General features: G+C 48.9%; 3 protein-coding genes across 5 annotated transcripts; 2 read left to right on the top strand and 1 right to left on the bottom strand.

Annotated features, from left to right (window-relative positions):
- Positions 1 to 17,411: 17,411 nt before the first annotated feature.
- FBXW4 (F-box and WD repeat domain containing 4) lies at positions 17,412 to 82,393 on the top strand. Its single transcript, XM_086466565.1, has 9 exons — positions 17,412 to 17,688; positions 28,396 to 28,491; positions 31,863 to 32,048; positions 33,226 to 33,358; positions 35,876 to 35,970; positions 66,662 to 66,727; positions 80,936 to 81,076; positions 81,244 to 81,385; positions 81,633 to 82,393. Exons 1-9 carry the CDS (start codon positions 17,423 to 17,425, stop codon positions 81,747 to 81,749), a joined length of 1,242 nt encoding a protein of 413 aa, XP_086322691.1. The 5' UTR covers positions 17,412 to 17,422; the 3' UTR covers positions 81,750 to 82,393.
- Positions 82,394 to 84,707: 2,314 nt separating this feature from the next.
- POLL (DNA polymerase lambda) lies at positions 84,708 to 105,630 on the top strand. Of its 2 annotated transcripts, XM_086466368.1 has the most exons (9): positions 84,708 to 84,813; positions 94,248 to 94,391; positions 94,663 to 94,960; positions 95,624 to 95,792; positions 98,918 to 99,241; positions 99,855 to 100,028; positions 100,994 to 101,122; positions 103,143 to 103,311; positions 103,693 to 105,630. In XM_086466368.1, exons 1-9 carry the CDS (start codon positions 84,708 to 84,710, stop codon positions 104,055 to 104,057), a joined length of 1,878 nt encoding a protein of 625 aa, XP_086322494.1. In that variant the 3' UTR covers positions 104,058 to 105,630. The 2 variants fall into 2 exon arrangements, with proteins under 2 accessions (XP_086322494.1, XP_086322495.1); XM_086466369.1 differs by lacking the exon at positions 84,708 to 84,813 and having other exon boundaries at positions 94,258 to 94,391; positions 95,606 to 95,792.
- On the bottom strand, positions 85,102 to 92,617 carry DPCD (deleted in primary ciliary dyskinesia homolog (mouse)). Of its 2 annotated transcripts, XM_086466937.1 has the most exons (7): positions 92,554 to 92,617; positions 92,214 to 92,294; positions 91,484 to 91,608; positions 90,495 to 90,628; positions 88,765 to 88,771; positions 86,463 to 86,522; positions 85,102 to 85,303 (listed from the first exon to the last, which is right to left on the bottom strand). In XM_086466937.1, exons 1-7 carry the CDS (start codon positions 92,615 to 92,617, stop codon positions 85,199 to 85,201), a joined length of 576 nt encoding a protein of 191 aa, XP_086323063.1. In that variant the 3' UTR covers positions 85,102 to 85,198. The 2 variants fall into 2 exon arrangements, with proteins under 2 accessions (XP_086323063.1, XP_086323062.1); XM_086466936.1 differs by lacking the exon at positions 88,765 to 88,771 and having other exon boundaries at positions 86,463 to 86,565.
- Positions 105,631 to 118,073: the final 12,443 nt, after the last annotated feature.

The raw sequence follows: 118,073 nt of genomic DNA, 5'->3' as shown, positions 1-118,073 counted from the left end.
AGTCTCCTGCAATATTTAGATGAGAGGATCCTGCTCAGTGCCTTCTGAGTGAAAGCCACAGTCCTTGTTCAAGGAAAAGGAAGGAAGGATACCCTGCAGGGACTCCATATTTCAGTATTATTTGGTATTTTTGATTTAAAATTGCCTAACTTCAACTCACAGCACTTGATCTTGTATTTTTTTCTTCCAGATTACAGTGCTGTCCAATCTGACAAACCTTCTGCAGGTACTGTGGGGTTTCCATGTCTCTCTGAGCTCTTGTAGGGCTTTTTAAAGCGGATTCCCATCTGTCAACATGTCTTGTGAAGTGCAGCCAAGTGTTTTGGCCACAGCATATGGCAATGGCAACCATCGTTGGCTTGCTTGTTTCCAGGACCTTGGGAGGAGAAACGATGCAGTGACCACCCACTGGAGTGATGTCTCTTTGCTCAGGGCTGGTGTTTTCCAAGACGTTCTTGCAGGGACTTGCAGAGCTACTGAAGCCGACTGTGGAGCTATAACCCTCATTTGGTCACGACCACTGTAACTACAGTCTGTTTTGAAGAAGAGAGGCACAGATGGTCCCCACAGGAGGTGCAACTGAGGCATGGTTACACTCTCCTGTCCCTTGTTTCCTGCTGCAAAGGCTACAGCACATCTCTAAAGCAAAGGTAGCATTTATTTTATAATGAATCCTGAAATCCTGAATCTCATGCTTGCCCAGGAGGGCTCCATCTCTGGTTATTCAAATATCCCGTTGGTGAAGTCTGAGCTATTTTTGCTCTCGTTGGTGGTGGGTAAAGCCATAGTCACTCCTCTGACTTCACTAGAATCACTCTGGATAAGTTCAGATGTGAGTAGAGGTTGGTTTGACCTAATTATTTTCAATGCCCACATCTGCAATTCTCCTACACTAAGCCAGCACATCAACAGCAGTGAGTGATGAGGTTTTCATATACCAAAGGTTTTGCTAGAATCTGTGTTTCAAGAGCTGGTCACTTCGTCCAGACGCTGTCCCACAGCACTTGCTGAGATGTGGCCAAAAGATGGAGGGGGCACAGGGCAGGGAGAGTAAAGATGCTATGGAAGCTGCAAATTCCCAGGGCTATGGCTGTGGCTTGTGGCAGTATGACCAGCACCTGCTGCACTGACCCAAACCCCACCACTATCACAAACAGGTTAACTATAAGGAAAGTTCTTTCCTACTACTTGCTGCTGGCTGCTAAAGGGACATCCCCAGCCCCTAAAGGACTGGGGGGGGACTGAGATGGGAGAATGGTCGTTGCTGACACACGCTGAGCCCTCGCAGCCTCCATCACGGGGCCTGGAAAAGTGTCCGCACTTCACTCCCTCTCAGAGCGATCACTGTGAGGAGCTGAGGGTTTCACCACCTCCCCCCTCAGAGCCGTGGGTTCGCTGTGCACTTGACACCAGCACAGGGGGATGACTTGTGCTTGACGACTGTCTCCACCACAGCAGCTGCCTGTCCTCCACCAATGCTCCCCTCCAACTGCCTCTCAAGAAGGAGACATACCGTTTCCAGTGTAAGTGTTCAACCAGGGTAGTGTGGTGGGATGTGGAGGTGGCCTCCCCACGGGCCATGCTGCCAGCTGGTGTGGTAGGATGTGGCAGTCCCCAGGCTACTATGGTCCCAGGCGTTCCAGTCACCAGCCAGGGCTCCCCAAATCACGTCTAGGGCTTCCTGGGGGACCCAGCTTACCTTAAGCATCAATGAGGATGAGAAACTTCCCTACAGAGAAGAGAAAATCACAGCTGAGATTTTTGCCACAATGGAGAGGCTCCCTGAGCTGGGAATTTGGACAAACCCTCAGAACTGTGATGTGGGGTCACCTTACATGTAGTGAGAATGGGGCATTTCTTTTGTATTTGCTACGTACTGTGTGAGAGGCTCTCCTGGTGATGTGAGCAAAGTGACAAACAGTAGAGGGGACAAAGTCGGCAGCAGCGTGGGTAAGTCCCAGCTGGAAAGGCAGAAGAAGTCAGAGGAGCCCTGTCTGCCAGGCAGCCGGGCTTGCCAGTGGAGAGGGGAGAAGGGGCTGTGGGTCCCACTCCTGTGCTCCCTAAAGTACATTCTCTGGGAAAGAATGCCCGTGGGGCAGGAGGGAAGCTAGAGCCAAACAGCCAGTGAAGCACATGGGCTTTTAGTCCTCCTGTCACCTCGAGGGCATCCAGAAGTGACAAATGTGCAGCCTCTGCTATTGGGACTAAGTGAACCGCTAATGGGCTGCTTCAGGGGACCTTCACTTAGAGAAATGCCAGCAAGGCAAACCCCCAGTGACACGTGCAGCTATTTCATGGCTAGTTTGCTGGGTAGCACCCACTGCTCGCTGCTCCTCCACTGTCTGCTCCTCCCCAGAGCTGGGTGCACCCCATGGCACAGTGAGCTGGGCTGATCTGGCCATACCCTTTCCTGATGCATGGTCCAGAGGAGTTCCGCCAACTTCTCAGGGCACATGTTGGACTCCAAGATCAGACTTGGCTCTGCTGTCTAGGTAGCATCATGGGCATTGTACACCAAAACCATTGGTACTTACGGATTTGGCCTTCCTGGTTGCTGTGTGTGCAGGAAAGCTCTGCGTGTGCTGAATTATTCCCAAGTGCGCTCCCTTGCTGTTTTTTATGCACGGGATACACACTCCCATGGCTTTTATCTGAAGGGGTTGGGGAGCTGTTATTTGAAGCTGGTAAATGGCCATGATACAAAAAGCAGCCCAAAGAGCAGTTGGCCAGACAGAAGGTAGGGTGGGTGCTGGTGGGGTATGAAGAGCTCGGGACGGGGAGAGGAGAGTCATCAACATAGTATGGAGCCCTCATCCCCAGAAACCTTCCTGTGTTGCTGCTTAAACCTATAGCTGGTCCTTCTGGAGGTAGGAACTCTGAAGCTGTTTGCTGCTATATTGTTTCAGGGACACACATTGTGGGGAAGCAAATCTTTCCTCATCAAAGCAGTAAATCTATACCTCTTCCAACAATCTACACAAAGAAGGCTCAGCCCTAGATAGGACTGGAGGCAGCAGAGTGAACATCAGGATCCTGCAGGACAGTACTGTGGACTTCGCTGCAAGCTGGGTGCCCAAATCACTGGTGAGAGCTGTCATTGTTGTCATGGAAGGCAAGAGGTCTCCGTCAGTTATTTGGCCTGTGTCGAGCTGCTAGGGAAATGTCTTACCTTCCTTGAAACTAGAGCATCCAGACCAGCCTGCTTACCCTCAGCAGTGATCTCTGGGCAGGAAGCACAGATGTGAGTGATGAAGGCAGCAGTTTTGCTGAGGAAATGCATTTAATTTGATCTACACTGCAGTTTTTGTTGGAAAAAACATTGATGTAGTAACATTCTGCACAGTAACTAGGGGTGGATTAAAGGTCATAAAGATAATGTAGCATGCTGAACTCATAGGCAGCAGATGGGAAGAGTCTCAGACCCACTGTGAAAGTCTCCCTGAAGTGTCTTCTCTGCAGCTTTGTCTATTCTACTCAAGGACTGAGCTTTTTTCTCTTTCCTAGCAGGTTTCACTCTTGCCTGGTCCTTTTTCCTGAGATACAATCCTTTTCTTGATTTATCCTAGTAGCCCCAGTTAATGCAGTTCTTTGCCATGCTAACTGATTTTGCTCAGGGGTGTTGCACCTCTGCACACTGGGAATGCTTGGCTAGCAGGTCTGCACCTGAATCTTTCCTCCATGCTTTTAATCATGGGGTGGCAGCTTAGCACAGTGCAGATGGAGCAGGGAAGTGCCTTCTACTTGTGATGCAGAGGTGGCTGTGCAGACACAGCCCCTCAAGAAGCAGTTTTCCAGGCACACAACTGGCTCTTGCCGCAGAGCACACTCCTGGGTGAGAGAAGGGGAGGGTTTCCCCAGTCTGCTGCAACTTTTGCAGTCATCTGAGATTGATGCAAAAAGTCTCCTGTGGTGGAGAGCAGGCCTGTGGCAGAAGCATTTTAAAGGACTGTTCTCAGAGGGGTTAAATCCAGCATTGTGATGTGGGAATACACGTGTCTCAGTGGACAGAGGAGAGGATCACACATCTCAGCTCATGCCATAGAACAACCGGTCGACCAGCTGAGCTCCTCCTGTCCCCTGTGTAAAACAGAGGTGGTGCCAAGTCTCTTTGCAGGTCACTGGAAGTTTAATGCAAGTTTCCCAGAGGTTTTGGAGCATGCAGTGAAGGATGCTGCAGTGCAAAGCATTGCTGTTTATTCCACCGTTATCACCCAGTGGAGAAAAATGCAGGGTTGATCATGACATGTACTGAAATGTCATGGGAAAGAAAGCCAAAAGGCCAGCAGTGCAGTAACCATTGCAGACAGACCCCCCCCCAGTATTTTGTGCTCTGTCCCAGCAGAGGGAGCCCGAGTTTATTAACAAATCCCGATCCCGGAGATAGCTGCTATCAAGGTGGTACCAAAGCCTGGGCAGGATGCTTGCCGGTGGAGGAAGGCTGCAGAAGATGGATGGGGTCTAGTGGTGATGCTGACACCAGGGAAGAAAGCTAACGGTTCTCCAGGAGGCCCTGCAAATAACTCTACTCCTAGGACACTGCAACCATGTCAAGAGAGGGATGGCCTGCAAGAGCCAATGGATGTGCTCATCGCATGGGGGAAAAAGTTTTGCACTGAAAGATGCAGCAGAGCCATGCTAAGATGGATGAACTGAGATAATTTGCTTCAGAGAGTTCCCCAAGGCACAGTCAGTGACCTGTGCACCTGCATTTGTACTGAGCTGGCCGGTTGTACTCCTATCATCTAGACAGTTCTCCCACTAGTGTTAAAACCATCAATCGCTGCAGTGCCAAATCCAGAGCTGTTTGCCATCCTACGCCTTGATCACATTCAGGCTGCCTGGCAATGCTCTATAACCACTGCATGCGCAGAACCGTGCGCCTGATCCACAACTTCTTAAACCTAACAGGAGCTTTTGTACGGATTTCCCTGGGATTTGGAGGATCTGTGTGAGTGCACAGAGGGCTTCATTCAAGGAAGCATGAGCAGTTTTAGTGAATAGCCTTCTCGGAGCTCGTGGGAATGCCCTAAGTTTTCTCTGCTGATAATGTGAGATAAAATGTCTCCTAGGGAGACAGATGAGGCTCGGCTGCATTTTCTTTCTTACAGGCAGCAGCCATACTGATGCCATGGATGCACATGTGGGTACAAGATTATTTGGGAGAGTGAAAGTTGTGGGATTGGGATGCAGGATGGTCACAGATCATTTTAGGCCAAACCCAAAGACCATTTAAACGAATGCAAAGCCCCTTGTTAGCCTGAGCGAACACAGAGATACTTGTTTTCGAAGTCCAGTAACAAACTGGGACAAGCTTCAGGGCACAGGGATGGGAAGGCAAACGACTCGGGCTGCACTCTGCAGAAAGCAGCAGATGGATATTTTCCGAGGCAACTTTTGAAAGGAAGGTTAAATTTCTCTGAGATAAGGAAAGCTCCAGTGAGCTGGAATGCATCACGACCCCCCTTCCCCAGCTCATCCTATGATAACAGCTGTTGTGTTGGAAACCTAATGCTGATGAAAGAGTTAAAGGCTGGTTGATGGGCAATATCGGTGACACACCTCTGAATTGAGCATACTCCTGGAGTGAGACTGCGGACTGGTGTTACTCAATGAATAGAGGCCACTCCAAGGGAGTTTTTCCTTGAATAGAATGGGGTCAGGGAGCCGCTTTGGGGAACAATGGTTGCCACCGGCTAGCTGAATTTCTTACAATCACACACCATACCCCCTGATCAAATAGCTCCTTTGTCAGTCTGATATAAAAACATGTCATACAATGATGATCTGGAAGAATGACAAGAGCTGGCCTTTCAAAGAGATCAGAAGGGCTTGTTTTGCACAAAAAGAGCCCCCATCAGAGTCAAGACAGAAAAAAAATGGAGAATAAAAGGAGGTGAATGGAAACAAACAGCAATAACAACAACAACAGAAAAGAGGGCAAGTTGGAAACTTGAGTCTGGCTTGTTTCACAGCATCCCATGGCCGCAGCAGCGCAGCACGGTCGAGTTGAATCTCTTTCGGTATGGATGTGGATGTCAGATTGTGCTGCCATTGGGTTCCCATTGTCATTCTGCACTGGGACAGAAGAAATTGCTGGATGGGAAAAGGTCACTTGGCCCAACGAATCATCTCCCCCCCCCCGCCCCCCGACAATGTCTCAACACCATCTCTCTGCTTTCTCACTGTAGTTCTCTTCTCTGCCTTTCTAATACAATGTTTGTCTGCTGCCTTTATGCTCCTGTACAAAGTTCAGATTGCTCAGAATGTTGTTCTTGTCCATCTGCTCATATGAGCGGGAAAACATCTCTATTCTCCCCCATTCCCTTGTTAACTTTCATATTTTTTGTTTCTTGGAGTGTGTACCCTGTTTTTAACCCTCTTGCCAGGATTTTCAGGGACATAATTGAGAGCCTGGATGGAGAGGAAGAGTTTTTCCCCAAAGAATGTTTTAAGATGTGCAGGGAAGTGGATCCCTCTCGCCTACTTCCAGGGGAACTGCATTCCTACAGTGTCGATCGCAGGAGTCCCAAGAGATGGCATTTACACACATGGCAATTATTTGCAAGCTAGAAAAGTTCAGCACTCTTAGAAGTGGGCAACTAGAGCTGCCAGGCAGTTTCAGCAGCTACAGGTGTTTGAAAAAGCTTATCTTCAGATTTTAATCTTGTATTATATAAAATAAGGAGTCAGAACAGTCAGAAGAAATCATAGCAGGTAAGAGACTGAGCTCTTGAGAAACTGGTACTGAAAATACACCCACAACAATGACAATACACTGAAGCTTTGCCCTATGTTTATGTTCTTTTTTTACTTTTTTTCTCTTTTTACCACAGTGTTGTTTTTCTCAAGAAAAAAAAAGAAAGAAAGAAAGAAACAAACAAACAATGCCAAAGCTTCCAGGAGACCGTTATGTTTGTATGATTAGCACACTAATCAGGAGGTACCTCACAGCAGAGATAACTAACTCTAGCCGCTTTCATTTATGCTCTAAGACAAATACCTATTATCATCTAGGATTTCCTCATTGAATAATATTTTATCTGCCCTTTCCTGCGATTTTGTATAGAATCAGTTATACCACATGTTACTCGGCATATATTCATTTATAGGAAAAAAACTTTGTAAACTGTATTTACACAATACACTGTTTATTAAATACAGAGAAAATTTATAAACACACACACACAATGCTGACATGCATAAATCAAACGAAATTGTTGCTGACCTGAGTGGCTGAGCTCTTCAATTCCTTTACCTACAAGTCTGTATTGCACAAAATTAGGGTCCTAATTAATCACCGCTTCTCCTGAAATATAGCTCTGAAAAGCTGTGCAGCTGGTGGAAAATAATTAGTCCACATTCTGAGTGCGGCCAAAATAAAGATACTGGTTACAAATCTCGTGTAATTCAAGTTGTGAGGCAACTACCAGATAGTACCAGCGTATTTGAGGTGGTAGAGGAAAATCAGCCCACCCTTTGTTGTGCTGATGGTGAAACAATTTGGAACTGTAATATTAAAGCTCCTATCACAGCAAAGTAGTGCAAAAGGCAAGTGAGTCGCAGCCCGTGTAACATTAAGAGTCAGAAGCTAGACACTGACAACAGTGTTTAGGCACCTAAATAAAATTGTGTTTCTGGTGGTGTTGAGCACCCAACAGCTCTGCTTGACTTTCACAGAGACTCAGCAGGCAGTGATAGCCAGCCAGCCAGCCGACTTTGAGTCTGTCGATCTGGAAGGCGGGTTTTAGTGCAATGGCCTGTATTTATACTTATTATACAATATTTCTATTTCCGGTCTCCAGCTGGAAACTGCAGGTAGCACAGAAGGTGACAATTCAGTTCTCAAATGGGATGTACCCTCCCTGGGACCAGGAGATGGATGACATGACCTGAACAGAATGCCTTGTAAGCAGTGAGGGTGTTTCTGCAGCGCTCATTTTGAGCTGGCTATTGTTAAAGCCTATGAAGACCTCGCCATTTTGTGGTCAGCTGGGGCGACATCAGAAGAAGCTCTTGGCATGCCCTTATCTGCTCGCTGGACTTTGCAAGCCCAGTTTGACTGGGAGAGTGTTATGGTTTTTTAGCGCAAGCTATAAAAGTCCCACTGGGGCTCAGGTGTGCTGGCTGGCCGTGATAACCTGCAACTTCACAACACTCTTTTTTTTTTCTTACTTAAACTTTTTCAATGGTGTCTGGCTTTCATTGGACATTTCTGTTTTGTGGTTAGTCTTGGTTGCTGGGTTTTCTTTATTATTGGAAGTTCTGGATAGGCCAGGTGGATAATTTTTGAGTTGCCTTTGGGTGACAATCTGTTTCGGTATAAAGCAGCGCAATTCTGTTAAATGCAGTGAAACTGTTGTTTACAGCAACCTCACATGCAGCCCTGTGACCCTGGGCAACTCAGGGAAAGGAAAAAATATGTTAAGAGAATACTAACTGCATAATCAACTATTCCGAAGATTGGAAGGCATAAAAGTCAGGCTGCATGCACATCTTAATTCTGTCCCTTTGTCAACAGGTGGTACGATCAAAATTTCAGTGACACTTCTGCCTTCTTCGGGCTGCTGGCTCTGCTGAGCTGAATCTCGCATGTTCAAATTTCCAGTGAACCTTCTTGCATTCTCCACTAGTTCTTACCCTGCAGTTATAACCTCGGTATTGGGAGCAAGCCTGGAAAATTTCAGAATGAAAACTGAAACCTTCCAAAAGGTAGGAGCAAATAAAAAACAGAGGATATTAATATAGCAACAGCTGGACTTCAGCTTTAATAATGTATATTTTTTAGAGCACTAAGCAATTCAGATCAGATACGGCTATTTCTCCACGCTTCTGTTAAATCAGGTCTCTTGCCAATAACACAGCAAGAGGCTGGTACACTATATTAAAATATTAATTACCAAGCCCCTTTCTTTTGATGGGTCTACTAAAGATACTTCACATGGATATGTGAGAATTGATCAAAGATTCTGCAGGTTGTTGCCACTGCTCACTGGGCATTTCAAACCAAAGAAGAACCTGACTCCCATGAAAAAGATACTGTGTTTTTACAAGCAATAAAAAACCACTGGTCACTTGATTGCTATGGGGATGGATATAACTAAACTGGGCTTTCTTAAGGCAGAGAGCACGATCTAAGAGAAACAAAAAAAGACATGGGAGAGGGAGGGAAACAGCGAGCGAGCGAGAGCTGAATTGATTTCAGTCTGTTCAGGTCTAGCTGGAAAACACAATGCAGTGAAACGGTCCCTTAGTCGGCAAGCTTCTTTTCCTAGGTTTTTCCCATGGTTTGAAGTGGAGAGGGAGGGATGGTATTAGAAAAAAGTGTGTGTGAGAGAGAGAGAAGTCTGTAGGAAAGGCAGAGAGATGAGAGACATCATTTGGAAGGGTGCAAAATAGTCCATTCCTTCTGGGGAGTGGAAAACTTTGATGTCCGTGTCTCTGGTTTTAAAGTGGCAGTGTCAGGTTCAGGCTGAAAGGCCCTGGTATTCAAATCTTTGTCTGTGCTTGCGCTCAGGACTTTGCCTGTGCACACACCTGCACATCCAAACACCTGCTAGGGCACCCATGCAGCAAATGGGCCTTGTGCTTCAGAGTGGGCAACAGAAAATAAGCAAGTCGCTGGCTTCACCGATTCCTTGTAGGGTTTCAGGCTGAAACAGAAGCACACGTATATTTGCACGCACAGGAAGAGAGATAAGCAACAGGAAAAAGTGCTGTGGGCTTTACCCCTTTTAAAAAGCTGTTCTCTTACTAACTGCATTACTAACACAGATATAAGGCTCAGACCGTGCTACAAGGCTCACATGTCTAAACAGATGAAGCAGCGCAGTTACAGGTAAGGAGAATAATCTGTGAGAAGCATTGTGATTCATCAGTCATCACATACCATCACATATCAGCAAATTCGGTTTCAAGAGTCACAACTAATGTCTCTAAGTCAGAAGCCCTTTCTCCTCTGCAGGGTCACGTCTTGCACAGCCTGGGTGTTTTGTCCTTTGTGGTGCATTTAATATAACGCTACCAATAATTCAAACACACTAACAATGATAAGTCCACTGCAGGCCTGGAGGAAAAGAGAAAGAACAGGACCAAATTTATCTCTCATGGCACTCAAGTGAATTCTGGTAAAGGCTGATCCAGAGTGCAAATGGCTGTTTCTCCTTTCTTCCCTTCCAAGAGCAGAAAGCTTTGCAGTCATGGTGGAGCTGAGAGGGCTCGTGCTCTGCTGGGTAGCAAGCTAATCTTGCTGGAAAAAAATTGCACTAGGCACTAACAGGCTGCAAAAGCAGAAAAGGTATTTGAGAACTATGCAGAGCTTCAGATCAAGCCAACGACAGATGTAAATGTTACTGTGATGGTCTTGGACTGTGAGGTCTTGGTTTCTAGCAAGAATAGAAGCATATGTGCACGGGGTGGCTTGTGGGTCCTGATGGGAGACAGACAATGGATCAATTTATGTTCAATTGACAGACCTCCTTTACTGGAGGGGGAGATTTTGACTTGAATCCCTGGAATGCTGGCATTTTCCTTCCCAATACTCATTTTCAGTTTAAATAGATAGAGTGAAAGGCCTATTTTCATGGCAGGTGGGCTAGAAAAGGGAGGTTTTAATGACTCTCTATTCTTGGATTTATAATCTGACACGCTGTACGCACATGTGTTTGTCACAAAACTGTGTGAGGTGCCCACCACCCATCCACGCATTGTCCAGCAGATGTTAAAGCCATCAAGTGTGTTTGCTTCCAGTTCCAAAGGAAAACATTCTCTATTTTGGGACGTGGGATTTTTTTTTTTTAAAGTGATCTAAACAAACAAACAAAAATAGTCTTGGGAGAGGTAGGGCTTACATGATCATAAGAAACCTGTGTAAATTAGGATCTGAGGCCTGTTCCCTGACCCATAAACTGGGTTAGGAATCAGTTGTTCCTCCAGTTTGTTGTTCTCGTCACAAAACCTGAGGTTAGGCTGAGGGCTATTTAAAAATCACGTGCGTTAGCAATACAGGATATCTAAACATACAATTACTGCAGTGACAGAGCATTAGTCGTCCCTTCTAACAATACGTGAGAGCCTGCAGTCACAGCAGAGGTCATGCCATGTGAGGAGGTACTGTAGCAGGGCAGAAAGCATGGTGTTTTCCCCACGGGGTTTACAGCGGATGGCCTCAAACCTACAGATGAATCTGCTAGGTGGGACCTTGCATTCATGTGCTGCTCCATTGCAGGACTAGGATCTACAGTGTATGGACAGGGGGATACCTGACTCTATTTTTTTTAATATACGTGCGTGCCTCATTAATAAGAGAATAGAGGGCAAAATCTGCCTTATGGCTTGGCATAAGCTGAACTGAAAAAAGTCTGTTTCTAGCACCAACTGGATTCCTGTGCTGCACTATAAATCTCTTAACTTCAGATTGATGAATTCTGTGTTTCAGTGATGAGATAAAACGGAATTAACCAGCGAGAAATAAAAAATGGCAGCATCCTGATTGAGAAATCCTACTGTGCAAGAAAGGACTACTAGTGAAATGTTGCCTCCGGCCGTAGGGTAAGAGAGAAGGAAGCCTAGAACTCTAGTCATTCTGCAAATTTGTAACTGTTGCAGGTAATTAGGCTCTGTCTTGCTTGCCCGGTCAAGGCAGACCCAAAACTGCTTGTAGGATTAGGTTTGCCCACTTCCCTTGAGCAAATTACCTTGTAAGTGATATGACAGTGGAGTACCCTCCAAAACCGCGGGACCCCTGTGTACCCATGGGCACACGATGTCTCCGGACACTGTCAGAATTGCTCATGGCAAGCTAGGAACTGCACGAAGTAGCCATGTGGGTGGAAGGGAAATGCAGGACAAAACAGTACCATTGTCACTGCCACACCGAGGATGCTCTTACATTGCTTTATAAACACTGCAAAAAGTTTCAGAACGACCTGTGCAATTAATGAAAACTGAGCTGAAAACCTCTAGAAACAACTTTGTAAGTCTTGATCTTACTCTCAAAGAAGCCAGTGGGTATTTGAATGTTTAGTTCCTCGGGCTCTAAGTATGAAAGGAAAAAGCCCCTAAAATATCTTCATAGGTAGCCCCTATAAAAGAACAAGATTCAAAAGCATTCCTTCAGGAGATCAAGGACGGTCCAGCCTTTGAAGCCTGGAGGATTGGGAAATTTAAAGATCTTTGTGGCAATCATATTGTGCCATTAGAAATCTACCATTTGGAATTGTAAAGCATTTAAAAGGAACGATTCCAAATTCCACAGCTGTCTGGTGAGTGACAACTTGATGTGGCCTGGGGCGGGAGGAAGAAGGTCATTGTTGGGAAAACAGTTAAAATGAACATTTTCTGAACAGATGCTTTAGATAATACTTTGATAAATGAGGTTAAAAACAAATAAAATATTCTGGGTGGCTTCCAGAAAATAACAGATTAGTAAAACAAACAAAACAAAACTCAAAATGCAAAGACAAGAAATAGGTATACGGCTGGTAATTAGAAAATAATAGAGGATTGTTCAAAATAAAATGAACAATAAACAGTCTGAACCAGCAAGATGAGACGATTCTGCTGGCTATGGGAGGCGATACATTTTTTTATCGCACTGCAGTTTTGCCAAGCAAGAGAGCTTCTGGAAGGCTCGGCTGTTCATTTTGATACACTAAAATATTTGAGAATCCATTTTTATTGCCTTTTTTTCCAAACCATTCAAGCAGCTCAGCTGCTGATCAAAATACAAAAGCATTGCATGTGCCCAGCAAGTGGATAATGAAAGCGATCCCCTCAGTTTAGTATCTTTGTCAGCAGAGTGTAGTGAGAAAAGTAAACAAACAGCATCACTGATGACAAACTGATTTATGGAAACGTTTGTTTTCATAATTTCCAGCATAATTATGAGTAAAGGTCCTGATCCTGTGGCTGCTGAGAACCTTGTAGGGATGGCTGCTGGCTGGGTGCCCTCAGTACTCATTAAAAGCTCCTTGTAGATGTGGTTTGGAAGCACACAGAATAGGGTCTGTTGGGAATATTTTTAACGGAATTTTTTTCCCTTGCCCTTTAACAGAACCCATACCACATAGCTTCTAATCATGATTTCTTCTGGCAGATCTTTTATAAGTAAAACCAGATCAATATGTATAACTTGGGATAAAAAAGAGAAAATTTACCCTCAAATTCAGCATAACCTTCTAATTTTATCCTCTTTAATCCTTTGGTAATTTTTGTGCTTCTCCTGCAGAAAAGCAATTTTGCTAATCACCTTTGTGCCAATCCCTGCATTCCTGACAATAGCGTGAACAGCTTCCATCAAAGTCTTTGATGTGGGAAAGACACACACACACATATAATCTGAAAACAATTCAGCTCCTTGGTTCTCAATGGTGAGCACTCTGCTCTAATAGAGTGCAAGTTCCGTGGAGGTTTCTAATCCTTTCTGCCAAACAGAAGAGACACAGTCAGGTAGCACACCTTATTCAGAAGTTAAAATAACATGTTGCTTGCTCTCAGAGAAAATCAAAACAACTCAAGATCAAAACCAGATTCCGCCAACCCTAACAGGATAGACTTTCTACTCAGATAACTCTTGATCTAAGTGTGTAACAAGTAACCTGCTTTAATCCCTCAAAGCGATGGTGTTACAGATAAGTACTGTAGTAGCAGGGGAGGTGTCTTAAGTTTCAGAAATACACAAAAGCATTGGTTGGAAGGAAAAACAAAACAAAGAGCTGTCCACATGATTGTGTCTTTAGCTGGAAAGGTGTATTTGAGGGCACTGCAAATAATAAAACCCCTTGAAGACAGAAAAAAAACCCCAAATTTGACAGGCAGGTATTGAAATGGTGCTTCTTCCAAGCTGGATTTCATTGACTTACACTGTTAAAGCACAAGTTTTACAGGTATAAGTGCCCCAGTTTTTAGATTAGAAACCCTGCAAGCCATGATGCTGGAATGGTCTGCTACTTCAGCACAGAACCATACCCCATTTTCTAGAGGTTCAGAGCACTCATGGGCCATGAAAGGACTGGGATCTTTGAAAGGACTGGGATCTTTGTAAGATCTGGGAAGGGTACATGATTGACTTTGTGATTATACTGCACTGAGCACCTGCACCGAGTCCGTTATTAGAGTATGAACAATGTGATGGAAATAATCATGCTTACACATATGGTTTTAGTAATGGTTCAGAGTCTTCCTTGGTTCTTGCTCCTGCAGACACCTACACAGGCACTTACTTCGGCATTGCTGGGAAGTGCCACTGGGTTCTTAGCCTGTGATGCACAGCTTTGACAGCCCCACAGCAGTTACAGTAGCTGAAACCATGCCTGAGAACAAGTGTATGCAGTTGCAGGTCTATTTCTCTCAAAAAAAAACCCAAAGAAAATAATGGATGATATCTATGTTTTGGGAAAAGAATAATTATTGTTACTATGTCATAAGGCAATTATCTATACTAGAAAAAAATGTGACATTTAAGAGCAACACACTGTAATTTTTTCTTCATAATTACTCTGTGTCCCCTGTCTGGAGCATATGTGACCCTCTCCACAATTACTGCATGCAAACACAGGTTTCATCTCAGCCAAATACTTCATAGCTGTTTAAACCTTGGATCACAAATTAGAGAGCACCAAGGGCTCCCCGCTTCCACAGGTGGACTTCTCTGTACCTTGGTCCTGGTATCACCGAGGGTGACACTGCACCTGTTACTTTGCACCCAGGCTCCTTCTGGACTGCACCAAGTAGTTTCCTTGGTGAAATGGCACAGCCACAGGCTGAGACTACTGTGCACTGGAATATGGGGGTCACACCCTGCAGGGAGATGTGCACCATGCAGGTGTCACCTCTGTAGAGTAACAGAGCCTAAGACCAGAAGCGACCCCTTTGACTGTCTTAGTCTGATATCCTGAGTTAGGAGTCGCCAGGTCAATTCCTGGTCTAAGTTTTAGTAGTTGTGATCTAGCCAGGCTCTCTCTAAGGTGAAAAAACCCAACTGGTATTGTTTTTTAAAAATTCCAGTAATGGTGAATCTACCATAAATCTCGATAAGCTGTTTCAACAGTTAATTTTCTTCACTACAAAAGCACTCTTTATTTATGAATTTGCTCCCTATTACCTTCTGTCAAGAGATCTTATCTCTTTGTCTTCTAAATAGAAGATCCTGGTGTTACCAGATTTTCTTCCTGTTTCAGTGCTCATAGGGTATGATCACCTTGCACCTTAACCTTCTCTTCAGAAAGCTAAATAGACAGAGCACTTTGGGTCTTACTATAAAACATGTTTGACAGTCCTGTAATCATTCTTACTACTCTTCTTTGAAACCCCTCTAGTTTTTCAACATCCTTCTTGAAATGTTGGCTGGACAAATTATTTCCAAAGCAGTCACAACAGAGTCAAAACCAGAGGTGAAAGAGCCTCCCGGCTCTTGTTTGTTTCCCAGGACAGCACTAGCCCTTTGGTCACAGCACTGCAGAAGGAGCTCACGTTCAGCTGATTATTCATCTTAATGAAGTCTTTACGGAATTGCAGCTTTGCAGGATAGAGTTACATCCTTTCAGTGTGACCTACATTCTTTGTTCCTAGATGTGAGACTTTACATTTGGCTTGACTGAAATACATACGATTTGATTATGCCTAAACTTAACATAGGGTTATGTAGCCATAAGCATCCTTCACCTCTTGCCCCACATGCTTTGTGCCTTCTACAAAGCTTTGAATAATGATTGCAGAATTTTTTTCAGGTTGCTAGTAAAAATATCAAATAATGTAAGGTCCATAAGCTGTCTCTGTGGGATCCTACTGGATCTTCTCTCTAGAAGGACCAACTTGATAATAAGTCTGTCTTTACAATAACAATTTAAGACAGAGAAGTCATTCAGCTTTTAACAAATTTAATGTTTCAGACATTACTGAAGTCTTTACAAAAGAGCTAAGTTTAATGTCATCAAAAAAGATATTAATTCCATATAAAACCACATTCACACCAAGTTTCCATATTCTCCTGTTAAATTTGTTATATTACCTCCCTTTTAATTGGCTACTTATGTCCCGTACTAGACGTGCTGTTATTTCACCTGAACTCAAACTTAGGTTGAGAAATTTTTAATTACTTGGTCCATCTGATTCACTCATTATAAATGCTGATAAAACATTTGCTGCCTTCTGGAACTTCCTTGACTTCCAGAGTGTATTGAAACTCGGTGTAAATGGACCGGACAGTTCCTCAGCCAGCAGGTTCGAACCTCTCAAATACAAGGCTTCCAGAGTTGGTGATTTAGTTGTATGAATATTTGAGTGCCTGAGATTACACAGACAAGATGACCTTCTAGAACAGGATGCAAGTATTGTCCAAAGGCCTGTAGGCTATGGTAATCTCATTATATGCTGAAATTTATTTTCCTATTCCACTGTGCAAGAGGAGATGTAGACTGTGGTGGGTGATATCTGTTCAAATGATGATGAACTTCTTATAATTTATCTATTTTTTAATTTTGAGGGAGAATTTTACCCAAGTATTTCAGGCTTCTGTAGCGTGGAAAGTACTGTAAGAAAGAACAACACAACTCTAGACTCATAGTTTCCTTCTCCACTGTCTGTGGAGGGCTACTTTGGCATTTTGGACCACAATCCTTCTGTGTTGTCAGTACGCCCGGCTCCTGTGGATGGCAACAATGGCTCAGTTATTATGAACTGTTCTTTCGTGGTGGCGTGCTTGTATACATGTACACACACGCGTGAAGTGCAAGTACTTTTCAACTCCTGCTCTGTGGAGTCCTGGAAGGGGGAATTGACTGCATCGAAGGGTCCCCATGACAACCCAGCCTTAAATCCACTGTAGCAGAGACTGCTCTTATGTGGGGAAGACCCTTTCTTTTACGTGGCCCAGGAAGCTGGGAGTGTTGAAAACTGCTGTGCAGCACCAGATGACCCCTGCTGTCACTTTGTGGGTGACAGGCGCTCCTGACCCTGCTCAAGGATAATTAATGAGCATTAATCACCTTGCTGTTCACCTTCCTTCGTAGGGGTGCAGTGCCTAGCTCGGGTTGCTCCAGGTGGTGGAGCAGATGCTCTGGTTACCTGGGATCACCGTCCCCACCATTAATTATTCACGTTATTAATGAATATGTGGATCAGGTGATGTTACTAATGCCAGCTCGGAAGAATATGGACCCGTGCGCCGGCCCGCGGGGGAGGCAGTTGCGCAGGGGGGAGTCCCAGAGGCTCTCGTTAATGAATTAATTCGCTAACGAGGGTGGGCTCGGCGGCCCCGTGCCCCCTCCCGCCCCGGTAGCCACCTCCTCCCCCGGAGGGGGGGGAGTGACAAGCAGCGGCTCCTGCCCCATGTGACTGGGGAGCGGCTGCCCCCGTCCATGGCTTGGCCTCCCCCGGGCAGCAGCAGCTCCGGCTCCCGGGGAGGAGGGGCAGGAGCTGCTGCTCCATGGGGAGGAAAGGCAGCCCCCGATCCCCCCAGGCGGAGGGGGGATCCCGGGCCGCCTCCCCCCTCTCCTCCTCCCCCTCCTCCCCGCTCTGGGCCTTACCCGAGGAGCTGCTGCTCCTCATCTGCTCCTACCTGGACGCGCAGGCCTTGGGCCGCCTGGCCCAGGTCTGCCGCCGCCTGCGCTTCCTCAGTAGCCGCGATCTCCTCTGGAGGCGCATAGCCCGTTGCTGCCTCAACTCCGGCTTCACCCAGCTCGGCACCGACCTGTAAGCGCGGCCTTCCCGGCGGAAGGGCGGGGGGGAAGCGGCCGCGGCGGCCGGGAAAGGCCGGGGATGTTGCGGCCTAGCTGGTTGCTAAGGGGCGTTCTGCGCTCCTGGCGTAGTCGCTAAGGGGGGCTCCCCGCTGCCGTGAAGGGGCGGAGGGAAGGCGGCGGGGGGGGGCTATTCTCGAAGCGCGGCTGCGTCGTCTTTAGGCTGCGCCAAGAGGGGGTGGCGAGGGCAGGGGAAGGGCCGCAACGCCGGGCCCGCAGTGGGGCCGCCCCTGGGAGGGGAGGGAACGCGTGCGGCGGCCCTGGGGCGGTGGGGCCTGACCCCGGCCCTGCCCAGGGGGGTCGGGGTTTGTGGGGAGGCACTTCTTCCCGCGAGGAACCGGGCGAGCATGGCGGGGGCTTCCCGCACCTCCGCAGCGGCAGGCCCGGCAGGAGTGGCCCTCGGGTGTTGGAGCCCGAGGCCTTCTCAGATCAGCTCGGTCCCCCAGACTCCCCCTGACAAAACACGTAGGGTCGGGGGGCTTCAGGCTAGGGGAGGTGGAGTGTGGGGAAATGGATGGAGCCGTCGTGTGCAGCTGGGGTGACTCCTGTGTGCCCATGCTCCCTCCCTGCTTCTGAGCAGCAGGCCCTGCCACGGTCTGGAAGGTGCCTCTGAGAAGAAGCTGCAAGGGAGCAAGACTGCGGCTGGTGTCTTGGGGACGGGCTGGAGAGTGGGCTTGCATACGTTATTAGGCGCAAGAGCCTTCGTGGCGTGGAGCCTCAGGAATATGTTTCTTAAGAGTCTGCTGGTGGAGCAGCTCACTGGTATTGCTGATGATGCCTGTCACAGAGAAAGTGACTCTTGGACTCTTTGTGGTTTCTGGGTTTTAAAGTTTTGTGGATAGGTATTGTTTTTCTCTTTTTTGTGTGTCCATCCCTGTCGTCGTCATTCCCCCCCTACTTGTTCAACAGCACATCATAGGTTAGGAATACGTGCAAGCCCCTTACTGTGTGTGGCACCAGCATCTTTTTGTTTTGGAGTTTGGGTCTTGGTAGTGGTTGGTAAGGACCCAAAGATTGCCTTTTCTCTCTCAAATTTGTTGGCATATGAAATGCTACTCAGGCAGCAAGACAATGTGGGCTTTCATTGCTACTTTAAGGATCCCAAGAGGAAGTTTATGTTTTTAGGACCTATGAAACTGTTCCTATGATTTCCCTTTAGCTGCCAGCCCAGGATCTTGTTTGTCATCTGGTGACTCAATATTGTTTCCGTAAACACTGTGTTGACATGAATCAAAAGAAGGGATGTCAGTTTTTGAGGCCTATTACGCTGTTTCATACTGCTATCTCATCAATAGCAGACTTTAGAGAAACAATTATGGCTCCTGCCAGCAGGTGCAGAACTTTGGTGATGTTGAAAATCCTTGTGTTGGGTTTTCAGGCCACCACTTCAACCCATTCAGTCTTCACAACTTGAAAGTTAAGCACAGTTCCCTTGGAAGTCAGCAGGAATAAGCACTGCAGAATGGCTGTGTGTTGGACTCTGTCTACTGTGATATATGATTTTGTCTCCTGAGGAAATGAAGTTCTGTATTTTTCATTAAGAATAAGGTGATACTATGCTCCTTCAGTTGCAGGGGGGATCCGGTGTACAGCAGAGCAGGTGCAGTGTATGTAAGGACCACCACTTCCCCCTGCAGAGGAATGCAGGTCTATAAACAGCTACAGAAGAGGTTTGCTGGGTCAGAGGGTTTAAGCGATGGGAAGGCTGCTTGAGTGTCATAAGCTCCCAGGGATTTCAGTGCTGTTAGGTTTGCTGTGAACAGGTTTTTTTTAGTAATTCTAGGATGTGCTTTTGTGCTGAGTCCTATTTTCAAGTTTTCTTTAAACAACTCTGGTACTGAGTGCTGCTTTTAGCATTGGCCAGCACTGCCCTGGTCCTAGGGAGTTCAATCATGGGTAACACACCAAGTGACATTACAAGCTGGTTATGCAGGAACCTTGAGATATATCTGGAGGATGAATCCTTTAATTAGTTTCAACTTCATGGAAGGCTCAGGCAATCTTCAGTTCTTTGAAACAGCTTGCCAGATCTTATGGAGAATGCCTGAAAGCCAAACACTTGTTTTCCCTGTGTGGAGATCCAGCATCTGGGGGCAGTTGCAGTAGTTTTGCTCCAGTAAGGTAGACAGTTCTGGCAACAGATAAAAGACGAGGGCGTATCGCAGTACCGGGGAAGCGGCTGGGTATCTGTATATATCCAGAAGAACCAGCATGAGTGCATGTATTAAGTTGTGCTACAGCTGTAAAGTTTGTACTTAGCTGAAGAAGAGTTTAGTAGTCTTTGTGGCAGCTTTAGGGTTTTAAATAGCCAAGTCTCTTCCGTGCCACTTGCTCCTCATGCATGTCTCAAAGATCAAAAGCAATCTCCGAGATTGCTGCTTTTGCAATTGGGGGAGTAAGATTTGCAGAGAGAGGTTATATTTTATTTGACTAATCGATACAAGTTAGGGAGGGGGCTGAGGTAATCTTCTGGGTACACAGTCTTTCTTCAAGATAGTAATTCTGAGTAGGAATCTGGTTGCTTGTTGAAGGTTAAATTTGAGTTGAGTAGGTATTTAAGCTAAAATATCACTGAGTCAATAGGATGGTGATGAAGATGATGGATAGCTGGACCTTCTTGATAGCTGTGCTTTTTTAGTGATATGGGGTAAATCTTGAGTTTGTCAAGCTTGGCTTTGACTTGCTCAAGAGCTGAAGCTTCTGTTGCACATTCTGGATAGCGTTGCATGAGGTGATCACTGGGTTTTGCCTTTGAGAGGTTTTTGTGCAATACTGTCTGCAATTGAGAAAGCAAAGGCTGGAACCGTTTATGGTAAATGTACTTAATGAAATAACGCGCATGGTTCTAACATTAGATCTTAAACTGATGGTCCCTGGGAGGCTGGCATAAGTTAAGAACTAGTCTAGGGAGTATTTACTGTTTAAAACAAAAAACCATCTCAGAATAGTTTGATCATTTCTGCTGTTAAATGGCTTTTGATAAGCCATCTGTTAATGCTTTGTAAACAGAGATAAATTTGAGACTAGAGTGTAAGATGGCTGTGAAACTTATCCCCCTGCCCCCACTTCACCATTTTTTAAAAGGGCGATTAACTTGAAAATTACACCATTTCTTGAAAATGTTGTTTCTGTTGGGTATATCTTCAGATAATTGTAATGAGAAGATCAGAGGGAACAGGCTTTAGCTTGTATGTGAAACAACTGTTTGCACAGTCAGCTTGCTTCTAAAACTTCTTTATGCCAAAATAGGGAAGAGAGAAAATTTGTAAGAAACTGGTTGCAAAACCCTAGCTGTCATCAGCACAGAAAAGAGGAATTGTGGTATACCTGAAATAATTTGATTTAATTTTTTAAATTATCTATTTCTCATCCTGACTATGTACATTTAAAAATTGCCGGCTATGGTTGTCTCAGGACACATACTTAGGCTTAAAAAATGTTAAATCGATTTGCTAATATTGTCAAAGGAAGATGTGGACTTAATCCCAGACACTAGCTGTTATGCTGAAAGGCATATTCACAACATTGGCAATCTCTCAGATTTGCTCTTTCTGGTAATTTGGCTAATTGGGAGCCGCAGATGTAAGTGAAGTTAAGTATTTAAGGCATTGATTCGGTTGTGCACTGGCAGAAGAAGAAAGAAGTTTGCTTTGAGTGATGTTTCTGTGCACTTCGTTCCTTGGGGGGTGGAATCACTAGGTTCGCATCTGCGTAAATTGCTGTATGTTAGCGATGGCAGGGCCTGACTTGGAAAGGTTCTTAAAGCACATTCTTAGTGTTAAAGATGTGCTGTTTCTTCTTTGAATCAGCAGTAAGTAAATGTTTAATAGACTATTGTGTCAGTAGTTTGGAAGTATAGAGTGGTTTTAGATGGATGTGGTTCTTGGCACCTGTCCTACAAGTCTCTCTCTGTCAGGCTGCCACTTTTTCCGTATAGTCATGTTAATTTTATGTATAGACTTGTACTGCAACAAGACCTTGTCGTGGGGATAGTAAAAAGATAGTCCCTACGCTGAAGGTCTTTGCTTCACTCAGTCACAGGAGCAGCTGAAGCAAGAGTCGAGCCCTGTCTTTGTGATGTAAGGTGAATGGAGAGTTTTTGTTCCAAAAATGCGTGTCAGCATATCACAGAAAAGTTAAGGCTTAAGAACACTTTCTGCAGCTAAACTGTAGCTGAGCAGTAGCACAAAGCCTTTGGGGGTTTTGATGAGTACAGCGATATTACAATTGTGGCTGGTAGTCTGTGTCTGTTTTGCCAGCTGTTGGACAGGCTCAGCAAGAGCAGTCTCTCTCCTGACGAGCTTGCTGCCTAAATAGCCAGGGTAAACAAGGGCTGGGAGGGGAAGCGGAGGCAGAGAGATGTCAAACAAGCTGCCCTCCGTGCAGCAGGTCAGTGTCAGAGCCAGGAATAGCAGAGAGTGCTTTAAGCCTTTATCCAGTGCCTGCCTGCTGGACCACCTTGGACTGGAGAAACCGGAGAGGCAAAGAGCTCATTGCAAGGTGGTTCTTTATTTAAAGCATGGAAGAAAGGAATAAAGTTGCAGCTGGGCTAAACTTATTTCCTCTTTGTTAGAAAGGAATTTTAGAGGGCAAGTTAAAAGTTGCAACCTAAATCGCTTGACAATGTGATCTTTGCAAAATATAGAAATGTTCTGCTGCATGTTTTCTCTCTCCCTGTCTCCTGTTCTGCCTTGCCCACTAGGATCATGGTATATTCTGCAGTTCATAGAAACAGATTCATTAATGAGTGAATTTGTCATCTTTGAGTATTTAAGAGCTTGTGTAAGCATTTCTACGAGTTAATAAAAGCTGTGTTTTCTCCAGATCTTGGAAAAATATATACACCTGCAGGAGCAGGAAATGGCCAATCTATGCAAGTCAAATCCAAATGCAAACTGCAGCAATCATAGGAGACCTCTGCCTTCAGTACTGGAGGAGGGGAGAGCGTGAATGCCTGTAAAGCTGCTTCAGTTTCCTTCATCTTTTAAAACATTTCTGACTTATAGTAATGAAATTCTGGTAAAAGAAGAAGTGGCCAATGAACTGGTGCAGATGATGCAGAGGGGAATACTCTGGGGAGGATATTGCAATAACGGCAAAAGCCTGGAAGAGGGCACACAGCTATCGCTTTGTGCTGGAGAAGTCAGTGGTTTTTAGAAACTCCTGTTGGATTTGTTCTTGTTCTGTCTTAAACAGTTCTGGGCAGCGCAGATCTGCCAGGACAGCTCCACAATAACAAACTGCTTCTTGTTCTGGGACTGTGAAATTGTTTGTAAGAGTTCTTTCAGGCCTGCCTACCCTTCCCTTGAAATCTTCATGAGTTCAAAGTGGAAGAAGAATTTTATCTTGTTTAGGGCTTAAAAAAGTGTGCTGTGCTTGTTGCTATTATCCCTGTAACCTGTAAAAGTGAACTAGCTATGGGTTATTTCACTCTAGAGAAATACTACCCTGACAGTCTACTCTTTCAAATCAGAATGTACATGACAACTATTGAGCAGCTGAAGGTTTTCAGAGATCTTCCCAGGGCTGTGCATTTTTTGAAGCAGCCCAGATTTCATCTACAAAAAGCCTATGTAAGTTTCCCTCCCAGGCCAAACCCTGCCTGGAGTTTCTAGCCATGATCCCGTTGCAATTGCTTGTAAGGGAGAGGGCATCTGATGGCAGAGTGGTCTGGCCTTTTTGAAAGCCTTGTGAAAGCGTGTCTGCTGCACGTACAGAAATTTACCTGCAGCTCTGGTCCTTATTAGAGTCTCTGGCTTCTTCGTGCAGGTGAATTGCTCATGAGAGGTGTGAGGTGGAGCAGTAAACCTGCACAGCCTGGTAATGTCTAACTGAGATACCATAGACACACCAGAGGAGGTGAGGAACAGCAAGAGAACAGTGTGCAGAGCTCTTCCATCTCAGAGTTACATGAACCGATGTCAAATAGGAAGGGGGAGAGCATAGAAGACAGACTGAATCTGGCAGTATGCTAAATAAGGGTCATATGCTAAAGGAATTCAGGTGGAATTTTTGTTCTGGAAGAGACATTTTGAAAGGTGGCCGATTTGTTGAGGGCAGCAACAGGAGCTCCTGACACAAATAGCTTTTCCCTCTCTGCTGTCTGTTGGTGGCCTGTGACTTGCAACTGCACTGAGACCCTGCCACTCGACAGGTGTGTCCCGATTACACAAATAAGTGCAGTTGGCCCCTGTGTTAGCCATCCCTGCCACAGGGCCAAGGTTGAAAGTGGGGCTTGGCCACTGTGACCTCTTTGTTCCCCTCCATGACCCTTCAAGTCAGGCCTGAGGGAGGCTGGTGACAGCTTTTATACAGACAGCAGATTTTGTCTACAGAAGAGATTCAGTCTCAGCAGGTCTCTGTAGACTTGCATTTCCAGATGAGGTCTTCAGCGGTTTAAATGTAGCAAAGTGTGAAGGACTTGTGGGTTAGGATGCCCCACGCAGCTGGGAAAATATACAGTATGACATGTTGGTGTTATCTTCTGTAACATGGTATGTGTTGTTGCAGGCACCATTGTTTTGGCACATGCTGAAATTGTAGACAGCCAGTAGAAATCTCCCTGGGATGCAGTAAAGCACAGAAGCTCTTGCTATCGCAAAAATACCATTTCTGGTGGCAAAGGACTTGTCTGGGGAGGGGATCACTGAAGGCAAAAATTGTTGAAGATTTAGGAGATATGCTTAGTCTCTGGCTGAGTGATTCTTTCATTGCCTTTGGGGCCCAGGCCAGCAACTGCCATGGTGGCTGAGGTCACCTGGGTCAGTGGTGCTGTGGGGCGATAGTCCCAGTCTTTCACTTCAGCAGCTGGGAAGTAGGCTCCACAAGGAATATTACATTTCTTTTGGTAACTCTGCCAAGAAAGAGAGGAAATCCATAATTTGAGCAAAATACTTGAACTTTTTTTGTAGGGTGGGGTGAAGTAGGAAGGGGGAAATGAAAAATCCTTTATAATGGGTGCTTGGGATGGCTTTTATCCTGGGACTCTCTCTTGGGCTTTAAGAAATGTTCAGCTTCTCTTTCTTAATGTAACAAAGCCTTTGTAAATGGAGCTTCCATCAGGAGTGCATGCAACTGAAAACATGCGTAAGCTCGGGTCGTGTATTGCACCGTATGGTTTGGGATCCCGATAGAGTGCTTTTTGGATTAATTAGCTAGTAACAAAGATAGCCTTGTGTGTTCTGGGTCGTGTAACTTTATCAGCTGTTGATAATTGTGATGCCCTAGCAGAGGTGGTAAAATGATGGACTCTGGGCTTTAAAAACATTTTGCTTTAATTTCATTGCGTTTTCATATTCAGTGTTCGCTGGTTCCTTCATCCTGTGTTTCCTGTTGGAAACATCCTGTTCCTAGGGTGTTGGGCTGTACTTCAGTTGCTTTCTGATGCAGGGCTGTGTAGGCCCTGGTAAAAACAGCAGTCCTTCCTCAGTGAGTCAGCCTTCAGCAGTCTTGAAGTTCGCTGTTGGGTGGCTTCCCTGAGAACACGGGTGTTAAGATCTCGATTTCACAGAGCACTTAAGCACGTACTGAATTTTAAGCGTGTGGCTTAGTATTTTGCTGGATTGCGTACTAAGAAAGGTCAAGGTATTTAGTGGCTGGTGGATAGTGGTCCCGCCACAGCATTTTACATAGTGTTTGTCTTCATAAGGTGGTTTAGTCTCCTGAATCTTTGGATGTTCAATCCAGTTGCTGAAGTGAGAGGTACTTGGTTAAGGCAGCCACTCAGTGTAGATGTGTGATGTCTGTTGATTGTCTCAGGTCATCATGGAACAATTCTTAAAGATTTGCATGTATAGAAAGTGTGTGGTTCATGATTGAAGCTAAATAGACTTTGTAGGGGAGAGAAGGATCTTTTTTCTGAAATGATTACGTTTATATGGTGATGGCCTTTTTAACTTTCTAAGATTTGAGAATTGCTCTCCTGCATTGCAATGATGCTCATCACCTTTTTTTTATGTATTCTGGCAGTTGCTCTGGGGGGTGCTGTTGAGGAAGCAAATCAAATTATCAGATTGTATCTCAGCACTTGATTCCATCACTGGGCTTGATTTAACTTCTCTTCTGGTACAGGGGATCAAATGTCTCAGACCAACACTGCAGTTCAGTGTCTGCTGCCTTGGTATTGGCAAAGAGGAGGAATGTATCAGTCCAATTTCTACATCCCCTTTTTCATGGCCTCCATATGTTCTGTCACCTTTCTTGCCGCTGTTTTTAATAAATAAAATATCTCAGAAATTACGAGTGGATGCTTCTAAGACATGTTTGAATGAGCTGGATCCAGAATTCCTCTGTGGAAGAGGCAGGCTGGATGAATAGTGTATCTATTAACAGTAAAACAAACAAAACCCCCCTAAACCCCACCAGACCTCCTCCATATAGTCCTCCTCACCCAACCCTCACCTTTTCCAGGTAGGAACTGTTGATTTGTGTGAAAGAGCGAGGTGTCTGTTACAGGACAGCGAGTAGTGAACTGCAGTAGTGAACTGGTACTGTGGGCCAAGGCAATGTGTGACTCTTCTGAGATTCCTATTGCAGCAGCAGGAGGATCAAGGCCTGTCCCTCCACTAGAAAAGTGACCAGCAGTGTAAGATGGAGGCTGCTTTTTTGACCTTCAATTCACCTTTTTTGGAGCCTTGGAAATTACATCTAGTCATAGTAGGTTTTGTGTGTTGAGCTCAGGATGTCTGGTTGGGCCAGTACGTGTTGGGAGGGGGTTGTGGCGTGAGTGCGTTTTCCATCACTGTGCAAGCTGGTGACTTAAAATCTATACATGGGGAGAGCTTAACTGAGGGTTGAGTGTGGGGAGGAGAAGTATTTTGGAGTAATGAATGGAATTGGATGTAGGCGGAGAGCCTGAACTCTGTCTGGGAGAGTAATAAGCAATGAGGAGGCTGCTGGACCTGACCTGACTTTTCAGTGCTGTGCATTCCTCATCTCAGACGCTATCGGGTCCCACGAGCTCCTGCAAGTGCTCCCTTTAAAAAAGGAATTACTCTTCTTGCAGCCTAGGCTTACTCTATAGTTTTATTATTTATTTAGTTTTAAAGGGTTAGGAGAAATAAAGAGCTCGTAGCTTCCTAAATTAGGTTTTATTTGGTGTGGCTTCACTGATTGTAAACTTATAGTTGCAAAGCTTTCTAGGGGACGAAAAGCTTTTCTGTGTGTGGTTTCTGTTTTTGTTTAAAATGGGTCACATGCCCAGGAATGCAGTCAAATTATAATGGTGACTAAGTGCCGGAAAGCATAGAAAAAGGGAGGGAAGGGTGAGCAGAATAAAACGAGCCTGAGGCTATGGAAGGAAGGCTGGGAAAATGAGAATCTGGCCAGGCCCAGGGCCAGGTTAGAGATTCCTACACCCATTAACAACCACAGGAGATGTTTATTTACAGGGAGCTAATCTTTGTTTTAAAAATGACAAGAGTACCCCAAAATCCCACTTTTGGGAAATGGGTTGAGGGCACAGTAAGGATGGGAGGAGAGAACTGGTTCTGTTTGGGCACCAGTCCCCATCTCTCAAGGATCTTCATCCTGTGCATCTGGCAACATTGTCTGTTCAGAAATGCATGAAAGGGATAAACTCTTGTAATCTAGGAAGTGGTTCTCGACCCCTAGTTACAAAGGATGACTTCTTGTTTGTACTTTTCTGATCTTTTCTACCTGAGCAGCTCCACTAAGGATATTGAATAATTACGTTTATGATATGAGAAAGGTGGGAGCTAAAGCTGCCTTCCCCCCCGCTCTTTAATCAACCTTGGATCTTGAAAGCAAAACAGATGTTGAACAGCTTCTTGAACTGGGTATGTTCGTGTAGACTCTAAAGGGACTTTAGTCCCAGGTCTCTGTGGTACCTACCTTTTGTCATCTCTTGAGCTGTGTTGATCTTGGGTTGTCTCAGCTTGTGCCGATTAACTTTGGTTTGTATCCCACCAGCTGCTTATGAGCTGTAGTCTCTCTTTTAATACCTTTGTAAGTATTTTCCAGCAATGTGGCGGAATTCTGTATTCTCTGGTGGGTTGCTGCAAAAGATAGTCTGTCCTGGGATGTGTGTGCATTGGGTGGTTATAGAATGAATGAATTTTATTTTTTGCTTTGAACATATGTTGATTTCTAATTATTGTATCTGCTTATGTGATTGTCAGGCAGGTGAGAATCTGGAGCTGCTTCTTTACTAGTCTTCTGGCTGGACACACTCTTCTGGCTTCTACTTTCAGCATTCTCCTGACTAGTGTTTCCTCAATCTGTTCTTGTATGGTGTTGTCCTTATCTTAACTGGCTTTCTTTAGTCTCTATTAGAAGAGTGATGTCCTGTTTTTCTAGTTGTTCTGGTAGTTTCTTTCCATGTCATCTTGTTTTAATTACACTTTGTCTGAACCTGTGTTGCGTTCCATATACTAGATCAGGTCTTGATCAGACTTAAAGCTTGTACACTAGTGATCATCAGGGGTGGCTTTCTTTGCTGATAAACACCCACTCTGCTCAGTGTTCCTTCCTTGTTAACTCTCACAAGTGCGCTTGCTCAGGTGTGGCTCAGGCACTGTCAGTTTGCCAGTTCATCATTTGTGGAACCAGACTGAGAACATACCTGTGACCAGCTTGAGCGTATTTATTGTCTGTATAGCATCAGTCCCGCTTGCTAATCTCATCTCTTTTCCTGTGTCTGCAGAGCGGCTGGCATTCCAGTGAAGGAAAGGGTGAAGGTATCTCAGAACTGGAGGCACGGACGCTGCCGGAGGGAGACGGTCTTGAAATGGAAATGCAAGCAAGTGGCTCCGTTTTTCTTCTACTGTGCTCTGTGTCAGCTGCTGCAGGGCCTTGGGTTTGATTTGTGCCCTGAAATGAGATGTTTCCTGAAATGTTTCTGGCTCCTTGTGATCCATGGGGTCTTAACAAGTGATGTCGCTGGCCTGTTTTTGGTGCTGCTGGCTAGCTGGATGTGGTGTAATGGGAGCTGCTGTCTTGCCCTAGGGATTCACTTTGAGAGTTGAGAGTTCCTTTCTTAGTAGGAGCTTGAATTTGTCATTGTTTGGATCGATGCAGTTAAAGATTTAGTAGTCTTTACTACAGACCTCCAACTGATATGTTCATATCTATTGCTGTACGCCATGAGCAATTTTCTGTCCTGCTTTCACAATGAACATGCCTTGATCCCAGACATGGACTTATGTGTCCCCTCAAAATGTTTGGTTTGTCTCCCATGCTTTATCCTGGCCCCTAATTTGGATGTACAAATCTAACATGCTAATTGCCATTCTTCTACCTTATGCTTCTTCATTCTTCTCTCATATGCTTCTCTCCTTCACTTAAAAAAAAAGTATATTTGACTTTAATGAGAGGAGATTAAGTTCTTGCTTGCAAAGGTATACTCGGCTTTCAAAGGAAAGCATGAGATAAGTCTCTTGTCTGAGAAGCACATCTATAAATTTTCAGTCTTCACATCATCAGACAGAAGAAAAAATGAGCGAGATTATGGTTTGTTAGCTGCTGAAGAACAGGGACCTGCTACTGAGCTTTCGTGCCTTTTTGTGCTGTGTAGATTGAAGTGGTGGATAATGTGCCAGTGCTTGTCTAAAGTCCTGGGAACAGCTGTTAACGAGCAGAGTGGGGTTTGGTGCAGGTTGTATACCTGCCTTTGAAGTGCTTGCAACCATCTGTGAAGACAGGCTCTGTGGATGTTATAGACCATTACTAAACCAGCTTCCCAAGTGAAAAGGCAAGGACTGATTTAATGCAGCCACCATTCAAATGGCATCCTCTAATTTTCATTTATCCTGCTTCAAATTTGTTACTTCTCCTTATGAAAAAGCCATAGAAAAAGGTAAAAAGTTAAACTGCAGCAGGAGGAGAGCCACAGAAACTGGCTGTAGTCTAGGTAAGCTGGATATTCACTTGCTTTTAGAGGACGGCGTAGGAGTGGAGGAAGGAAGGGGAAATCAAAGCCTGCCTAAAACCAAAGCTGCTGCTCCAAAGATGCCTCTTATTTTTCCATGCATATATGATCAGGTCCCAGATGAACATTATAACCTGTGCTCAACTGCTTTGTCCGTGTGACTAAAAGCCTGTTATTGAAGATGAATGCAGGCAAGCAGGAACCTTCTATCTAATAAGCAATCTTGTCCTCTTGTTTCTAGTTCCTCATTGTGATGTTTGAGGTGTGGCTGTGTGTAATGGCTCTGCTGACACAGAAAATCACGACCTCTGAGGATAAATGATCTGAAAAAAAGAGGGAGACAGGTTTTTACAAGAGGCCTCCCTGCTTTCAAAACAATTTGTTCCTGAATAGTTTGAAAACTGAAAGGCTGTTCTATGGAGAGTCTCTGTTTTTGCTCAGTGTTTGCATGATATTGGTGCACTCAGCGATGACTGCAGAGTGGAGACCATTTCGCACATCCATCCCTGTAGGACACAAGCCCCGTGTCTCTTTGTATCTGCCCTTGCTGTATCCGGAAGGCCTATTTGCTGATTCTCTGGTGGCTACACAAAAGCAACTCCTTGAGCAAAGAGCTCACCGCCTAAGTACGCATTGTAGCCTGTTCTGTTTTCTGTATTTTGGTTATGTTTCAAGGATAAATAAAGTTCTTGTGATGACAGACTTGATTCAGTCATTGCTTGAGTATCTCCTTCTCTTCTTGGTCTCCCAGGAAGTGAAGCATATTTACCACTTGTAGCTTCAATCTTCAAAATACTTTGGAACAGCTCCTTTGGCAGTCCAGTGCTCTTGACCTGGAACCTGCGTGTAGGAACCTGCCATTGTCCTATAGATAGCAAGGGGCAGAAAGGGTGTATGGGCTCTTCCGAAAGACAGGCGACAGAAATCAAGAGGTTTCTCTGCAGTTGCTTTTGTCTCAGCAGTGGAAGAGAGGTGTGAATGTAGAAAAATACCTCCTCTACATGATGAGCACAAAGTTCTTGGATAGCCTCAGGCTTACTGTGCTGCTTTACATGTCAGCATACAGAGAATGCAGGAGGTGGAAGGCTTGCTGCCTGTAGGAAGACCTGTGTTACTTGATGTGACCGGCTCCCCTGCTCAGATGCATGTGAAACAGTAGCAGCTTTCCGGTCTCTGCTGGGCATCAGCAAATAACGTGCAGGATCAAGACTGAAGGCTCTGTTAGAAATGCTTGGCATAGCTTGCAAATGCCTGATGGTCTAGTTTCTTAAAAAGTATGGGTCTCGTGAAGGGGGGTTAGGGAGCCTTAAGTATTTTGTGTCTAAACTCGCTAGACTCCTGGCCATCTTCTCTTTCAGAGGTTCTGTGCTTCCTTTTCCTCAGCTTTTGGTTAGAAAAATGCCAGCAATGTGACCTGCTTTGTATGTTGCTGGAGAATCAGAATCACAGAATGGTCTGGCTTGGAAGGGACCTTAAAGACTATCTAGGCCCAACCCTCCTGCCATGGGCAGGGACACCTTCCATTAGACCAGGTTGCCCAAAGCCCCATCCAGCCTGGCCTTGAACACTGCCAGGGAGGGGGCAGCCACAGCTTCTCTGGGCAACCTGTGCCAGTGTCTCACCACCCTCACAGTGAAGAATTTCTTCCTAATATCTCGTCTAAATCTCCCCTCTTTCAGTTTGAAACCATTACCCCTCGTCCTATCACTTCACTCACTGATAAAAAGAGTCCCTCCCCACCTTTCCTGTAGGCCCCCTTTAAGTACTGGAAGGCCACTATAAGGTCTCCCTGGAGCCTTCTCTTCTCCAGGCTGAACAACCCCAACTCTCTCAGCCAGTCCCCGTGGGGAAGGTGCTCCAGCCTCCTGATCATCTTCGTGGCCTCCTCTGGACCTGCTCAAGCAGGTCCATATCTTTCACTTTTTAGCTGTGCTACTGTATTTTTTTATATATATGAGTGTGTGTGTGTGTGTGTGTGTGTGTGTATATATATATTATATCTATATTATTTAATATATATATTCTTTCACTTCTTAGCTGTGCTACTATATTAAGCCCTGCTTTTGCATGGGACCAGCAGCTCCAACTTCACGGTTTTCTTGAGTGGGCATTTGTTTTTGTTGATAGGTTTACATATGCCTTTTTTTTGTTTGTTTTTCTTTTTGTGTGTGAGGTTTTTTTGTTCTGTTTTGTTTTCTTCTCCCCACTCCTGCACCCCCCCCCAACTTGCTGTCTGTTTGCAGTTTGATGCCTTGGATGGAGCTGGATGGCGAGTATCTCTACCTGTCTCAAGCGGAGAGCATCCAGGCCTACCGTCTCTGTCCAGACCGTGCAGGTTTGCAGCGTCACCCTCAGGCTATCTTCTCTGGCCACCAGGAGGACGTATGTCGCTTTGTTCTTGTCAACTCCCACATCGTCAGTGGAGGGGGGTAAGTTGGGTGAATGAAGCAGCCCAAGGAGTGTGGCAGTGAAGTTTGAAAGGTTTTGTGGAACTCTAGCCCAGAGCAGAGGGGTCAGTCTTGCTACATAGTGTCCTCATGCTTGGCTATGTTCAGGTGCTGCTGCTTCCTCTCTTATGATTTGGTTTTGTCCTGAAAAGCTTCTACTACAGCAGTGAAGAAGCTGAGTCTCATGCTGTTGACCTTATAAAGTGTCCTTTTCTCTTTTGAACTTGTGTAGATGTCCACAGGATTGTTGAGTCAATATTGACTGATCAGGCAATCCTGACTGATGTGCAGTTTTTGTTTCTTTCCCTGTTAGAGTCAGGGTAGCTAGACTGTTCTAATATTCAGAACTGCTGGTTAACTGAGACCGCAGTGGTGCGTAAAGCTTTCTAGAGACACGTATATGTTTACTAGACCTACTGATGCAATTGTGGAGAAGGGGAAAACTGCCAAGCATTCCAGCACACACACACTTCTCCAATTAATTTTGCATTTGACTGGCCTTTTTCAGTTACAGCAAATGACAGAACTGTTGTTTATAAAGTTTTAGCTGTTAATATACATAGCACTTAAGCACAGAATTGGGAGACACAAGCATGGCTGTCTGCGCTCGGTATAATGAGACTCTCCCCTGTAAACTGTAGCCCAAAATTCAGGTGAAAATGAAGTATGCATTTAAAATTCCAGTAACTGTATTGGTTGAAAAAAGTCTAAATGTCTTTGTAGTTAATTCAAAGCACAATACCCTGCACGGCTGCTCTGAAATGAATGAAAAGCTGAGGCTTGGACATGGGTGAGAATGACCTCTCACTTGTTCCCTTACTCCAGCCATTCAGCATCCAGCCAGGATTCTGGCAAGCTCAAAGCAGTAGGAGGAGGAATGGCTGCTCTGCTAGTTTCTGCAGCTTAATGCAAAGTGGAGGGTGGAAAGATAGCCAGGAAAATTTTCATGTGCAGCAGATCAGGCTTTGACTGGCCAGATGTGGGATTGCAAGAGAACAGGTGATGTGTGAAGAGTGGAGGGTTAATAACGCTGCATGAATTTCAGCTCCCGTGAGAGATCAGTCCTGATCTTTTTGTGTCACTCCTAAGCACTAATGGAAGGTGCGTGACCAAGGGAGATACCTGATACAGACTCCCTGCCTGGGGATTTGTTTTTCAGAGATGGAAATATTGTCCTTCACAAGATCCATGGCTCCTACAGCATCCAGTTCTCTGCGCATGAACAGGAGGTGAACTGCGTGGACTTCCAAGGTGGTCTCATTGTCAGCGGCTCCCGGGACAGAACAGCAAAGGTGAGCAGTGATGGTCCTGCAGCTGCAGGTGCTACCGCAGAGGTGACCTTAGGGGTCTTGTGCCATCGATGTTTAAGTGTCAGCAGTACTGTTGTGATCCCTGTCTTGGGTGTCTGCAGGAGGAGTGCTGGGTATCTTGGCATAGACTCATGTCTCTGAAAAGATGCTTGCTGTGCTAAGCTTTTAAGAAAGAGATTTGGCAGTACTTTGACTGACAGAGCTGCTGGTTTAAACTAGGAAGTGCAGAAGGCAGCAGCTGATGTTTTGCTTCCTTCATTGTACATCTAACACCATAGTGGAGATCCGTACAACTTAGTCTGAAATTTGCGGTCTGTATCTTGAGCCCATCCTTGCTTTGTGATGCTGTGCTGCTTCATGTGCTGTCTATTGTATATTTGATCTCTTTAAGGGATAGCATGATGTCTTTTCCAAGTCTGTGGGGTTGTGCTTTGTTTATTTGTGTTTTGTGGGTTTTGGTGGGTTGGGTTCTTTTTGCGTTTTTTTTTCTTACGGTTCTTGGTTTGCAAACCAGGAGTGGAGTTAGGCTATGAATACTGTTAGCTCCCATTTTTCTCTTCCAGTTGGCATCACTGAAACCTTTCACATAATTTTTGAGCGTTTCTTTTTGAGGCAGGACCTTGTTGATTTTTGTCCTTCTGGATCTAGTTGGCAGTGCTCTATTCCTACATGGACCTGGAGAGTTGTTCTCCTAAGCTGTAACCAGCTCTGGTTTAGTAGTTTAGGAAGCTCCATGTAGGCATCTCACCGTTGTCCTGCTAGCATGATACAATCCCTGTAGCATCATCACAACCACTTGTGTCGTTGTTGGAATTGGTTGCTGTATGTTGAAAGCTTTGGCAGTTGCTGAGAGTAGGCTAACGGATGCTCTTGGTCCCCGATATATATCGTAGAGCATTAATGGAGGTAAGAGGAAAAACTGCTGTTCCTGTTTTGCAAGAGGGGAAGCTGGGGCAAAGAAAGACTTAAATGTCTCTTTCAGGGTTTCATAGGAAGTGTGTGGTAATGGGTAATGAGCAGTATGAGCCTGTCTATTCTCGTTGGTCCCTCTGTACACGTGTACTCCTGGGTAAAAAAGTAAAGCGGTGTTCAGATGCAAAGGGCACTGCTGGGGGTGCTGCTTGGCTCCTGGGAGCAAGGCCTTGATGCTGCTTTGTCTCACACTTAAGCAGGGCTGCTCCTCTCTGGTCTGTGGAGCCTTTTTGCTGGGAGAGTGCCTTCTTGCTGCTTCCCTGTCAGCTGGAGGATGGACCTCCCTGACCTTGAGAACAAATTCCTGAAGGCCAGAGTGGAATTTGAGGCTGTTTTTCTTGGAGCTAGTGTGAGATCTTGCCCACCCAGTGCTCCCCACAGCATAGGCTCTAGGGATGTTCGTCTTTTTTTTTTTTTTCTTTTTTTTTTTTTTTAATCATCTCTTTTGTAGGCTGCCTTGTTTGCGTGAATGAGACTTTTGGAGGGTGGAAGGGAATCCCTACCAGCCTTTTAAAGGGGCTCTAAGTGTCTAAGCTATTGAGGGCTCCACTGAGTGTTGATTAGGACTAAGCCCTGAAGAGCTGCTAATGTACATTCCTGTGTGATAGGCACCAGATAGCGTGCTCTGAGCAATATTTTTAACCTGTAGGAGATAGGAATGCCTTAAAAGAGTTAAGCTTTTCTACTGCTTTTGCTGACACTAGGTGCTAAATTCCCCGCTGACAAGAATAGCCTGCAATCCTGGGCATTATCAACAAACAAACAAATAGGGCACTCCCAGCTTTGAAGTCTCGAAGTGAAACATTGGGGGTCCGTTACAGAGAACTGGGGGGCTTGAGTCCTGTGGGACAAGAATGAAGGCGAGGTGGAGAAAATGAGGACCACAAGCAGAGGCCCCAGCAAGAATCTAGGGGGCTTTATTAGGACCCAGAAATAAAGGGGGTGGTGTGGTGAACTGGTGAAAGGGGATGTGTGTGTATGCTCTGATGGAGATTCTCTCACATTGTCAGTGAGCAAGGGAGGCCTATTTGAAAGTAGCCTGAAGTACACTAAAGAAACTTGATTGAAACAGGATGGGTTTATAAAAAGCTATCTTACAGGATAGTGAATGATTAATTTTATAGGTAATATGAATGGACATTTTTCAGGTGTGGTACAAAGTCTTCCCACACTGTTCAAGAGAACAGCAGAGACTTGAACAAAACCCACTTCTTATTTAACCACAGAAGATGAGAAGTCTTAGTGTTGAGTGCTGCCTTAGAGAGCATGTGGTGATGGGGGTGCTGTCTGTTACCAGTGAGATGGAAGGTCATACTCGTAAGCTGAATCTTTGTATAACTTCAAGTGCTTGTTTCTGGCGATGATCAAATGCTCCGCTTCTCAAAAATAAGTAATCAGAACTCAGGGAAGGGATCTCGGGGAAGATGAGCACAGCAGTTTTGGCAGCTTTTCTAGCACATTAGCAGCGTGTGTCCTACCTTCTGCACCTGCTGGGTGATGTGGCATAACATGCATCTCTCTCTTTAGGTTTGGTCCCTGTCCGCGGGCAGAGTTGGGCAGTGTCTACATACAGTGCAGACAGAGGATCGAGTGTGGTCCATTGCTATCAGCCCATTATTAAGGTAACTGAGACCTCTTTATTCCAAATTTCCACCAGAGAGAAGTAAAGGAGTTGGACAGGCTGTGTGTCCACAAATCTCTCCAAGGCACCAGTGTGACACTTCACAGACTTGATTTGGGTGGAGGCTGATCAGGTGCTTGTGCCTGCAGCAGGAGCTCAGGGAACAGCGTGTGGTCTTTGTTCCCCATAACAGCGGAGTGATCTGCTCATGAAGAGGCTGTGAAAATGGCCCTGCATTCCTGTTACTGTCTCAGGTGGGACCTGTTTGTTCTTGCTTGCAGAGTGAGCTCTCTGACTTACTAATTAGAAGCAATGAGCCAGATCCTCTTGAGGTTTTCTGTACTGAAAAGATGCCAACTTGTATTCTCATTCTCTGGCAGAAGAGATGCCAAACTGTGTGTAGTTGTTAGAACTTTATTTTCTTTGAGCGTGCTGAGCTGGGAAAGATGGAAGTGGAGTTCAGGGATGAGGTTTTCCAGCCTCTGTTGCCTGTAACCCTGTGCTTCTACTGTGGGCATAGTGCTACAACTACAACTTCAGCATGGGAGGCAAGGGCAGTACCTACACCAGTGTCTTCCAGGATGTTTTTCAAAGTGCTCCTATTCTTGAGGAAGTGAAAATCTGAGAAACTTAAACTCTCAGATGTTAAAATCTTATGCTGCCCAGCAATGATATGTCTTTTTGGTTTACTGTTAAGCTGGTCTTCTGCATGCAAGAGAGACTGATCCTCAGCGTTCCTCAGGGAAGGGGGGAAGAAGAGCTGTTGTTCTGCCTGTGTGATGTCTGCAACTAGTGAATTTTAGGCTTGTGCAAAACCAAAATATTTCCCACAACTGCTGTCCTCGTTAGATTTCCAAGCTTGTTTTGCAGGCAGCAGAAACTTAGTGGTATGGAGCTAATGGCATTATCAGGGAAATGATCCTCGAGGCCTGCTATGATTTTGCTGTTCCTCTGTCCCATTGCTCCGAGTGTTTGAGACAGACAGTGTTTTTGAAGAAATGCTGTGTGCGTTAATGCTGCTGCAAGATGTTGGATAGAAGCCTTTTGCCCTCTTCGGTGCTGCGAGGGCCCCTTTTATAGCAGATAGGCTCTGGCTTTAGCACCATGGCTGGTTAGAGCCCAGTGGCATGCTGCTTCCTCCTCCTAAGTGATGACCTGCTGAGGTGGCCTCTTGTCAGGACAGTATTCCTCTCCCTGGTGTGCACGCTTGTGCACACTTTCTGTCACAATATTTACACACAGTCTCCCCACCCCCCGTTTCCTCCCTGCAGGGTGATAAATGGGAGGTGGTGGAACAGCTACCCCATGAACAAGTGGGCTTAAATTGTGCACTCTCATTTTTTGTTTATGAGACTGTGGACTGTACCAGCCTCCCCCGCTAGCCTACCCTACTGCCCCTCCTTACACCTCCATATTTTGGGGAGGGGGGGTGGAGAATTAGAGCCAATTAGCCACGTCATTAATTCTTCAATTTGACGGCTGATATAGCAGGGCCTGAAACACACTGCTGACCTCGTATAATGGGAACCCTGCTCCTTAACATATTGATGATGGGAGAAGTTAATTAAAATTCCACAGAGTGAAGGTGTCGGCTAACCTATAAACCTGTCGCTTCTCAGAACAAATCGCAGCCATCCTAGAAGAGAGAGAGGATCAGAGCAGGAGGGCATGTGGTGGGGGAGGGCTGGGGCAAGGGGCAGGGGAGATGAATTTTTCACTAATAGGTTTTATTGCTTGCTGTCTAATGAGGGTGAGTATCAAAAAGATAATATCTGGTTTCTGGCAAGGTCTGCTTTGGGGAGCTCTGTGGTTTCTGTTTTATTTGCAAGAGCCCATATTTCACCCATATACATTCCCTATGCACTTGTGTGTGAAGCTTTTCCTCCCTTGCAGTCCCCATCCTTCTTGCCAGAGCTTGGATGCATTTGTTCCTCAGTGAGGCTGAACATGGCCTATAACCTCCACTTCCTCCTAAACATTTAATGTGCCCTCCCCATTCTCCCTTCTCACTTGTGTTGGTGTAAACTGAGAGCTCCTCCACAAGAACGGATAGGTCTGCTGGTGTAGAGCTGCTGTAGAATGAGGCTCCAACCACGTAAGTATTTTGGCTCACCATTGCTGAGAACCCACCAGCTCGCTCTACTATGGACACATAGAGCTCAAGAACAGCTCAAAGCAGTTGTGCATGGTGGGATAGGAGCAGGAGGGCTCCTTTAGCTCTAACCATTCGAAAGTGCTTTAGAGAGGCTGTAGTTTCCTGAGCTGGAGGTTTGCCAGGACTGAGAGTCTCTAGAGCAGTCAGGGTTGTATTCTTACTGTACCTCAGCTGTTAATGGGCAGGATTGAAACCTTTCTTCTTGCTTTTCAGTGACACCTCCCTTTGTGTGAAAGTTCCTTAGAAAGTATCCCATGTGCTCCTGACCCACAGCTGGGTTTTCTGCTGTAGTCCTGCTCTGCTGGACTACTCTGCTGTGATGGACAGTGCCTGTACACCCAAACTAAACTTCAGAGACTTGTGCTCTTAAAGTGCAGCTGCTCTGGCTTCAGGCATCTTTCTTGCATATTCTGCTTTGATTTGTCCACAGTTTCCCTGTGTCACTACAGAGATCCTCCTGCAGGTGTGCTGAGCTAGGGAGGAGGCTTCCTTGCTCTTTGTGTGATGGTGCTGGGCTGGATGCTTGGAGGGTCTGCAAACAGAATGATGCCCATAAGGGAGATTAAGTAGGGTAAAAGGCAGTAAAAGGGTAGCAAAAGTACCGGATCTTCTCTTCTTACAGTGCAGGGGAGAACTGCGCTTAGTCCTCTGTATAACCTTTTCAGCCATGGAAGTGCCTTTGCATCCATGTGTACTATTGGAGCTTCATTGCTTTGGGGATCCCTAACAGTGCCCTGTGGGGTAGTGGGGAAGGGGAGGGCATTATGTTCCTTCTGGGTTTTCAGCAGGTCTTCTGCATAGCTGTACTGGTCGGTGTGCTTGGGACAGCATGCCCCTCATTGCCTGTGGCATCAGGGACTAGAGAAGAGTCTGAGAGTAGCGTTAAAATAGGGTGCCTCAGCTTGCTCCAGCAACTGTTTTAATTTGTCTCCAAAGCTGTCCTCCTCCATGGATTTGTAAAATGCAGTACTTACAGAGAGGCCATGTACCCTAAATGATGTTTCTTGGCTGCCTGTAATCCCCTTCCCCCCGAGTTCATTTGCCTTTTGAACTCTGCGTCATGCAGATGTTAAACTTTCATTTACTGGTGCTTACTGCAGTGACTTATGTGTGCTCAGGGACCGGGGCAAGCCTGAGTGCGGTGGACCAGTTCAAATGTGTGATGTGAGGCAAAGCCAGGGGTTTCTAGTGGAATAGTGGCACCACCTTCATGCTTTGTGATTCCCTGAGGTGGCAGTAGCCAGGGAAGAGAAGTGACCACTGTACACTGTTTAATTTGAGGGATAGGTTTATGGAGAGATTGGGGTCCAATTGCCTGGCATTTATGGCTGCAGAAACATAAGGCTCATGATATATGTTGTACTACTGAAATGTTCCTTTATTTAGGGGAAAATTTGTTGCAAATTTTTTTCCCTAATGATAGAGAAGCTTGTAAAGTGGAGGGGAAAGAAAAAAGTGGACCTTGATGTTAAATTCATTATTAATCTTGGATTCAGAAATTCTTTGGTGTTGGATTAAAAAGAAGTAATCAAATCTAAGCTGGCTTCTCCTTCATCTGGCCACTAGCATTTGCTATCTAGATTTTAAACTATTTATCACAAGAGTTGGTCTTCCTATGCTGTACTCAAAGTGTGTCAGATTTTAAACCAAGAAAAGAGGTGATGGAGGCACAAAACCAGTTTTCAATGTGCAGCTGTAGATAGAGAGCTAAGAAACCTTTGGTGCAATCTAGGGCAACGTCAGGCAACTGTAATACGCCCTGTTGCAGAAGCGATGTGCTTTGGGTGTGTAAGCCCAAAAGCCAGTCTCTCCTTTTCCCACTGTGTCATTGGCCTGCTGCAGTACGTGACCTTTCCTTGCGAATGGTGCCTTGGTGAAGTGCAGGTTTACTCCAGAGAGTAGGGAAGTTTGTACCAAAGGCTAGCTGTCTGCACTGAATGTTTAATTTAAAAGAAAATGAGTAGTTCTGTGAGCAGTTGAGTTTAAAGAGCCAGACTTGTGCTCTCTCTTCTATTTATGCAGTATTTTAGTTGAGACCCGACTCCTCTATTTTAACATGCTAATTTGAATGTGTTAACCTAATTGCCTCTCCCATGGAATATTACGGGGAAGTAATATCAGGGGAGACCTCTGCCCCTGTGGACAACCTCAGACAAATTGTAAAACATACACAAAACTTGCTGGGGAAAAGAAGGAAGAGAAGGGTTACTGACAGGCACCTTGACTGAGTGGGCCTCCCTTCTATTGGGAACAATCAAAATGATTAATTTTGAGGCCTTCTTTTTAATGGTTATTTGGAAACTTTGTGAAAGCGAAACAATCTGATCTTGCAGATTGCATTAGAGCAAAGCAACCCACTTGAGTCAGAGCAACTTTGCAGTGGTTTTAACTGTACAATTGAAGCCCTAATGTGCAGCAGTTCAAATGTTTGATAATGTTCCCCCAACCCTCATTTGTTGCTCCACTTTTATCAGCAGATATCCCCTACTGCATATCAAGATGAGCTGTTGGCTGTAGTGGTGCTCTGTTTTCACCTAGCTTTGCGCAGTTGACCTCTCTGAGTCTGCGAGGACTTGGGACAAGTAACTGGGTTTTATTCTGGTTTGTGCGTTGCCAGCAAAATAGCAGGCAGCAATAGCTGTCCTGTCCTTGGGGGTCTCTGTAGAGCTTGGTTGGTTTGAATAATTGAGAGGACACTGTGACCTGCAGCTGTTTCTTAACCAGGAGCAGGAAGAACCTGCTCAACTGTGAGATCCCAGGGTGTACTTGCAGAGTTAGTGGTGGCGTTAACTACCATCTCTTACTGACCTCGGAGAGCGATCTGGGTGCAGGTTTCTAGATATATACAATAGTCATAACTGACTTGGTGCTCTTTCACCCCAAAGCTGAAGAGCAGGAAATGAGTATCAGGTTTTCCCTTCTTGAGCTAAAATGACACCTGTGTCTTATCCATGTGCCCTGACTGTTCCCTTGATGTTGGGAGGAAGACGACTTTGTTTTACCTTCTTTAATTGTGTGATAGTGACTCTGTTTGGTCTTCTTCACATGGCTGAACACATGAACACATGGCTGAACACATGAACACACATGTCCCTTTTCCCTTTCCTCTAGAAACAAGCACATACACAAACACTTCTATAGGCTGAGAAACTGCAACTTACCTTTCTTCACTTTGGTTTCTTTCCTTTGCCCACTAAAGCTCACAGGACTGATGACTCGCTCCCTTTTTGTCACTTTTGGCCAATAATCTAATGTATATATTTCCTGTGATTGTGTGAATTGGCTCACTAGTGGTTGTAGGTAGGTGAACAGGTTTTGGGAGGCAGTAGCTAACTGAGTGAGAACCCAGACATCTGTTTCTAATCCTGTGGAGCTGTGTTGCATATTGAAATTTTATTTTTATTTTTTTCCCCCTGCAGTTTTTTCTCATCTTTCCCCTTGCTTGGGGGGAAAGTCTGTCTTGAAAAGCTTGGGGGAAGCATCTTTCTTGTGCTGCTTGGTTTGCACAGGAGAATCCATATCTGTTTAATCGATGTGACAGAAGAAATTTAGTTGAGGGGGCTGGCAGCCTTATGGTTTGAGGTTTCTGTTTCCAGTTTGTGATGGTTTTCTCTTTGCTTTTTAAATTCGCAGGGGGAGAAGGTAACTTCACCAGACCTTGGCCGCTGTTTACCTTTGCTCGGCTGTGCAGTGTGCCTTTGTTTTTCCACCTTTGATCAGTGTCCTGCCAACAGATAATTTAGCAATTGCATCCCAGGGTGGAAGTGTGGAGTTAATGTTAAAATTAGGGTTTTTTTCCTTTCCTAACTTCTCTGGCTGATGGAGCAGAGAAGGGGAGAGGGGAGGTGAAGGGGGGCCATAAATTCTAGACCTGATGATTCTGCTCCTTGTAGAGAAATGAAAGCCTCTGATGTCTCTTCAGCACTTTCATTAACATTTAAATTAAGGGTTTGTTTTTCAGGCGGCTTCAGTCGCAACCCTTTCATAGCCTGACACATGGAGGCTGTCCTCTCTTTTTTTTTTCTCTCTCTTTTTTTCTAGCTTGCAAATCAGTGTACAATAGTAATCACTACCGTTTTTTTTTTTTCCTCAGCTCAGGAGGGCAACGACCTGACAAGCTGTACCAGAGGTTCAAAGAGAATCAGAAACAGAGTGCAAAGGTAGATGGGCAGGAGGATGCCAAGTTTCACTCCTACAATTAGAGTGGTGTCTGTTCCCTCCCCTGCCTTTCAAAGGGCTGCTTTTGGGGGCGGGGAGGGATGGAGAGGGCTGGACCTTTCTTGCACGGTGAGGGCCCCAGGTGCAGATGCCTCTAACCAGGCTCAGCTTCCCCTGTTACTCCTCCCAGATGAGGCAGGAGGTGTCATTCAGAGGATGCGAGCTCATGCCCTGAGGTGGAAAGTGGAGCTGTAGTATCCTAAGATAGCAGCCTAGCCCCTCTAAAGGAGTGTTGATTCACTCTGAGGATGGCAGGAGGCTGGCCCTCAGCCTACCATTGGCATTTGAAAGGAGGGCGATAGTGGAGGATATTGCCCTGAAGTAGGAAACTCACCTCTGTTCTGTGCTACTGTGCTGAAATCATGTCTGCTCTGAGCACTGCACCTTATTGTAAAGGTAGAGGAGATAGCTGGATTGAAGCGTCCGTTTGGATCTCGGCTTGCAACAGCCTAAACCAGGCCATGCCTGCTGTAGCCTAGTAATTTCTGGTATAGGACCTAGTTCGTTTAACATCAAGAAGAAAAATCTGTCTTCTACCTGCTTCAACAATTGTATAAGAGCCAAGGAATAACAGGACAGTTTTAGGAATGGCAGTGACTTGCAGTGGAGAAGCAGTATAGTAGCATTTATGTAAACACATGAGTCTGTCCCAAAGCTCTTTTGGAATCTTTCATTTCTCATTTCCCACCCAGCTGGTCACCCCTGGCAGGCTGTTACCTACTGCGGGCTTTCTGATGGGAGTTGGGGAGACTCTGAGTAGCTGAGAGTGGATAAAGGCAGAGGAAAATGAGCCAACACATGAGCAAAGTGTTGAGCATAATGAAACATGCAGCTCGGTTGCTGTGATTGTCATACTGTTCATGTCTTTAGTCTACTGCCACCCCAAATTTGCCTTTCACTAAGAGCTTGATCCAGATGGGCTTTGAAGGATGCCAACAGGATGAGAGCTGCAAGCTGGCAGTGGGAGTGGGAAGGGTATTCCCTGTATGCTGATAGATATGGTGCATAAAGAGGGGTGCCAGAAGTTTCTGTTTCTTCAAGACTGGTCTTATGTGTCCTAGTGGTGGCCATGATTTATGCTATGTGGCTCTTCTGGAGGATCTAATTCAAAATCATGCACTTGCAGAAGCCTCCTATATATGCTGAAAAATGTTTCTATTCTGGGGTTTGGATTTTTTTGCCCTTTTGTGTGAACTGCTACGGACTGTACTCTGTCATTTATTGTGTCACTGTTGTCAGGTTGAAGTATCATGTCTAACTGTTCTGTTACTGAGTGTATGGTGATGACTCTCAGACAGTGAGTAATACAGAAGGACTTTTCAGAGGCAGGTGATCTTGTCCGTATTCCAAGTGCTGTGGAGCTGTGGGGTGGGATGTGCTTCTCTGATACCATCTGGCCCATGCTCTTAACTGTTTCATACCACCCATCTGATTGCTCTGTCACTGCAGGTGGGTCCTAACTCCTCTCTGTGAGAGATTTCTGCATAGTCCTAAGAACTACCACCATCAACATCGTCTTGGTATCTTCATCCTGTATAACGCAAGGGGGATTCAGAATGTCTGCTCTGCACTGCTGGCATCCATCCACTCTTCCAGGTGCTTCAGCTCTTGGAGGTTCATAGGTTCATGTCCACTGAGGAATTGTTCTTCTGGGCCCAGTCTGGCATGGTGCTGAGCATGTTGCATGAAGCCCACAGCCTGTGCAAACCGAAGCTGTCAGGAATGGGAAAGTGGATGCTTAGTACTTGTCACACAGGGTCCTCGATAGTGACTCTGAGCCACCTCCAGTGTTGCTCAGTCTGTAACTTGTCAATGACGAAAACTTTTAGTTTAAGATCTCCTGAGGCTGGATGCCAGCGTGGAGCCCAGCTCGGCTGCCCCAGCCGGTACTTAGGGCAACTGTGCTGCAGAACTAGCTGGGGTGACTCCTACTAAATTCTCTTTGGGAGCTCCACTGTATTTATGGGTGGGGAGGGCAGGGGGATGCCTGCCCTCCCACCTTCCCCCATGTTGTCTCAAAAGGCCCTGGTGCATCTTTGATTAGGTGTAGGTCAAAAGAATTTCCACATCGTGACCTTAATAACTGGGGTTGATTGGCAGGCAGTCTGTGGAGAGGGAGCAGCCTGTCCCTTTCATCTCCCTTGGTGCCGTGCTGGGACAATGGGCTAGCATATTTTCCTTGTTGTTCCTCATTTGAAAAGGGTCTGGTATCTCTACTAGGTACCTGTGACATGGGGGTCTTGATTGGGGTCTCATAAAGGGCCCTGTCAGTGTGTCCAAAGGCCAGGAATACAAAGGCGATCAGTGGGTGGGGGTCTCAGCTGACCACTGAAGAAGGGAGGGGAGGGTCCTGGAAGCAGTGGAGGGAGAAGCAACCCCTGATGGGAGACCTTAAAGGGGGAGGGGGGGAGGAGGCGGCCCATTTTTGTCCCGAACTCATCAAGCACATCTGCAGAATTGTCCCAGCCGCTGCCTCCCAGTTTCAAAAGAAAATGATCGTTTGATAAACCGTCCTGATTCACCACTTTCTCACAAGGGAGGGAGACCCACCTTTGACCTCTCTGATTTCACATTGGGCCCAGCTCCCCCCCATCAAATTGCTGGAGAAACTTTGAAATGCATCCCTTGCGCTCCATCTCCTTCTCCCTCTTTCCCTTTACTCTCTCTTTCTCCCCCCCTTTTTTTTTTTCTCCCCCCTCCTCCTCTTCCCATCACCCCCACCTTCCCAGCTCTCCTGCTTTGTAAAAAAGCAGGCGTACTGCTTTGGAGTTTAGGCAAGTAATTAGTAAAATCTTTTCTGCAGCACAATAAAACCGCAGCGCTTGGCCCACATATTCCCACCATTTACATACTCGCGGGCATTCGAGAAAACAGGTGGCATTCCCAGTGCATCGCTGCCTATGAAAATCATTTGGAAGGCAGGGAGGGGAGGGTGCTGGGACCCGCTCGCCTCTGCGAGCTATAGGAATGTGCATGAATATATTAAAATGTTTTCACACAATGCTTGTATTTTCCAACGGGAAGAGGCATCTTCTGGATGAAAGGCGGCTGGCCCAGACACAGGCCTCTTCCAAACGCTCTTTCCCACTCGGGGTTTGTTCGCATGGACCAGAGAGAGAGGGGGCCTGGGGGGGAGGAAAGGGCAAGGGTGCTATCTTGTGAAGAGTAAATCTTTGTGTGCTTCTTACCCGCTCCCCGTTTGTGGTCCCAGAAAGTCGAGTTGTGAGAGAGTTGTGTCTATGGAGGGGGGGATCGTCAGGACTTGCTGCAAAAAGCTTTTGGAGGCATTGCAAATGTAGAGAGGAAATAGCTTGTAATGGAGCATATAGCTCCCTGACTGACAGGATTGAGGGCTGCAGCAGGAAACGACTGAAAGGGAGCTGGCTATCTGGGGCGGTATTAGCAAAGAGCCTATTAATAACAGAAAACACTCTTGCAGTACCTTTCCAGCTTCATCTTACTGTCCAAGAACAGGCTGCTCGATACTCAGCCTGAGCAACGTATCCAGCTGTTCCTCTCTTTTTTCCGAGAGGGCCGTTGTTCCAGGCTGTGCCACAGGTGGAACCCAGCAGTTCCCACTCCACTTCAGTTGGGGACCGCTTAGCTGTGCGGCCTCCAAAGAGGTTCGTTGAGCACTTTCAACTTGTAGGGTGTTGATGATAGATGTGTGGTGAAACTTGTCTGGAGAGTGTAGATCGGGGATTTCTTTTCTAAACAACAAGAATTGAAGGAGAGAATTGAAGTGAAGGGAGGGAGAGGCTGACCATATGTAGTGAATGGCTTGGCTTAGGAGCAGGGTGTGCATGTAGGGAAGACCCTGGGTTCAGCTCCAGGGATACTGTTTTGTTTGAGAATACTGGGGTAGGCTGCAAAGGGGCCTTGGTGAGGGAAACAGAGGTAGGTTGGTGGCTTTTTTTTTTTTTTTAAAGAAAATATTCTTTTGGTGAAAATACCCTTTGAAATTTCTGTGGGAAGTGGTATGGCACCAGCATGGTGATCTGGATGCCTGTCTTGTATGTGCTACAGATACAGCCTTTGCAGAAAGCTCTTTTGGCAGGCATCCTGTTCAGATGGGTTCCGCCCTGAGGATTTACAAGCCTGTCTGCAGCCAGCCAGAACCACAGCAGCACAAACTTATGGATGCCATGAAGAGCTATTTCAAAGCCCACATTACACAATTCAAACCTCTGCTCTCTGGAAGGAACTTACTAAAACATGGGCTTCCAGAACAAGGTATAACCCATTTACAGAAGAGTGGAAAGAGCTTTACTGAGACTTTCTCCTCAGCTAAGCCAACTTCCCTTATCCTTTCTGACCAGATTCTCTCTGGGACAGGTGGGAGAAAATGTATTCCTCAGCCCTGCAAGGAGCTAAACAATTCAGCATCTCAGAACCTTTTGCAATAGGGTATTATTGTATGGTAGCTGTTCCTAAAGTGGATCTGCAGAAGGAGCAAAGCTGTGTAATGCTGTTTCTCCCAGCTGGCCTGCACTGGTCATACTGGTGTTGGTCACGGTGCAAAGGTCTCCAACCTTTTGTTGGAAACAACCACAACCCAACTGGCAAGAGGGCTTACTTTTTATTTTTAATTATTGTCTTCCCAATTCCTGCTCCTCCTCTTCATCTTCCTGCATTTCTTAAAGAGGCAGTGGAGGGAAAAAAGCTTTGGTTTTTGTTTGGGAAGGGGGTTAGGAAGGGCGACGTGGCCCCTGCAACCTCTCATAGGGGTGTCTTGTCAGGGCGCGGCATGAAGGGCACAAACAGATCATAACCTTTAAATGAAAATGCGATGGAGGGGAGAGATGAAAGCAGTGAAACAAATTAGATACATCTAGAGGGGGTGCTCAACTGGAGAAAATTAGCATTTCTTCCTAATTGGAGTGCAGGGCATTCCATTACAGGGTTTCATTACAAGGAGGGAAGCATTGGGCCTCTTTGGGGGATTCCCCCTTGCCCTCAGTTCTTCTAAAAGTAAGAAATATATTTGGGAGAGAGCTGAGAAAGAACTGAATTTATCAGAGTGAAGGTTTCAGACTTCTGCAGGAAGAGGAATGATAGTAAAGCACCAGTTCTCTGTTTATTAAGAGAAGAATGTGATGATTGTGTACACATGAAGTCAGGTGCTAGTCCTAGTTTTCCTGAAGGAAACTAAAAAGTTTACAGGTGATGGTAACTTTCTGATGCTAGTACTTGCTGAATCAAATTTGTAGACTGTATCCAAAATGCACTAGTTTATTAGAAGCATAGGGATATATGTTTTAGGACTAAGATCGGTGGAGTCAAATCAAGCCTGCTTTACACTGCATATCAGTCCGTGCTGTGCAAAGCGCTTGTTCAAAGCATGTCTGTCTGATTCTCTCTCTAACTAGAGCTGTTGTATCCAACAGGAATTTGGATATATCCCTGGGAAAGGCAATGGCCAACTTCCAGCGTGGAATGTCTTGTGGCTCCACTGGGGCTTGCGTGTAGCTTCGTGGTCCAAATAGCTTGTGCCAACTTGAGAAACAGGCATGCATAGAGGTTCTTTATAAGTGCACCTTTACGTATAAATGGGTGCTAAGAATAACTTAGAGGGAATTCAAGGGACAAGGTTTTGCATTGCATCTCTGGATTAGGAGTAAGGGGAGACAGTTTATTTTTTCCAAGCAGTGATTGGATTATTTATCAGTCAATGCTCTTAGGAAAGCGGGTGGGGGTGGGGAAAGGAAGGGGCGGGGGGGAAAAAGCAGACTTGCTTCAGGTATGTGGTGTGCAATGGATGTTGCTCTGACAGTCTACAGTTACAAAATTTGCTGTTCCACCTCAGGAGAGGGAATTTATGAGCGTAGGAATGTAGATTGTAGGAAACTGCTGAAGGAAGGGTCCTGTCTGCCTAGAAGGTGGTTCCTAACAGAGTGGGAGGACGTTTACAGCAGCAGTGCCTTCATGCATCTGCATGCCCAGGATAAGGTTGTGGATAATGTGAATTTACAGAATTCATAAATGTAAATCTCTGACTTAACCCTTGCTGCTGAATTTTGGTATTTTGACACAGAGCATTGCACTGCTCACAGGAATATCTTCAGACCTAGAGAAAATACTGGCAAAAATGAAAGTGTGCCTCAGAGATGGGCTTCTCCCATGTTGGTTCTGGCACACATCAGGATGAGGGATGTCTCCCATCCCAATGTTCTCCAGCCACTTCAGTTCTCACAAAGATGCTTGGCAAACTGTTTAAAATGATCAAATGCAGCAGTCTGACCCTAGATTAGTAAAGCAAACTACTTTTGAAATACTGGGGGAGGTAGAGAAGAGGTGGAAGCAGGACCAGAGAGCTGGAGTTTGGAGAGGAGCCAATGACTAGGAGGAGATAGTCAGACTTGAAGGGAAACTGGTCTGCTGAAGAATGGGAATTTCTCCTCAATGTGTGCAGTTGTGCATCTGACTCGTGTGCTGATATGCTTTAATATATACAGCATGCCAGAGTGCCTCTTGCCTGTAGCTAAGCTTCCCTGGGTAGCTGGCATCCTGCATCTCTGTTGCGAGTGGAATCAGACACTGGAAACGTGTGGACAGAATCGTGTGGCTATGACTCTTTCCTTGGCTCTGTTGCTTCTGGTTTCTTTTCAGAGCAGTGTGAGACTGCTCCAGACTGGAAGGCAGATTGGAAAGCCTGTTCTCTCTGTGTAGTATTGCCTATAGTGTGTTCTGTCATTCATTATTTGGGATTTGTCAGGTCTTCTGTCTTCCCTCCCACCTGCATGAAGCACAACTGCTGCAGCCACTTTCTTGCTCTAAAGAGGTGCTACGGGTTCATGATGATCCGTTCACCATCTCTGCACATGGCTGTGTGTGGGAGGTACCCTTACTGCTTTGTAGGCATCCTGACACTTCACAGCTACAGGGCTCATTTGGGGCCAGGTATTAAAGCCAGCTTTTAATGTACATTGCCCTGACTAATTAGTAAATCCTTGTTCTCTCTCCCTCTGAGATTGAGGTACGCGTTTCTCTAAGTCTAACCGTCCATCAAAGAGGACTTGAAATGAGGCCCTGCTATGGTTGGTAGGCATGGGCAGCTAATGGAGAGAGAGAGCCCATTTCCTTTGAGAAGAGAGACCTGTACCAACGTGATTGATAGTCCCAGAGATTTATTAGTGTGGGGGCTGGATAGAGGCTTGCAACAGCTTGGTTTTTGGGGGGGAAAAAGAAGCCTGGTGGTCATCTGCGTGTGTACCTCTTCCCCCGCTTCCCCACTACCAAAAAAAAGAAAAAAAAAAAAAAAAGGAGACTAAAGAAAGAAGTGAACTGATTAGAGGGAGCAATTACAGACTAAGCTGGGCCAAGCAGCAACTGCTACTATCGCTCTGCTTGGTCTCTGCCTCCTGGTGCCGCTGTCTTGCACTTTGCACCTGCGCTTGTTCGGTGACCTGCTTCACCTGTCCAGGCTGTTTTAATGAAGATTGGGGATGGAGCAGCACTGTCTGATGGAATTGGTTTTCTCTTGCTTCTTATTTTCTGTCTTGCACAGAGATTGATTAGCGCATGTGGCCTAGAGCGTGTTTTCTTTTTCCTTATACTGCCCCTGGATTGTCTCCTCTGTGACAGTGGAGAAGCCAAGGAGCCTGCTCCAGAAATCAGAAAAGCAATAGTGTTTCTCTAGCATCTGTCTTCTGATGGTCTCAGAGCAATCTGGGAACATGGATTGTGTGCAGACCGCTTCAGATTAAGTTTGTAGTCTGGCAGAGCAAGGACTTCATGCTCCTGGTACGTAGTGGAAAATATCAGGTACTTTAGTAGTATTGAGTGTTCCCAGTGTGCAGGGGCTCTGTCGTCTGCTTCTCAAGCTGCGGTTTGCGAGACCCTGATGGTCCTCAGACGCGTGTTGGCACTCTAGCTCTCACAGTGAAGCCAGTGATATGGGTCCCTGCTGGTCTAGCAGTGACTGAGACTGGTTGAAGCCTCAAAGGTTGGAACAACCAAGTAACTCTAACCTGCCACAGAAGGGGCAATGAATCAACAGGGTCTGAAGAGGAGATACAGCAGAGGAACACTCCTCTGTACCAAAGACATGGCTGCATTTCTAGTTTGTATCTTGTTTTTGTGGCCTTTTTTTCAAATTTGGTCACAAGTCAAGCACTTTGCAGAAATTACTGATGTGCTGATATTTGGTTGCCTCCATTAGGCAGTTTTGGCAAAACCAGCCTAAAAAGAAATATGGAGAGTAGGGTGGTGGTGGGTAAGCTCGACTGTGGACGTGTTATTCACCAAGTCCTACAACAGTAGAACTAGAGATGATTGAAATTGCTAGGAGATTGCTTTAAAATGGACAAAAGATAGTATTTCTTCAGACAGTGTGTAGTGAACTTCCTGCTCCAGAAGGTTGCCAGCAGTTTTGAAAGGGACTTGGCAAATTCATGGATACCAGCTCTATAATGAAGGACTAGGTGGGGATACACTCTCTAAAATCCTTAATATGGCAATTGTGGGTGCTGGAGCAGTACAAAGAGAATGACCATAGAAAGTTGCCAAGCTTACATGTTCTTCCTAAACAGCATCTGTTAGTACCACTGTTGGAAACAAGACGGGGAGCTAGATAGGCCATGGCTTGACCAAGGTGGGCATTTCTCATGTTCTTCTTGCCGTGGTGGGTCAGTCCAGCATCCATCTACCCCAGTGTTTGGTGTCCAGCAGTGGCCGGTAGTAAATGTCTAGGGAGAAGAGTAAGAAACAATACAAGCACAAAAAGATCTTTTCCTGCCTGTTCCTGCCCAACTCCCGGTGTTGGGGAGGTTAGGGTTTCCCTGGCTAGAGTTTGCATCCAGACCGGTGTTTCTTTCATGTTTGCAGAGGCTAGCTCTGTGAGCAGCTCATCTCTTCTTTCTGAACCTGTTAATGTTCTGGTCTTTGTAAGCTCCTTTCCAATTCAGTGTTGTGTCCTGAGGAAGAAACACTTTGCTCTACTTTTAAACCTTTTGCCTGACTGTCTTATGTGGGTATACAGTGAATGATTTCTCCCTCTGGATACTCTCTGCTTTGCTTACGATCTTGGTATTTTTCCCAAGCCGCTCCAACTCTACAGTTGATGGCCTTGTGTGAAGCAGTAGCGATCCACGACTCTTGCGAGTACTTGCTTGCCAGTTGTTACTTAGAGTGGACTTCACATGTAGGCACCCCTGAGACGTGGTAAGCTCATCATTTCCTCCCAGTGCAGCCTCTGACTGGAGTCCACAGAGATGCAGCCTAACCTGAACTGATGGCCGTGTAATTTGGATCTTGTGTATTCACATGGTAAAGATCAGTGACAGCTTCAACTGGGACGCTCCTAACCTGCTGCAGAATCAAATACTGACACTTCAGTAGTGTGGAGGGCATGTGAGCGAGCTTGGTTCTGGCATTTCTTCATGTGGGTGTTTGGCTTGCCAAGTAAACTTGGTTCTTTTAGTAACTGTGTTATTGGATGGGACTTCCTAAACTCTCAGAGCGCATGGGAATGGGGCAGGCCATGGAAAGGAAAGGAGGAAACTGTGGTTTCACACTCCTGCCCACAAAGCTGCTGATTCATCTAAAGCTTCCAGACTTCTGTTCCTGGAAGTGTCGGAGGACTGTCTGCCAGCAGGTTGTCCTTCTTCACCTAGACAGCAGCTTACTGAGGGGCAGGAGGCAGTGCGGTACTTCATATCCCTTTATCAAATATTTCTTGACATCAAAGGGCTATGTGTTTTGGGGAATCCTCTGTTCCATCGCAGACTTGGGAGGTGTGTGCCTGAAGGGGCCTTTTCCCAGTCCTTTCCAGTGCAATTCTTTCCTTTATACTCCATTTTCTGTGTCATTTTTTTCCAATATACTGACATTAAGCATCATAATAAATTATTCCTCGCCTTCTTGCCTTGTCCTTTCCCTGTCCCTAGAGCATCTATTTTGCCTGATCACTTTCCTATTTTCATTGTGCTCATCTCTGTTATCACTGGAATTCAATAGTTCTTGGCCTGCCTTGCAGCCCAGCCGGATTGCAGATACTGAAGATGATAACTTGTGCTGTGAACCTGTGTTTTATTGTATATTGATGTCAGGATGGTTCAAGCTTTGGCTCCTGCAAAACTTTTTCATCAGGTTTTTGGGTAGTTCAGGATCTGTGTGGGAGGTGGTCACTAAACATGCTTATGCCTTAGATGTGTGTTGTCTGTTTGCTTGTTTAATGAAATCTGTGTGCCTTTCTCCATACAGGGCTGGAGCTTTCTGGCCTGACTGGTGGGTTTTATTTCTCACTCTGGTGCTTGCTTGCAACCAAGCATGCCCTGAACCTGCAGATGGAGAGCAGGGGCTTCATTCAGGATCTTGGTTGCTTAGGGGCAAACAGTTGACATGCTCCAAATGCTTAGCATGAAAACCCTGAAGCAAATCATACTGCATAGAGCAGAGAGCTGGGGAGCGGGAAGCTGCCCAGAGCTTTAAGGGCAAGTGAATTGAGGTTGTTGCAAGCGTGTCCGTGTTGGGGCTGGAATGATCAGAGCAGAAAAGCTCTAGGAGTCATTTCATGGCTGAGTTAAACACAGATGAGGCTTTGCTCGCCTCCTCCACAGAGCACCTGTGTCTCCATGCCTCAGTGTCCTGGACCTGTCTGTGTGCAGCATGTGCTACATATACACACTTTGTCTCTTTCATCTTTCCTGGTCTTTAGCTTCTCAAAACTCTGAGCATTATTTCCTTCTCCCCTGCTGAACAACTCCTTTAGACTTCATTTGGAAATTTTGAATATCATGGAGCAGAGGAGGAAGTACAGCTCCTGCCGCTGCATGGTGTGGAGAAAGAACTGATACCCTTTGTGGGAAGATGACAGAAGTATATGTTGGTTGAGAAGTCATCTTCTTCCTCACCACCCTGATCACTTTTTTCAAAATTACCCTATATTGGGAAGTTTGAATTTTTGTCTTGCTCCTTTTGCCATACACACACACACACACACACACACGTATACTAAATTCAAGATGACCTCTACTTTTAACTGAAATTATTTTTGAGTTTAGTTTTTCTGGCAAAGCTGAAAGGATTCTCCCCTCTCCCTGACCTCACTGGCATGCACGGATTGTTGGCTTATTGAAAAGTAATTTTCTGTCGTATGTTCTAATGGAAAAGTTTAGATAAGCTGTCATAATATATATGCATTTTTAAAAGAATACTTGCTAACTAAAAACTCTGCCAGTCACGTCTGAGAATACATTGGGATTGGCATTGGCAGTCCTGAAGCTTAAAAAAAATAGAAAATGAGATATTTTGAGAATAGGAGAGGTTTTCTTCTTTTGCATCATGATTCTTCAAGCATTTTCTACACATGGGCATGTATTTAGGCTTTTGTCCAAAGCAATGACAGCTGGAGTATTTGCTTAAATCAATTCTACATGTCCCCTTGTTATAGGGGGTAGTAAGAAGAAAAAACCCTGGCTATGGTAAGGTTTTTAATAAATTATGAGCATAGGCAACATTACATTTATCTTTTCCCACTGGTGCTAGGAATGTTCACTATATTTCTCTGCATAGCCTTGAAACTGGCCTGGTCAACTTGAGTCTGCTGTATTTATTCTTGGTGTCTGCTTTTCAGATGCTGGCATTGATTTCATGGCAAGCATATTTTGTTCGAAAGTGTCAAAGGTTGCCTTTAAGGAAAAGTCTTGAGCATTGATGTGCCAAAGGCACACAGTATCTAGCTGAATTAATCTCTGTGGCAAGTACTTAAAGCAGCTTGGGTGAGGCTGCCAAAAATTTGATTGAAATTGAAAAATGTGGGTGTCTTTAGTAAAACGTGAAAGATATATATGATCTGAAGAGAAACCAGAGTATCGTGGGGTGGAATCAGGCAACTTACTTCTCCGGTTTGCAACCTGCTGCAGCGTTGGGTCAAGTGTTGTGTATTTTAAGCTGCTCAGAAATTACGAGTCTGTGCCCTGGGGGTTGTGCTGCCTGTCTCCTTGCTACATATTGAGTCTCTGGGGAGCTCCTTTCCTTGTTGTCAGGATTGTTGTGACTGCGTCATCTCCTAGGGCTTGCTCAGCGCTCCTGTGTAACTGGCGCTCTGATGAAAGTAGCAGGCATCTTTTCACTTACTTGTTTACCATTTAGTCTTCATTGTAGAATAAGGACTGAGCTTTCAGATTGTGACAATTCTTGCTTTCCGGTAGGATGCTGCAATCGTAAGGGACACGAGATGAGTTTTTTCAAAATATAGTTTAACATTACAAAAAAAAAAAGACCCCATTGTACTGGAGCTGTAATCATCAAGTCAGCAGAGCACGTTTAACTTGTCTACAGCCCTGGAGCTGACCAGCCAGGACAAGGATGTCTATCCTGAGGGCAACAGTGATAATTCAAAGACAGCTTAGATGCTAACAGGTCCTGAGGCACTGTGCCACGGCATGCTGGTTTCTGTCTTGTGGAACAACTGATGCCAGCCTGGTGTGACACAGGAGCACTACACCGGGAGCCAGGCGGTTTGGTTACCCCACATGCAGCAGGCTTCTTGGTAGGTTTTGCGGAACCACAGGCTTGTAGCAAAAAGGGAAGTGGAATAAGTGAGGTCCCACTGTGAAAAGCAGTTTTGCTTTGCTAATGGGAAATGGCTCAGTGAAAAGAGAATGTGGAGCCTTCATTGCTTTCCTCACGGTTCTACTTGTTGCCTGACTTTTGGGGCAGGTGCTGGAGGAGGTGAATGATTCTTCCCTGATTTTTCTCAATGAGAGTTCTCACTCTGTCCTCAGAACAGTTCTTGCCATCCTGTCTGGGACCTGCACTGTCCAGTTTCCTTTCCCCAAGTCTCTTGCCTTTCTTAATCTCAGTGCAAAGGTACTAGACTAGAAATCCTGCCCTGGGAGCATAGACTACATCAGGCCTTCAAGAATCTGTCATGGATCGCACCTCTTCACATGCTCCTATTGTGCATCACTGGATCTTTTTTCTTCTTTACCCCTTTTCTTGGCATCCTGAGCTGCCCTGTTCCATGGGCTGGGGGGAAGATATTTGTTGTGAGCTGACCTCCTCAGCGTGTGTCCCACTGCTGACCATGCCCCTGCTCCACCAGGCAGGCTGTCCTGCTCCAACCCCCTCCTTCTGCTCACCCCAGATCAGAGCCCCCGAAAGGTCTTTGTCCGCCTGTTGAGAGCAGCCCCTGTCCCGCCATTCCCACATGGCGCACCCTCCCCGGCAGCCACCTCCCCATTCAGCAGTTTGGGCTGAAAGAACCTTGGCTAATTACGCCGGGCTGAAAATTACCACTTTGCTGCGTTCTCCTGCTGCTGGGCCCATTTGTGTGGGGCCTGTAGTTAGAGGGAACAAAGTCCCCCCTGTGGAGCCAGGCAGGCCCCAAGTGTGAAGCTACAGGTACAAGCAAGAGGGGAATGAAGGGAATAATTACCAGCTTCTCCAGGTGAAAGCCCCCTTAAAACTTCAATAAGCTAATTAGGGGCCAGGGTGTGTGTGGGGGGGAGAGTCTCCCCCACCTATAAGTGATTCCCACCAGGCAATTAACAGAAATCATTTCATGGAGGGGAGGATAAGAAATGGCTCTTAGAAATTGTCTTGAGGGGGGGCCTGAAACAGCATGACTGCTGCAGTGGTCCTCATGTACTCCAACCTCCTGGCTCACTGTGTGGCCTGAAAGTGTTGGTGGGGCTAGGGGAGGAGGGAGGGAAAATGGCAAAGAAAAAGGAATCGCTGGAGCTTTACACCTGGGCAGGCTTTGAGAAAGCGGGGGCTGGAGTTCGGAGCTTCTTGTAAGGCTGTGTGTGGGCCCAGAGCACTGAGCTTGAGGAGGCTGCTGGATTTGGAGAAGCGGGTTGAGGGTCAGGCTCAGGGTGTCTTCCCCATTGGGGTGAGGGGGAAGGCTAATGGTGTTGAGCCCAGTAGGGAGGGGACAGGTGCTGGGTGTGAAGGCTTGAAGTTGGTGTGCAGGTTCCTGAGAACTGAGTGCCAGGCCTTCAGAGGTTTGCACAAGATGTGTGATGGTGTGTAGGTGCCCTGCCTTGTCCCAGGAGCAGATGGTGTCCAGTGTCTCATACCTATGTGTTTATCTCACCCAGGGACCATGGGGGTTTTTTCTGCTCAGCCAGCAGCTTCACCTGTTTCTTCCTTTCAATTGGTTCTGAAAAGCCAGTGGATTTGCTCAAGATGTAGATTTTATGAGGTCACCTGGCAGTTCCCTTGCAATGTATTGCAGATGGCATGTGCAGCAGTTGGAGGTAGAACATACTTTCTGGTGGGTGCCTGGCACCATCTGTATTTGAATGGCTGCTCTGAGGAGTAGAGCAAGAGTAGATCATAGGATGAAGTTGCTGCAGATGGCTGAGATTTGCCCTAGTGATGTTGGAAGGGAGAATGCATAGTGCGATTGAAGCCCAGATACAAGCTGTGGTTATTTCACCTGCACTTGCAAAAGAAGATGAAACAACAAAAGAAAAAGCCCTAAACTCCTCAAAACACAAATATAACCTTAGTAGCGACTTTATTTGCTTTTGTAATGTTATAGCGTCTGAGAATTAAAAAAATATCCCGTGAGGTTTTGTTCTGGTTACCGATAAGCTGAAGCCGAAATGACTGTACTGTAGTGGTGTTTAAGCCACCTAGTCTTGGACTGACCTGGAAGTCCCTAGACTTCCTCCATTATTCCCCCCTCCATCTCTTTCTCCCCAGAAAGCTTTCTGTGGCAGGAATAGAGAACTATATCTCTTTCACGGCCCAGCTTTTAGACTCAGTAGTTTCTCAGCAGAGTCATGTTTCTTTATGATTTGGCTTCCAAGGTGTAACCCCAGTGGACGCCTGCAAAGAGAGCTCTGTTCACAGAAAGGCCTGGTAAGCATGCACAGACAGAATGGTTTTGGCGTGGGCTTTCTGCCTGCCTTGATGTATGGTATGCGGACAGTAATAACTTGAGCATCAATTGGGGATTAAATTGGGTCTGGAGAGAGCTAGGGATGCAGGAATTCTTATATAGAGACCTCTGTCCTGAACAACTGCTCCATGCCTGGCAAGCCCAGAGGTTGGCGTGTGAGGAAGGACGATGAAGAGTGTTGGACATACCATGCAGATAAGTGTTTTACACCGTTAAATGTGGATTATCAAGCCTTTCCCTTAAATGGAGGAGTAGGGTTGATACTAACCCAGTAGAAATATTTATGCAGCCACAAAGGCAATTCTGTTTGAGCAACAGCACTGTGAAAAACACTGTTTGAATATCCCTTTTGTACAGGAACACCCAGGACCCTCAATCAGCTTTTATAAAGCTCATCTGAGTGTGGTCCTGTCCTGGACATTTGCTTCTCCCTAAAAGCATGTGTTGTGTGGAGTATTGTGGAAAGGAGGGTGATATTTAGATACAAACAGCCCTAGGAACATCAAGACTGTTCTGTGGGTGGAGTCACTAGTTTCTAATAAAGGATATTTTCCTGTTCAGTGCTGCGGTGTGGAAGAGGTCTCTGTGTATGTGTCTGTCCTGTCTGGAATCTCCGTCTTAATGTTATTGAGCTCAGTTTTTCTCCATAAATGGGGATTGCATTCTATACCTGGCTGTCTGTTTTCACAAAACTTACCTGCTGCAGGGCTGATGAAGGGACAGTGGAGGTTATGGGATGACTTGGGCAGACAATATGGGGTGAAACTGCAAAGCAAGGAAGGCAAGATGGAGGTGTCTAGGTTGGATACCTGCTAAGCAATTTGCTAGAGTAGGGCTGATCTGTCTACTATGCTGGGAATTGGGCCTTTGGGGATATCAAATGCTTATTCTGTTCTCCAGCCTATGGGTCTCTGAAGTCTGAAGGAAGACATGAAGTAGAGGCTGAGGTGGAGGGTTGGAGAGGTAAAGCTGATGTTCCCTCTACCCTGAGGCATGCAGTAAATGACACAGGAGACGATGACGTGAGCATTTCTTCTGTCAAATGATGCTGGAGTTCTTCCTGTCTGAAATGTGAGACTTCACTGTTTCAACCCAACATCTCTACAGTGCCCTTCAGTACAAAATGCAAATACCTTCTTTCTGGGGACCACTTTCTAGGGGTCCACTTGAGGCTCAAGGCAGCATGCGAATGAGTTATTAGTCCGTATGTGTCACTGGTGCTCCTTGCCAGAGCACGACATTTCCTCTTGGAGCAGCAGCGGTTGTAAATGTTGTGGTGTTCATGCAGTCATCTTTACGCATTTTGTTTTCTCTCTGTGCTGAATCCCTGGTGGGGGGTGGCAGAGCTCTTCTGTAGCTTCTCTGTGTGCAATTTACGATGCATATCAGGAGCACAGTTCAACCCTGAGCTGACTGATGCCTTGAGGGACGCTGTGGCAAGCACACAAGGCTAAAGGAAGCAGCAGCAAATGTGCCAGCACTTTCCAGTCTGTTTGTGGAACAGACCTGGTCATTTGCCTCCAGCTGCTGGTTCTCTTTCGCAATGTTATTCACTGCTGAACAAAGATGAGGCTATGCTGCAGTGGGTCTCTGCTTGCTCAGGTGAGCTCAGTCCTGTCACTTAGTGCAAATACAAGACTGTTTTACATGCATGCAAGCAGTTTGGCCCAAATATAAGCTTGGCTCCAGAGCACTCTAGAAGCTCTTCTTTGTGCAGAGTCTGGAGTAATACAGGGACCTGAGGAGACTGCCAGCAGACTCCTGAAACCAGGCTTTAACAAAGCGCAGTGTGGGTACTCTTGAGCCTAGAACAGCAGCCAACACCACAGATAGAAAGTGTTTAAGTCAGTTTGATGGACCTTGTCATCTTTTCCTTGCACTGAAGGTCTGGAGTTGAAGCATTGCATGGCAAGATGCAGGAGGAGCGCGGTACACAGGACTGGAGGGATGGGAAGGCTCTTGAGGGCTGGGGAAAATAGGAAGACTTAGTCTGGAGACAAAAGCCAGAGGGATATTGTAGAGCTGTAGTAAATGGGATGCAACCTGCACTTGTTGTTTTGGGTTTTGGACAGTTAGATCATGTGCCGTTGGCTTTTTCAGCTTTTCCAATCTTCTAAATAGCCTTCCACGCCCACATTCCCTGTCCTGGACAGTTGTAATTTTGGCCCATTAACAGTAACTGGACTTTTGATGCAGCTGCCTCACCTGCTGATTTTTGTTCAGTTTGTTTGCTGAGTTGTTAGCTTATAACCCAACTGCCCTGACTTATTTCTGAGATACTGAAGGTGCTTGGTTCAGTTCTCTGGTCATCCTGCAAGTGGCACAAAGTAGGGCTAAAGGGATTGGTCTGGGGCAGTGAAGGAGCCGCCAGCCCTGCATGCTTACCCAGTCCTGGCTTTGTCCAGCATTGCCTGAATCAAAGGCAGACGGGACTTCTTGCATGTTTGCAGTGCCCACTTTCTCATGGAGAAGAAAACTCTAAACTGATACTGTGCAGTTTTGGTGTGTTTTTTTTCTTCCTGCAAATTAAATGCCCCTGCGGAAGGAGCATCTGCTTCCCTGCACTGTCTTGGTCTCCCTCCCTTTGTGTCTATCTGGTCTGTTGGAGAAGCCTCATGCTGGAGGTGCCGAAACTCCCTGCGCTGAGTTTCTGACCCCCTCCTCTCCCCTTCACAATGTTGTTACTGTTGCATCTGCTCCCCAGCCTCCTGGGCTCTTCAGCAGGGGCTCCATCAAGTTTGTGTGACCTTAGCACTGTATTCATGCTGGAGGAGTTACCTTCTGTAATGATGTCAACTGATGAGGTTAGCAGGATGGTGGCGGCCGCGATAAGACATGACATGTTCTAATGATTCGCCTTAGCGAGCTGCGTGTGTGTGTTGGGGGGGGCACAGAGGGGCTTAGAGAGGGGAGGTGGGGGCCCCACAGGTGCCGACAAAGACTTTGACCTTTGCTGCTATAATATCAGTGTTTCACAGGCAGGGCGGTTCGGTAACCCACTTTCAGCCCATCAAAAATTGATTTAATTGCAATTTTTTCCCCCAATTAGGAGCACTGGAGCTTAACTAATTGGAGTAATAGAGAGTAATAAGGCTCTGATAAAAAGCCTTCCTCTGCCTCCTTTGTATCTTGTGTCATCGCCTGTCAGAGGTCAGAGAGCTTGCATATTCTATTAGGCAGAGTTGCCTTCATTTGTACAAATTAGTTTACCCAACAGTAATTAAAATGCCAGTGCGGGTCGGGGAGAGCTGAATACAATTGATGGGCACGTTGGTGAAGGATTTGACAGCTCCGGTGGCCTCCCTTGCCAAAGCGTGTCAGTGCTGAATCAAAGGCTACACAAACCCACAGACCCGTGTGTTTAACCCGTGGCACCGTCAGCACCAACTGCTTTCTCTCTTCTCCACTCTCTGTTTGGGACTTGCTTTCTCTTCTCCTCCTTTTCTCATCCCGCTTGAGGCTTTTTAAAAAAGATGTTTCCCATCTTTGAGCTGTCCTTTCTGTTGATTGCTTTCATAACGCTGCTGCCAGCCCCCCCCGTCCTGTCTCCCTCGGTGCTCCCCCTCCTCTCCCCCCACCTCCCACATTCCCAGCTGCAGGGCTCTGTCAAGTAATAACTTCTTTGTTTCCTGGTCCGATGAGTCTCCGTATATAATAGTCTCCAAAATGGAACAACGACGTCCAATTCCAGGGGGCGGGGGAGCGCGCGAGGAGGAAGGAACAGGCTCTTGCACGTGTCAAGCAGATTCTGGATTTGAAATCCCCAAAGAGCAGAACAGGACTTGGGAAGCAATCTGTTTACAGTACAGGGGAAGGGCGCAAGCCTGGGGCATGGCGGAAGTTTAGAGAGAAGAGGTTGGAAAGGGCCTGTTTCGCCCAAATTCCTTCAGTGACTTTGCATGGCAGGATTCCCAGCTCAGGCAGTGCCTGCCCTGAAAGCTGGGTTGGCAGTGGGGAAGGTGTATATTATAAATCCCACAGTACATCTCTGGAGCTGAGACTGTTTGCAAGCCTCATGGCAAACAGCATCTTTCCAGAAGGACTGATGGGCAGCTACCTCTTTCCCTCTGGTTCATCCACATCTGGCAGTGTTGTGCCCAGGATGGGGTAAAGGGGGATGCTACAGGTGGGGTGAAACTGTGCAGTTGGCACCTTGGGAGCAGCCATGACATCACTGCAGCTGGACTGTAGCCAGAGCACTACTGCTGTTGCCAGGAATGCCATGGGATCTTCAACAGCCACAAGTCAGTCAGGTGGAGAGAAGTTCCCGTGTTTCTTCCAACAGCACTGTCAGGATGTCTATTCTCTCTCATCCCCTGGCCCAGCTTCTGTTGTGGGGGGTGATCTCTAAGGAAATGTCTTCTCTGTAGCATAGAGAAGGTCTGGGTTCAGGAGAAGCAGTTTCCTTCTTTTTCTCCTTCCTCCTCCTTCTTTTTCTCCTTCCTCCTCCTTCTTTTTCTCCTTCCTCCTCCTTCTTTTTCTCCTTCCTCCTCCTTCTTTTTCTCCTTCCTCCTCCTTCTTTTTCTCCTTCCTCCTCCTTCTTTTTCTCCTTCCTCCTCCTTCTTTTTCTCCTTCCTCCTCCTTCTTTTTCTCCTTCCTCCTCCTTCTTTTTCTCCTTCCTCCTCCTTCTTTTTCTCCTTCCTCCTCCTTCTTTTTCTCCTTCCTCCTCCTTCTTTTTCTCCTTCCTCCTCCTTCTTTTTCTCCTTCCTCCTCCTTCTTTTTCTCCTTCCTCCTCCTTCTTTTTCTCCTTCCTCCTCCTTCTTTTTCTCCTTCCTCCTCCTTCTTTTTCTCCTTCCTCCTCCTTCTTTTTCTCCTTCCTCCTCCTTCTTTTTCTCCTTCCTCCTCCTTCTTTTTCTCCTTCCTCCTCCTTCTTTTTCTCCTTCCTCCTCCTTCTTTTTCTCCTTCCTCCTCCTTCTTTTTCTCCTTCCTCCTCCTTCTTTTTCTCCTTCCTCCTCCTTCTTTTTCTCCTTCCTCCTCCTTCTTTTTCTCCTTCCTCCTCCTTCTTTTTCTCCTTCCTCCTCCTTCTTTTTCTCCTTCCTCCTCCTTCTTTTTCTCCTTCCTCCTCCTTCTTTTTCTCCTTCCTCCTCCTTCTTTTTCTCCTTCCTCCTCCTTCTTTTTCTCCTTCCTCCTCCTTCTTTTTCTCCTTCCTCCTCCTTCTTTTTCTCCTTCCTCCTCCTTCTTTTTCTCCTTCCTCCTCCTTCTTTTTCTCCTTCCTCCTCCTTCTTTTTCTCCTTCCTCCTCCTTCTTTTTCTCCTTCCTCCTCCTTCTTTTTCTCCTTCCTCCTCCTTCTTTTTCTCCTTCCTCCTCCTTCTTTTTCTCCTTCCTCCTCCTTCTTTTTCTCCTTCCTCCTCCTTCTTTTTCTCCTTCCTCCTCCTTCTTTTTCTCCTTCCTCCTCCTTCTTTTTCTCCTTCCTCCTCCTTCTTTTTCTCCTTCCTCCTCCTTCTTTTTCTCCTTCCTCCTCCTTCTTTTTCTCCTTCCTCCTCCTTCTTTTTCTCCTTCCTCCTCCTTCTTTTTCTCCTTCCTCCTCCTTCTTTTTCTCCTTCCTCCTCCTTCTTTTTCTCCTTCCTCCTCCTTCTTTTTCTCCTTCCTCCTCCTTCTTTTTCTCCTTCCTCCTCCTTCTTTTTCTCCTTCCTCCTCCTTCTTTTTCTCCTTCCTCCTCCTTCTTTTTCTCCTTCCTCCTCCTTCTTTTTCTCCTTCCTCCTCCTTCTTTTTCTCCTTCCTCCTCCTTCTTTTTCTCCTTCCTCCTCCTTCTTTTTCTCCTTCTCAGTAGAGAGTTTCAAATGGGAAATAGAACATCAAAATATCAGATGAGTTGGAAAATGCCTTGCTTTGGACGACAAAAACATGCTGCGTTTGAAGTACATGTGTGTCAATGCTCAGTAAAATCCTCACCTTCCTGGTACAGCAGAGGTGGAAATGCTATGTTGGCTTGCTTGTTTTAATCTCCTGGGGGAATCCCTGTGAAGAAAACATGCGCTGTTACAGAAGCCCTGCAATGGTGCTCATTTTCCCATTAGAGGAGCCTTTTGGAGGGAGCTTTGTAGTCATGGTACCCAGCAGGGCAGAGGAAAACTTAATGGGGAAGGGACTTTGCATCTCCAGGGCCACCTGAAGCTTGGACATAGCAGCTTCTATGTAGCGTGTAGATGCATCTGCTCAGTGTCTGTGTACATCAGTAGTATCATATATATTTTATAGAGATGGGTCATCCCTGGAGTACTATATATAGGGTATCTTCTGCTCTCCTCTTCCCAATCTGGTCTCTTCTCAGTCTCTCTAAGTCCTGAAAGCATTGTAGGCAAAATAAATGACATTCACTAAGCTAGTAACTCAGTTTGAGTTGTTCCTCTTGGGCAGCTGGCAAGAACAGTTGTGAAGAGGTTGCACTTCTCTAGGTCGGAGGTTTTTGGTGCATACTCTGTAATTCCTGAGACAAAAAGTCTTGTTGAAGGCAAACTGGAAGAAGCAAGCCTGGTAGAAGGCTTCAGTTCTGCTGAATGATGTTGCAGAAGTTTTGGAGCCAAGCTTTACATGCTTAGCTCTAATTTGCATGTTGGTTTAGACTTGCCAAAGCTGACTTGTGTTGTCCTTTTGCTTGGAGTGAAACTGTCACCTCTGTCAGGTTCCCCATTATGAGAGGCCTGGGGGTTGAAGGTGTATGCCTGCAGACCAGACTGAAGGTGGGGGGCCCTGTATCATCCCCTGGGAATCCAGACTTCCAGGTCACTTTGCTTCTAGGCTTTGACAGTTCTCGTTGGCACCCCTTCTTGTGCATGTCTTGTGAATGCTGCTTTCTAATCCTGGAACTGAAGGTGCCCTGCTCTTCTGGGAGAAGTCTTATCTTTGCTTGCTGATGGGCTTCAGCCTCTTAAAGATAAAGCCTGCAAATCTGATCCTGCTGAAGTATGAGACAAAATTCCTGTTGACTGAATGGAATCAGCTTTACCCAGAAGAGACTTGTTTGTGGCCCTGAGGCCTGTATGCAATGCTGGAGAGAAATATCTTCATCTAATGCTATTTTTCTTTCTTTTTTTTTTTTTTAATTTTTTTTTCCTTAGAGGGGTGGGGGGTAAGGACTGAGGAGGTAAAGCTGAAGTCCAGAACTGACAGCATGAGCGGGGATTAGACCTTGCTGTTCCTCCCACCTTTTTCTCCCTGTTGGTGTTCCTCCATGCTAATTTAGACCTGTGGCAACCATCAAAGCTTTGTGCATACCTTCTGCACAAAGGGGCTTGTCTCCCACGTGAGGGCGTTCTCTGCTGGGACAGAGTCAGTTTGTCCCCCAAAAGAAAAATCTTAAGCACCCAATTGCCTGCTTGACTGACTCCCTGACTGCTATTATGTTTCTAACCACGGTAATTGGCTTTAGTAGTTATTACTGGATTATGTCTGGGGAGGGAGGGACAGAACCCAACACTTAGCTTTGTAGCTCAGGGACTCCCTGAGCAAAGTGTCGCTTTCCAGACATGGGGTTTGACTGGTGAGCTGTCAGAGTGGGTATCTTTTTCTTGTTTTCCTCTGAGATGGGAGACATTGGCAACAGGGAAATGTTCGCTCTTGTCCTGCACTACGGTGGAAAGAAGGCACGTATTGAGCAGAAACCCTGTTTCCAAACATGAACTCCTGCATGTTCTCTTGGTCTTCATGGCTGCTGCACAGCAACAGGAATTGGCTTTTCCTTAGACTTTCAGACTTTGGCCAGGGCCTTCCATGGAGAAGAATAATATGTGCACCCTGCAGCATCTGTGCAGAGCCCTGTGCTACAGGTGCATTGGGCCAATTGAATGTGCACTACCAGTGAACCTGGGAGTTTGCATGTAAGATGGCCTGGTTGCAGAGACTTTGAAATAGCTCTGGTGCTGCAGGCCTTGTCTAGCCCTAAAGGTCAGCTAAGGGTCACAGGACTTGTGGACACCAGGTATGTGAGTTTTGATAGGAGGGATAAAGCCAGCAAAAAAAAGAGAACCTTGGTAGCTGTTGCTCTTCATTGGTTTCCGTAGCTCTTTGAGATGGCTTGATGTTATCTGCTCGCCTCTTTTGCAGAGTGTATTGGCAGTGCTGCTTTGGCCTTAAGATTTGGAGAAACCAATTGCTCAGCTAAACCACAGAGCTAGGAGCAGAAGGAGTCCTGAGTTCTGGCCCTGCTTCCACGTGGCTCTTCTCTGGCTTTGATCGAATTGCGTCCGTGTTCACCACTTTGCTGCTGGGTGCCTTGTAACACCAGCAGTACTACTTCTCACAGAACTCAAGGACACTGCAAGAATCCCTTGCTGGTACAGTAGAAGCTTGGAGACACCATCTGACTTCCAAAGGAATAATGTTGTAGAGGATAAAAGAAATGTTTAAAACCTGTTATTTTTACAGATGTGACATTGTTTCCTTATTTTGCTTTCCTCTTTCAGCTGCCAGCCCCATGTCGTGCTGCAAAAGATGTTCAGGCAAAGCATAGAGCTGGCTTTTATTTAAAGCAGGCTCAGTTTCCTGCATTCATGCTATCCTTGTTGCAATGACTTAAACATAGTTTTGGCATTTTATTCTTGGTAGCTGCAATAAATGTGGTGCTTTGAGAGGTCATTTAAAGCTTGCTTAGAAATCTTTGTATGAGCTGCTTTCTCTTATTTGGACTTAGGATAGGAAGTTGGCACAAAACAAGCAGTGTGGTGTGGAGAGCCGTAGCACCCGTGTTTCTGCTGCTTGATTTTAAGGATTTGTTCCTGTCTTATCAACTAGCTTGAGGCCAGTGGCTGTCAGGTGACCTCTGGAGCCAGCATGTGCAGCAGGGACATAGCATCACCAAAGAGGACTTTGGAATGGACACTGCTGGAGAGTGCGAACTGAGCCAAATATTGCTATAGGAGAGCTGTGCTGCCTCTAATAGAGAGTGCTTGAGCACTGGGGAGGGCAGCCTGATCCAGCTTTGAAATTGGCCCTGTTTTGAGAAGGCTGGACCGGAGACTTGTATCCTGTGATTTGTTAGGCCTGTGATGCTGCAGCCAATTCATGATTGTGCTCAGAAGTTGCCAGCAAACAGAAGCAAGATGTGAAGTAGGAAGTAGCAGGGAATTTTCCATGGGGTCTTCCCGCAGCTTATAGCACTGACTGTATATGAAACATGCTGAGTACTGTGCCAACTGTTTTGAAAATGTTGTTGCAATTTACAGCTGCTCCTGTTTTAGGTTTTCCCTTTGTATGTGCAAATATATCTTTATGTCCTGCCAATTCTCTGCAGTTGTGACCTGCTGCATCTGGGAAGCTCAGCTACTGAGAGCGCTGGAGCACCTCTCTCCTTTTGCTGCTGCCTGCCCCTTGTGAAATGTGGTGGAACATGCTGAAATAGTCTTGAACCCGAATTCAGTCTGTCTTGTAGCTTGTTTTCTCTGTCTTGCTCATGCCCTGTTTCTTCAGAACATGAGAATTACTAAGTGTGGGTTTTTTTGTTTTGTTTGCTTGGTTTTTTTTAAACAGCTCATTTGTGACTGGAACGGCCTGCTGTGGACACACCTCACCTCTGAGAATCTGGGACCTTGAGAGGTGAGTGAGCTTCCAGGTTACAGGGAGGAACTTGCCAAGAAAACTGAATAACAATGAGAAATGCAATATTGGAGATGCCATAAAATAATTCCCTTAGTCCTTGTAGGCAAGGAATGTTTAAACATGAGATGTGGGATGGAGTGAGGGATGGAACAAACTGGTGTGGAAAGGTATATGTGGGGGGTGGTTCTGGTCCAGTAGGGAGCAGCTCAACTTCTCTTCCCAGCTTTTCTGGTTGATGCCACAGCCATCCTGGTTTCTTCCCATTACCCATGTACAATCAGAATATGCCCATTACACACTCCTTTTCATCTCTCAGTTGATGCCTGAGCCAAAGGGGTGAGGAGGGTGATCTGCATCCTCCCGTTCATCCACTGTCTGTGGTGCTCAGAAGCCAGAGGCAAATGAAGGCTTTACAGTCATCTTGTCCTGGCTGGTGTTTCTGGTAGCTCAGGGAGGTGAAGGGTGGCAACAGGTTATCTGCGGAAGTGACTTAGGCATGTTGTCTTCTCTCTACACTAATAAGCATCAAGGAGGTTAATTGCTGTGGCCTCTGATTTGGGGCCATTGAGTAGTTCCTGTTCAGTGAAGGTGCTGACCTTAGGAACTGGGGAAATGTTGGGCTCAAATCCTGACGTGAGACTCAACTGCTGACAAATTTGAAACTCTCAGCCTGAGGGTTTTTGCGTAGTGATGGACAGATAGCAAATATTTGGCAGGATTATTGAACGGCAGCTCAGCTTTCCAGGACTGGTATGCTCTGGGTAGGAGAGGCACAGCACAGATTATCAAGGGAGTGCTGGCAGGATTGAGGTGAGCTGGTGGGCTCTGGAAAGGGAGAGAGGGGGGCAATGGCAGAAGGGGCCTCTGAGGGGTGACAGCAGAGGTGTATTTGGGGAAAGGATGTAGAGGAGGATTGGTGTGGATACAGGGCTGGTGTGAGGCCAATTGCCTTCTAATCTATAGATAGTTTAGATTGTCTGAGTCAACTTTATCAATTACAAGTATAAACCATTTTGTTTTTCTCTTGACACAACAAAAATAAAGACTTTTCAAAGGATGCATCCCACAAAGGACAAACTAGGGCAGGAAAGGCAGCGCCAGTGCGTTCAACTACACTGTGTGTTTCTCTGCGACCTAGTCCAATGGTGCCTTTGGAGTACCCCAGAAGGATGCAGGCTGTACTGTGATACCGCTGTCCATCAAGTCTTCTGGCTGTTCTTGAATAGAGGCATCTGACAGGGGTGAGGAGATAGGCAACCCTCTCCCCCCTGCCCCAGCCTCTTTGACAGCCTTTCCCAAGGAAGCCTGAAGAGATAATAAAGCTATGTAGAAAATAGGATTAAGGTAATGAACAGGCACAACGGAGTTTGATCTTTCAATAATGTCAAAGCCTGAGTGACAGGCAAATAAAAAAGCTAAGGCAACCTAGGCCACTGGGCCTCTGTTGCAATGGCTGGAGTGTCAAACTTATTCTTCCCTCTTCACCTGTCACAGTTGGAATGCACCATGCCACTGGGTCTTTTCCTCTCCGGGGACCTGTGTGTGAGCTGGGAGTCTCATCAGCACGTGCAGGGCAGGAGACTGAGTAGGAAGCATGGCTGGAAAACTAGCACATGCAACTTGATGTGGTCATTCATAGTGAGGGAGTACAGAGCTGTCCTTCAAGGGCTTGACTTCTCCGTAAACTTCTTCCCAGTTCTTCTGGGTTCTTCCCAGCAGAGCTTTGGATTCATTTTCAAACTCCAGTGGTTGCCAGAAGCAATCTCATAGGGAAATGCTAGTTCTTCCTTTGAGGCTTGTGCATGTTGTCTCCCTGGTTAGAATCCAGAAGTGGGAGCATGGCATGGAAACTCAAAATCTTAGAGCTACCCAGGACTGAAAAACTCCCGTTGTGCCCGATGTGTCCTGATAACACCTGGCAGACAGACCCAGCCCCCCCGAGTTGCTGCTTACCCTTTCCTTGTGGCCACAAAGGGCCAGAGTCTGACCTGCAGAGGCTGAACATGGCCAGGACATTATTTCTAAGAGCAGAATCCAGACCACTTCTCTGTCAAACAAATGAGGCAGGGTAGACAGATGCTTATAGACATGTTTGTTAAAACTACAGGATCCTTAGCACCACTTAGATGTTTAGTGCTGTCCACGACCAGTTAGTTCAGTTAGCTGTTTTTTTTTCTGCATGAGGGTGTGTGTAAGTAACATTGCAGCGGTTCCTGTGGCATTCTCTTCCTTTGGGGTAGGTGGTCTTTTTTTCCCCAACAGCTGAGAGCTGGAACATGCTACAAAAGGATTTAAAGCTTAAATAACCTTTTGTGTACTGATCTTCTTAGTTCCAGGCCAGATAAGTCCTTGGCTGGTGCTTGTAGCTGTTGGTCATGGTATGTTTTCGTATTTATGACCTTCACTGTTCCCTGACCCTGGGGCAGCCATTCTCATCCCTCCAAGAGGAAGAGGATAATGTCTTCACCTGGAAATATGTTCTGGGCTTTGAAAAGGGCTTGGTTGGGTTTGGCAGCAATGAAATTTTTAGTGGGGAAAGGAAACGCCTCTTACGGCATCCCACCCCCACAACTGTCTTTCATTTCTGACTCTGCTGAGATGATGGCGTTGGATCAAAGCTGCAACAGGCAGCAACAAGCAATTGTCAAGGGGAGTCTAAAGCAGGGGAATGACCGCGTAATGCCAAGACACTGTCTCTGATGGCTGAAATTCCAGCTGCTGCTACACCTGGCCCTTTCTCCTGTAATGAAGGAGGATTTTTTTTCTCCTTATGCTTTTGAAGCTGGTTAGCTGAACCTCTGGAGGAGATATCCTGCAGATGCTACATTGTGCTACCTGATTGCTTTTAGATGTGGGGAAGTTGCTGTGCACTTCTTGCCACTCAGGATCAAGGTGTGTGTGTGTGGTGAGAGGCTGTGAATAACTTAGGTGATTAGAGGCCTGTACAGGAAAGGAGAACGATTAGCGGTATGGATACTAACCTGTGTCCTTGCGCGAGGTGTCAGCCCTTGCAAACTCCTTGGCCTCTTGCAGGTGCCCTTGCCCCTCGGTGCTGACGAGGGATATGGTGGCAGCTGCCCCTCTTGCAGATCAGGTACCTCTGCTCCCTTTTGCCTTTCTCTGCTCAGACTCTGCCAGTGCTAGCATGTGGCTCAGCAGAACGACCAGTTAATGACAAGCAAGAGAAAAGAAAACTCTTCAGATCCTGTTCCTCTTTCTTTCTTTTCCCACCTCTTGTCTCCTTTGAGAGTTTAAACTCCTTGGGAGACAGGGGTGGTGCACCGCTGGGAACAGCTCCAAGGCCAGCATTTGTTATTTGCCTGCGGAGAACTGTTGATCCCCAGCCTATTGTGGTGGCCTGCATATCTTTAGGTGACAAATGCCCCTGCCTCAAGGATACTTCTCCATAAGGTAGGATACTCCAGAGTTCACTTTGCAGGAGCTCTTGGAGCTATTCTGCCAAATCCAATGTTTGAAATGGACCAGCGTTCTGTCTGACATGGTAGTCCTCATGCTGTAAACACTTTGAATGCACAAGTCCTACATTGTCCTTTCCGGTGACACATCATGACAGACGCAGGACATGAGAGCTGTTGTGAAAACTGAGCCAAAGTTAGCTGTGCCCTGCAAGCCACCCCAGATCCTCTACCTTTTAAATATCCAGTCTTTGTCCATCTCCTCCCCCCTTTTGAAAGCATTTTTGGCAGAGTGTTTTTTTTTTAAGAACCCTCTAATTTCTTGTTCGGTTTTTCTCCCTCTCCTGAGCCCTTTGAAAGTGGCTTTACGCTGTCACTGACACCAAACTGACACTTTGCGTTTCCCCACTTCTTATCCCTTTATGGCAACAGATGTTGAAATTTTGTATCCCTTTTATCTGTCCCTCTTTGCCCTCTTCCTGTAATTAGGTTTCCCTTGTTAGCAGTACAAAGTAGCCCGGTTTGCTGCCTGGCCTTTTGAGCCATTGTGTCTGAGCACATTTTTTTCCTCCTCTTTCGGAAGAGTTCCTTCCCCCTTAAGTAATAGGCAGGGTGTGGGCCAAAGCTGTGGCTTTTTCTTGTTTCTTTGTTCTCCATTTATCTCTGCCACCTTTTTCAAAGGGATGGGGAAAAAAAAATAGAGAGTGCATGGAAGGGGAAGATACAGAGTTGCATTTCTTGACCGTCAGGCCCCCCTGCTCTTCAGGTGTTCAAGGCAGGTGCCTTTGATGTCTGCGAGTTGTGGGGAGGTAGGAGGTAGAGGATTCATGAGAGTGGCTTGGGAGTGGAGGAGAAGGGAGATTCAGGTGTGTGGCTGGTGCCCTCAGCAGAGGGGTGGGGAGGAGTCTTTCGGGGTAGCCAGGCAGCTGCTGAGCAGGTTAGTAATCCGTATTTGCCTCTAGTGCTACTGCATTGTGCTCTTTCTCTCCAAGAGCCAGCAGGAGCGTTACCATCATAAGCAGCTGGCTGAAGCTTGCTAACTTGCTGCTGCTTGATCTCTGGTATGTGCTTCCACGGGACCCTTGCTAGACTACATGTGCAGTGGGGTGGGCAAGAATTAGTTGCTGCCTTTAGCATTTCAGTGTATGTTGATCTGCATCCACTTTGGCGTCTCTTTAGAGCCATTGAGTGAGTAAACGTGAGCAATTGTCAACAGAGGACAGCTTTAAAACGTAGCCTACATGTGTTGTTCTTAAACAGCAAGTGTATTGACAGTTGCAGTATATAGCACTGACCACCCTGGTTAGCTGATCAGTAGTGATGCTTTCCTGTTTAAGTCCAGTCCTTCTTGGCTTTGCATCGTGTCATGCTCAGGTTTTTTTAGGTGTCAAAGTAGATAAATGAAATGAGAGCCTGCAGGTCTAGTTCTTGGTTATGAAGCTTGCTAAATGTTTTCAACAAAAGCTTTTAATGTAGAAGCTTGGCCCAAGATACACAAGTGGATTCTAGAGTTGTGTTCTAAAACAAGTTTTGAAGAAGATCATTCTCTCCACAGCTTTGAACTCCAAGGTTTAAAAAAGTTTAAGAGCCTCTAATTCCATTACAAAAGGAGTTTGGTGAAGGGAGCAAATGGATTCAGAACTGGAGTTGCTAGATCGAAAGAAGAGGTAACTGACTCCAAGAAGTGTTTCACCCAGGCATTTAGACTGGATTTATCCAGTCATAGAGAAGTGGGTGAATAACTCTGGTGAAAGGAGAGACAAGCAATTGCAAATATTATCCTGGGATTGATAAGTTTCACAGGATTTGAGGGGCAGAAGAATCATAATACCATGCTGTAGATGCAGAATCCCCTCTTCTGCCCTGCTTTTCTATAGATTCATCATGCCGAGTATCTCTTTTTTTTTTTTTTTTTTTTTTTTCCCAAGGAAGCTCCCTCAAGGCTTTTTGGGGAAGAGGCTTCTTACTGCTTTCAGGCTTGGGTTTCTTCCTTAGCTTCTCTGTCTTGACTAAACACAGTTTTGAATTGCAATAACTAATCTGAAACTTGTCCAACAGTGAGCTAAACAACTTTCTGGGCTGTGCTTACATCAGATAAGTAAATGCAAGTGTGTGCTTTCTACTGCCTCCGCTCGCTGCAGTGGGATGCTCCATAGGTAGTTGCCCTTCCTCAAATGGCTGCTCTTTCTCTTTTCCTGAGGCCTTCGTGCTTGTTTTTTGCTGTGCTGTCCAGACATGGCTTTGGTTACTCTTTTTAAAGCATCAGTTCTGGGTATTCCCATTTATATGCCCTTTGGTTAATCAGGAACACAAATGCCATGACCTCTTCCTGAAACTCAAAGGAAAAAGGGTTGGTGAATTGACAGACTGTGGTCTGTTGTAGGGGAATTATTGCCTTCAGGTGAACCCTTTCTTGGTCTGTTCATATTAAATCAGTCGCCTGTTCATATTACATCAGTTCGGCACAACAGCTGTCTTTGGATTTCTAATTTTGTCCTTGAGAACCTTTCCCTCTGCAGTAAGGTAGGTAGGATGGAGAGTTCAGAGGTGGATCTAGGCAGAGGGAGAGGCAGGTCCTTCTTCATGAAGCTGGCAATCTCACTTCTGACTGGAGTAGCAAGACTAGATACAAACAGATCTTCTGCCTTCAGGCATGAATCACTCGAAGGCCAGAAGGAAGTTCTTACCCCAGTGCTGCAGCTCTGAACTGTAGCATTTGATTCCCTTGCTCTGAGATCTTGGGCGTTGCTGGAGGCAGGACACCAGGCCTATGGCCCACTATGGGAGCTAGTGCTGGAGAAAGCTTGCTGCTGCAGGGAGCCTCTTAAGTGACGGTCTCTTGGGTGACTGTTCCTTTTAGCAGACTTGTGTTCAAAGCTCTGTCTCTTGACTGCAATGGTTACCTTCAGTCTTGTCTGTGCAATGTATTTCCCATGGTATGCATGTGTTCACAAAGCCGTTTGGGGCCTTGTGCTGCTTTACTGGTGTCTGGGGTGGGGGTTGACATCATCTTTCTGAACCCACTCACATAAGCTGGACATCTTCTGCCTTCCTTTTGTTAAGAGGGCTCTGATGTGTCCTAACCTAAGTGTAAAACCATTGTAGGAGGGAGAGCATACAGGTGTTTGTCTTAAATCCTTTCTTCCCCATGGCAGTCTTGGCCCTGTCTCACTACAGATGAGCATGAGGCCAGCTCCTGCCCTTTGGATGTGTGCATGTCCAGGGCATGCTGTGGCCTTTGCACTCCTGTTCAGGCATATTTATGACAACTTTACAAGGCCCCAAACAATCAGAGAGCGTGGGTGGGGGCTGGACACTCCAAGCGCATCAATCAGTTTCATCCCTCTGAGCCAAAGCAAAAGCAATCTTTATTTTTCCCTGGGTTGAGAGAGAATCAACAGAGGCAAGAGAGAAGAATGGGAAGGAGTGAATGAGGAACCCCCTCTGCCACTGGCTAGTGGTAGCTCATTTAAACAGATGGCTTTGTTTTGATTTGGACTCTCCATTTTTTTTTGTCTCCCCACTAAAGGAGACCTGCAGAGCTGTATCCAGAAAGGGAGCAATACAGCCGCCTGTTCCCACACAAGTGGGGCGAAAGGCGAAAGGCTTTGAGAATTCCCTGCTTCTTTTCCTTGCCTCCCTCTTTTTCTCTTCCCCCAAGAAATCACAGTTTGAGAGAATTCCCCCCTACTCCTCCCGTTGGAAAGAAAGACAGAGAAGACATTCTTGACATTCTTTGCAGAGAAAAGGGGTTAAATGTCTGAATTTGGGGGTCACCATGTTATACAAATTGCAATCTAATCGTTTTTACAAGAACACACGTGTGCTAAGAAAAGGAGCCATGGACAAGAAAGAAAAGGGGACAGACAACCTTTTTTGTCCTATCTTCTTCTTTTTTTCTTTTTTTTTCCCCCCAAGGTTTTGGACTATTGTCATGTCCTGCCTCTCTCCCCTCCTCACCCCCGAGAGGGAGAACATTGGGTTTATAGTTAAATTGGTTCGTAAAGCAGAAGGGCTTGGTGCCATTTCTGTTTGTTTTCCCAAATAAAAGCCCCAGCAGGGTCTCTTTTGCACTGTTGTGGCTTTATTTGAAGAAACTGGCTTTTTCCCATAGCCCAGCGTGTCAGTTTATCCTCTGAACTTAACCTTACGGGAACCCGAACAACAAAAACTCACAGGGTCCCAGAGCTGGAAAGGTAAAGAAATTGTATCTTTTTATTGGACCATTTAAAGCGTGTGTGGGCCAATTCAGAGAAAGCAGAAGAAAAGAAGGCAAAACTCCCTCTTCTGTCTTTCCCCCTTGACACAATCTCAAACCATCGTTGGTGTCATTCCCCCCTACTGCCTCAGGTCCCTTCAGCTGTGCTGAGGAAGCAGAGACAGACATTTCTCCTGCAAATCACTTATAACAGCATCTCTGAGCCATTTTACAGGGAGGTGCTCCCTCAAAATTCCCCAAGACAATCCCACATCTCCCAGCAGGAATTAGTAGCCTTGGCTAAACATAGGGCTAACCTTGGGATAGGATAACTCTATGAAGAATAGTTTTGCCAAGGACCTGTGCTTCTCCCTGTGTACATTATAGATGTTGTTTGACCCAGCCTTTCCCTTCTTGGCATAATCTGCTGCGTCCCCTGGGTGCCTCAGCCACTGTTGCAAAGCACCTGGAAGAGATGACAGCTCAGCTCTTCCCTCTGGTTTTGGTGCACACTCTCCAAATTGGATGACAGAAGTTGTGCAAATGCTGCACTCTGGATAATTGTTTTAAAATGGATTTTGTTTCATTTCTCTGTTTGCTGTGCAGCTCAAATATCTGAGTGTTTTGAATAGAACACAGCTCTTTCCACTTTTTTTTAAAAAAAAAAAAACAAACACAACAAAAAACCAACAACAACAAACCTATGTGCTTCCCACTTGGCTTGTTGCAAGTAGTTATTGAGGGTAAAATATTGGCTTAGAGCTTTGAATCATAGAATCATAGAATGCATTGGGCTGGAAGGGACACCCAAAGGTCATCTAGTCTAACCCCCCTGCAGTGAGCAGGGACATCTTTAGCTAGAGCAGGTTTCCCAGAGCCCCATCAAGCCTGATCTTGAATGTCTCCGGGGATGAGGCCTCTACCACCTCTCTGGACAGCCTGTTCCAGTGCTTTACCACGCTTATGGTGAAGAACTTCTTCCTAACATCCAATGTAAATCTACCCATTTCTAGTTTAAAACCACTGCCCCTCGTCCTGTCGCTATGTGCCCTTGTAAACAGTCCCTCCCCAGCTTTCCTGTAGGCCCCCCTCAGGTACTGGAAGGCCACTATAAGGTCTCTTCGAAGTCTTCTCTTCTCAGTTTCTGAATAGTCACCTGCTTATGTGCAATGGATTCTCCTCTAATGGATGATCACGGATCACAGATGATGTTTCCAGAGAGGATGAGTATGTCCTCAATTTCACACTTCTGTTTTCAGCAGATGTTCTGAATTCAGCAGTTTCCAAGAATTTGCATATTTGTGTAATATCAATTCTAGTGAACCGGTGTCACCAGGAATTGAGGGTGGGGAGAAAAGTGTTTATTGTTTCATCCCAGCTTTTGACGTATAGTTCATGTGTATTGGAGACAGGTGGCCAAGACCTGCAGCAAATGGGCAGGCTACAGGGAGGAAAGTGTAAACTTCTTTTGGACTCCAGCTATCAGCAAGGTCTTGGGGCAGTTCTGAGCTTTTATGGTCACACAATTAATCGCTGTGGCTTGGGAGGCTGTATATGGCTTTAACTTGGTGACAGCAGCAGCCCGTGGATTATCTGAAAACTAACCATCTGGGCTCTGCCGTGACTGATCTTATTTTGTCTTCATATTGCTGGAGTAAGGAGGAATAGAGTCTTAAGCTGTTCTTAAAGAAAAAAGGAAAACCAAACCAAAAAACAACCCAACTGAAACTAGCTTGTTTCTGCCATTCTTTCGTAGTTCACTTTGCTTCTGGGGTAGAAGGCTCCTGTCTTCTGGAGATATCCTGATAGCTCATGGATGGATTTCCAGCATGGAAAGAAAAGAGTGAACCGAGAAATCCCAAACAAATAGCTTTTTTAAAAGTAATTTTTAAAAGTCCTATTTTCGGAAGAAACTGGGAATTGATGGACATGAATCAAAGGATTGTCTACAGTGCCTGAACAAAGTATCTTTCATTTTTGGACTTACCAGTTTGATGCAGTTCCTAGGCACAGGGACTTTCTTAAACATCCTGTTCTATCAGCAAGGAGTCCAGAGCCTGGTGCTAACACAGCTTTCCTATGCTAGGGACAAAATGGGCTGCTGGATTTGCTCTGGCTCTCTTCTTTGTGGACTGGTACTGGATTACTGACAATATGATTTCAGTCTGCCTAGATGCTCAAGAGAAAGTAGGAGAAACTAGGAATATCTGTGACTTTCCTGCTTGGCACTGGAGGCCTACCTGTGTGTCTGTAGGCACTGCATTGGCCCAGGAGGTTTGTGGTTAAGGTGCTGAAGGGGTGCTCTGGCTCTAGACTGGTCTTTCCAGGAAACCTGGACTGTCACATTTTTGTGATTCTGCTCCACAGAGCTCTACTGGTGTGGAGTTGTTTCTGTCGGTGCCACCCAGTGCTGGGACTGAACCCTGGCGCTATCTAGCCTGTGCTGTTCAGTACAGAAAACACAGCAAAGCTCCCATCGTCTGCACAGCTGACTACCTGGCTTGCCTGAAGAAGGCCTGGGAGTGAAACAGCCTGTACTTGCTCCTGCTTGAGGGCCAGGGCATGGTGGTGAGGTGGTGTGGACCTTCCACGCTTGATCTTGCGTGGGCTTCACAGTCACTTGCTGGCTAACCTCCATAGTGCATAACAAGGACAGGGCACCCGGGCCTCTGAAGTGCTGAGGATCCAGCTACCTGGTTTTTGGAAGGTGTTTGTGTGCAGAGGGTCAAAAAGGGCTTTCAAAGGAAGGAAGGGTGTTGCCTGCAGTGTTTGGCTGGTGCTTTCTGCAAGCTGGTGAGAAACAAGGCTCCAGGTTCAATGACTAGATATCTCCTGCCCATGTAAGTTGTTAGAAAACCATCAGTGATGTGCTGGTGTATCTGCTGCTTTTCTGGTGCCCCTTGATGGGTTATGTTGATCCTTTATGCATTATTAAGGATTAGCTGTGTGTTTTGCTGTGAGAATTAGCTGTGGGTTTTACTCCCTAGGAAGTAGAAGCTGTTGGGGACTGGGTTTTGAGGGCAGTGGGTATTTGGAATAATGAAGACTGGACAATTTGCGGGCACTAACTCGTGATCCCAAGACTGGGAGAGTTGTGGCAGCAGAGAGTTCCCTTCCCAGAATGGCCTCAGCATGGCTGTGTATCCTGCAGGGACATGGAGCTAGCCTGGGATGGTGGCAGCTAGTCTAGAGACACCTTAATCTGCTGAAGACCAGGGGAAATATTAATAGTGTTCTGCATCTTTATTAATTTAACTGTGCCCATGCCAGAACAGTTAGGTCTTTTGGTTTGTGTGCCCAACATACAGCACAGTGCGAGTTTTTTCCCCTGGTGTCAGACTGTAAGTGCTTCACTATAGCAACTAATGCGTTGTTTCTGTAAACTGCTGAAGGACTGCTGCTGTATGCAGGGACTGGACCTCCCAGTTGAAGGCTGCTCTGGCTGACCTGTTCTTTGGGCAGGAGAACTGAACTGATTAACAAACCAGCAAAGCAGGGTTTGCTTTGCTGCAGTAACTTGCAAGTATCCGTAGTAGCTTATAGATCTGCAAGTATCTTGCAAGTAGCTTATCCTTCCTTCCCCTCCCCCCCCCTACTTTTTTTTTAGCTTTTCTTTCTTTTTTGTTGCCTAGGCTGGAAAGGGAAGCGGAGGGAGGAAAACAGGTGTGACTCTGCTGGGATGCTTGGGTACCACTGCAGTGAGGTGTGAAGGCATGGAGAAACGCTGGGAGCGAGTCACCTGAGTGGTGCTCGGTGCTGCACAGGAAGCTTTGAAAGCAGGAATTCAGACTCTCTGGTTTCTCCCGTACCTTTGATGCTGAAATCTTTCGCTTGGAGACATCACCGGGCTGCCATCTTGCAGCACTGCAGCCTGAGGTCTGGTCTAGGAGATAGAGGATGAGTTTTAGTGTGGCCAGGCTCAGTTTGGGTGTGGTGAACTCTTGTTTAGGGGTGGGAAGTTGAGGACATTTAAGCACCTGAGAGGTGCAAGAGGGCTGGTCCCAGTGAGTAAAAGATTGCTGGATCTGCTTCTGCATCCTGCTGCCTTTCCTCAGCACAGTGCTCCTTTCTCCCTGACCTCACTTGGTCCTTTTTACATACTAAAGGTGTATTAGCAGGGAAAATAGTGGAGGGGAGATAACAAAGAGGCTTCAGCTAGCTAGTAGGAGCTGTTCACCAGATGTGCTGCTGAGCTGTGTGGCCCATGTGCAGCTGCCTGTCCTGGTTTCCTCTCCCGAAGTGCCACGTACGCAGAGCATCAGTCCAGGGGCTACCCAGTGAAATCAAAAAAATAATTTAAAAAAAAAGCGGTAACATGCAGAAATGGGGACAGATGTGTCCAAGCTGCTGATGCTGGCTAGGGCTTGCTGAGATAGCTCATCTCCTGGGAGTAACTCCCTGCTCCTGCCCAAGCAACTGGCAGAGGACTCTGCGGGTTGGGTAGTCCGGTCCCTTATGTGTCTTATAGGTAAGGGTTCTTGTTCAGGAGAGCAGCTGACTCCTCATACCTCTGTTGTATGTCTTACAACTCTGGGCCACACATAGAACTCATAGGATGAAGAACGTTTTGTGGAAGCCTTGAGAAGGGTTGTGTGCATGTCCATCTGTCCTGCTGGCTTTGCAGAACGGCAGATGGAAGCGATCTGTGTACTCAGAGGGGCAGGGGAGTGCCAGAGCTCAGAGATGCCCATCTATGTCTTGCTCCATGGTGGAACTGAGGACCCATCTGCCCCAGCCAAGCCCCACAGCTCTTGCTCCCAGTGCTCAGACTGCAAATGCTTCAACCTCTCGACCTGCACACAGGTGCAGAGTTGCTGCTGGGTCGGTTTGCAAGTAACTTCCAAGGGTTAATGTATTGTGAGGAGGTTGCAAAGGTCTGAAGCCTGGAATCCCCTCGATCCCTTGCCTGGAGAAACACAAAGTCCAATAAGCCAGCACCCCTGGATTCGTGTTGGGGGGGATTAATTCATGCACTTGATGTTAAAGCTTGTCCGAGAGGTTTGCACGGGGGGGCCATCGCTAGGGCTGGTTGGCCTCTCTAAATGGTTGCTAGGGCCCTGGCATCAAGGGCCAATGTAGCTGCCCACAGCCACGGTCACGGAGGGAATTACACAGCCACAAAGAAATTGTTATTCTACATAATCTGCTCTTTGGAGAGTGACTGTGGGGAAACAGGCTGGCCCCAGCATGCCGCCAGCTCTGTGATCATAGAAGCGTGCTGGCTGCAAAGATCGGCCAGGGCTCGCCTTCTGATCTGGGGACACCAGGGCTCGAGGCGCTAATCTGCTTTATCAGCGATTTCTCTCTCCTGACACAAAGGTGTTTACTTGTTTTAACATCTCCCGGGACTCTATTTCTCCTTTTGTGTGGTCTTTATCCCCCGACGAGGGCTTTAGCCCAGATTACAGACAGAATTAAGGCATTTGGCGATGTGCCTCAGAACTGTGTGATGCTGGATCAAGGAGCAGAAAGTAACAAAATAATGGGGGGAGATGCTGGGAGTGACCCCACTGCGGGATCCGTGCTGTCGGCTTTCAGGACCGCTTCATTGTCCTGAGAACCAAGAGCCTGTTGGAGAGGGGTGGCCGTGCGGCAGGGTTTGAAAAGCAGGTGCTTCAAGGTTTATTGTCCAGCACTTTTGATTTAGAGGGTGTGAGCAGGAGGAGGAAGAAAAGGAGGGTTTGCAATAGGTGGCCGCTTCAAGCAGCTGGGCAGATTGTCCCCTCCATTCCCAAGAGTCTATCGTGGCTGGGTGTTGCTGGCTGCTGGGGCAGGGGGAGTGATACTGGGGACAGGCTGTGCCATGTGCCTGATGCAGTTTCATATGGCCAAGGGAAGGGGCTCAGGCTCCTTCTTGCAGTCTGGCAGGTTTGGCTCTCACCAGGCACCATCTACCTGGTGAGCTGCTGGTTCTGCACATGAACAAGCAGCAGAGTGATACAGCCACAAAGCATCTAGTGTAGAGCTTCATGGAGGTCTTGCTTTTGCTCTTTGACAGCAAACAAGGAATTAAAAAGGAGGACGGGGGGGAAAAAAAAAAGTTAGACTTTGGAAAGTCCTCTCCAGAGCAGCCCTGGGGTGGTTGCTCTTGACCTATTGTGTTCAGCCCGATACAGTGTTTGTAGTCTGATTTGCCTGTGGATCTGAGCTGTGTGCAAAAGATATGGGGAGATACCCCAGCAGGCAGTATTTTGAAGGATGGAATCTGGGATGGGATTGACCAGGTAAGTGGCTGTTGCAGATTATCTGGAGTTTGACTAAGTTGACAATTGTCTCCCATGGAAATGGAGCCCTGTCATTCAGAATACTGGTCACTTCTCCCAAAAAAAGGATCCTGGGGGTCCACTGTGCCAGTTCCTTGTCTGTTCCTCACAGCTGTGACTCCTGCTGGTCACCCTCCAGCTCTATGGCAGTTGGTGGCCCAACCAGTAGCAGAAGCTGGGCGAGGGAGAGCAAAACTGTGCAGGCTTTTGTGTTAAATCACAGAAATGAGATCTGGGAGACTTCTGTGACACCATCTCTGCTCTGGCCAGCTGAATTGGAAGGGTGCTTTGTTCTGAATGACTCTTCCCCTGTTGTGTTTCAATGCAGTGGTCAGCTGTTGACCTGTTTAGGGACTGACTTCCACCATGGCGCTGGAGTCCTTGATGTCTTCTACGAAACACCCTCCCTTCTCCTTTCTTGTGGGTATGACACCTACATCCGCTACTGGGACATACGGACCAGCACCAGGTAAGCCTACCCTGCTGGCACCTGGGGCCTGCGTAAGGCTCCTGGGCTCTCCTTGTGCAGTGTCTGGAGACACCTACAGCTGAACTGGCTCCTTCAGGAGAACTGGGCCTCAGTTCCAGTGGTGGAGTGGAGGCTTAGCCCTGCTCTGGTTTGTGCTGTCCTTGCAGGAAGTGCGTCCAGGAGTGGGAAGAGCCCCATGACAGCGCCCTGTACTGCCTAAGGAGTGATAAGAACCACATGATTGCCAGCGGCTCTTCTCACTACGGCGTGGTGCGCCTCTGGGATAAGCGGCAGACTCGGTGCCTGCAGGTGAGGGCTGGCTGGAGGCTGGGCAGCACCTGAGCTTCTGAGTTGTTCTCTGGCAGCCCAATGCCCGTGTCTCTTTGGAAGAAGAGCGAGGGGCTGCTGGGCTGCCTTTGGGGCAAGCCCACCATGGGGAGCCTAACTTGTATGCAGGGAAAAGCCTGCTTTGCTCAGGCCTTTGGGTCTGTAACAGCAGTTGGGGTCTTCGGGCTGACCTCTTCTTTGAGAGGTTGATTCTCCTGTTTTGTTGCAGAGCTTTCACCTGTCTTCACCCACCAGCAGCCCCGTGTACTGCCTCCGTTTCAGTACCACCCATCTGTACGCTGCCCTGGCGTCAGCCCTGCACGTCCTAGACTTCACGGCCCCGTGAAGGCCACCACAGCCACTTCTGGTCACCCCAACTCAGCAGAGTTGACACTTGGCTCAGGGAATTGCAGGGTGGAAGAGGTGAAAACAGGCCCCAGGGCTTCTGAAGGGATTTTTTTTTACCTGCCAGAAAGCTACAATGAAGAGTGCACAAAGGGCCAGACTTTCTCAACCTCACCTGCCTGTTAGTGGAAATAAAGGCCGATTGTCCTTTACCCTTTTTATTTTGTGCAAGTCAGGGTTTGTTTTAACTGTGTTCTTTTTTCTTTTTTTTTTCTTTTTCTTTTTTCTGTGGAGATGGCATTTAAGGGGCAAGTTGAGCCGGCATGCCCTACCAGCTGTGTGCGCTGGTCAGGCTGAGATCAGCCAAGCTCTGAGCCATGTGAAACAAGTCTAGGCTGTGTGTGGGGTGGACTGATCTGGTGGAAGGGAAAGGTGCCAGGAGTGGGCCAACCTTTCACCTGTGCTTGCTCTCCTGACAGCTGTTTCTGTTGTCCTTTGCAGCCAAGAGCAAGAATTGAGCTAAAAGGCAGAGCCAGCCCTGCTTTCAGTGTATGCCTCCCCAAGCTGGCCGTCAGGTCAGGCTGTGCACTCAGCAGGGCTGAAATGGCCAGGTTTTGCTAAATAAAACTCTGAAGGGAAACAAAAGAGACTGTATGTTTTGTTTCAAGTTCCAAAGGGGCTGCGATGTTACCTGTTGATCGCAGAGGCCTGACTGGGTGGAGGAGGTTGGGCCTATTTTCAGATGCTGTCTGCATGTCTAATCGATCTCTCTCCCTGGCTAGACCCTGTGACACTGCTCTGTTGAAGGTAGTTCCTGGGATCTTGGATCTCAAGTCACTTTTTCAAACAAGAATTCAAAAAGTGGGATCTGCAAATCGCTCGCAGCCTGAATAATGAAGCAGCAAGCTGAACTAGTGCATACACCAAGGCCTTGATGTGATTTACTGGGATCCTGTAGGCACATCTAAGCGGGCTCTGCTCCTCGTTGTGTCAGCCTTCTGAACCCGAGCTGGGTCTTAGAACAGCCGTAGCTTTCAGCTTGCTCTGTGCTGTCTGGGTGAATGTGGATGAATGTGCTGAGTGAATTCAGCAGTGCCAGGGGTTGGTCCTCCTTGGATAAGGAGGTGTGTGAACCCTACTTGGCTGTGAGTTTGGGTATGCTGGATGGGTAAAGGAGAGGTTTTGTATCACAAACTGGGAGCACTTCTAGGGCGAAGCACCGAGCATGGTCCTTTGTTAGAACTTCGTAGGTAATTTCCATTCTGTGAAGATGCTGCTTTTCCCATGTGATGCACAAGCATTGGAAGAGTATGTTCACTGGAGCCCCTGCCTGAGCAGGGAGGGAGTGGAATCAACCAGCTCCTCACCTCCTTGAAGGGAGTAATTTAAAAGCATGGCTTTGTTGCAGGTTCACATTATCACAAGGATTTTTCCAGCACAGCTCCCTGTCACAGTTCCTGATCTGTGCCTGTTCCTCTGCTGCCACTCGTGCCTGCTTGCTGCCTGCTCCCTAGTAGCTACCGTGGTGCTACGTATGCTCCTTGCATAAGTGGCAGAGTTGATGTCCAAGTGCCCTAAGCAATGATCTACTGCTCTAAAAAGATGCCATGACTGGAACCATCTCCCATCAGCTCAAAGCTGTAGATCCCAAAGACTGCTAGCCCAAGGTAATGATTCTGGGGACACCTCTGAGGTATTGGTAACACTGAGCTGTTGCTGAAAAGAAGGTGATTTGCATCAAGGGTTGCTAAATACCACTGCTGTATTGCTTGAAGCACTTTGGGCTCAGCATGTGAGGAGAGCTTTAGGTAAGTGATTAGGCATGAGGGTGAAGACAAGAGAGATATTGAGAGAGGGAGAGATTGAGAGAGCGAGCACGAGCTGGCAGAGCTTGGGAGTGGGGGAGGTCTGTGTCTTGGGTCCTGGTGTGTTACAGGTCCTTTCATGAAATTGGGAGGGAGGGATGGAGATATTAAATGTCTTTAGCGGTGTCCCCAAAGAGAGGCTGTGAAGGAACCAGAGTAACTGTGGGGTGGGAGGAGAGGTTCTTTATTGCACTGGGACTTGGGCAAGGCCCAGAGTAGGAATGAGCATGTCAGCTGAGCAGGTGAGCAAGTACGACTGGTGCAGGAGGCTCCTCCCATGACAGGCCTGCCTGCAGCACAGCTGCTGCTGCTGCCACTCCTGCCCTTTCATTTCTGCAGCACATGCTGGTGGGTCCTGCACTCTTGTAGCTGCTTTTGGGTTCCTCCTGGCTGAAGCCTGGAGCAGAGCTGCAGCCCCACCGTGGTGCTAGCACTGGTGGGTAGAAGGATGCACCCTCGTATCTCGGGTGACGTTGAGGAAAGGGGAAGCTGCGGTGGGGATGGCGCACTGGCTCTGCTGAGCTCTGCCAGTTGGTGGTGCCTCCATTGTCCTGAGAGGACTATGCAGGTGGGTCCCAGAGCTACCTAGCTGTGAAGCTCTAACTGGGGATGCCGCCCAGGCTCTAAGGAGTTTTCATGGTTTGAAAGCAGTCCTCATCAGGCGAGCTATGGTGGGAGCCCGAGACTGGCTTGCTTAAAAGTAGGGTTTGTTTGAGCAGGAGCCGTTCAAATGTGAACCGGGATGGAAGGACATGCAGGAATCGAAGCATGGGGATGGCTGGTGCAGAGTAGAGACAGCAGCTGGTTGGAGCTAAAGCAGCCCTGCTGGGGTTGTCCCTGTGCGTGGGGTGCTGGCTGTGCGGCGAGGCTTCCGAGGGGCCGTGTTTGTGCCCTCACGGCAGGGGTGCGCTACTGCTGCTCCTGTCGCCCCTTTCCCCTCCGTGCCATGCAAATGAAGGCAGCTGCATTTCGGTTCCTGCGCAGCCGCCCGCCTTCTGCACGTCACGTTGCGCCTGGCTGGTGGTGAGGAAGCAGTTGGGTGTCCTCCTCTTCACCCCGTGTCACAGGCTGTGCCCAGGCAGGTCTCAGTATTGATGCTGTTTGCAGAGATACCAGAGTCACAGGAGCCTCCTTCTAATGGCACGGAAGGCCTTGCGCAACAGCACGGGAGGGAGTTGCTTCCAAGCACATCCTGGGCAGGTAAGGGGTGCAAGGAGGGGTGGTTCTTTTCCAGATGGCAATGCCTTCAGTGATGGTGGCAGACAGAGGGAATTCCCAAGGGGAACGACCCATCTTTCATGTCTCTTCTGCTCATGGAGGATGGGGAGAGGGCTGCTGGCGGTGGATGCGGTGCACTCTGCGTGCTGCAGCTTCCCACAACTCATAGAAGGATCATAAATGTCGGTGTAAAGCAGCAGACCAGTGGTAAAGAGATTGACCACCCTGCCATCTCCCTGGGCCTACAAAGATTTCTCCAAATACTTCTATTAACAACAGGACTAATTTTTATTAGAAAAGGCAAAATAAATACCATGAAGCTGTGCCAGAGAGCTGCCCCCCACCTCAGCCTCTTAGCAGGCACTGCCTACTGGGTCTTGCAGTCGCCATCCCCATCGTTAGCTGCCTTTATCTTCTTCAGCTCCTTCTGCAGCTGCTCTTCTGCAGCCAGGATCTCCTTCGGCTTCTGGTACTGTAGGACAGAGAAATGCCCTTAGCCCTCCTCATCAGCCTCTGCTCCAAGCAGACCAACTGGGGCCAGGTGCTACCAGCACAGCTGGGGCCCTCCTGCCGAGGGAGGGCTTTCTGTTACCAGCTACTTCCAAAGCCTCTTTGGAGAGGTGGTGCCATCAGGCTGGAGACATTTGCCAAGACTTGGAGTGTCTTTTACAGTGCAAGTAAAACCTTCCAGTTGGATGTGGAGTCCTGAGCCCCACCAACCCCTCTGGAATATCCTAGCAAGCTGTGTCATGCAGATCCCTGGTGTGCTCACTGGCTGTATGCACACATATATTTATATATCTCTCTCTATATATTAAAAAAAATATATAATAGGCATTTTTTAGAAGGCAGACAGAGAAGTAAGAGTTGCAGTTCCTCTGTCCTCTTCTCAGAACCCCCTTGCCCAGCTGCAGTTTAGCAGTGGATGCAGGTGCTTTTTGGCAAGGGTTTGGCCTGCAGCAAAGAGAAGCTCAGAAAGACTCAAGATGCTCCTCTTGGCCTACTTCCTCCGCACGTGCACCCCCAGCTCTGCTGCGAGGTTTCCCTCGCAGGGGATGCTCTCTGAGTAGCTGACTTCCACATTTAAGAAGATGAGCACCTGCTGCTCTAAAGCATCTGTCTGCCTCTGTCTGCTCCTTGCAGCAAGTGCCCTTTTGCTAGTCTCTCACTTCCACCATGTGCCTGGATGTATGCCCTCTCCATGGGTCCTATCAATGCAGCAGGTGATTTTAAAAATTATTTATTTGTTTGACCTCTAAGTGCAGCAGGTCCTTGGACTCTTAACGCTTATGCTCTGAGGCAAGAAAAACTTGCTGTCATTGACAGTGGAGGCTTGCTTAGACCTGAGAGAGGGGATACACGGAAAACAGGGCACGACAGACACTCTTCCACCTGCAAGTCACCTTGAGCAGCGACCAGGGCCCCTCTTGAAGGCTGGGCTGTCCTGGCTAGTGTCAGCATGCCCAGCGTAATCTGAAACTCCCACTGACTGTGCGACAGAGAAAGGGGCTCATCAGTGACCCTCAGCAGATCTCCCTGCTCTGCCTCATTTCCCCACGTGTAAGAACTTTAACTTCTTTGTGGACATAAAGAGAAGGGAAAAGTGCTGTTCTGTGTGGCTAAAACCTCACCGTGATGATCAGGGTGTTGTTGGCATGGGTGAAGCTTAGAGCAGCTGCATCCAAGGGGAGCTGGTATCGGTCCAGGTCAGGAATAGAGAACTTTTTGTAGTACCTACAAATGAGAGAGGAGGCAGAAATGAGGAAGGTGAGGTTCCTATTCCCCTGCTAGCATTGCTGAGCTACAGAGTGCTGTTCTACAACGTGTAGATGAGGACAATGGACCTCTTGGGGTTGGCAAGAGGACCCTGTGCCATGTTGTGTGCCTGCTGGTGCCCCGAGGCTGGCAGGAGCACTGGAAACAAACCTCCAAACTGGAAACCAGAGCTGGCAAAGTCCTGAAGGGCTTTGGTGTGTGAAAGCAGGCCTGGTCTCTCCAGCTTGCCCTTGCATAGTGCCAGACATGGTTAGGGACAAACTACTCGGCCCTACCAAGTGGGGTCCCTTGTCTTTGTCCCTGCTTGTAGCCTCTCATTCCCAGCTCCTATTAGCTCTTGTCAAGACAGCTATCAAAGCCCTTGTGCCCTGGGACTTACTTTCCTGAGTGATGCACCAGTTTGTGTTGCATTCCTTCCTAAACCCATCTTTTTGGCCTCTTGCTGTGCTTCCTAGGTAGCTTCCTGCTTTGGTGGCATGGTGGTGCTCAGGCATACCCCTGGGCACAGAGCTCCAGGTGTAGCTGCTCTCGGTCACCTGAGCCTCTGCTCTGCAGCATCTCCATGCAGCCCCCACGCTGGCTGTGGTGCTCCTCTGCACTCCCAGCTCCCCTAGTTGTTCCCTAGTCTCTCTCCCAGCCTCCTGATCACCTCTCTCATCCAAGTAGAGGACAGAGAGGTTTTTGCCAGCTTCCTATCCAGCCTATGTCTCTCTGCTGACCTTGGGATTTGCTGAGTATGAAGGAAAGGGGATGCCTTGGAACTGGAGCAGTTATAAGCTGTCTAGGCAGCTAAGAGATTTCCTAATAGGACTTTGGGACCAGAACCTTGTAGATCTGTGTCTGTATTTGCCTTTCTTGTTTGGCATGGCTTGCCCTGCATCTGCTGCTTCTCTCTGGGACTGCACCAAATACACTAGTTGGTGGTCCCATGCCCACGTAGAGGCATGGTTGGCTTCTTAATCTCTTCCCGCGCTCTCGCGGGCAGTCCTCTCCAAGGAATAGGCCTGCAGCAGGTACGGAGTTTGCCCAGAGCAGAGCGGGAACAGGCAGCAGCTGCTGTCATGCCATGAGGGGTTCTTCTCCATTCAGCTGGCTGTATGTGAGGCTTGGCCTCTCTAGCTACCTCTACCCAAACTGCAGTTTATTTTCCAAGTCACGGTGAAAACAGCTACAAAGGGCAAATGGCTCTCCTGGTGTAGTGGGAGGAATGTACGCAGCTTGTTACCGCAGGGCTCAAACCATTCTGTGTTGTCACTGCTGTCGGTATTTGGAAAAGGTGGCAGACATGGATAATAAGGGAGATGTCAAAGGTTAAACAGCAGAGATTAGATGAACACAAAGACATGTTAAGGAAGTGTTAACTTCTTACCGATTAGACAAAAAAAAAAAAAAGCAGTACACAGAAAAAAACCCACTGTTTCAAAGGGCCTTGGGAGTCATCAATGAAACAGCAGCATTCTGCTGCCCCAGGACTAAGGAGAAGGGGAGAAGAATGGCTTTGGCTGGCCTCAAACTAAAATCTGTGACAAGATCAAAGGAAACCAGATCTGCCTGGCCACCCCCTCCTCCTCCTAACGTTACCACTGCCTCTCACTACAATAATTGAATCAGGTTTGCCGTTTGGGGAGATGGCTTTCTGGGTTTGTTTTTCGAGTTTAGTTTAATGGATTTATTTTAAAGCAAGAGGTTTTAAGCAAATCCCACTTGAGCAGCCTTTGCCGTGGCCAGAGGGAACTGGAGTGACTGGTGGAAGTGAAGAGCTCCTGTCTGGGCTGGGGAGGTAGCTGATGGGCGGTTATCCCTGCTGAGGCACGCAGATTCTCTGCCCTCGCCTCTCACCCCATGGCCAAGGGCAGTACTGCACTCTGAGCCTGGGTCCTGGCCTGAGATCCACAGTGCGTAAGTGAAGTCACCTCTATCATTTTCCTACTGGAAACCCACTTTCTGTCAGCCTGTCGGGAAAACTGCTACTGGTATGCTGAGAATGTAGAGCTGAGCTGCTCAGTAGTGACTTGGCAACCCATCCTGCTGCTTGTGCCTCTGGCTGGCGGTCAGCACAGCTCTGTGGCTCAGAAGCAGCATGGCTGACTTCCAAGGGCTGGAGAGGCTCCGAGGCTTCCTTTCTCTCCCGTAGTGATGTGCACTCTCTCTCTGGACTCCGTGCCTTTGTTGCTATCTTGGAATTAGTTGCTGAGTGGTGCCTTGCCCTGGCCGAGACCCAGGAGAAATGATATAAGATATCCTGGAGCCTGTACTAAGTGTTCTGTTGCTGGAGTCTGTCCCTGCTCCCTACTGACAGCAGTCATTCTTGTCCCCAGTGAGGCGACTTTCAGCTTTAAATCCGAAAGTCCTTAACTTTCATATGCAGGCCATGAGCTGCTGTCAGGTCATTCCACTCTCTCTGACGCTAGCCTACAAGTGTGTAGGTGTCGACTGCTCATGGGGGACTTTACTGTTTTCCTGAGAGTGGTACAAAAAAATCCTGAGGTCAGGCAGGGCACAGGTGAAGCTTCAGTGGTAAGTTATAACGTTACAGCACCTACGCAGGCAAGGAAGTTCCCACATACACACTACTGTTAGGACTGGGAGTAGATAAGCCTGTCTGTAACAGTATGTGGTTGGACTCAGGCTCACCTATTCCCTTCCTGTCCTAGCTCCATGTTTAGCCACGTGTGGTTGATGGGAATCTCGTTCATCTTTGCTACATAGGTCTCCCTACTAAAGTGCCAGTCTTCTCCTCTGAATCCCTCTGCATGCATTTAGGCCAGCATCTTTCTGTATTACAGCTGTCAATGGCTTGCTGTTTTCGTGGGGTAGACTCCCCCTTCCTCCTGCCTAGCCTCCTCCTGCTTCTGAGCCTCCAGGTGTGCTCATGTGCAGAGCTCAAACATCCCCTGAAGACTTGTGATCGGAAAGGCGTTCAGCAGCCAAAGTGGAGCAGTTCTTTGCCAACAGCACCACCTACAGCCAGCTACAAAGAGCGGCGTAAAGAGGGCAGGGGGCAGATTGGGAAACACTGGGGTTGGTTTTACTGGTGAATCTGATCCTTCTCTGTTCTGCAGCAATGCTGGGGAGGGAAGGCAGGCAGAGAGCAGCCTGCCCAGCTTTCCATACTGGTATATTATCCCAGTTTGTAAATAGCTTTCACTTACCTCCTCCCTTGTTCTTCTAACGTTCACTCCTTGCTCTCTCTTCCCAATACTACTGCTCATCCCGGCTTATCTTACTGAGGCTGTAAATGCTTTGTGGACAGTGTGTGTCTCATGCCATGAGAGATGCCATGTACTCACACAGTATAAGAAGGTGCTTAAAAGCCTTTTCTTTTTCTTCCTCCCATCTCAAATTTCTTTTCAGAATACTGTGGTGCTTCCTTCAGTCTGCCTTTTTTTCTTGCTACCTCCAGATCATGTCATTGGCATTGTGAACACAGGACACATTTATGCAGGAAGATCTGTCTGCCTATGACTTCGCTGTACCTGTTGAATCCTGCAGCTCTATGCATTCTGAGATACAATGACTAGATCAAAGTATTGTGTCGGAGGAAGAAGAAGGGGTGCTCTAGCTTCAAAAGGTCTGCAAGGCTCTTTTTGTTTTTCTAAAGGAGCAACATTTGACAGGGAAAAACAGAGCAGGCACCATGCTAGTGGACCTGTGAGATAGGTCTGCGAAGGCCAGCACAGAGGGGCTCTACTGTAAGTGTGCCTGGGGCAGCTGGGAGTGGAAACTGGACAGCAGGAGCCACGCAGCTGTGAGGTGGGGCCCTCAGCCCTGGCACGCTAAGGATAGAAGGCAAGAGAAGACAACCCCCCCTGTGCAGTCACCAGCCTGCCCTCTGTGCCAGCCCACCCCGAGGCACCGTCAGCACTGGCAGTGCTGTCCTTACTGACTTCTTGTTGGTGGTCCGGATGACACAGCAGCGCTGCTCCTTCTCCACGGAGACGCTGTAGACCTCCTTGGGGTAGGGCAGGTTACGGATCCGCCACTGGAAGCTGCTCAGGGTATCCTTCCTCATGAAGACAGGCTACAGCAAACAAGTACCTTTAGCGAGGCCCCTCCAGCTGTCTGCTCTCCTCCCTGTCCCCTTCTTCCTGTACTACCTCGAGAGGCTCCATGTGGGAGCAGCTCTCCTTTCACACTGGAGCATTAGGGAGTAACTCAAGAAACTGCCTGAGCATCACCTTCCTAGAGCTAGCCGGGCTCTGCCTTTACCCAGGGCACTGTCTGCCCTGTTTGTAGGAGGCTGAAAGTGTTCAGCAAGGGACTCGTGCAGTACAGGGTTTACAGGGAAACCGGGCCTCTTCCTCACAGGCAACCAAATACTGAGCTCTGCCTACCCTAGGGCCCTGCTGGATTCAGTCCTGGCTCTGCTCCAATTTGCTGTGCAGGGCTGTGCTTGTGTTTCAGGGCTGTAGAAAAGAGGGTGAGAGACTAAAATCTCTGCCCCCTAAGTGAGAGGGATGTGAAGATCTAACAGGCCATGCTACATTAAGGAGCAGCCTGCTATGCACTGCCCGAGTTGGTCTGTCATCATCATCGCCTCTGCTTTCCATCCACTGACTTGTCCTGGCGCTGGCCTTCCTTTCTGCCTGCTTTTTCAGAAGCCAGAATAGTAGTTGGCCGACGCAGCAGTATCGTTTCTCTGCTTAAGGAAACTACAAATCTTCTGAAGACCCCAAAAGAACCCAAGCTGTGCCTTCTTTCTACCTAGCCCCACAGCTCTGGCATGATTTGTAGTAGAGTGCTGGGCAGGTTAAGGCTGTCCCGTGGGGTTGTGAGTGATCTGCCATCTACCAACTACTGCACAACCTGCCATCTACCTACTACTGCATAAGACTAGGTAGTTTAGGTGCAGTGGTGCCTGCAGACCCTTACGTACATTGGAGCTGCTTTCCGTTATAAGCTCTGATTCCAGTGCTCCCAGGAGCGGCGAGGTTGGCTCTCCCACTTCAACCTGCCACTTGCCAGAGCCCCCGAGGGTGTTCTTTTCTCGCCATTTTCTACCTGTGGAAGGAAGAAGAAGGGTTTTCATTATTCTGCTATAAGAACTCCAACAAATGACTGCTAAAGCTGCTCAGCAAACGGAGATGATATGAAGATGCGTATCTTAATTCTGGTCATTTCCACTTCGGTGTGAATGGATTTGTTAGCTGGCCTGTTCCTGAAGGCAGAAATTCTGTACCAAGTGCTTCTTTTTTTTCTACTTGGTACTGAACCCAGGGTGGGGTTGCAACAGGTGCCATGCCACAGCTAATGTGGTTTTGGACAAAAGCCATAACCAACATCTTGCTCGTTTGTGGTTGCAGAAGCCACTAAAAAGCATATTTCACCCCAGCATGTACTACAGACTCAGTGCTTGGCCACACAAGCCTGTTGTGACAGATGAGCTGTATAAAGCAAGGTCTGCTACACCATGGAAGTCGGAGAGCCCTGGGCCCAAACCAAACCATACGTATGTCCCTACAAAGTGCAGCTACAGGCATGCTTATTTCCCAGAATATTTAGGGGCGATTACCACGGGGTCCCTCTCAACCTCTCAGTCCTGAGAGTGCACACCTGCTGCCATGCGCACCACATGCTGCTGGGGGCCAGCTGAGAGCAGCACTTACTCACTAACTGACCGGTCTTCATGTCGTACTCTTCGGCCATCTCCTTCCCATCCTCGAACAGGTAGTGGATCTTCCGCTTCCCTAGAGGCAAGGCAGGGGGTGAGGGTAAACAGGAATACACCCACCCCTGCGTCTATGGCCTTGTCCCGCTGTCTGGGGCCGTGTCCCCGCGTTGATGGCCCAGTGTCCTTTGCTGGGGCCCCGTCCCGGGTGCAGGGCTGTCCCCGGGAGCGCTGCCCTCCCCCCCCCCCCCCCCCCCGCTCGCTCGCTGCAGGGTCACCGCAAAACACGTCGGGGACGGGGGAAGGAGGGCGCTATCCCGTCTGGCCGCCGCGGTTACCGTCCTGCACCAGCGCTGTCTTGCTGGCAGCCCGCAGCCGCTCCAGCCAGCTCGGCACCGCCATGGCGGCCGGGCCCCGTCGCCAGGGCAACGGCCACACTTCCGGCCGCCACCCGGAAGCACTTCCCGGCCGCGGCCCGTAGGTGAGAGCGGCCCCGCCGCTGGGCCCGGCCCCGGGGCCCATCTTCCCCCCCCCCCCGCCCCGTCTGGTGTAGGGGGGCCCTTCCCCTCCCCGCAGCTGGGGTCGCGGAGCGGTCCAGCCGCTGCTCCACTGGTGGAGGTGGTGGTGGGGTCTCGGCCCTCTCGCTGCCCCTCCTCAGGCCGGGGCGCGGGGGGGGGCTCCCGCCTTCCCCCCCCCCCCCCGCACCTTGGTCCTCGGCTCCCCGGGCCTTGGGCCTAGCCGCGAGGTTTCGGAGGAATTGGCTCCTGCACCCGGGGCCTTGGGTGCTGCTCGTCCTGGGGCGAGCCGGGTTGGTGGCATTGAAGCCGTCGTGGCCTGAGGCTGCTGGCAAGGCAAGCTTGGTACCTGGTGTGCGTGCTTCGGTGTAGGTTAGTTAAAATACTGCCTAGAAAAACACTCTTCTAAGGCCTGAAGAGGACTTAAGCACCTAGGAACTTGGGGGGGGCGGGGGTTGGTGTGTTTTGGTTTTTCTTTGTATAACAGAAAGTATTACTTTTCAGAATTGGGGGGCAGGGTATTGGTCAAAATGTACTGGAAACAGAAAGGTTTCTGTGAAGCTACATTTAGAAATGTATCAGGGTTTCTTCTCTCCTGAAGATGAACTCTTCCTTGCAGAAGCAAGGAGTTTAGTCCAGCTCTGGATCAGTCTTCCAGAGGATTATGTTTAGCATTTGGATCAGAAGGTGACCTTAGGGAGAAGATATGGCCAGGTGAGACCATTTTCAGCTCTTCCGGGTTTAACGTGATAGGTTTGTGCTGGCTTGTGTGCGAGAAACCTCCCATCGCAAAGTGCTGCACTAAGAGGAAACCTTCAAGCTGGTGTTGGTGTAACACTGCAGCTGGGTGGAGGGGGCTGTTGGGATATATGGTGATTTGGGGCTTTCTCTAGGCTATGGAAAACCAAATTTCCTGGCAGCCTGGGCCAGTAGTTAAAGCTCCAAATTCTGCCTTTGCAAGGTTTGTGATGGTAAAGCTACAATTGTAACTGTATTGGACTTGGCTAGTTAATCTTTACTAATTTGCTCTTTCCAGCTGAAGCTGGGTTGGGGCTCTTTCTCCTGTGGCTGTATGAAACACTTGGTGCTGATCAGCTGCTTTATCTCTTCTTGTTGGTGTCTGGAATTCAGCCCTGGCAGGAGAGGCGTTTCCTCTCCCTCTTCATGGGAATGTGCTTGAGGAATGTCTGGGAAATAAAGTCACTTCTGTTGGCTGGGCAGGAAGGACCTCCAAAATGTTAAATTAGATGAACGCTTTCTATTGTAAGAACCCTGGTTTAGTGGTTTCTAAGACACTCAGGGTCTTCTTAAGTGGCTTTTTGGTGGTTTCTAACTTAAATTTTTCTGACCTTGTGGGCTGAAATTCTTTCTTCCAGGTGCCTCCATCAGGGCAAGCATTTTTGGAAGTCCATAACAAAAAAACCCAAACCAAGGAAGTCAATGAGCAAAATAAGTGACTCTTGTTGTGAAGGTGTAACACTGTTCTAAGCTGCTCCCTCTTTCTTACCGGTATTCAGCAGTCACAGCTAAACTTTCCACCAAGCCTATGGAGCCACAAGGGATTGTGAAAGCCTTTCCCAAGAGGAAGAAGGTGAGAGATGAGTCAGGGAAAAGTGTCCCTCCAAAGATCCCAAAAGAGGAAGGAACAGAGGTACCTGAGGGTAAGTCCTGCCTGCCTGTGACATGGAATATAATACTCCTACCCCAGCTTGCTGTCTGAAGGTGCCATTCCCCCAAAGGCTGCAAAGTCTGGCCCCCAGGTGTGTTTTCTGTAGAGGCCATGGCCAGGTTGCACTGATGTGTCCAGCTCGTGCTCCTCAAAGACTGCCTGCCACTGTTAGTGCTGTCAAGTCCTATGTGAGACATGTAGCCCGGTTGGTTGGGGACACCATTTCTCTTGTCACTGATCTCCTGCTCCTGTGTTTTCCTCAGCAGAGTGGCTGAAACCAGTCACTGCCTACGTGTTGCAAGCTGGTATTGGCCAAGCCAGGGCAGAGATCTTCCACAAGCAGATTGTCCAGAATGGGGGTGTTGTACACAACCAGCTCTCCTCGGAGGTGACACATGTCATCGTGGCTGAAGACATGGACTGTGATCGGGCCCTTCGGCTCCTCAAGTTAACCAAGCTGCCTTCAGGGTTGCAGCTAGTGAAGGCGTCCTGGCTAAGTGCTTGCATTAGAGACCAGAAGCTGCTGAGCACCACTGGCTACTGTGTCTTTATCCCTCACAGGTATGCAAATGCCACGCTGTCATCCCTTCTTACAGCGCTTCTGTCCTAAACTGAGCAGCACTAAGATTTGACCTCTGCTCAAAATCTTGGACTGCAGCTCCTTGCAGCTCCTGTGGTCATGACTCAAGGTCACCTTTTCCCAAACAGACTGTGAAATTTAGTGACTTTGAGACCAGTTGCCATTCTGTGGGGTAGCAACGTGTGGAACAGGGCCCAGAAGTGCTAGGAGGAGTCCTGGCACTTGCTACAGGTGCAAAAGGCACCTCTTTCTCTTGTGATAACAAGGAGGTTGCTTTTAAAAATGCTGAGGATTAAATGCTGTTTTTTACTTATGGCAGATGAAAAGTAGACAGAGAATTGACAACTAGGCACAAGAGGAAATAAGGAATGGAGCAGCAGACAGCCACCAGTTAGGATCAAAATGTTTTGGCAAAGTTTTGGAGAAAGAGTCTGAGAGTGAGGTAGGAGTGGAAGTTGCAGGTCAACGAGGTGGATGGAAATTGGGGAATTGAGCCAAAACCAGAGTAATTGATTTGTGATCTGAGAGAGTACAATTCATATGAGTTGTTTGCTCCATCCCAAAACGCGCAGAAGGATTTCTCAGTCAAACTTCTGGGGGCTGAGAAGCCCTCCTGCTGTACTAAGGCATCTGATCCATGGCAGGTACTTGGAGGAGGGAGAACTGCAGAAAGAGCCGCAGCAGCAAGTCCTGGGCAGTGAAGAGATCCAGCCCCCAGCAGAGGAGGGAGCAGTGAAACCAAATACTGAAGCACAGGTGGGGGATTCCTCGCAGTGGGGCCTGGGCACCCTTGGACAGCAGCAGGTGGCTGAGGTGAGGCTTCCCACACAGGCCCTTCTCCTTGTGAACAGATCCTGCATGCTGCTCTTCCTGGCTAAGAGCACCCCTGCAGCCATACAAAGCCAGATTTCCTTAGCAAAGGAAAGGCGTTTGGATGTTTCAGTGGTTTGGTGCTGTCACACTCAGCCTGTGGACATGGTTACGGCTTCACTTTGTCCCTTTTAAGTGTTAAAAGTAGAAACACACCCCTTAAATTCCTGTTCCCATCAGAACATTTCCAGCTGAAGCAGTCCTGGTGCTCTGATCAGGCGAAAGCTCACTCTGGTGATCATGTTTCCTTTTGAGGAATATTCCCCGACTGAGAATATCTCCCTTTCAGGAAGCGGTCTCTGATATTTCATCCCCTGTTCCTCCCCAAGCCTTACTGACCCACTCTCCGCTCTTTGGCAAGCACCCTGTTCAGACACATGTGCAGTGGATCAGGTTGCCCCTCGAACGATTGTGGTGGTGTGCTTAAAATATCTGTGCTGGGTGATGAGTGGCCTCTGCTGTGAGTCAGCTTCTCCGACCTGCTGTTAGCTTTCTTTCCTTTCTCTGTATTTTTGCTTAAGTTTGCCAGATTCTTTCTGGGCATTGGCATCATTCAAATCTATCTGTAGCAGAGTTACCCCAGACCTCGTGGAGCAGCAGCTGCCTTGTGATGCTGGCATCTGTTTTCTAACACAGTCACAAATTTTGTTTCACAAAATCCTGTAGTTACTCCCTAACTGCCAACCCACTGAGGGCTCCTTTGGTTTAGGCTTTCTCTTGTATATGTGTAGGGGGATCTTTTCTCACCAGACTTACTATCCAGTGTGCTATAGGCAGAGCTGACTGCTTCTTAACTGCATCACCATTGCAGCTACCCCATCTTTGATGTTTCTTGTAACTCTGATTTAGTGACAATAGTTATTAACAAGTCTCACACTTAATGGGAGAAAGGATCTTTTGTATTGTTGCAGATCCTGTGATATCTGCCCTGCTTTCTGATCACGTTTACTTTGGGTGGTCAGACAGCTGCGAGAGTCTGAAGCCTTATTGCTTTTTTTTCCTTTTAATTCCCGGCAAGCAATGATAGTTCCCGTGAGTCTGTGCACAAAAGCAATATTTGTAGACACTTCAGTAAAATCTCTTGTCCTAAGCTTAGGACTGTGTGAGTTTGAGGAGTAGAGGAGAACCCACAGGATATGCTTTAGAGACGGTACCAACCACTTTTGAGACCCAGCTACAACAGTAAAGCTGAAGCTGAAATCTCAACTTAGAAGTAGCCTCCATTTAAGCACAGAGACTTTTCTAGCTTGGGTGGATCTTCTTTGTCTGAGAGATAAGTGTGCCAGTGCTTCATACAGAGCAGGGGCTGCTCTGGGAGTTCTGTGTTTGGGTGTAAACTCCTGTGAGAAAACCCCGTTACCAATCAGACTGTAGCAACTGCTTTGTGACTGGCATGTGGATGCAGTATTTTCTGCAAGGCAGCCTTTGGAAGCGGTGCCAGTTATTCACTGTCTGAACCCTGAAGCTGTTACCCCAGGCTGCCTGCCTCCCTCTCAAGTGGCATATTGCCTCAGCTACTGGGCTTCAACTGCTGTCCTGGCTTCTGTGCCGTGCTCCAGACAAACCATGGACATCCCAGTCTCGCCCAGCTCTAGCAAGTCAGCTGCTGTAGGATCCTGGAGTATCTTAGAAGCTAACGGGACCAGCTGGTTTTGCATGTATTGTTGTAAAGAGTCCATCAGCTTTGTTGGCGAAGCGTTGAGAGTCAGGGGTTTATGTGCTGTTTCACCTGTGTGACACTGCTGGCTGAGAGGGTTGGGAATTGCATGCTCCAGCTGCAGAGTTGTTTGCATTGTGGTTGGATAACATGCTCCTTAAATGCTTTTAAGGGGCTTACTAACCAATCTGAACGCTCTGAGGCTTTGCTGCCCTTAGAGGGGACAGTGTCTTAAGGGAGTCATGTTTCAAGGCGAATAAAACTACTTTAGTCTATCAAATCCTCAGTCTGACCCAGTTTTCAGAGTTATAAAACAAGATTACAAAAGGGAAACATCCTGCCTTTTCTGCCTAAAGACTTCAGCTCTGTATCTTGTGGGAATTGTGTCTCCTGACCTCCTTAGGCAGCAGAACCAGAGGTTGTAAGGATATGGTTCTGACTTAGGCTGACGCTCTGCAGAAGCTCATGACAGGTCTTGTGTGCCACGTGTAATTGCTGGGCTGATTCCAAACAGCCCTGTGCCATTCAGGGTTATTTCCACAGCACAGAAGCTCTTGGATCTCCGTGGACTTCGTGGACTCCTGTGTTTATACATCAGGAGAGATGGGGACCCCAGTGAGCAAAGCAGTCTACAAAGCCTCTGTGTGGCTTCCCGCTTCTATCCCCTTTTGTTCCTTACCTGAAGCCAAGGCTCATTGTTTCTTAAGTCTACACAGAGGCATCCTAATGCTGAGGGTATCAGCAAATGTATACATTGGTTCTTTCTTCTGTCACTGAGGAATGTGGAGTCCTTTGTGTCATTCCTTCCTCCCCCTTTTCTCTTGCAGATAGCCATGGGGAAAATGGGGGGGTTGTAATTTACTACCCTGTTAAGATTTTGTCTGTAACATGAAAACAGAGTTCAGTGCCTGTCTCTTGTCATCTACATCATGGGGTGGAGGGTGCAGTGGCTGAATGTGAGAGATGTGTCTGTGCAGCCACCAGACCAGCAAAAGTTTCCCAGTGGGAGCAGGGAGTCAGGATCTCCCTCAGCCAGGGATTTCAGCATTGTCATACCATGCTGCTGGCAGCAGTTGCTCACTTAAGCAGTGTCTTACCTCAGGTTTAGGTCTCAGGGGCTTGGCTAGAAGAGGTGCGTGGGTGCTTGGATCACAGGTGGACAGCAGCCTCTAGTCTCCTGTGCTTTGTGAGATGTGCACGTAGCTTCAAGGGGTGCATGTGTAGCTTGAAGCGGGAAGAGCTGCGCTGTGCATATTACCAACCACTTCTAGAGATGGCAATTTGAGCACTGCATGCCCTGGAGGTTGGTTACTGCTCTGACTTCCTACTGTCAGTATCAGTCTGTGCCAAAGGGACATATGTGGAGCGTGCACTTATTCTCACATGGCTGCTTTTCTACCTCTCCCTAAAGAAAGACTCTGATGATGAAGACAGTGAAGGAGAAGATGCTAGTGTCACCCAGGGAGATCTGGAAGCATTGATTTCTGGCCGCTACCCTGTGAAATCATCAGAGGAGACCAGTGACAGCTCTTCCACCATGGCCCAGCCTGCCAGCAAGTGGGTTTGTGCCCAGTCCTCCAACAGCAAGAAGGAGAATCACAACCAATCCATCACAGAGAAGCTGGAAGTGCTGGCAAAGGCCTACTCTGTCCAGGGGGACAAGTGGAGAGCTCTGGGCTACTCCAAAGCCATCAATGCGCTCAAGAGCTACCACAAACCAGTCACCTCCTTCCAGGTAAAACACCTTCCCAGGGTAGTGGAGCAGGGAGATAGACCCAGCATCCTAGCTCTGTTATGAGCCAGGTCCCTTCCTCTTTCTGTACATGGAGTAGCTTACCTCCAGGCCTTGGGAATTCCTTCCTGTGTGGTGACTTCAATGGAAGTTGTGTAGCAAGTGTGAGTTGGGATTCATTGACCACCTGCAGTGTTTTCAGAAGAGCGGAAAAGTGGGGTCCAAGGCTCTTAGGGCCAGATCTGAGCACTTGTGAGATAAACACCTTCCCCAGGCACAATGCAGGGACATTTTCACCTTCCTCTTAAGCATCAGCAGCTGGCCAGCACTCGAGATAATATAGAAAACTAACTAGATCTGAGCCTTATTGACTGTGACGGTTCAGCTGTTCAGTGTGTTAGTGTTTCAGTCCTACTCTGCATGCTTGTCCTTTTCCACTTGGCATTGAGTCCATGTAGCCTACGTGAGCCTGGGCTGGAGAGGAGATTATCGGGCAGAATAGTCCTGTCACTTACCAGTCACTGATCAAGTGGCTAACCAGGCTCTGAGTGGGTAGCAGTTCCCCAGCTTGTCTGTGATCTTCACTTTTCCAGTAGTGGCTCTGGTTTCTTGCTAGGAAGCCTGTAAAATCCCTGGGATTGGGAAGCGGATGGCAGAGAAGATCCTGGAGATTTTGGAGAGCGGGCACCTACGCAAGCTAGATCACATCAATGAGAGTGTGCCTGTGCTGGAGTTGTTTTCCAACATCTGGGGAGCAGGCATCAAGACAGCTCAGATGTGGTACCAGCAGGTAAGTTTAGTGCCCTACACAAGAAGTTGTCAGACTATGGTTTGAAGACTGCTGCTGAGCGTAGGAGAATTACTTTCACAAATAGTTTCCAATTACCAGTGTCCACGGGTGGGATTTGGATCTGGTTTTATGGGAGGAGCTATGAGGCTGGGTCCCATTGTGGATGTGCTTGGGGAGAATGGAGTGCACCTGGTTGAGACTTGAGTTTGGGTGGGGGTAGAGGACAAAGATTTGTGATGGGAGTGGGGGTCACACTGCTGCTTCTGTTTAGCATCACTGCTTGGAACTCCTCTCACACTGCTCATGGCCATGACACTGCTAAGAGCCAAGCTTGAACCAGGACATCTTGGCCATGAAAGCTTCTCATCCAGTTGCTGGCCTGTTGGCCCAGCTGGCTCCTGTAGCTGTCAGAGCAGCTGTCCACCTTGTCTGGAAGTTGTAAAAATGAGTTTCAAGTAATTGTGCCAACAGGAGCAACCCAGCCCACTGAGTGGATTCTTTCTTTAAAAACAGTTTGTCTCCTGAGCACAGAGCCACTGAAGCCTGGTTTCCTGTAGTGTTTGGTTTGTGACAGGAATCTTTGCTGTCTTAAAAATATGCTTGTGTTCATGCTGTAGGCTTTCCTTCACTGGGGTGTTCTGGGTGTTGTTTCTTTACCTGCATTACTTGTCTTCCTTCAAGCTGTAGGAAGATAATGCCTTAGGAACAGTTGCCTTCTGTGAGGTTCAGTTAAGAATCATGGTCATTGTGGGGTGGAGATCAAAGGTGTGCGTGAGTAGTGGGATTGCCTAAGTACCTGCTTTTAGGAACCGGCCCCTAAGTGATACCTCTGCATGTGATCTCAGAAGCTATGACTGGCCTGGTCTTGAGATAGGTTAAATACAATCTCCCTAAATCTTCATCAAAAGTATTTGAAGAGCAAAGTCTTGGTAGGTTTTTGAGTGTCATCTCGTGGTCTGCACTAGGGTTTCCGGACGCTGGATGATATCCGCACCAAAGCGACTCTGACCAGGCAGCAAGCTGTGGGGCTGAAGCACTACACGGATTTCCTGGAGCGCATGCCTCGGGAGGAAGCTGCAGAAATAGAACAGACCGTGAGTAGCTCAGCCCCGGGCCCTCAGAGTGGAGTCCCTTGCTGTTACAGCTGAGCTCTTCAGCCTCTCTTCTGAGTAGGGCTGGTGCCTGGGGGACCCTTGATGGGCACGGGCACACGAGACACCTACTTTGCTCCATAGGAAGGGTCAGTTTGAGTGCCTGGAGAGGAGCAGGATACTTCACAGGTGTCAGTTCTACACACTGCTTTGAAAAACGCTGCATGTGGCATGGTGGGATGAGCAGGTTCTCAGCTCCTCTTCCCTGCCTCTCCTCATCTCCGAGGTGTCTGCTCTCAGCCAAGGCCCCTGAGCTGTCTCCCTGGTGCTGCTTCTCCAGTGAAAGTTGTGAGCACCCTGTGATCTGGTTGTCAGTGGGAGAACAGAGCATGGATATCCTTGCTGGAAGCAAAGGGTATCCAGGTTGCAGATGGGTGCTGCTTGCTCTGGTATGACGTGGCACTCCAAGATTATGGGGTGCTAAGCCAGTGTACCCTAATGTGAGCAGAGAGCTTGGGGGACACTGTCATTGCTACCCCTGTGCTCTCTGATCACCATGGAAGCAGCAGCCAGCGTGACCCTGTCACTCGGCCACAGGGCCTGGCCACAAAGAATACGCTCCTGCCAGGCTCCTGCTGGGGTGTCAGTCCCGTGTGCTGGATTAGCCATTTTGGTGGTGAGTGGTCCCTTTCCCAGGCAGGCTGGGTCGAGGAGCTGGCTCTTGGGGGTGGGTCTATTGTTATCTTGATGGGATTACTGCGCTCCCCTCCATACACACATACAGACCTCTGATGCAGGCCCAGGAGAGAGAATGAGGGATTAGTCACTGTGCTGCCTGTCATAGTGAGATCTGAGGAGCTTTTACGCTCTCGGGTGGGGCTGGGAGTTTTCTAGAAATCTTCATTTAAAGCCAGAAGGGGGGCAAGGACACCAGAGGAGGGCTTGCTCCGCATGAGAAAGGCTTGTGGCTTCTTGGAGCACCTCTGGGGCAAAGGTTAATGGGTTTATCTCTTGCTAATGAAGGATGATCCCCAAGAGTGACAAGGGGCTGTGGGCATGGACACTGCCTTCCTGAACCCCAGCCTCTGTGATGGCCTCGTCACTGGGAATTACCGAGCCCCTAATTATTTGCTGCCAGCAGGGTGATTGGCACAATCAGACCAAGAATACTTTACTCCTGTCCAAGGACTTGGGAGCCTTTCTTAAGCATTTAATGAATGAAGCCATCAGAATTAGCACTGTCTGCATGAAACAGGAGCTGGGGTCCAGCCTGGAGGTGACTGCATGAGGGGAGTTTCTGATTATATGTGTCTGATTGCTGGCAGCAGCATGTTGGCATCCATTTGGTCTAAAATGCTGGGATATTTGTGGTTTTTTCTGAGTCAGGAAGCCCAGCTCTCCTATGAAGGCAGAGCTCCTGGCAGGAGTGGGCTACAAGGGGCACTCACATATTTTCTGCTGTCTTGGGTCCTGCTGGGGAGACTCTCTATGAGCCTACCTCTGCTTCTGAAACAGGACCTGTGACCATCTTGTGTCGAACTAATTCTCTTTGTGGGCAGAGCAGGTGAGCTTTGCCCTCCTGGCCCACAGGAGAGCTGAAAAACCTCTTCTCTCGTGCTGTTTCAGAAACCGAAGGTTCCGACAGGTTGTGCTGTACTTTGCCTCGTCAGCATTGCTGCATCTTCCTGCTTGTCCCAGCTCAGCGCCAGCCCGGTGCCCCCAAGAGCTGATGATTGATGGTAGTGCCATGGTAGATCGTTGTACTGTATGGCAATGTGCTGGGCGTTTGCAGGACTGGTGGAGGCCACCTCAGCTCAGGTGGCTCCTGACAGCAGGCCAGCCCCCTTGGTGGGGCAGTTTGCCATGCCTGCCTGGTGTCAGCTCTGTATGGAGGCCCTGGAGGTGCAGGACAGGCTGCAAGGCAGGCATGAGATCCTTTGCTGCCTTGATGGAAGGGGCATGAAGAGACTGGTCTCTGACTCCTCATCTCTCTCTCTCTCTCTCTCTCTCTCTTTTCTTGGAGGTCAGACAAGCTGCCCTGGCCCTGAAGCCTGGGCTAGTGTGTGTGGCATGTGGCTCCTACCGTCGGGGGAAGCCCACCTGTGGAGATGTGGATGTGCTGGTCACTCACCCAGATGGGCAGTCTCACCGTGGGGTGTTCAGCAAGCTGCTCGACAGCCTCCACAGGAGCGGTAAGATGGTTGGGGACTGGCACGTGGTGCTCGAAGCTGTTCTTAGCATGGCCAAGCTGGGGAGGTGGTGAGGTGGATGGTGTTCATTGATGGGCAGGTGATTGCTTTTCCCAAGGAGGGGACATCTTGTAAGTCATTAAGAATACTGCCCCTGGTCCTGGCCCTGCTCCAGTGGCAGCGCCGCAGAGAGTGTTAAGGAGGGAATGTTGCTGCAGCTCAGCAGGGCCTCTGTGTGAGGCTGTCAGGGCTGAGGCTGGGCTGTTCTTGGGGTCCCACACCATGTTATGAGACACCTCAGCTGCTGTCTGGACAGTGGGGAGTTTGGGGTGGGGATGTGAGTCTCTACCATTCAGCTCTTCTCTGCCTGTTCTCTCTCCCCAGGCTTCCTTACTGACGACCTGGTGAGTCAGGAGGACAACGGTGATCAGAAGAAGTACCTGGGGGTGTGCCGTCTCCCCGGGCCGGCCCAGCGTCACCGTCGGCTTGACATCATCGTGGTGCCTTACAGTGAGTTTGCCTGTGCCCTGCTCTACTTCACCGGCTCGGCCCACTTCAACCGCTCCATGCGGGCTCTGGCCAAGACCAAGGGCATGAGCCTCTCGGAGCACGCCCTCAGCTCGGCCGTGGTGCGAGGCCCCAGAGGTGTCAAGGTGGCATCTGGCCATACTCTGCCCACTCCCACCGAGAGAGATGTCTTCATTCAGCTGGGGCTGCCTTACCGGGAGCCCTCAGAACGGGACTGGTGACACCTGGCTGTCACCCAGCACCCTGGGCCCACTGCCGTGCTGCTGGTTTGAAGGGTGCTGGTTTCCCTAATGCTGCTCTGCGGTGACTGCAGACTGGGGAACATATCCCAGCAAACGGAGGCTCCTAGCAAACACGGGGCCCTGCTGCTAGCAGAGCTGCGTGGCTTCACCCAGCAGAGACCATGGGCTGAAACCACGCTGCAAGCACTACCTGATGCCACAAGCAGCCCGTGGCTACCAAAAGGGCTTGCTGCCCATCAACTACCCTGGCCCTACTCTCCCCAGGGAAGCTTCAGAAGGCCAGGCTGCAGAGCCTTGTGATCCAGCCCCTCCCAGTGCTTGGGAACAGCGGAAGTGGGATTATCTTCCTCTGTGTCTGTGCACAGATACCCCAAAATCTCTGGCCTGACCTGTGCATGAAGGCAACCAGGGTCTGGTTTGGCCCATCCCCCCTCTCACTACTGCTGGTAGTTGCTACTGTGGGAATTGTGAAGAGTCCCCCTGTGCTGCTGCTGTGTCCTTCCTCCCTCTGAGCTGATGTCCCCTGGTGGGTCTCCCTGCATGGGGTTGGAATGCTGCAACTGCCACCAGCTTCCCCTGGTGCCAGGTAAGCCCTGAAGGAGGCATAGGGACCTGATGAGCACAGCACAGGTGCTGTGCCTGCTTGCTCTCAGCCCGTCGTTGTGTGCTGAGGATGCTCCAGTGCAGAGCTGTGACCCCCCCCGATGTGGCCTCAAGGGCTCCTTTCCTCTCAGCACAGGAGAGGAGCGGACCTCGCGCCTCGGGGAGCTGTGCTCAGGAAGGGTTTGAATGTGATGGCACTGAAGGTGGCCCAGCAGGGCGGTGTGGTGGTGCATAGAGGCACGGAGGCAGAGGGAAACCCAAGGAGATAGGTTGGTTCTAATTTGGGCGAAGCAAAGCTTTCCTCCGTGTGTGTTTGTGTGTGTGTAAGCCATGGAGTCATCTGGTCTTTGATCAGAGAAAGTGTGTGTGTGTGTATTTGAGTATACATGTATGTGTGGCTGGCCCTGTCAGTTCCATGGGAGTGAGTTTTATTTCTCAGGAAACCTCAACTATTTTTATATTCTGGAGATGAATGTCCCAGAGACTTTCAGTGCTCTGTCTCTGTTATGGGTATTGCAGTGGTTCCTGCTGCTCTGTGGCGTCGGCTGCCAGGAATGCCGTGGTGGGTGTTTCTGTGCCAGGACCCTGGGGCTCCCTCTGGGCCCAGCCTGGCCTCCAGCTCCCTTGTCCTGTGGGGGACCCGGCCACCCCTGCTCTGCACTCTGCCGCGTCTTTGTCACGTGTGGTGACAAGCTGCGTGTTTGCTGCCAGGGCAGGCACAAGGGCATTTAAACCTGGTGGGTTTGCACAGTTTCTTGCTGCAGTGTCAGCCGTGGCTGCTGGGCACAGTAGTGGGGTGGGGTGTTTGCTGGGGGGGCTTCACCCCAGCAGTGTCATTTGTCAGCCCAGCCTTTATGCTGAACACCTGATGGAAATGAATGTCTTCTGGCATGTCTTGGTGCTTTGAAGTTTGAAGTATAATAAATCCCGTCTCTCTTTTTCCTTCGCATCTCTGTCTTTTTGCTCTCTGCCCTGCAACTGTTTGGACTCTTCTCTCTGGCTGACCAGGAGCTGCTGCTGTGCTGGCCTGTCTCCCCATTTTCAGTACAGGCAGCGAGAAGGCAGTGAAGACCTTCACACTTGAATCACCACTTCTGGCTCTCAGGGCAGGGAGTTGCTGGCCATCATCCTCCCATGGCTCTGTCCCAGCATCCAGCTGGCCACGTGGCTGAGCTGGGGCTGGCCGTGCCCAGAGAGAGGAGCAGTTCCCGAGCTCTGAGCCTTGGGCTGAGCTCTTGCTTCAGGTGTGGAGTCAGGAAGGGATTGCTGTCAGCTTTTCCATAGTTCATCAGTCGTGTGTGTGTGAGTTGGCTGCTTCTCTGTCGCCTGTTCTGTGCCTGGAACATGGCTCAGTCTCCTGAGTATGGAAATGCGTTGGTTGTCCAAGGGGAATCTGATCGGCCTGGAAGCCAAGGGAGCACATGGGGGTGAGCAGCAAGAACGATTGGCTCAAAAGGGAGAAGCTGGAGAGGGACTGGGGCTGCTGGGGCAGAGCCAGCGAGGGCTGGGCTTGGGTTATCTGGGAGTGAAGGGGGGTCGGCCTCAGACCAGGGCCTGGGAGGTCCAGGGGCACGCTCTCTCCCCAGGAGGGCTGTGCAGTCCAGGGACCAGCCCCCACCCTTGGCTGGGCAGGGCCACAGCTGGCCCCATCCAGGGCTGGGGCTAGTCCTGCCTCAAAGGGGGGTTGGATGGGGGCTTCCCCTCCCTGCAGCGCTGCTGGGATGATGCTGGAGGATTTTTCCTAGAGCCTTAGGGCTGGTAGCCCTGGGCACGGGCCTGTTTCTGCCTGGGCTGGGGCAGGCAGCCGAGTATGGGGCTGCTCACCTCGGCCCCTTGAACACAGGTTTGCCTCCAGCTCTGGAGCTGTTCCTGGAGGGCTGGGGCTGCCCCTCTCACCAGGGCCATGTGCTGGGGACATCACTGGAGGTGGGGGAGATGCTTCACTGCTGACCCCCAGCTCCTTCCCCTTTGTCACCGGCCTCTCCAGGGACACAGTGCGCATCCTAGTGCTAAATGGGTGCTGCAGCAGCGCATCGAAGCCCTGGCCCTGCGGTTTGGGCTACTTTTGCTGGGGGAGAGGCCAGCTATGGGGATGTGTGGGGCCGGGGCCGCTCAGGAGTGGGCCTGTTGGCCCAGCCCCTTGGGAGACGGCAGTGAGGGTGCCTACATGTCAGGTGGAGGCTGCTGCTGCTGGGGGCCGTGTCCTGCCTGTCCCCTGCTCCGTTGAGGAAAGGGGCCTGATGGCTGGCTGTTGCCTCCCACCCTGCAAATCCCTGCCCAGGAGCTTTGGAGGGGGCAGAGGGCCCTCCTGTGGCCGGCTGGAGCCAGGTGGACCAAGGATGGGTGGGGGCGAGCTCTCCTGGGTGCAGCTGCGGCGGATGCAAAGGGACAGGAGCTGAAGGACCACGACAAGGAGCTGGTCCAGAGCAGCTGGGGGTGACTGCTGGATGCTGAAGGCTCCCGCTTCTCCCTCGTCCTGGTGCAAGGGGAGAAACACGAGGAGCTGGACTGTGCTGCTCACTGAGTCAGCCCTGGGCTGGGCAGTCCCTCCTGCCCTGGATAGAGGGGACAGAGCGGCCCTACACAGTCTCCTTTTTGTGCCCCTAATCCTGTCTTCCATCCTCCCAGTCACTTGCAGACCCCAAGCCAGGGGCTACCTCCAGCCCAGCATCCCCTGAGGCTCTGTGCTCTTCTGAGACCCCTCTTTTGCCCTTGCAAAAGGGCAGCAGGGCAGGACCTGGCCACCCCCTTACCCCAGCCCACCTGCTTCTTCTAAACCCCGGGATGCCACACTTGCAAAGAAGGTCCAAGGGATGGAGCTCCTGAGGTGCCAGGGAGGAGGTGGGTGCTGAGCCCCCAGGGTGGGTGCAGGCAGGGTGCGCAAAGGCAGTTTTAGGCATCTCCAATGAGGTGTTGCCTCATTCCTGCTTCCCAGGAAGGGGCTTTGGCTGTTCCTCATCCTCAATGCACCCCCTTCCTGCACTCCCTGGCTGTGAGTCTGATCATCCTGAAAATTAAAAATAAATCAAAATGCAGCAGCGCTTAGAGACTGAGTGGAAAGTTGGGGAGCTGGGACGGGCTCTCTGCTCCTGCTGCAGAGCACCTCGATCCCACCTCCCCATCCCTGCACCCCCAAGGTGGGTGCAGACTGGGGGCTCAGGCAATTCCTGTCCCCCTATCAAGTGTCTCTCTGCCCCCCAGGATAAAAGAAGAAAAAGCCTGGGCCAAGTCACCGAAGCTCGGAGCCTTAGGCAGCTCGTCCCACCCTGCTCCCTACCCTGCGGGGTGGGCACCCATCCTGAGCCATCCATTCTTGTCCTCCTGCAGGGGTTGGAGGGTGCCAGGGCTGGGGGGAAATGGGTGCAGAGGGGGTGGTTTGTCTCCTAACATTGGCGCTTTGTATTCATGAGTAAATATTTGCTAATGGCAGCACGGCCGGGTGAATGTAAGGGAGCTGCTCCCCCCGCCGGAGCAGGCAGGGAAATGAATATGAATTTATCATGATTAGGTGAACCCAGCAGGGAGAGCGGGAGAGAGAGGGCTAGGCAGGGAGGGGGCGGGCGAAGATGGATCTGTGCAATAAAATTAAATAAGGACACCAAATAGAGTCACTTCTCACGCGCCCGCCCGCCCTCCTGCGTGCGGGGCCTCTCCCGCCTCCCGCGCTCCTCTGGCTTTGCTGATTTCTCTCTTTCCTCAAATTTATGAGGCCAATTATGAAGATGAGGTTGGAAGTTCTCGGAAGTTCACTAAATGCAAAGTGCGGTCCCTGCTGTTCCCATCAAATTAATTAACCAAACGCTATTGATGGCCAGCGCGACGCTGGTGCGGCGTGGAGCACGGGGGAAGGGCTGCTGGGGTGCAACTGAGGGGGGCCTGGTTGGGGGCAGAACACCGTGTGGGGCATCCTCAGGGCCAGGGCCTGGGCAGCAGGAGTGAGGGACAGAATGGGGGATTCACCAGGTCCCAGTGTCGATGCTCGGTATCACAGTCTCTGTTTCCAGCCCTGGTGGTCTCTGTCTGGAGGAAGATGCACCCGGGTGATGGCAGGGCTGCCTGATGGGAAGGTGGCCACGGCAGGGGCTGGTGGTCAGCACGAACCTGTGTCTGGAGGAGCAAAGCCTGGATCCGGTGCTCTCTTGGGCACCCCAGGATCATCCCCCCAGCTGGGCGGGGGGATGCTGACCCCGATCCCAAGGGGGTGGTCTGCTCAGGGGGCTTGCGCTTGATAGACAAGTAACCTTCCCTACGGCTAAGCAGTGATGATGCAGTCAGGACAGGCCCACTGCCGCCTTGCCCTGCTCCCTGAGTCCCAGAAGCCCTCACTGCCTCAGTTTCCCTACCTGTGCTATGGGAACTACCTGTGACTTGCAGGGTGGAGTGCCCTGATTTGACACAGCCCCTTGGCCATCCCAAACCTCGGCGCGAAGCAGCCCAACTCTGTGCAGGGCTCAGGGAGAGGGTGGGCGGCTTCGCGGTGGGGGCAACAACCATATGCCTAAAGGACATCAGCTCTTACAGGGCAGCTCCTGTGCCTGGAGTGGCCATGTCGTGTCTCCCCCTCCCGGGGAATGGCTTTTGAGGGAGAGGCATCCAACATGACCCCCATGTCTGCCCTGCCCCATGGTGCTGAGATGCCTCCTCCATGCTCACTGAGTGTGCGAGCAGCGGGGATGGTGCTGCAGAGTTGCTGCCGTGTGGGGGATGCAAGTCCCCAGTTTCATGTCAGACACTGGGCAAACAGCCCTTCCTTCACCTGTCTCGCGGGGGGGGGGGGGCGGGGAGGGGGGTGTAAAATTCACTCAAAGCAGTGTGTAAGTTGCTCGGGTAAGTCTTGCAACACTGGCTGTGCTACAGCAAGTGCTTGACGTTGTGAAAGGGTCCAGTACCGAGGCCCTGGCTCAAACCCAAGATGTCTCCACTTGCTACACTATCACTCGGTGCCTCAGTTTCCCTCCTTCTTGCATCTCCTGGGGCAGGGTCTGGTTTTCACTGGGTACAAAGAGCGTCCCCATTCCCAAGGAGCCTTAGTAACATTTAGTGGCTGTGAAACGTGGCCAAATAAAGGCTCAGTCTTCACCCCCAAACCAGCCTTGTTTCACACCAAATATATGTGTCATAAGGCTCCCTGCTTGTGCCACCCTGGCACGGGGACCTTCCCCTGTAGTGCCATGGGGTCCTGACGGAAATCCTTTGCAATCGCTGTGCAGGTCCAAGCAAACCAGCTTGTGGAGAGGTGAAAGATGCAGGCTGTGTCTTTGGACCAGGGATCTCCCAGAGGGGAAAGGACACAGAGGTCCCGGGGAAGGCCAGATCTGAGCATCCCTGCATGTGCCCAGCTCCTGGCACAGCTCCGGCTGCGTGCCTCTGTCTTCCTGCTCTTGTTCTCTTCACTGGGTTTACTCCTGCCCCCGTGATCAATGGGCTCTGGTCGGGCTGGAAAACAGCACAGAGGCATTTACAAACCGGCTGTCTCTCCAACAGGGCCATAACTCAGGCTCCCTGTCACCGCAGGGAATGGGAGGCAGGCGCTCCTGCTCCGGCGGCAGCACCGCTGTTTCCCCTCTCGTGGTAAATGTGTTACTGGGGGATAATTTACCTGCTTATGTCAAGTTTTAAAAAGAAATAGACTGGCTGCTCTGCAGCTCCTGACACTCGCAGCATGCGTGCGTGGACACACGTGTCTGCCCAGAGGAAAAAAAATCACCTAAGCTGAAAGGAGCAGTTTACAAACACCTGGACTAGGGAGCTGCGTGGAGTCCCTGGTGCCTGGTACCCAGGCTGAGCTCTGCCCGCGGTCTGTCCCTCCTTGGGGTTTCAGGGGTCTGCGGCCACCCGCTGGCCCTCGTAGGGCTCCCCAGCTGCGCCGGGGAGGGTTGGGTGCCCCGTGTCCCCAGCAGCGTGCCGCGACCGTCCCCTGCCCACACTCCTGCAGGCAGCGGACCGGGGTGGGTGGGGGGATGTTGGTGCAGCCGCCCTGTCACCCGTGGGAGAGGACCTTGCTGGGGACCCCGGGGGGGCTGAGAAGCTGCTCCCGGCCGGCCCAGCCCCGACGCGGTGGGCTCGGGCAGCCGCCGCCCGCGCAGGCAGCAGAGGGAGCTGGAGGACCGGGTATGGGCAGCAGCGGGCAGGCTCGGGCAGCCCGGGCCTCTGCTGGGGCTGGGCGGCTCAGCCAGCCCCGAGTAGGGGGCAAAACCGCCCCCCCTCCACCCAGGCTTCCCGCAGCAGGGCGGCGGGAGGTGCCCTCAGCTGCAGACTGTCCCCTCAGCCCCTCTGACCCGGCTCCAGACCCGCCACCCCTGTGGGCACCCAGCTCTGCTGCAGGCCCCTCCTGAGCTCGTCCTCTACGCCTTCGCTAGGCTTTTAGGGGCTCGGCCCACCTGCTTCATTTTGGGGGGCCATGCAACTTCTCTCTGGCTGGGCACCGTCGTGTCCCTTGTCCCCCCTGTCCCCATCACCAGCTGGGGCAGGTGGCACAGTGCTTCCCATCACCCTGAGGAGGACCTGCTGGGGTGGACGTGGAGTGGGAGGGGAGGGTAAGGCCTCCGTCCCTGGGCAGCATCCCAGGGCCGAGGGGGAGTCCTGCAGCACATGGTGGGTGCCTGTCACTGCCGTCCCCCCGTCTCCTTGCCCATAGGGAGCTGATTTATGTCCGGGCCAGCCTGCACTGACCTCCTCCTTTGGCTCAGGCATTATAACTAATGGCAGGTCAGCAGAGCTACAGCAAAAGTGAAGTGGCTGGTAGGGGGCTGGGAAGAGGGGACGTAGGGTCAGGGCGGGGCGGGGGGGCTGCCGAGGTTCCCGGTTGCAATAGCACAGCTACCCAGAGCCAGGGACAGCGGGGCTGGAGCAGGCGTACCTCCCAGCCTGTCCCCCTTCACCCTGTCCCTGTTCCCTGCTCCTGAGGGCTCTTGCTGACCGTGGTCTCCTCCTGCTTTAACCACAGGGTGTCCTGAGTCAGCAGCATCAAGCCCGGAGGGGTGGCTCCTTGTTGGGGGGAAGCTGAGGCACTCATGGACTGATGGCTTCATGAACATGAACAGCAGAGCCGGGGGGGGGCACCACGTAGCTGAGGCCAGTCCTTGCCCAGGACTCGCTGGGACGAAGGACCAGGAGGCCCTTGCAAAGGTACAGCAGGGTATGATGCAATGGTCAGGGGCCTGAAGTGTCCGCCTTGGTGGGAGCAATCCTACCTCCTGCTTGATCCACGAGCACTGGGGTGCAGAAATCTCCCATGGTGGCTACACTCCTCCTGCCCTCCCCCCCCTGCACGGGACACATGTCCCTCCAGGTCCCAGACCCCAGAGCACATGGCCCTGTGTCGCTCAGCCCCGTCACAGTGTACTCTCCGTGTATTTTGACAATAAACCCTGTTTGTTTTCCCAGCTGGACTGGATAACCAGCCCAGGAACATGGCCCAGACTATGGGAGCTGAGCTTTGGGGGCAGCTATATCAGCTGCCACCCCAGTCCCTGCCTGCAGCAACTGCTGAGGTGGGACCTCAGCATGGCTGTAAACCTTGATATTCGTGTACCCACCAGGCAGCTGCTCCCTGTCCTGGGGTGATGCCAGCCTGACGTGCCAGTCTAGGTGTTCTGAGTGGGCTGAGGGGAGCCCTTGGAGATGCCATCAAAACCAGCTGCCCCGCTCCTGGCTGCACACCGAGAGCTCTCCACTGCCTGGGGATAAGGGAGAACATTTTAAAAAATGACAAGACCACAAGAACAAGGTTTCTGACTGCTGAAGCTCTGCGGGAGCATTTGCACAGCACAGTGATTCCTTCACCGTCCTGTGCTTGGGCAGGACCCCAGTGTGCCCCCCCAAGGGAGGGCACCACCATGGCTACTGTCCTCAGTGCCCCAGGCTGGGGTTTCCCTGCCCCAGCAGGAGCCCAGCTTTGCCCAGGCAATGGAGGGGAAACTGGGAACAAACCCAACCATGGTCCTGTTGCTTGGAGGGCTCCCAACCCTTGGCTGCACTGCAGGAGCTCCCTGCTTGCCCAGTCTCCCAATTCTCCTCATTTGACATTGTCCCCACAGGACACGGTGGCCAGTGTTGGTGTCCCTGCTCCGCAGCGGCTGAGCCTCCTCTCAGGGTGACGCTGTCCTGGCCCCTCTCCACCACACTTTTGCAAAGAGGAGCTCTCTCTACATTGTATTTTCCACACAGCATGTACTGATTTGCCTGGGGACTCATCCACAGGGTGGCATGTGTGATCCCAGGGGCAGAGCAGGGTCCTGAGGCTAAGAGACCTGGGTGAAAACCGCATCTCCACAAGATGGCTGCAGAAACCTTTTCCCTTAAGGTCGTCTCTGAGACAGGGCTGGGGCCTGTTTCTGGCAAATGTTTGTATATTTTCCTGTTGTACAACAAATGTTTGTACAACTCCCTGTTGAGTGGAGTTAAACACCACTGGTCTTGGTCAGATTTCAGGTTGATGCTGCGCATGTGACGCAGCCTTGCTGACACCCTGCTGTTGCTCTCTGCTGGGGAAGGATGAGAAGGTAGCAAACCACATCCACTAAGGCATTAGGACTTTCCCAGAGATAAGCAGTATCTGCCTGCTTGTGGTGGGAAGGGCTTTCTTTTGGTGGGCTGTATTGCCAAGGGCTGGGGTGTGCTGGCTGCCACCCCCTCAGTTGGACACAGCCTCTCCTGGCACTGCCCGGCCGTCCCGCAGATGCAACGAGTCTGTCATGGTCCCACCAGGCTTCCTGCTGCTGTTTGCAAACTGAGGGGTCTGCTGGTGTCCAGACTGACACTTGTCGCGCTTTCCAACCTGTAACACTGATTTCTGCTCCCTGTTTTTCAACCAAGGGGTATTAACTTTGCAAAGCTGCAGTGAAAGCTCACATCCTTGCAAGCACCCCCTCCCCAACAAGCCTATCAAGTCCCTCACATGACCCTACTGTGGGTCATTTTGCAACATTATGGGGGTGATTTTTTTTCATTTATTTTTTTAGGATCCTTCTTAGGGCTAATCGCATTCAGGCAACAGCAGCTGGTGCCTTGCACCACCCTTGAGCATTGGCCACTAACAGGCCCAGGTGCCTCATCCAAATCTCAGCCCAGCTGGGGAATCATGTCCTCTGGTCTGAACCTGCTGCAGAAGCAGGAGCTCAGTGCATTCCCAGCTGGCTCTCAGCAAAGGTGATTGGTTTGAAAGCATTTCCATGGCCTCCGTGCTTATTTTGGCTTCTGGCTTCTGGAAAGCAGGTTAAATCTATGCTGCTAGACAGCACCAGAGGCTGAGCTTCATTCAGAAGAAGCTGTTGGAGGACATTGCTCAGCTCTCACTCTGAACAGGCAAAAAATTGGATCTGGGATGTAAAAGTTACAGGGTACAGCTAGGTGAGTCTGGCTCCATATTAGCAGCTTTTACTACAGAGGTGGGATGCTCCCACTGGAAATGGTTACCATTTGGGATCAGTTTTGCTCCAGCAATATTTCAAGTTTGTTAAAGCCCTTTTGAAAGCCTGGGCAGGTGGAAGGGGCATGGGGAGTTGTAAATAACTGGGAGCTTTAAAAAAACTCCCTGAAATGACCAATAAATCCGCCAGGACATGACAGGGATCACTCATGGACCCCTCCAGAAGAAACTCAGCTCTTCAATGAACAGAAAAAGTACTTTCAAAAGCACAGTCAGCAGCACAGTGCAGTGCCCGGGCAGGGAGCAGCATGTACCTGAGCCTCTTTCTCTATCACCCAAGGACAGGGATGTCCCCTGGCAGGTCCCCGTGCCACTCGCCCCTTGTGCCTTGCTGTGTCCTGCCTGGGGTTGTGGGGATACATGCTGCAAAGCAAAAGAAATGCGGGGTCTGAGCCTCCAGACTGTCTGGCATAAGGTAAATAACACACTCAGGAGACGGCTGCTCCACGCTGTGCTGTGGGGTGCAGAGATCGTGTGGGGCTGCATCCCCTGAGCATCACCCACGTCAGGCCTGGTAAGGGCTGGGGGCTGCTCAGACCTTCCCTGTATGCAGAGAAGATGGAAAACCCCCACCAGTGTGGTCTCTCAGCATGTGTGCAAGGTGCCAGCAGGGCCAGATTTGGCCACTCAGTGGGACTCCGATGGCAGCGCAACCGCTTCTTGCCCAGGACCTGGACTGAAAGTACTGGTCGGGGTATCTATACACCCCGCGAGTCTGACTGCATCTCTGGGTGCTCTTCAGGTCTCTGGGCAGAGGACGGGGAAGAAGTCGTTTCTTGCACATTTTCTGCACCCCAGTGAAAACACCCAAGGGGGCCAAGGACAGGGGGTGGGGAGGGAGATGGGACCTATCTCCTTGCCAGGGTGCTGAGAGGTGGCGAGGGGTGTGCAGGCGGCTGGGTGGGTGTGGGGACACCAGCTGGGTGGCAGTGTGGGGTCCATCGGGAGCAGCGCCTGCACGAGCATCCTCGTCACCCCATTCTGGGGCCGTGGGCTGCTCACCTCGGCTGTGCAACCCATGCTGGGGGCTCACAGCCCCTCTTCCCCAGCGGGTGCTGAATTGGGCCCTCTGCCACCCTCACTGGCAGATATGCCTCTGTCCTTGCCACCAAGGGCACAGCCACCAGTGTACTCGGTGAGTACAGATGGCCATGACCCCGGGGGGGGTGTCTGACCCCCCACCCCCAGCTGCCTTCCCCCAACCCCATCCCAAAGCAAGTCATTGCTTCCCACGAGCACCCCAAGGACGCCTCATGCGCTGTTCAGCTCCCCGACGGCCACCTCCTCTCTGTCCCCGCAGGACACGGTGGCCAGTGTTGGTGTCCCTGCTCCGCAGCGGCTGAGCCTCCTCTCAGGGTGACGCTGTCCTGGCCCCTCTCCACCACACAGCGCTCCCCCCCTCCACTCTGAATGCTGCAGCAGATGGTGGAGGTGACATTTGTCTGGGAGTGACGTGCCTGACGATGGCTGTGTCCCCCCCTCCTCCCTCCGCCCTGGATGGAGGAGCCTTGAGCCCACCCGGCAGAGGCAGGATGGACAGGCACAGGCTGGGGGGTCCCCCCCAGGCCCCACCTCTACTGCAAGCCCCCCCAGACATCTGCACCTATTGTCTCTCTGCGTCCCACCAAAACCCCTCTCCCAAGGGGCTGGGGCACTGGGGTGGCTGGGGGGGGGGCATCGTCCCCAAGGGCAAGCACCCATCACCGCAGGGTGTTTGGGGAGGGGGCCGGGCACCGGGCACTCCTGTTTGTTCTCCGTTTTCTGCCTTAATTAGAACCCGGAGAGACCAGGCGAAATCGCATTAGCGTGGGGCCCCGGTGCGCTGAGCCATCCATCTTTTTTTATTACAGCGTAATGGGGCTGCTCGCGAGGCGCCGTGCGATTTGTCACAGGCCTCGTTCCCTGATAACGGGCATTTGTCATCACTTTCTTCCCGTGTTAATGTCATCATCGGCGAGCTGACAGGCAGACCCGTTGAGGGAGCACTGGCGACAGACCACATCCGTCAACCTAATATTTCCATGGCTGTGGGGATCAGCCGGGCTGCGAACACACATTAAAGTGCTTATGAGGGGGAAAAAAAAAAAAAAAAAGAAAGAAGAAAAAAAGGAAAAAAAAAAAAAAGCCGTTGTCATTAATTAAGATGTTAGTGCGAGCGTGTGCGCGGGTGGCGCTGCGTGGGGACAGGGGGGCTGCGGCGCGGGGGGACGCGGGGCGGCGCGGGCGCGATGCAGTGGCCTTTTAACGGAGCGCGCATCAGCTCCTGAAACCCATTTAAAAGATATTTGGGACTGGGGAATCGGCGGCGAGCGCGGTGGAAAGGTCATTGTTAATAAGGGAAAGCGCAGGGAGGGCATGGGCATGGCCGGTGGAGGACAGCGGGGACGGTCACCCCGTGGCCAGTGGAGGACAGCGGAGACAGTCACCCCCCTGCTCTGGGGGAGTATCGTCCTGCAGGGTCTGTTTGAGCCACTCATGTCACGAAGTGAGCAGCCTCAGCCCTATGTGGCAGCAGGAGGTGGTGGGGGAGGTGACCCTAGAGAGGGGTTGGTCAAGGGCAGGAGCGGGGGCATGGGGTGGGCTGTGAGCGGGGGTCAAGGCAGAGGGGGCTGAGCACCCCACAAACAGGGCTCTGCAGCTGCAAGCAGGCCATGCAGGCAGAAGTCTGGAGGGCCAAACTTGTGACCACCCCCTCCATAAGCAGCCACCAAGGAGACCTGGCCCAGGCCCTGAGGCCAGTTCAACAGCAAGGGGGCTCAGGTCCTCACCCCCTAATATTTGGCTGTTGCCATGGAAACAGGTGGTGGTGATGGGGAGGAGTGTGAGCAGCAGAGGGTGTGTGGCACCCTGGGTGTTTTTGGTGGGGGAGTCTGTTTTCTGTGCTCTTCTGGGATTCCTGTGGTGTACAGAACAGGAAGGTTTGGGTGGTTTGTTTGTTTGTTTGTTTTTAATTAACTTTTGGGTTGTTTGGGAGGGTTTTGGGGTGGGTGTCTCAGCCAGCTCTACCCACAGTCCTCCCAGCTCCCATGATGTCTTAGTACGACCTTGATTTGCACGGCAAATATGTGACTTCAGGAGCTCTGATGCAGCCCAGAGGTGTCCAGAAATGGGAACCAAAATGCTTCTTCCTCTGCCCAAATCCAACCCACAGGTCCCCTGGGAGAGCTCCCTGCTGTTCCCGACATGTGGCTGGACATGGTGCCAAAGGACCAAGCGCTGGCAGAGAGCAGGCAGCCGTGGGCAGCGCCCAAGAAAAAGGGAGCGTGGGGTTTGGAAATGTGGCTGTGACAGAGCTTTCACCCCCAATTTGCCCCATCCCAGGGGACAGGCAGGGGCAGGCTGTGAAGAGAGGCCACGTGTCCCATGTCCCAGGAAGGCTCCCGGTGCTTTCTTTCGTTGCTCTTCTTTTTCTTCTTCTTTTCTGTCCTTCCTTGTTCCAGACACAGGCTTGGTGCCCGGGAGAGTCGGGTTTGGAGGGAGGTGTGTGGCTGTTTTAGAGACCTGGGCCCTTTATGTGTGTGCACATGGACACACACTCATGCACAGACACCCCTCACCCACCAAGTAATTTCTGTTATTGCACCCAAAAGTTTGGCTCCCCGGCCAGTGGCTGCAGCTGTCACCCAGCTTGGGAGTTTCTGGGACGGGGAGAGCTGGGAAGGGGGCTAATTATCCCCAGGTGCTGACGAGGAAACTGAGGCATGGAACAGGGACTTGTAGTCCGCAACCATGCTGTGGTTACGGGTCATCCCATCACCACCAGCATCTGACAAATCTGCAGACGTCAGGGGAAAGGTGTCCAGGAAATTTTCTCAGGGCTGCCTGGCGGTGGCCAAGCTCCCAGTTCTGTGACATCCCTGGCCAGGTCCCCAGCCCCCCTGGCAGCAAACTCTGCCACCAAACCCTCCCTCCGCCCTGGCTCCCCGCCATAAATCACTGCCCTCCATTGGCCGAGGACCTTT

This window comes from Leptosomus discolor, chromosome 6 (genome assembly GCF_034619465.1).
Source record: "Leptosomus discolor isolate bLepDis1 chromosome 6, bLepDis1.hap2, whole genome shotgun sequence".
Classification (NCBI taxonomy): Eukaryota; Metazoa; Chordata; class Aves; order Leptosomiformes; family Leptosomidae; genus Leptosomus; species Leptosomus discolor.
This window is presented reverse-complemented; position numbering and strand designations above follow the sequence as displayed.

Bases quoted from the DNA above. Each gene is read 5' to 3' on its own strand.
- POLL (XM_086466368.1), top strand. From the start codon at position 84,708: ATGCTGTTTGCAGAGATACCAGAGTCACAGGAGCCTCCTTCTAATGGC. The intron at 94,961-95,623 runs GTATGCAAATGC...GATCCATGGCAG, and splicing joins TGTGTCTTTATCCCTCACAG to GTACTTGGAGGAGGGAGAAC. The intron at 100,029-100,993 runs GTAAGTTTAGTG...GGTCTGCACTAG, and splicing joins CTCAGATGTGGTACCAGCAG to GGTTTCCGGACGCTGGATGA.
- FBXW4 (XM_086466565.1), top strand. From the start codon at position 17,423: ATGGGGAGGAAAGGCAGCCCCCGATCCCCCCAGGCGGAGGGGGGATCC. The intron at 66,728-80,935 runs GTGAGTGAGCTT...GTTTCAATGCAG, and splicing joins AGAATCTGGGACCTTGAGAG to TGGTCAGCTGTTGACCTGTT. The intron at 81,386-81,632 runs GTGAGGGCTGGC...GTTTTGTTGCAG, and splicing joins GGCAGACTCGGTGCCTGCAG to AGCTTTCACCTGTCTTCACC.
- DPCD (XM_086466936.1), bottom strand. From the start codon at position 92,617: ATGGCGGTGCCGAGCTGGCTGGAGCGGCTGCGGGCTGCCAGCAAGACA. The intron at 92,295-92,553 runs GTAACCGCGGCG...CCTTGCCTCTAG, and splicing joins GACAGCGCTGGTGCAGGACG to GGAAGCGGAAGATCCACTAC. The intron at 86,566-90,494 runs GTCAGTAAGGAC...TCTCATTTGTAG, and splicing joins ATCCGGACCACCAACAAGAA to GTACTACAAAAAGTTCTCTA.